Source organism: Hirundo rustica, chromosome 3, assembly GCF_015227805.2.
Source record: "Hirundo rustica isolate bHirRus1 chromosome 3, bHirRus1.pri.v3, whole genome shotgun sequence".
In the NCBI taxonomy this organism is placed as follows: domain Eukaryota; kingdom Metazoa; phylum Chordata; class Aves; order Passeriformes; family Hirundinidae; genus Hirundo; species Hirundo rustica.
The window spans coordinates 6,052,020-6,163,148 of record NC_053452.1 but is presented as its reverse complement, the minus strand read 5'-3'; the positions used below and the strand labels follow the sequence as shown (position 1 = coordinate 6,163,148).

Below are 111,129 nucleotides of genomic sequence, written 5' to 3'. Positions count from 1 at the left end.
TCAAGCCAGACATTTAGTTCAAACAACCTATTTTACTTTTGTTTTGCTAAACCCTGTCACTAGTGGACACGAGTAAATACTTACAGATTTGACTCCACAAAATGAAGGCTGAAGAAGGAAAGACTTTATTGTTTACAAAGACCTTGCTTTTATAGGTTTTGAAGAATGACCAGGAATTGGAGAACAAGGCTGCCACCTCTCCATCCCATTGGCCAGGCTAGAAGTCCATCAGTTTGCTATCATCAGAAAGGAATGTGGAAAAACAAGGTGTTTACATCAGGAAACTGTGGGAAAATTCAGTCAGAGCTGTAAACATCTCACAGAAGCTCACATAATATAGCAACAAAACTCCCTCTGTTCCTTTGCCCCCTACCCCCAATCCTCATTTGAAGCCGACTTTAAACTTTTTTATTTCAGGTCATTTGCTTCATTCAGGAAACTTCTGGACAAATTAGGTAGCTTTGCTTTACACAGGAGACCTAGTCTGGCGTCCAGGTGAATGTCTGTCGAATTGTGAATTTCACATCTCCTCATCCGTGGTTCCAGCCATGCCATGGAGACCCTCTTGAGCCCAGAAGGTGCACATGGACTGGGGACTCCTGCCCTGCTCTTGCCAGTGGAAGCTTCCAGCTTTCCATGGTGATTTCAACCCCCTGTGCATGAGTGCGTGACGAAAATTGTACCTTGGTTCAGACAGCGGAGTTCTTTCACTTTACCTCTAGTTTAGTATAATCTTTAGCTGCAGACTAACAGAAAAATGTCTCACAGATGGGCAATTCAGAATGAAATTACAGGAGAAAGCTTTTTACCCACAACACAACAATGGATGACACAGAGTCTTCAAAGATGCCAACAGAATCCAGTGCATTTTCTCTGGTTCACAGTGCGTGTTTGGAGTCTCACTAATGAAGCATAACTGACGTGATCAAATAAATGAAACCTGCCCATCTGACAGCAGTAAGGGTTTTGGAAGCTGGGTTAATAATATTTGTGTTTCGAAATGCGATTTCTCTTTATGAAATGCTCCGCAGCTTTAAGATGAAAACATGAGGTATTTACTCCCAGTGAAAGAATATTGAGGACACTGTCCCTTGGCACCGTGCCATCAGCAGTGTCCTTGTGCTGGTCATTATCCCTGAGACAAAGTGTCACCAGCTGGTGTGGCCACACCTGCCATTCCCAGTTTGGATGTCCTTGTTTGCAGCGTGGTAACAAATGTTCTCTCCCAGACATCTTTCTTACTGTTCTTCTCTTACATCATCCTTGGAAGGAAGCCGTGGCAAATAATCTCTCTGCTGCCTTCCCTACACATGGAACTGATTTGGGGGAGCGCGATGTTTTCTTGGGACTTGATACCCTGCGCTGCCTGCTGTTTCTGGAAGCAGGAGTGGCCTCCCTGCGTGTGACAGCTTTGTTCTGGGGTGGGCTTGCTGGCGTCCCGGCGCTGCCGTGCTCGGGGCGCCGCGGGCTGATCTTCCCTTGAAATGTCTCTGGTTTATCGTCTCCCTTTTCAGCTGACTGCGTACACAGCGCGCAGACGTCTGCGCTCTTGATTCTATAGAATTCATTACAGCACTGCCTAGAGGCTCCTGCCAGGTCTGGGATTCCATCCATCTCTGAGGACTTATAAGTCTTATGAGGAGCAGCTGAGGGAGCTGGGGGTGTTTAGCCTGGAGAAAAGAAGGCTTGGGGGAGACCTTATCACTCTCTACAACTCCCTGACAGGAGGCTGTAGTGAGTTGGGGGTGGTCTCTTCTGACAAATTAGAAGAAATAGAACAAGGGGAAATGGTCTCAAGTTGTACCAGGGGAGGTTTAGGTCGGATATTAGGAAAAATTTCTTCACTGAAAGGGTTATCGAGCACTAAGTGGTGCCATCGCCTTCCCTGGAGTTATTTAAGCGATGCGTAGATGTGGCACTTTGAGACGAGGTTCAGCACGGGACTTGGCCGTGCTGAATTAGTGCTTGGTCCCAGTGATCTTAAAGGTCTTTTCCAGCCTAAATGATTTCATAATGCCATGCTCTGCTCTAAACCAAAGCTTGTGCCAAGTAGCTCCTGAGCTGAGCCTGAGCTCAAGAAGAAAATCTCAGTTTTGAAGGTCAGACCCTAAAGTCACAGGCATGTCAACCATCCCGAGATACAAGACTATCCCTCTTTTTTTTCCTTTGCTTTTTTCTTGAATTCTCAGCGTTAACAGCATTGTGATCAAGTAAGGCTACAACAGCAAGTAAATATCCCATCACAAATGAATCAGCTGCACAGGGAATGGTGTGGGCAGCGGTGAGAGGGATTTGCAGTTTTGGAGGTGACAGGAGACAATTTTACTTCCCCTGACCATTTAAGGATGCCCTGCTTTGCTTTTCCTTGCAGCGGAGGCTCTGAATGCCGCCTTCCCCAGCCCTCGCTGGGAGCAGGAGGGCAAAGCAGCCTTGGACAGCAGCTCAGGTTTTGGTGCCACTCAGACAGAGCCTGCCAGCCAGCCCGCCTGCTCTGGAGTGGTTCGGGCAGTCGGCCAGGCAGAGCTGCTGGTTCAGCTTTATTCTGTGTAATAAATGTGCTCTGGCACTGCACCAACAGCCTTATCTGCTGGTAAGGACAGAATTCCCCAGGCAGCCAGCCTCCAGGCCCAGCTAGGATTATGCTCAGTAGGCAAAGGGAGCCAGTTGTGATGCTCGACACACCAGCTTTGCCTTTCTAAGTCCCGCTCACTTTGAAAGAGAGAGTGTGACCAAGTTCAGGAGGCAAAATTAGCCAAGGGAAGTCATCTTTTATCTGTATTAATTAAGCATTAATAAAACCCATCATTGACTCTCCCCTGCAGTTATCAGTCGGTTGATGGTGTGTAGTATTCCAGTCAATCATCTGCCCCTCGGGGTCACTGAAGGACTGTCCCAGGCACACCAAAGGCAGTGAGAGCCAGTTCCATGACATCAGTTGGATTCCAAAGCTGTCGTGTGTGCAAAATACCTCCTGATTACACAGGCAGAAGCATTGCCTACCAGTAAATTCCCCTGAGGTCAATGGAAATGTTTTCCTGCATCATCCATGCACCAGAAACCAAATGACCCCACCTCTGTCTATAAACACAAACCTTGAACTTGGCCCATCCCACACATCTTTGGGAGAATTGGTCTCCTCCCTTGGGGAAACAGGACTGGGACTGAGACTTTAGGGCTTAAACGAAGGTGAACAGATGCCCACAAGAGCCAGAGGACAGCTTCTGTCATGTCAGTTCCAGCACTGGACAACAAATGCAGGCTTTAAGCTCAGGGTGGAGGGGGCAGATGGTGGGAAAAACATGAAAGTGAAGCATCTAGAGCCCTGGAGATGTGTTCGGCTGCAGCTCCAGATCCAAAGGCGTGTGGCCATTCCTGTGGTGGTTTTCTGCATGGTGCAGAACCTCAGCCTCTTCTGAACCAACGCAGGGAGGCAAAACAGCGTGTGCAGAAGGAGCTGGGGGGCTGTGATTGTGCTTTTCTCTTTGGGCAGCTGTGGACTCACCATTAAAAGCACACTGGATGTTTCTTGTTAGGCAACTCAGACAATACACACAAGGCAAGTAAACAAATACAGGAAAACCCCAAGGTTTAGGTGCTGTTGGAAAATGGTGAGTTTTGTACACCGTGACTTTTATGCAAATAAATTTTTGCACATCCATATGTAATCCATAGACCATATCTTAATCCATATGCCAGTTGGATTAAACCATTATGCCAGCTTGGGAAACAAAGCTACTATTGGGGAGGTATCAGCATGTGTGTGTGTGTGTGTGTGTGTGTGCCACGTACAGAGCATTTGCAAAACAGTAATTGGAACAGCTTTTCTGGCTTTGGTTTAGAGAAGCACTGAGAGCCTGAAGAAGTTCAATCTCTTTAGTTTCCCACTCTGGCTATGTTGTGAGGGGCAGGAGCAGCCGGGTCTGCAGGAGAAAGCAGAAGCAGAGAGGGGCTGAAACTCATATTTTGGCAGAGATTTTTCAAACACATCCTCACTTCCCAGCCACAGGAGCAAGCACATCACTGAGCCCTGCTCTGGCTCCCTGGCATTGCTTCCTGCAGCCTCTCTTGGTGCCACATCCGGGATAACCCAGGTGTGATTCCAGGGGTCAGCATTCCTGGCAGATAACAGAGCTTTAGGTACCATCTTAAAGTAACAGATCTCCTTTCATCTGCACAAAAGGGAGATTTCATCCGGCAGCACAATGTAATTCCCTTCAAAACTGTAGCTAAAACCTCCTCTATCACTCTAAGCTGTTTGTTTAATTCTCCATATTACTTAATGTTCTATTAAAATTCTCTCTTCTTAAATGCTTATTGAAGCAAACCAGAAGTGCATAAAACCAATGTAATTAGCAATAAAAATAATTCCAACCCCCGATTACTTCATTAATATGGAAAGAAGTGCAAATTGCACGGAGGCAACTTTGCCTACAGGTACAGAGCTGCTGCAGCACCATTAATGGCAGTGGTTCCACCAGGGACAGAGGCTCTTCTTGCGCCAACAGGGTTCACTTCATGAGAAGTGTGTTCAGATTCTGCAACAATTTTGTGTTCTTGTTCATTGTTCTTTTTTAATTATCTTTTTTCCACAGTGCCTCGAATTTTTTACTATTATTTTTTAACCAAATCTAAGGCAGTGAAGTACCTGTAACATCCTGCCTTGACGTTCACACGTCCTTCCCACCACTGCTTTGCACCAGCAGTGCCTCCAGGAGATAATTCCTCTCCCTTTTCCTCCCCCTGGAGAAGTAATTCCTTCTTGTCAACACTTCAAGCCGCGCTTTTCAGCTGTGGCAGCATCCAGTAGCTAAGCAACAAACAGCATCCCCAAACACGAAATCAAGGTGCCGGGGAGAAAAATCCCCGCTGCGCACGTTATAGTGCAATCCAGGGAAAATTGCTGCATCGTGGACACTTCTGCTTTGTGCTGGAAAGGAATCAGTTCCCAACTCTGGAAAATAACCCCATGTCTGAAGTGTCAGTGTGCTTGCCACCTCCTTCTGCAGTAGCCATTGGCAGAGTTTTCACCCTGCTTGGTCCTCAGGGACAGTCTGAGGAATCATCCAGACATGCAGGGCTGGGAGCATCACCTTGATGGGAATTGATTCCCATCAATTGCAGGTAGCAGAGAAGAAAATTAGGACATGAGTGGAAATGCCTTATGCCAAAAGGGTTACCCCATCTTGTCAAAGCTGGGGAGAGGAGAGCAAAGCTGTGAGAGCACTGCAGCCAGAGGGCCACAACCTTGTAGGTACTTGGAGACTATGGATCCCAAATATCCAAATATCATATCCTACCCTACCCTACCCTACCCTATCCACCCTTTTCTGGAAAACATTACCAGTGGCCAAAAGCCAGTGTAATTACTGGTACCATGCTTACAGTCATGGGTATTTCTGGTTGGTGGTTAGAGAATTTTCTATTTGATTTTGGGTTTTGACCCCTGCATTAAAAAAATACTCTTCACAACGTTGGGCTAAAGCCAAGAGCCAACACCAACCTACTCAGCTGTGTCTTAAAACATTCCCTTTCACCTGTTTCTTTTTGCTGCTCCCATTTTTTTTCCTCTCCCACATACAGTACTGCGACTGAATAATCTGCAGCACAATTTCCTTTTAATAGGCAAATGACTTTTAGTCGGCCCCTGAGTTATGGCCTAACATGTTTCATTATACAAGCCACAAAACCTTTCCATATATTGTACATTTTGTTTCAACAGACTTACTAATGAGAAAACAAAGCTCATCACATTAAAAGAGTAAAAGCAGCTAATGGGCACCTAATTCCTTGCATAACTGACTGAATTGATAGCTCAGCAAGGCTACTCTAACAAGCAAATAATAAATGCATAATGAGCTGTTTCTGATCCCCTAATCAGGCTTGTGCAACCTATTTCAGAGAAGATATTCAGAATGTTATTACCCTGAGATGAAGCAAGAATAGAATTGGAGCTGAGCAGTCTACTGTGCTGTTATATTTAGAAATGCACTGGAGGTATATCATTGACTACAATCGATGAACAGGATGACCAATACATCAGCAACATTTAAAGAGGATGCTCTGGGTCAACAAATAGACTTCCTAGTCCACCAAGGATTGCTTGTTCAGCTGTCAACCCGAGCCTGAGAGCAAAAACCTTTGGTAAGAAACATGCTTGGATTGGAGTTTGGTCAACAGAGCACATTAAATACCAATGTCCATCCAGAAAGAGAGAAAACCCAGATGGAGAGCAGGGGAGCAAGGGTCCACCTGGATGTTTGTCCTACTCCTGCACGAAGGTCTTCATGAATTTAGAGGCAGCAAATTCCCATTCCTTCAAATCATCTCCACAATCGCTTAGCTGGGACATTCACCCCAACACAACCATTGCCTTCTTGAACCAGCAGAGGAGTTTTGTCCCTTTGGGCACAATGAGGCAATAAAAAATGTGTGGAAAGCTTTTATTCACAGAGATATGCTGCTCTTACCTTCCAAAACACTGACAATGATGATGATGATAATCCATGGCCTAATTCATGAGCCCCCAGGTTCATGGCAAAGGCAGGCTGGCCTTTAGGGATGGAGATGATCTATACAGCTGTGTTGAATACTGAAGTGAATAATAACCACAGGGAAGTTGCTGGTAACCTTACTGTGAGGATCCCACCCCACAGGCAAGACCCCTGAGATGCCCTTCCTTTCTCAGGTTAAGGTATTTGCTGGTTAAAAAGGAATTTGAAGCATTTTGTTGCCTTAAGTTATGGGTAGAGGAGACTTCTGCATATTTTTGGGCTCAGACTTGGCCCCAGGCAGTTCATCCATGGAGCAGCACTGACTTCCACCGGTTTGTCATCTGGCTCCTGTGTAGAAAACCCTGAAGAAGCAACTATTTTCACTTTTTTTCATCTTTACTTAAGGCTTTTTCATGTCACTGGGAAGCTGCCATTCTTGAATTGCCCTGGCCCTCAGCATAGAAAAAGCTCATCCGTTCCTTATCAAGGTGCAAAGTAGCTGCTTACAGCAGCACTGTGGAAATCACAAATCCTCTGCATTGTCAGACTGTTCGGTCACTCTGCGGTGATGGGCTGAGCAGTGTGGAGATGGCAGAGCCTGGTGTTCTCCATGCCTTGTGCCAAACCACATTTCCTGCACCCCAGACCTGGCTGTTGCACTCTCATGGTGTTTTCCTGACACTTTGCAACTCCACAGTCACAGGAACTACTTAAGAGTTAGAACAGAGAGGGTTTATCTGGAAAAATCACAGTGAAAAGATGAAATATGCAAAAATGGTTCTTAAAAATACATAACAATGGTTGTTAATGCACTCGTACCATACTGAAGGAATGTTTACTTATTTACATTTTTGCTGTGTAACTTTCTAAAATTTTACTTATTAAATTTATTAAAATTGTTAAATTTATTTAATATTAAATTTATTTATTAAATCTAATTTAATTTTGTGTAACATTGTATTTAATTTTGTGTAGCTCGAGCGAAGCTGCTCTTCCTGTTCACGCACGCACTGAGCCCTTTGATTTCTATGGCATCGTGATTTCATTCCTTTGTCCCTTGGAAACTTTTCCTGAATTGTTCTCTGCAGCTTAGGATCCTGAAAACACCTGTAGAACACTAGCCTGTCTCAGGCATATAATTCTTTCCTCAATCCCCTCACACATTTTTAATTCATAATTTATTGGCTTTTTACGTGTAAGTGCTGACTGCTCCTTTTGACTGGCCTGGAATTGGCTTTGCCTTTAGATTTTGCTGGACAAGGTCTTCCTCAGGGGGTTAATATGGAAGTCTGTTCGATGTATAGCTTTCCATAGGTTTGTGACTCATGAAGTCAGATGAAGCAGCTAGGGTGGAACCTGCACCACGTTCTGCAGCTACAGGGCTGGGATGGGATGTTCAGCTTAGGAATGAAAAATTGCCCTCAAGTTGTCTCAGTGTCTACCAGGGACCACAGAGCAATCCTGACTGGATGTAGGAGAAGGGAATACAGGTGATCTGGCCCCTGACCAGTAATAGCTGCATTAATTACCCAATACAGCCTCACCCCTGAGGAGTCACAGCTGTAGCCTGTAAAGATAAGTGTGATAAAAGGGTTAGCTGGTGAGAGGGAATCATGAAGGAGGAGGGGTCTTGAGGAAGAGAGGAGAGGAGCTTGAAGAAGGATCCTGAGGAGAGAGACTCCCTGTTCTGAGGTCAGTCTGGGTGTGCAGTCAGAGCCTGTTGGAATCTGCAGTCAGAGTCCAGCAGGAAATAACCAGCACTCAGAGGCTGCCAAGGGAAACCTCCAGCAGGAGCTTGCTGCAGCCAGGGTCAGTGAATGGTTGGGGTCAGGATAACTGAATTGTAACGAGGAATAAACCAGGACCCTTTTTGTGCTGTGATGAACAAGAAGTCAGTGTCTCAGCTCATTTCTGCCCTTTAAGAAGGGGGCTGCTGCAATAACAGGACAACCTATTCCCAGACAGCTACATTAGAGAGGATGGATCCCACTGAATGCACCATGGCTTCCCTGTGGTAGAAGAAAGATAATTAATTGTGGATCCTTCAGTGCTGAAACCGCTTTTTTTCATGTCCTCAGCTGCATCACCAAAAGTGAAATAGTGAGAGATTAAGGCCAACAGAGTCCAACCTGCAGGTCTAAAATTACAGAATTAAGTATTTCATCTTCAAAGAAGATCCTGAACCTTCACAGGTGCTGCACAGGCAGAAGAGTAGGTCTGGCATGAACAGCCATCATGCCAAGGTGGAAAAGAGAAACACCTTCAGATGAGAGCCAAAAAATGGGATGCTACATATCATGAAGTTCAGCTGCTTGTGCTTGAAAACTGCTCTGCTGCTTATAGGCTTCCTCCCCCCCCCAAAAAAAATCAGTCTGTTTTGAGAGTAGTTGCTTTGATAATGGGATTTTCTGGGAGGGGTCTGGGAGTGTTGGCCTGTGAGGGTCCAGCCTCATTTCCAGCCCACATATCTGCTCGGCCTGGGGGCTTCTCTGCAGCTCCCTGTAACCTGTGCAGCCCTTTCCCTGGCTTTCCTCGAACACCAATAAAATCACAGCTTGCCTCCAGCGGTTCTGACACAGCTGCATGTAATGCTCCCCACAGCACTGCCCTGTCTCTCAGGAGCGGCTGTGGACAGGGTGACAGATGGGGGAATTCTGCCAACAACAGGGTTTTCTTCTCTCTGATTTTGTCTTGCTGACCATTTTGCTCTCTTCTGAGGAGCCTGTGCCTGAGGGCAGAGGGGAAGTTGATGCTGATCGGGCTGGGAGAATCACTGCTACTCCTTTCACCATGGTAACAGGGAGAAATTTGTATGCTCTGGGGATGGGAAGACCTGTAGTATTTTACTAGGGGCTGCTAAAAGTGGAGACTTTCCTTGTAAAAATTCTTTGTTCCAGGGGAGCAGAGGAGGCAATTGCCTTTTTGCTAGATCCCTGCGATTCCTTGCTTGGCAAAGGTAGGATCACGTTTCCCTCAGCAGGTGCAGGATTCTGTCAGTGAAGTAATAACTCAGAGACAGCAGCTGTGGGATGGAGGACACCCCTCCCTCCTTCATTCGCTCTGTCTAGCATAGGACCACAATGGTCAGACCTCAATTACTGTCTGGTGAGGTCTTCTCCTCGTTTCCAGTGCATTCATTCCTTTCTTACACTCTTCCACTCCCCACTCCTCATGTTCCTTCATCATTTTGAAATCCCCACACTGCTGGAGCAAAGTTTGCCATCTGGAAAGGCTGCCAGGGCCGTGTGTCCATGGCAGCATCTGGAGCAGGAGGCTGTGTGGTGGCCCAGGATGCCCTGTCCCAGCCACCCTCACCTCAGAGGAGTGGGGGAGGTTGCTCCCAGCATCCCCAGACTGGGATAACTGGGAGAGCTGAAAGTGGGGCCAGGGTGGAGGCAGCAGGTGAGTTCACGGCTGGGCACTGCTCTTCTGGCTTTGCTTTCAGTACTAAGACATGGGGTGACCTCGGGAAGGAGAGTTAAACACCAGAAGTGCTCTCTGCTGATCATCCCACCAGACTGCTGCAGAACAAGGCACCGATGCCAGAACTTCCCCACAGTTTTCCTTCAGCTGTGGTGGCATAACCAGGGAGCATCACAGAAAGGCTGAGGTGCTGCTCCCGCTGGGTCTGTAATCCCAGGTGAGTTTATACTGCAAAAAAATCACAGCTTCTTCAAAGCATCCCCCCTCCTACCCTTTTTGTGCAGTTTTGCTTCCCAGAGGTGCATCCTGCACTGTTCCCCTGCGCTGGGAAATGAGAGTATCCAGCTGTAAAGATTCATTAGCACAAACACCTTCTACCACTAAAAATGTGTCACTGAGTGGGACAGAGCACTGTGCCCTGGGGAGAGCACTGCCTGGGGAGCCGGGCAATGTGGTTTTACAAAATTTAGAGCTGCAATTTGAAGCAGTTCAGGTTTTTACCACTCAGCTGTAATGTCCTCTTTACAGCATTTTGTCCTTTGGAGCTGGCTAGAAATCGACTCTCCCCCTGGTCTGCAGCCATTCTTTTGTGCTGGCAGCGGCTCTAATTATGCACCAATTAACCTTAATTAAACCAATTCCTGTGTAACTGCACATGCAGACAATGCACCGAACAAATGGCATGACAAATATTGTCACTTTAAAGGCGTGAACCCACATCAAATCCCTAACTGGAAAGTCAGATTGTAAATTGCTGCAGATTTGTCGCCCTTTGTTCTTAAAACGATTGAACAGGAGTAGTGGCCAAATACCCTGAACGCTCCCAAAACCTTGGCTGAATTAATTTTCTTAGCTGCTGAGGCCAAAATATGTTATTTGTCTAGGAAAAGGGAACGCTGGAGCATCCTCATCCGTAACATTTGTCAGGCTGCTCTGGAGGGTGTCAGGATGGCGAGCCCAGGTGGAGACACCGAGTTCCCCTTCTGGAGGATGGGTGGCTTTGCGCAAATTCCTGGATTTTTCTGGCTATTCCTGCTGCCGCATGCCTCGCTGTTTGTCCAGAAAAATGCTGGCTGGGGCTGTCCCTCGTGTCGCGCCACGGAGCTGCGGTTCTGCAGGAGCGGGCTGCAGCCCGCGGGCAGCAATGCAGCCAACAGATGGTGCTCGCATACACGGTGCTCCGGGCTGCTTCCCAAAACGCCACCCAAGCCTCCTGCCAATTCGGGATGCAACTTCGATTGTTTTTTAGGGAGCTGCTGCGAGCAGCGCAGTTTTTACTTTAATTTCTCTGAGCGGAATAAGCCTCTGGGGCCGCTGGGGGTGGGCAGGTTTCTTGCCAAAGGGGTTTCCTACCTCCAGTGTGGCCCTTTTGCGAAGTTTGATGTAGAGGAAATAAGTTGGACTGTGAAGAATTCCAGGCTCTGCATCACTAATTTGTCCTCCAGTGAAAAAAGAAAAATAAAAATAGTACCCGAAGACCTTGAGACAGAGCAGCAAGGGAAGAAAATTAATAACTAGCAACGAATTCAGAATTTTTATCTTCCCTGCCGTTCGTAAAACGTGTTTAGTCGGGGGGTGTGGGCAGAAGGCATCTCAAATCCTTTAATATGTATTGACTTCCTGGTGGTTCAGCTTTGTGCTGCTGAACGCTTCCCTTTCTGCAGCTAATCAGAGGGGCTCTAGGCACGGAGCTTTGTGGGGAAAATACTCTGCCTCGTGAATACTGCAGACACAAGCAGAGCTAATTAAGCATGTAAATCACGCCCATATAAATTAGTTACCAACACGTTCCCTTGGCCGCTGGCGGCGGTGGGGAGGGGGATTTGCGGGATGCCCCCGCGAGGCTCCGTGCCGTGGGGATCCGTGCGGGAGAGGACACGGACAGGGAGGTGGGATGGCACTGGGAGCTGAGGGAGGGATGGAGGGTGGCAGATGCTGAAGCAGCTCAAGCCAGGGATGGGGGCAGAGATTACCCAGGCACCGCACAGCTCCGTTTCCGAAGGGATCTGACCCCATCCATCACTTCCTGAAGCAGATGGAAACGCTCCTCTGGAATGTAATGGTTTGGGATTTGGTCCAGAGTGAATCCAGTAAAAGGAGGTAGCTCTGGATTAAAATGCACTCCCAGAAGAAGCGACAGGAGCTGCCCCAGTTGTACCTTGCAGTCCAGGCTCAGCCCTGCAGCCCCCCTGAGATGTCCAGAGAGCGTTTAATGAGACTTTGTGGGAATGCTGAACGTTTCACAGCAGGCACAGGAGCAAGCTGACTGCACACTGGAGGAAAACGACCGGGGCTTGGCCAGTCTGGGAGCAGAACTCAGGACAAGGGGCCTGGTGTGATGAAGAGACAAAGAGGAGTGAAAAACCTTCTGCAAACGAGGTAACAACAAAAAATGTGGTTTGGCAGCTGGACAGGTCTGTGAAATCCCAGGCAAAATAGAGATGGGCTAAAAATTGCCACCATCCTCAGGGACAGCGCTAATCCAAGATGTGCACGCAGAGCTAAGTTGCTTTGTTTTGGTTTTGGTTTTTTTTTTTTTCCCCCAGGAGGATATATTGTTTGTTTGTTTGTTTGTTTTGGGGGTTTTTTTTTTCGTTTTTTTTGTTCCAAGCCACCCATCAGCCTGCACCGGGTGGCATCCCTCCACATCCCTGGCCTGTGCAGGAGGGCCCAGGGGAGGTCCTGTGAGCTGCCCTGGCTCTCCATCTCCCTCACATTCCCAGAGACCCTGCACAGACACAGCGAGACCTTGAAAAGCACCCGAGGGCATCCAATTTGCTTTTCATTACGGAGAACAGAACAAGCACCTGGATGGATCCCGGGGGGCCACAGGGCTGGGAGCAGGAGGAAGAGCAGGCTCTGAGATCCAGGGCCAGAGGAAGGTGCTTCTGAACAGCACAGGTTGGATGGAAAGCCACAGACAACAGCGTATAAAATGCCAAATGCCTTTTTTTTTTTTTTTTTTTAATTAAGTGTAAAATAAAAAATTTACCCCACCACTTGCAGAATCTGGGACCACGAGGTTAAAGAGCCCATTTTATCACTCCCACCTGTCTGAAAGCAAGAGCCTGCAGGCATCTTCTGCGAGCAGGGTTCACCTTGCTGGATGTGTTAAGCTGACCTTTGTTGCACCAGGCCCAGGAGTCGCCTGCTCACCAGGACTTGGGTCCAGGCTGTCTTCTGCGGCCAGGACCGTGGCCTCTTCTGCCTGGAAACACCTTCTTTGGCTCTGGCAGCAATTCATCCTCCTTCTTGGAGCTGGGCCCACGGGCAGCCACGAACAGGAGTGGTCCCAACACGAAGGAGGAGGTTTGTGATGAAATGGTTGGACCATTCCCCTGGCTGGCTTCGGTCTGTGCTGCCTGGACACTTCATTTGTTGTTTCACACCTTGCTGGCAGGGCAGGAGAGCTGGTGCTCCCTGCCAGGATGTGGTGTGAGCCCTGGGGACAAGCTGCACTGCAGCTATGAGTCTAAAATGATTTTTTTTTTCCCCTTGCCTGCAATCAGTGAAGGACTTTTCTACGACAAGCTCTTGGGTACTACTGGATCGTCTGGTAGCAGTGGAAGGAGTAGCAGAGCAATTTCCAGTGGCCCTGGGCAATTTCAGTTACATTAAAATTAAATAACCACAGGAGCTCGTTCACAATTTTTTTTGCCAACTGAAGCTCAGAAGACACAAGGAGGAGACTCTCCAGAGGCTTCCTTCAGCCACTGATCCCACGAGAAGAGGATCCAGCCCTGCAGTGACAAGATCCGTGCATCTGCACGGGATTCAGATGGAGTCAAGTTCATGGCAGTTCAAGCTGTCAGGCAGGTCTCCCAGTATTTCCTTCCCTCCCACAGCAGGCTCTCCACGCTGTCATTACTGCAGGTGCCTCTACCCTTCCCACCCCCCACTGAAGTCATTTTAAAGGAGCGCCAGACGTGCCAGCAGGGACGTGTCGCCCTCACCCTGTGCTTCCTGGTGCCCTCAAACAAATTCCCGGTGCCTTCAGCAGAATTCTACGGATGAGCAGAGAGGAGGAGTCTGGGGAAGGAGCTCTTTGGTGTAGAGTCCCAGAGCAGGGATCTGCAGCCCACAGCTGCCAGCTGAAGGAAACGCCTGAGGAGCAAATGTGTCCCCCGGAGGTACCTGCGGTTCACAGGCAGGTGCGAGTGATGCTCCTCTGGCTGTGCCGAGACCTGAAATTCTGCTCCTCTGGAACAGATACTTTGGGTCACCTTGAGGAAAGTGTTTAATCTCCCCGTGTTTCCATGCCCCAAGTGAAAGACAGAAATAGCAGCACTGCCTTCCTTCCAGCAGAGTAAGTGCGTTAAAGATTGCGAGGCGATGGGAGTCCTGGAAGGGCCTGGATGGAAGGGATTCATCTGAATGCGTTTGTTGTGCATTACTCACTCAGCCCTGAGTTTTAATCTTCTTCTCCTCTCCATCATTGTAACCTAAATTTCCTTGAGCTCTCTCACCAGAACTCGGTCCCGGTTTAATCCCTGCCTCGTTTGAGTGATTTCTGCAATTTCTCCTTCAGCAGATGATGAGCTGTACGCCAGCCCTCATCCTTCCCCGCAGTCTATCCAGGAGAGCTGCGAACGCTCCCTCCACAGGGAGCACCAGTGCTTTATCTGGGAGCTTGTGCAACTCCTCGGGATAATCCCTCTTCTGTTTTTCCAGTCTAGTGACTCGTGGTTCATCACCTTTTCCAGCTGGTTGGAGAGAAGCTTTCTCCCAAAGCACCGGCAGGCTGCCACTCCTCTTGGCTCCCTCGGGGCGTTTTGGTCCGGGCAGAGGTGCCCGGGCTCCCCTCGCTCCTGCAGGTGGGAGCCCTGTGTGTCACAGAGGTGCAGCCGGCAAGCTGGGCGAGCAGCAGCACAGAATCAGGGATTGGGCTGGGGTGGGCCTTAAAAATCATCCTGTTTCAACCCCCATGGACTTCCCCTACACTAGGTGGCTCAGAGCCCCACCCAGCCTGGCCCCAAACAATTCCAGGGGTGGAACATCCATGATTTCAGTGCTATGTTTGGATTCTTCTCAGTTTGTTAACTTTCAGATTTTTTTTTTTTAATTTTTTTTTCCCCCCCCCAGCAGGATTATTTGTTACTCTATTATCGAACAAATCCTGGCTCACATAGGCAGAAATGTGCAGGAGGCATATAATTCCCAATTTATTACCTTGGTTCACATGACGTTATTGAGAATTGATTGTAATGCTTAGTGGCATTAGCAGTGCCTTCCTCTCATAACGGCGACATTTACTGCCAGGAACACTATTTGTGCAGCAGTTGTGTTACACCACAAATAATTATATTACTTACGTTCAATTTGTGTCATTACACATAACACAACTGTGCCTGCTGCACCATCTCACACTTCATTAATGCCCGAGGCAGAACAGCCTCACATAAATACACTCCTTGGCACTTTTCATTGGAAATTATATTCTACTTATTATTAAAGTGTAGATCAAAAATGACATTTCCCGACTATTAAAAATACAGAAGGAAAAGTCACTGCTGTATTAATAAGGAGCACCAGATAAAAATCATTACTCTGAAAATGTTCGCTCTGCAAATTTAAGGGGATGCTGTCAGGTTTGGTAAACCCCAGATGCGATGAATCTTATTTTCCTGCATTTCTCTGCAACTTTCCAGCAGTTCTGTGTGTCCTCGCCTTGATGAAAAGCACTAGCACAGATTGCCTAGAGATGCTGTGCGTGTTTCACCCCTGGGATTGTTTGAGGCCAGGCTGGATGGAGCTCTGAGCCACCTGGTCTAGTGGAAGGTGTCCCTGCCCACGGCAGGGCCTTGGAACTGGACTATCTGCAAAGTCCCTTCTAACCCAAACCTTTCTGTGAGAACGTCCCAGGTAGCCTTCCAAGAGAAGCAGATGGTAAAAAATAACATAATGGGACATTTCACCACAGGTGAAACATTAGGTTTCTTTCACTTTGGAAGTCTGGGTGGGATCTACTCCAGCAACCGAGCACAATCCTTGTAATTTCATCAAAGCTACAAAGACATTGTAGAGGGTCATGCACACATCTCTTTAAAAATTCAGCAATAATAAAAATGTACCTTGACCTACACAGCCAGCTCTTGTTTGAGAAGTTCTCTCTCCTCATGCAAATAAATCCACCAGGTATCAAATTAACGGGTTGTTTTTGTTGTGATTTTTTGTTTGTTTGTTTGTTTTTGGTTTTTTAAGCACTTAAGGGCACGTTACGTGACCTGTGCCATGCTGTGGGAAGGGATATCAAAGAGGTTATTTGTAAAATAAGTTACCAGGAGCTGAGGTCAATTGTCACCCCGGCTCACGGTGACAAACTCCTGTTTGTGCCAGCCGCTGAACTGGGATATCAAAGCCCAACCCCTGCCAAGGATTCCAAGGATTAAAGGTCAAGCCCACTTAGCCTTGTGAGACAGCTCTGTCTGGAAGTTTTGGGATAATTCAGTAATGAGGTGGTTTTAAATAAATTCAAGAACTTTTAGGCATTTCCAACCAGCAGGAGCATTTTCAGCCTTCAGTACAGGACGAGGTGGGGAGGGCAGAATGCAGACTGGAGATATTTGCATGTATGATATAAAAGAACACACAAATCACCTCTTTGTGAGGCAGGTGTAAAGAGACAAGACTTGCCCCATCTCTAACTCAGGCCATAGCTAAAAAATAATAGAGATTTTTAACATGTTCTCGAAGAACTCTCTAAAGCTAATGGCAGTTGAAAGGCAGATGAAGTAGCTATTTTATCTGGCAAGCTTCCATGCAAAATTTCCTGCTGATGCTGGCTCAGACAGATGGAGATTTGAGAGGAGGGGGAAGAACGAAGTGCCATAGGGCCTTATTGGATGAGCCTTGAAAGGTTTCTGCAAGCTTCTATCGCAAGGTTTATGAACCTTGTGCTTGTTAACTTCAGTTTTGCTCAGTGTTTTAACCCTGCTTTATCTCCTGCGGTCCAGATGACACATTTACACATCTTTGGAAAATTCAGTGGGATGCTCTTCAAACAATGTGTGACTCTGCACCAGAGAGGTCAGAAACTTGATGGTTTTACCTCAATATATAGAAGTCTTTCAATATCGCTATAGAAAGTGCTTTTCTCTGAAATGTCTACTTTGGTTACATCATGCAAATTTAGTGCTGGCTGGTGGTTCTGTAAGATGAAGAGTAAGACTAACTCATGAATATTTCATCATTTGTCTCTGCACTGGTCAGAAATGGAAATTTGAGCTCCAAACTATGGAGATTTAGCAAAAAGAGTTGGACACTCGGAGGATAAAAATAGAAAAAAAAAAAAAGCTTTTGGAGGATTTTTCCTTGCTAGTGCTGGCATGTAGACAAGTTGCCTAAAGGGTATGAAACTGGAATAATCCATGGAAGGCACAAATTTGGGTTGTGCTGCTGAAGAAATTCTTGATTTTGCAGTGCATTTAAAACCATAGTATTTTGTTTATTTACCCTTTTTTCCCCCTTCAGAGAAAAACTGAAAGCCCCGTGTCACCCAAGATCTCTGGGCAAGTGTCATACAGAAGAAGACAGCCATGGTCCCCATCTACCTCAGGCTTGATGTGCACCAGCATCTCCCCATCTCCCTCAGGACCTGAGGACTGCCCTGGGAAAGCTGTGCAGGGGAAAGTGTCAGGAAAAGTGCATCAACCTGGATTCTTCTTCCCTTACCTTTTGCCTTCGCCTTCTGTAACATCCATAGCTGGCTACCTTGTCCTCTTTCATGCAATTGGCCATCCCATGAGAGACCCTGGGAAATTCAAACCCAGTATCCATTGAAACAGCGAATCATGGAATGGTTTAGGTTGGAAGGGACCTTGAGAATCATCTTGTTCCAATCCCCTGCCATGGACAGGAGCACCTTTCACTATCCCAGGTTGCTCAGAGCCCCATTCAGCCCGGCATTGAATACTTCCAGGGATCCGGGGGCAGGCACAGCTACTTTGGGCACCCTGTGCCAGCCTTGTTTTCTGTAACCAGTGTGCACTAATAATTTGCTTCCACCTTCCCCAAATACTAAGGGCTTGGGCCACATTATTTTGGGATTGGTAAATGCCCAAATTTCTCTATGTTCCAGCCTAGCACTAGCACTTGAAAAATGAATTTTTTCCCTGTTCTGAGGAATTCAGGTGTTCTTTACTTTTTCTATTTTTGGGAGGGGGTGGGCAGGGAGGAGGCTGTGGGTTTTTTGTATTTTTTGGTGGTTTGTTTTGTTTTGTTTTTTAGGGAGATGGATGGAAGTTGTGTCCTGCTGTTCACTCGGCTCTGAAGCTCACGGAAATATTTTACAGCTCCAAGAAAACGAATGATTGCGATTTTTTAAAAACTACCATTTCTCCAAATTCCCGACTGGGTCCTTGGTTCCTCCCTCTGGTGCATTCCTCCAGCAAGCGGAGGGGGAGAGAGCAGCCATGAGCAAACAAAGCCCTCTTCCCAGTGTCTGAGATGCCGACTCTCCCTCTCCTTGGCACCCGGAGCAGGCTGTCTGCTCTGGACTGAAAGTCGTCTCATCAGACTCGCGTTTCAGCCTCGCCACCTGACGTGTTTTGACAAGCTTTTAACTTTGGAGCAGCGGTGCATGGAAACATGTCACTGCCTTGGGAGCAGCACGGCACAGGCTGCCAGATCCAGCTCCTGCCGCAGGGGTGTCAGCCCCTCTGAGCCCCACGCCCATCCCAGCCGTGGCTCCCGGGGAGGGAATGACCTGGGATGCTTCAAGTGGCAGAAGCAGACCTGAGGCAAATGTGTGACCTCCGGTGAGTGAGAGACTGGGAGCTAAGAAGTGAAGCTGGGTGGCATTTTTCAAGAAATAGGTGCTTGTGGTCTGCAGGAGCAAGGCTGCCTAAGAACCTGAAAAAAGGATGTTGGAACTGGAAACTTCCCACTGGGATCAGCAGGTTAACAAGGGACAGCACGGGCTCTGCTGGTTTATCTGTGCCTATTGCTACTGGTGCTGGAGGGGAAATCCAAGATAATTCTGGAAGCATTCCCAGAGATGAGTCTACACTTCAGAGGGCTCAGCTGGCGAGAGCTGAGAGGCAGGAGGTGGTGCAGATTTCATGGTCTCAGTGGCTTGCTCTGTGTTCATCCCCTCAGTGCTCTCTATCCATTTAGGCACACCTGAGTGACACCAAAAAGGGCTTTTCACAGCAAGCTCTCCCTGCTGTCCCGTGCATTGCTGTGGGGGTTTTGTGGCTGGGCTGTGCTCTCAGGAGATGGTCACCGCTGACAGAGCTGGCTCCTGATGCTGCCAAGCACCCATCCATGCTGAGCCCATCCATTTCCCTGCCGTGGCTTCATCACAAAAAGGGATTTTGAGCAGGTGAAAGCAGCCCTTAAGCCAGCTCTGGGACTCCAGGCTGCGCTTGGGAGATGACCCACCATGGTCCCTTCCAGCCTTTACCCATCCTGTGGCTCTCTGCATTAATGAGCACTCAGTGCTCCTGAAAACCCACATCAATTAGCCTGTTTGACATTTTAAACAACTTTTGCCTCGACCTGAGGGTCCAACTCCAGTAATTACAGCAGGCCAGCACTGAGGGAAAGCAGTGTGACCCAGCCAGTGTCCCACAGCTGAGACCTCCTCACCCCTCCACCAGAACGGCCTCACCCATGTCTGACCCCAATCTGGAGCGAGTGTCACAGGCCAATTCCAGGCCAGGGAGTGCACCTGGCACAACACCAGCGCTGGATGACCCCCAGGCAGGGCTCAGCCCCCGGGCACGTCCAGCACAAACGTGTTCCTGAAGATCAGGATGGGCTGTGGGGAGCAGTGTGCTGCAAACTCCTCTATCCGTGCGCAGGTGAGAAGGGCGGGTGGGTCATGGCCGAGTTTCACTGACCAGCCACGGGAAAAATCTCACTGCCGCGTCACTCTCTGAACTTTCAGGAAGGAAAAGCCCTTAACCCTGCCTGCAGGTGACGTTTGGCTTTGGAGCTCCTCCTGGGGCAACTCCAAGAATTACTCAGATGGAGCCAGCTCCAGAGCAACCAGGCTCGATGCCAGCTTGCCTGCTGCTGGACCATTTCATGGGCAGAGTGGGCAGGTAAGATGCTGAAAACGTAACGATTGTCTCTGCTGCCACCATCAGCACTGAGAGCACTGGCTGTCCTGCTCTCCCTGCCCCACTCGTGCTGCGTGTGCTCCTTGCTGCTCCTTCCCTCAGGATCGTAGCAGGGAGGGACAGCTGACCTTGCTGCACGCCCCGCGTGTGCTTGCATCAGGACAAGGGCCGGCGTTACCCTGGAGAAGGATTCATGCAGACAAAAAGGGGGGAAATGAATTCCTCCTCTCTCAGCGCTCCCAAATCCATCCAGCATTGCTGCAACACTGCTGGCTTCCTCACAGCCACCGAGTTATCTTCAGGTTTAATTGTCCTGCGGGCTCTTCTGTGATTCATTTGTTTTCATTGAATATTCCTTGGGTCTGGTTCAATTTTCCACCAACCTCGGGCCTCAGAGTCTTCTAATGAGGTCAAGAAGCTACTGTGAAATTCACAGCAAATGGGAAAAAAAGAGGCACTGGCGACAGGTCACACAATTCTAAAGAGCAAGAGCCATCCCTCCCTGGCAGGCTGCCCTTTTCTCCCTGTAATCTGTCCCACAAAGGGGATGGGAGATAACCCAGCGGCAGATCCCTCCCCTGGACCGATAAAAGGGGTTTAATTTAGCAGCGTGGTCTTGGCACTGCAGCACAGCATTAGAATGATGACTCCCCTCATGCCCAATGCACTTTCAAACCATACTTATAAATTTTATAAAAAGGACCTGAGGATTCATTATCCTTTGGGTGAAAAAGGAGAAAAACAGCACATATGTCCTGAAGTTTCCCTTATTTAATACCCACAAATAGTTTGTCTGATGCACTACCTTCCATCAAAAAAAAAGAAAAAGAAAAAAAAAAGTGTGATTTTCCTGAGGTTAGCCTCCTGTTTTCAGAGGAGAAGAAAAAAGAAAAAGGAAATTATCACCTCTGTAGATGGGAAAGCAGAGGCAGAAAGAGGGCAAGAGAACTGCTCTGCGGAGCTGGAAAAAGATCACATGGTTGATTATCACAGCAGTAATTTGATCACAAGTCCTGTAACTTTGAGGGCAGACTAACTAATGATGCAATTAGCAAGGAAAATATCCGTATTGCTGCTTGAAATGTGCTGGGCAGCAAATCTGCCACTTATTTTGTTATATATCTGTGTACCTACAGCAGGAGTCAAGTTTAAAAAATCCTTTTTGTCTACCCGTATTCTTCACATTAAAAAAAAAAATAAAAATGAACAAAACAAGGCACCTTCACTAGCTCTTTCCATAAGCCCCAGCATGCAGGGCAGCAAAGGATGGACTTTGTTATCATTAGCACAAAAAAAACCAAAACATTTTTTAGTCTTATTCCCTGAAAGAAAACAACTGGGCCTTTATATAAGGTTGTTCTGCCTTTCTTTTTATCAGATTCTCCTTAAAAGCTCCTGCATCCTTTGCCCGGTGTTTACCACCCTTGTTGGAAGCATTGAGCTCCCAGCAGTAATTACATCCATGAGTTTTGTGTCATTTAGTTATAAATAGGAAAGGAAGGAGACAGTGCCTACCCAAAGGAGCAAGCCTTTGGAAATGGGGAAAAGTAGGGATATGTAAAAAAACCCCAAAGACCTGAAACCAGAAGCCCCCAGCACAGGGTGCATGGGTGGTTGGTGCCCCAGGAATTGACTGAGAAGGGCTCCCCAGCAGCTCCTGGGAATGGTCTGCTGGTGGGACACATCCATCATCTTCTCCAACCATACCAATTTTAAGAACCCATTAACGTTAGAAATTATTCAAACTGAAGAAAAGGCAAAGGTCAAACTTTCTTTCGATTTTGATAGCTCCCATTTCAGAAGTGGAAAGGGAGGGACTTTGTTAGTGTACAAATCTTCTGCAAAACTGCTTGAGGTCAGAAGGTTCTTCCTCTCTGTCTCCTGCAGGATAACTGACCGGAGAGAGGCGAGGAGAGATTTTCACTTGTGATGTTTCGCATTTAACCACAATGGGAGGTGGTACAAAGTGAGACCTGAAGGGTGGTGGCTCTTGGCTGCGGCTGAAGCTCTCAAACCCACAACCCCAGCACCATTAACACCACGTTCCAACCAGCTGATGACTCTCAGGGTCATCATTGAGCCCAGGAGCGCAGCGAGCTCTTCCCATGGCGCTGCCCAGAGCGACTCCAGCCGGTGACGGCACAGGCAGCGCCAGCTCAGGTGTCACAGCAAGGAGGGAGCTCACCGTGTCCTCACCACAGCCTGCCTCGGGACTGCTGCCCAAAGGGAGCCGTGCCATCATCTGCCAGGCCCAGAGAGGACGTGAGACCCCCTGAGCAAACTGCCATCTCCTCCCTGAAGCCTCCCCTGGAAGCCGGGTCAAGGGCAGCCGCTTTGGGAAGACTGCATTCGCTGCCCGTCAGCTGTGCTGTGTCTTACAGGAACTTAAACACCCCAGGTTTGGGCTGATCCTGAGCAGAGGGCAGCAAGGAGAAAGGGAGAAGCCTGTGCTTCAGGGCAGGTGGATCCAGGCAAAGCCGATTTGGGGAGCAGGCTGTCCAACAGCATCATGCTTTCCACTACTAGATCTGCATGCTGACAGATTTCAAATATCTTCCTAAGTCCCAGAAGCCTGTTTGAAAGTGCCATGTCTTTATCAGACCATTTATGGCCCTTCTGAAATGTGAGTCTCACTGGCTGCATCCAAACCTTGTGCTTGGAGGACATTCCCAATTAAAGCAGACTGGCCCCTTGGGGAAGGAGAGGGGGCAAAGCGTTTCCTAAAGCACTTTCCACTCGAGTTTTATTGTGAGAAAATACACCTGAAGGATGATGTAGGGATTAGGATTGAGACAAATGTGAGTTTGGTGGGTCAATTTTACTTTGAGAGTATGGGAAACACAGGAAGCTCAAGTGATGAGCCCAGAGGTTTCACCCTCCCAGAAATACGAGGGCCTTAAAACCACTGTTAATTTGCTGACATCTTTTTATTTTAGAAATGCCTTAGAGCTGTTTTGTTCAATAGTTTTGAGCTGAAACAAAGCCATCCAGGCTTAAACAGAGGGATGAACTCCCCATTTCCCCAGTGCAATAAAACCCAGTTCAAACAGAAATGAAATCATCTCCCATCAGCCAGGTGCTGCAAACGTTGTGCCGTAGAGTTTCTGCTGCCTCCTGTGGGAGGATGGATTGTTAGAGAACGGGGACAGTACTGAAGGCAATCTCCCCTGAAGGCAATCCCCCCAGTGCATTGCAGCTGTGCTGATTGCCAGAGTGGGAGCAGCCTTGCCCTCGGTGAGGTCACAGGCTCTGTCCAGGGAGAATGGGTGCTATAAAGGAGTGGGTTGGCTGGTCCTGGGTCAGCTGGGGTCTGCTGTGCTGTGAGGAGGAAGGGACAGGCAGTCGTGCAGGGGACAGATAAGGTAAGATGCTGCACGAGGGACAAACTGGGTTGGGTGGTTGTGTGAGGGGCAGGAAGGAGTTGGCTGGTGCAGAGAAGGGGTCTGTGTTGTGTGGAGCTGCCCATGGGAGGGTACAGAGGAGAAAGGTCAGTGCACTAAGGGGTTAAGAGCTGATGCTTGAAGACTTCTTTGGTGTCAGTCCTACCTCCACCATCAGCCTCCCACACAAGAAACCATAGGGCAGGAAACAAGGACGTGAAAAGCAGGTTTCTGCAGTGCTAAAGCAGAGCTGGTTTGATGGCTGACGCAGGATGACGCGAGCACTGAGCTCCGAGGAGGAGAATGTGGATGGATCTGAGTCACCTTCCTCCTGGCACCATCAGCCTGAGTTTAAACATAAAAGGGTTTGCAGTTGTTGTTCTTGCTGCTAGACTTCTTTCTCTGCGGGGATCTGAGCACGTTTTGTTTGTAAATGGCATCAGCTGGGTTCGTGCTGCTGCTGGGGAAGCACCTCCAAGCGTCTTGCCCGGGTGATGCTGCTGATTGTGCGCGGGGAGAGTGGGGTTCCACGAAATAATTGTGCAGTGCTCGACCCCGGAGCACCCTCTCCTGTGGAAAAGGGGTGTTGATAAACCAGCTCTGTGGTCTCATTGGGCCAGCAGGGAAAGCCTGCCCGGAGGTTGTGGGAGCAGGGAGAGGGCGTGGATCGGGATGAAAATATATTCCTGTGTTTGCATCAGTTTACCTGAAAAATGAGAGGGGCTCATACAGGTGAGCTGCCCTTAGTGTTGGTGAAGTTAGCTCAGGCTGAGTGCAGAACAATGGGATAGCTGGAAGCCTTCTTGAAGGGTCATTGGGGTTTAAAAACACCCCAAACCCCTCAGATTTGTTGTTTAAATGTAGAGGATTTGCTGGGCAGCCTAAAATAACGTGTTTATCGTGGTTTTGGCTGAATTGAGTGACTAAAGTGCAAAGCAGGTGGTGTAACAAGGTGGAGGATCTCATGCTTATCTGCACCTGCTGTGCACTTGGCCCACTGCAGTAATGATGAAAAGGATGAAATTTACTTTTTCCTGCTTTTCCAACCCCTGTGGCTTTGGAATGCTTTAGTAGATGTACAGCGAACAGCTGCAAAGCAAAACATGTTTTTACCTGCCAGCCACAGCAGCAAAGTTGTGAAGTTGATGTTTTATGAAAGCCAAATTACCCCAAGCTGAGACAATCTGCAGGAGATGCAGGAAGAAAAGACCACAAAGCTTGGGGGGTGAAAAATCCAGTAATAACTTTTGGAGCAGAGTCTGAGTCCTTTTCTAGTTTGTTTCTTGAATCTTGGCTTTCCTGGGATCGCCCGTGCCTCTGGTGACAGTGTAATGGGATGTATGTGGTGGGAAGGCTGCATTTCTGAAGGCTCAGTTTTATCCAGAAGATGAAAAATACAAGAAAACTTTTAACCAGGGGCAGGGAAAAGTTAATGGAACGATGTGGTTTGTGTGCTACTCTGCCTGCTGGCTGGAACTCAGGGATATATCCTGTGGATATACCCTGTGGTCGCAGCAGGTACGGTGCTGAGCAGGCTGCTCAGAGCCCTTTCTCTTCCTGGGAGAGCTTGACAAAGGATTCCCATCTCAAAATTAATTTTTCATCTCTGCTGATGAGAGAAAAGTAATGATCTGAGGTATCACCTGTCCCCCTCTGCTGCTGGCAATGTGCCTCGTGCTGCTCCCATATGTCACCTTCTCCCATGCTTTTCCTCTCAAGAGGATGAAAAATGCATCTAGTGTTTTTGTAGGGAGAGTATAGTTTTTATTTAGGCTCAAAATAGATGTTTCTAGAGCACATCCCCCTTCGACTTCTCAGCTCTCATGAGGCAGAAAACTAAAAGTATCACTGGCACATCTTCCTTGCCTTGGGATTACAGAGCTTAACTAATTACAAAGCCTAGTGCTTCCCAAAGTGACACTTTTGGACAGCCTTGGTATGGCACAAAGCTGTCAGTGCCATCTCCAGCTCCCAGAAATGAGCAGGGCCTATAAATGACTTTTCTTTGCTGGGTCAGAGATGAGCTAGCACCTGCTTGAAAAGCTGGAAATGAGATTTCCAGCCTGTTGATATCCCAGCTTGGCCAGCTGCTTTCCAGAAATCAGCTGCTGAGCTATTTTGTTTGTGTGCTTTAGCTCATAACTGGAGTGAATCCTTCCCAATGTTTCTTAGTGCTGTCTTCTCTCTTAGACTCTCTTCCTTCACCTTGCTCTTTGTAGCTGGATTTCTAGCTCAGGGTTCAGCGGTAAGCAGATTTAGTACCTAATGAGGCGGGTTGGCTTTTGTCTGGTCAAGCATCCAAGTGCAACATCTTCCTTCCTTCACCTTAAAATAAGAGTCAGGACTCACTGGACCTAAAAAAATCATCTTGTGTCAGCTCCCAGGCACTTAGCTGAATTCAATAGTTTGGCAGCATCCTGCTCTGGGGATGCAGATCTGTCCCACGCCCTGAGCCTCTCAGTCTGGCAAACTTGCTCTGGCAAACATTAAGCTAATAATAATAATAAAAAAAAAATCCTTGCTTCTTAACAAGCCAAGTATGTGGCACCTCGATGGAAATTTAATGAGAGGCTGTGAGGAGCGAAGCTGACAAAGCAGTGACCTCTCCTCTGAGGTGAGCCAGCCCCAGTCCATCCCGAGGCACTGGGATTAATGAACACGCTGGTTCCAGCCCAAAGCAAATGGGCATTAGTTCCATCACAGGGCTGGTTTATCAGGATGCCAAGTTCACAGCACTGAGCTCTGGGCTCAAGAGAAGCCTTGAGCTGAGGCAGCACAAAGAATCATTGAATTATCTGCAATTTCTACCACGAGCACGTTCTGGGGTCGGGGCTGGAGCAATCTATCTGAGTGTGGGGTTGGCCACCTGATATGATTTAGCAAATAACTTACTGAAGAGGAGTGTGGGGTTGCTATACTTGGTTTGGTTAAAAGTGAAAAGCAATCTGCATGAATTATCCTGGTGCATCCAAAGCAGTGTGGGCAGCAGGTCGAGGAAGGGCATCCTGCCCTGCTGGGGTGAGATCCCATCTGCAGTGCTGCATCCAGCTCTGGGGTCCTCAGAATGGGAAGGATGTGGACACGTTGGAGTGAGCCCAGAGCAGGGTGATGGAGGTGATCAGAGGGATGGAGCACCTCTGCTATGAGGGCAGGATGAGAGAGCTGGAGCTGTTCAGCCTGGAGAAGAGAAGGATCCAGGGAGAACTTAGAATACCTTCCAGTAACAAAAGAGGCTACAGAGGAGCTGGAGTGGGACTTTTTACAGAGACATGCCGTGATAGGACAAGGAGTAATGACTTTAAACTGACAAAGGAAAGTTTTAAATTAGATATTAGGAAGAAATTCTTCACTGTGGGTGTGGTGAGGCTCTGGAGCATGTTGCTCAGAGAAGTCTGACCTTGATCCCTGGTGCCCTCTTCTAGCCATTCAGTGGTAGCTGGAATTAATTTCTTAAAATAATGAAAACATTTGAATCTATGAACTTTTGATGCATATTGAATATTGGCCTTTCAAGCCTACAATTTTTTTTTAAATTATTAATACATAGAGCCTGTTTGTCTGGCATTGACTTCCATTTGTGGGACGCCCATATCAGAAAGGAGGTGACTCCTTATCAAAGACCTGTCTTTTCAGGGTTAGATATTCTTAGGAGTTTGATTAGGCTTCATTTACTGCAGACTGTTCACACCTTGCTGGGAGAAGGCAGGAGATCAGACAAGAGTATCAGAATGATCCCCTTTGGCCTATTTGTCTTTCTGTACAAGGAGTGATCATCTTCTCTGTAAGACCCTCTTGGCTTTAGGTGGGGTTTAAACAACAAAAAAAAATCTCCCAAACATCAAAGTTAATGAAACGAATAATGTATTTAAGGAATAAAACTGCTCGACATAGGGTCAAGTGAGACAGTATGGCATGTCCTGGTGGATGAGGAGGAGGGCAGTGGGGATGCTCTGACGCTCCTGCCCAGGGAATGCCTGGCCACAAATCTGCTCCAGTATTTCTGAAAGGCACCGAGGCGTGTCCTGTACACAGCTCATGTTCTCAATGCCTAATTAAGCACAAGGTCCAAGGCTGTGAGGAGATGAGCTGCAGGTCTTTGTCTGAGCTGCGCCACGTGCCCGTTTCTGGTTTAGTTCCATAAATTAAATCGCTTTCGTTTTATACGCGTTAGAGGAAGTAATTTAGGTGCAGCAGGTCTCCCTCGCAGGAGCCAGGGAACGGTTTTGGGTCTTGCAAAGATTAATCTGTTCTCTTTAAGTGCTAATACTTTCATCTAAGCTGACGTGAGGATCCTAAACACCCTTCTATTACACCCCATTGCCCAGACACATAAATCTGGGCAGGAAAAATCTCCTTCCAGCAGTGGGGAGTGATTCGTTTTTGGTGTGAGCAGAGTCCGTGCAGGGTTGACATGAGGTTTTAGCGAGGTAGCGGGAATTAAAGGGCACATCCTGAGCTGGTGAGACATTTGGTTATCAGGGTGTTTAATGTCACAGTGTAAATAATCTCTCACCACTCCATTAAATGAGAGGCTTCCAGGGCATGCAGCTATTGTAAATGACCGCCTCCTAATCCTGACTTTCACAGAGTGCTAATTCAGGGTCTCCCAGTGCTTTTTGCACAACACAACTATTTTCCAGTTAGGGCTGCCCAGGGAAAGGGATGCTGGGCTGAAATGCACAATGAGAGGCCAGCAGGGGCAATGAATCCCTAAAGCCATTGCTCAGGGGTGCTTATTCAACCAACTTGAAGGTAAGCCTGCTCCTGGGAGGAGGGGAAAAACCTTTTTTAAACCAGGTTTAACTGGAAAGGAAGAGGAATGCACATTGCTAAAAGACAGAAATGATTCCATAATTGATGCAAAACTGGGTCTAGAAGACTTTGATTTTTGGAAATACATTGAACTGCTCCTCTAATGACTTAATTTTAGATGCTGTCAGCACCCGGAGTGAGGTTTTTCTTTCTGTGGAGGGATTAAATAATTACGTAAAAACAAATTAAACCCAGCAAATATTTGCAGTGCTGTAATTCCTTGGGCAGTGCCATGACAGAAAGCAGTGCAACACTGGAAGGAAGCCGATACACGATATTTATTTCAACTTGCAATTAAAGAAACACAAAGCCCAAGCCCTCTTCATTTGATGCTGGGAAGGGCTTCACACAGAGGGTCAAAGCTGTCAGCACGTCTTGAGGGTATTTTCTGCTGTGCAGTGCCCATTGTGGGGCCCTGCCTGATGAAGGAAGATGAGAATTTTATCCCCTCATTGCACCTAAGCCCTGACACTGCTCTTCACCTTTCAACAAGTCCAGCTCTTGCTGATGTGTGATATCAGGGCTGTGAAGGTGACCTCCCCTGACAGCAGTGCCAGGTGGATGCTCCTGGGCTCTGCAGGCTTGCATGAGAAACTGCTTACTCCTGAGCCTGGTTCCTGCCTGAGAGGTTTTATTTGGATGTTTGTCAGTTAATTTCTGTGCTTCGCGTATTTTAATTACCCAGGCGATAAAGTAAATCTTTTATGATGTTCTAAAATCGCCCTTTTAACGTGGAGGTAGCAGCAATCTGCCAGCCCAGCGGCTGAAGTCCATCCTGGGGCTTTGTGTCAATGTTCTGTGAGGGGTTTTGTTTGCTGCTGGCCCTACTGGCACAGGGACCTTGTCCTTTGCTGGGGCCTTTCAAGGAAAGGGAGGAAGAAGGGCTCAGAGTCCATTTTGGATGAAGATGCTCTTCCATGGATGCCAAAAAGAATCTGCTGGTTTCATCTGCAAAGCCCCAGATCACCAAGGATGGGATGGTGATGATGAAGAATGAAGATGCAAACCCTGTATGTTTTCTGTGCTGTGAACCACAGGGAGTACCCTGGCTGATGCCCAAAATGCTAATCAAACACAGAAATGAAGCTTATTCAGGCAGTTGTCTTTCCAGGGCAGTCTCTCGGGGAGAGCTGCACCAAAGCTGGCCTCTACCAACCAGTTATGCATTTTGGGAGGTGTTTATAAGCAGTGTTTCCATAAAAACATCTGTTCAGCCCAGCATGCCTGGAGTCTGCAGCTCCTGATAGATAAACAGCTGCTCTCTGCTCCTACCCCTCTGGCCAGGTCTTGCTTGTCCCTCCCCAGACACTCTGGGGGGACACAAAACCTACGTTAGTCTCTGTGAAAATGTGCTGAGGGTGGTTAGAGGCTGCACTCCCGGCTTTTTTTCAGCACAGGATGCAGAAATGTCCTTTTCTGCTTTCCTTAAACAGCAGCAGTCAGAGGCTGCAGGAGTGTTTGGGAGCAACTTGGCTGTGTTTGCTCCAGTCTCATTTATTTCCCTGAGGGATCTGCTTTCGGCTTTGCTGGAGATTGGTGTTAGGGCTACAGGCGTGCTCAAGCAGCTTCAGCTCTTGAAGCCTTTGGAAAGGATCTGATTTTGGTAAGGACTTGCCTTGCTACAGCCATGAGCTCTCCACCCTTCCAGACCAGCCTCTTAAAACGAAATCCTGCTGATCAGGGACAGACCCAGTGCCTTGTTTGTTCTCTAGGGATGAAATAGCTCTGCATAAATTCCCAAATCCCTCTGTAAATAGCTCCTTGCTGAGGCCCTGTCCTTCAGGCTGTGGTTGTGAAGGGTATGAAAAAGCAAGCAACTCTGAAGCAGAGGAGAGCTGCCCTCTCCCCTGCTGAAGTGTTGGATAAAGCAAAGATATACCTTCAAGGCCCCTTCCAACCCAAACCATTCCACAATTCTCTGACCTGGAGGCAAGCCTGCACCCTGGCTGGAAAGAGCAGTAGGCACCTGAAGCTATTTTGTGTTTATGAAGTCACACAATGTGGTGCTTTACAGCAGACACAGGGATCTGATCAGGCAAAGCGCAGGAGCGCTGGCCCACGGGAAGGCAGCTGGGATATGGGTGTGGACAATCATATCTTACACCACTGGATCAGCAAGGATCTAAAATATAACATCCACAGCAGTGAATTACTGATGCCTGCTGTTCAGGGGAGCTGAGCCTCCAGTGTAGACCCAACAGGGCTTGAGGGGTGGCCTGGTTTTTATTCTAAGGATGTGTAGCTCTGCACTGAGCAGGAGGCTGTCAGGACCCATTTCTTGGTGTGTTTGTTTGGATCAGACCAGAGGTGCCAGCATTGCGTGCCAGGCAGCAGGGATCGGGTTTCCATCCTGTGCTTACAGTACATGTGTCAAAACTGGAGAAAAAAAAAAAAAAATAGAGATATATAGCAGGGACAAAGCACTGCTGACCAATTTCTCAGCCCTAGTGATGCTCATCTGGAGTGAACAGAAAATCCTAGAATCAATAAAAAGCCTTATTTAGAAGGCTGAGGCCAGATTAGGAGGAGCAAATGCTCTGCAAAAGGCAGAAAGGGGTAGACAGAGCAATTACAAAAGGCAGAAAATTACACTCAACCTTTAGAGACACAAATGGGGTGCCATGTCAGCATTTTAATCATCCGTCCTGTTTTCAGCACTGTGTTTGGATTAAAACCTCCCTCAATAGCATGTCCTGGGTAAATAAAGCTGGGTCAGGGGCATGTTTTCCTGCTCAGTGAGTGAGATAAATATAGAAAGATGTTTTTCACCTTTTGAGGAGAGCTTTTCGGAGGAGGAGGAGGAGTGGGAGCTCTGAGCCTGCTCGCAGGTGTAGTGTCTGTTGTGCACATTTCTCCCTCTGCCTTTTTTTTTTCCTTTTCATTTTTCCTCCCCAAAGGATTTTTGAGCTTTTCTGTGCCGCATACTCAGATGTGAGGCCTCCTTTCCTCAGGGGCAGAGGCAGGGCTGTGCTGCAGCCTCCAGCTCTGGTGACAGGTTGGATAACTCATGGCAGCTCCCAGAAGGCAGAGGTCGTGTGAGGCTTGTGGGTTTCTAAAGCCAGCAGTGAAATGCTCCTTCCCTCACCTCACAAAACACCCTCAGCTTTCCACACTGATTGGAAAAAAAAAAAAAAAAAAGGAAAAAAAGGCAAAAATGTTCTGCTTTATTGTTGTGCTGTGCATTATAGTCAGGAAAAATATACAGGCTGGGAGAGGAGCCATCACCTTGCTAAGATCTGGTGTGTGCAAGTGAAAGCGAAGCCCTGCTTGTGTCAGTCTGGGTAAACTTCGTCTGCTGCCTCCCAGTTCCAGGCTGCCATTCCCTGGTTACCAGTGGTGTACCTCAAATAGAAATCAAGGATAGTGTAGGGTTCTTTGGGTCAGAAGTGAGGATAAAGATGATCCAGTTCCAACCCCTCTGCACCTTCCACCAGACCAGGCTGCTCAGAGCTCCATCCAGCCTGGCCTTGAATGCTTCCAGGGGCATCCACAACTTCTCTGGGCAACCTGTGCCAGTGCCTCAGCATCCTCACAGGGATGAATTTCTGCCTAAAATCTAATCTGACCCTGATTTCTGTCAGTTTGAAGCCTTTCCCCCTTGTCCTATCACTGCAGGTCCTTGTCAAGAGTCCTTCTTGTAGCCACCTTCAGGTACTGGGAGGCCACAGTTAGGTCACCCTTGAGCCTCTACCCCAACTCCCTGAGGTGCTTCATCTCTCTAATCAGTTTGGTGGCCCTGTCACTCCAACAGCTCCATGTCCTTCCTGATCTGGACACAGCCCTGCAGGTGGGGTCACACCAGAGTGGGGCAGAATCCCCCCTCACCTGCTGCCCAGGGCAAAGGAGATTTCTGCGCTCCCAGCGCCCATTTCCAGGTCACCTTGGGCTTCTCATCAACCAACATCCCCGAGCCCTTCTCCTCAGGGCTGCTCTCAGTCCACCCTCTGCCCAGCCTGTATTTGTGCTTGGAACAAAGCCAGCAGACCCCAACCAGCCCTCAGGGGTCTCACTCTCATTTGTTTAACCGCAGGGGAGGCGCTTTAAGGGTTCAGTTGTGCGCTGGGACATTACAGCACTAAAGCAGTGGTCAGCAGCCCCCACGGAGGGGGAGCGGCACTCCTCAGAGCTGCCTCAGGGAGAGCACCAGCAACGTCACCTCTTGAAAACTGCTTTTTTCTTTCATCTTCCCCAAAGCCTGCCCGCATAAGCTCTGCTTACACGCAGCACAGCTGATGGAGCTAACCATGGGAACGCAGCAAAATGGGAAAACTCAGCTAAAGAAGAGGACTTGGCTTTTGCAGCCCTCACTGAGACCCTGTCTTGGCGTGTGCTCCGTTGTGCCTATGCTCCATGTCTGGCATGTTTTGAGTAGTGGGGTGTTTCAGTCAAAACTTTATTGACTGCGGTGTAAATTCTCTCCGACTGCTGCAGATATTTTTTGAGATAAACAAAATGGAAATGGATTTTGTTTAAATTAATTCCCCCAAGTGACTTAAGCAGTCACTCAAAGCAGGATCAGTTTAATATTTCTATTTAAATAGCCATGAAAACTTTTGAGAAATGAGAGTTTAGGAAATGAAAAGCAATTTGTCTTGAATACCTCGAAGTTTCAAAATTAGTTTCACCCAGTTCTTGATAAGCAGTTGCTGAATGCGGTAAAACCACTGGGATCCTGGACTCCAATGGAATTGGTTTCTATTTACCAGTCATCCTCAGCTTCTCTTTGCTTTGTGCAACTCCAGATAAGAACCTTAATAGTTGTGGTTGTCCAAAGTACACTTTGGGTGCTGTCAGTATTTGAAAGTTTTCTTGTATACATATAAATTTAGATTTTAAAAATCTAAATGATGGTCTTTTGACCATGTGTTTTTTCTGGAGCCCTGATTCATTAGCTGGGTAATAATTCAGTGTATAGATGTTCTTCCTGAGCAAGTCGTGGTTGGTTTTTCCCCCACAACAGTGTTCACACACTTACTAGCTGCAACTACAGCCTGTGACATGGTGCTGCCTTTTGACTGGGGCCATGGAGAACAGCAGGAACACGAGCAAAAAACAGTGTTCTGAATCAAGATCCTTTCAGGCTAAGTTTCCTATCTAGCTCCTCAGCCTGAGTTGTGTGGGCACCTGAACAGATCTGGGACTTATAGGTGGGGCCAGGGATCTCCAATTTAAGTAGCAAGGGTTAGGCTGAGGTTGGTGGTTTGTCCATTGGGAGATCTGTTAAAATTCTTAGGAAAGCATCTTCAGCTGATTAATTGTAATTACAATGGAACCAGCCCCCTGTCTGCTTTTTAAACCAGCAGGAGTTCCCAGGAATGGCTTTGTAGCCATGTGCCTCCTCCTTGATAGCAATAAACCACATGGCATTGAAACATCAGCTATGTGTCCTCCCAGGCTTGGAGAAGAGTTTGGATTTGCCCCAGCTGAAGTACTTTAGTGTGAGGCTTTTTCTGCCTTCAGGATCCTCCCTCTGTCCTGGTACAGGAATAGAACCTCCAGTGAGTCACACTAGAGAAGGTGAATTGGGCTGATGGACAGAGCAGAGCCTGAGGATGAGGCTGGGTCAGGATCAAGGTCAGCAGGCATGAGTCCATCTTGCTGTTAATGCCTTCCTGTCTGGGAGTTAAGTGATGAAAAAATGAAATATTCAGGAAAACCAGTGTGGGCTGTGGTGGAGCACTGAAGTGAGCTGTTGCTTGTGCTCTCCCACAGTGTCAGAGTTAAGGAAATTGAGTCACTCCTGTGCTCCTGAGCAAGGCATTTCCACCCAGCTGACCACTGCAGCACCTTCCTGCAATGAGCACCTTGCCTCCCTGATCCTGCCTGGATATCCCACATTCCTGGTCACACCATAATGGGCATTGGGAACTCACTGTGGGAGGCACCATGTGTCTGCTCGTGAGCTGCTTTAGGAACAGCACTTTCATTTTCAGATAATGTGTCCTCAATATTCAGTACACATTCCTGCCACGGAAGACAATAGCAACAACAAAAAATCTGAACAGCTGTTTCTTTGTTGTTCAGCAAAAAAAACCTACAAAGCAGCACCCCAAGGTCATGTTATTCCTTTACACGGGGGGAAATGAAGAAGCTTGAAGCATTTTAGTGAGCTTGAGAATTTACTGTGGTGAGTTTTGGGATATGAACTTTGCTGCCCTGAGATGAGAGTCTTGATGAAGGACACGTAGCTGTGCTATTGCTGCTTGAACTTCTCCACAGGAATCCAGGACCTACATCCTGGCCCACCCAATCTGCAGAATGTCCAATAGTTATAGAGGATCCCAGAAGAGATCCCAGGAAAGGAGGGAACACCTTACGTCCCCTCTCTGGGTACAAGAGTAAGGCTTGTCTTAATGTCACTCCTTTAAAAATCATTCAACACTTTTTTTCATGCAAAGCAATTGTGCATTGTTACCTGCTCTGTGAGAAGAGGAAAATTCAGCCTCTGGATTATGGGAGCAGTGGAGTGTGCTCATTGAACTATGCCATTCCTCAGACAGATGAGAGGTCCAGAAATGCTTCCCAGATGTTTTAAAATCCTATCAGCCTTCCAGTTCTGGGAGCTGCAGAAGGGAGAAGCTGCTCCAAGCAGTAGATTACCAGGGTGACATCTGCAGGTGTGGATTGAGTCAGCTCATCAGATGCTTCCTTGCAGCAGAGTGGGGAAGATGAAATCTGCTGTTTAACACGTGACATGCAATCCTTTGATATCAGTCTGCCTTCTGCCCAGTGGGGAGATGCCCAGGAGGTGAAATGCCCTCACATATCTCAGTTGGCTTGACCCGCACCTGGTTCCGAGAGGGAAGGATCCAAGTCTGCTGCTGCTTCTGCAGCAAACAAATGGTGCGCTCCCCAGCTGATAATTCCCCTCCCATAGCTGATTATGTGTCCTGTTGCTTTGGGTTTTGCTTTTTTCCCCATAAAATTAGGGTATCAGCTTGCTTCTCAATCATTTTTATGCTGTGTGTTTGCTGCCAACGCTTCTGGCTCATCAGGAAGCCAACCCTCCTAATGCTCATTAGTGACAGGGAGGAAACCTCTCTGCCACTGCAGGCTTCTGCAGTCACCACAGCCAGGGGAAAAAAAAAAATACTAATTATTTGGTTTGGAGGAATCTGAAATTCCCGTTGAGTAGATGAAAAGTTCGGGGGGTTGTTGAGATCAGAGTAAAGGTTGCTTTTGGGGTACAGGCAGCTTCGAAGTTGCGACAAGCTCTGTCTGCAAACCTCAGTGTTTAAAAGAGATATGTTATTGAATTCTTTAGTCCTGCTGGGGTTTGGATGCTGCCACCCAAGGAGCATCAAGGGCAGGAGATGTGTTGTGATTCAGGGCCAAAAAACCATGAGACACTGACCCTTGCCCACGTGTTATTTGATAATTTGCCTTCTTTAGGACTTCTGGGCAGAAGAAGAGGGGTATGTATGGATTTGTAAGAATTTCTGCGTAAAGACTGCCCCCATATGAACCCAGGAGATGGGGTCCTCCCGTTTGAGCATCATTCTCGCTGTTGCCTGAATGGTGACACTTTGCACAGTGGGGATGTGGTTTGTACAGAGATGGGGTCTCATTTCTGAACCCACTTGGGCAGAGAGGCTCTTGCTGGAGTGGGCCTAATTGCTAAAAAGATCCCCAAGGGTTTGCATTTGGAGCAGTGCCTCAGGAACTGATGGGGATCAGCAGAGCTTCACAGGAAAATCTGCCCAGCACCTGTTTGCGTTTGTCTGCCTTCAGCAAAAGCTATCAAGTTAATGCTAATTTAAATTCTCACTTAGGCATCTGTAGGTATAATTGCATAAAGCACTGTGCATTAAATTACATCCACACATGGGTTTGGATTCAGAGTCTTCAGAAAGTCTACATATGTCAGCCTGTTTCCAAAATGCATCGGCCACTGAAGACCCAATGCTGTTATTCATCTCCTTTTTGCTTGGAAACATAACGATCTAACCTTGCCCTGGGTTAATTATATCCTGGTACCAGTTCAGTTCCCACAGCTCTTCTGTGTCACTGGGAAGAAGCACCCTTAATATTTTACGAAACATTTTACTGATGACTCCCAAGTCCGTGGATTGCACAAGTTGGGCAGGGTGGGCAAATAAAAAAACAAAAATTCAACAGAAGTTTAAATCTGTTGTACCATGCTGTAATTAATCACTACAGCTGTGTAATGCCTGGAACCAGGCAGGAACCTGAAAGCAAAGGCAGCCTGAAACCTGCATGGAAAGCAGAGCCAGAGGGCAGCTCTCACCTGCACATTCCTTGTTCTTAGGATGCCACAGTTGTTGGGTCAGTTTTTTTGGTTTATTTCATAAAGTATGATCTTTGAAGTGTGCCTTTGAGAGAAAGAATTCCTGTCACTTGGAGCTCCCAGGGAGGACCTGGTGTGAGTGTGTCCCCTGACGGCACCAGCAGCATTCCTGTCTTCCCTACAAGTGGTGAGGAGCCCTGTCCTGTGACAGAGTTGGGTCCCAGGGGGTCTTGTGCCTGCTGGGCCAATTTGCAAGGGAGAAGGTTGCTGTTGTCATTGGGAATTTCACAGCTTTGTCCTTGAAAAATTGCTAATACCTAGTTTTGGGTGTCACACAACTTCAGTGGCCTTCTGCTCAGCCTGCGCGCGCTGCTCTCAGCGCTGAGCTGTCTTAACGCTGCATTAATGTTTTCTCCTCTTTGTGCATGGGTAGAATTGAAATCCCTCTTGGGGAGGAAGCTTATTCTAAGTAAATTCCTAAACAATCAGCTGAAAAAAAAAACCCTGAAATATTCTTTCGCTTGACTAACTACTCCCTGCCAAATGCATATGCATGCCAGGTCTTGAGCCCGGTGCTGGAGCCGAGCCTTGAAGGAATTGTCTATACAAAGCTTCTCCCTTCAGTTTTGGGATCCAGTGCTGATTTCAACCAAGTCTTGTTTTGTGTTTTGTTTGATATTTATGCCCACTTTCCCTAGATCTCTGCGGGTTCTTTTTAAAAATTTGATGTTGATTTTTTTTTTTTTTTTTTTCCCCTTGGGTTAAAAAAAAAAGCTGAAATAACACACACACACACACAAAAAGAAGCAGGTGCCCATGGCTCAAACCTGAATGGTACAGGGAGACTGGTTTGTGGTGCTGGAGAAAGGAGCATCCCATTTCCACAGATGGCTTTTTTTTTTTTTTTGTTTAAATGGGTTATGATGCTTGGAGGATCTGGAAAGAGCAGAAAGATCTGGGATGTTCCTCATCCCAGGCTGGATGTCTTGTTCTTAAAAATGTGCTCTTTTAACTCTTGGAAAATATAGCTTTAGATTTATCCTCACGTTCTCCAGTCTTGGTGGTTCAGCTGTTTTTTCACTTCCCTCCCTTTCTTCTCTCTTTTCCCTGCCCTCCCTCCCCTGATGGCCGCAGGTGACGCGACTCAGGCGCTCATCACCGTGCTGTGACTTCTTTACAGAAGAAGTGTGAGCTTCTTTACAGAGCTCCAACTGGCTGTTCTTTACCCTTCTGGTAGCAGTGAGGAGCAGGGCAGGGGTTTTATCTGCTGCTCTGTTTTGATGTTTCATACACAAGGCAGAACCCTAAGCACCGTGTCAGGCTTGGCCGCAGCGGCTGCACGACAACCACCATCGACTCCATGGAAGGAAGGGTTTAACACCTCCAGCAGCGACACTGCCACTGAGCTGAGAGCCCAGCCTGGGCCTAGCTTAATCCCTGATCTGTGTAAAGCCCTGCTCTGAGCTTTCCAGAGGCTGGGACAGCTGGAGAGGTTGCTCTCCACGAGCACAGGATGGCAGCTGTGTGCTAGACTTGCTGAGCTGCCTCCCCAGTAAGTGATGGGGTGGTGAGGGATTTAAAAGAAAAAACCATTGCAGTGACTCTGTCAGTCTTCCTGAAATAAATCAGGGCATGCTCACTTAAGCTGGCTGTTGGTGATTTGCGGCTTTTTTTTTTTTTTTAAATAAAAGCCAAATGCTTTCAATTTATAAATAAATACGCTATGAAGAGGGCTTCAAAGGAAAGATGATTAGCTACTATCCAACTGTTGCTAAATTCACTGGTGGATGGTCCATATACTGCATTTTTTACTGCCATGATAAAGGCCACTCCCAAGCTGTTTGATAATTGTTTATCAGCCATCTGCGTCAGCATCATCTGCATGACCAATGACAGCCCCAAAAGCAGGAAGGAGAGAAAGGGGTTAAGCTGCAGGCAGGAAAGGGAAGGCAGAAACCAAGCAGCAAACAATTGGCACCTGGGCTCCATTGAAAACTAAAAGTGGAAAAAGATGGCTTAATTGAAAAATCTGCCTATTGTGTGTGACTGCAGCCTCCAAGGGGAAACAAACAAACCCATTAAAAGGAAGGGGAAAAAAAAAAAAAGGCAAATAATAAAAAATCCTGCGTTGTTGTGCAGAGTTGGGGGGTTTAACTCTTCCCAATCCAGGGCAGAAATATTTTTATAACCAAACCATCTCCCTTTTTAAAGTATTTAGTTGGATTGAGTAATTCCTTAAGTCCTCCTAGCATCTTCCATCACTAGCTGGAGCTATTGGAGACTCCCAGGGTACTGTTGGATGTACTGAAAACCCTGGTTGTGGTGGGGTGTGATCCCTGATTTGTTTGTTTTCATGGGTACCATAAAATATGGATCTCAGTTTTCCCTCTCACTTCAGTGTTGTTTGGGAGGACTCTGTAAGTTTCTTAGATGTGCTTTCAATATATTTCTACTTTAATTTTAGTAGTCACTTTCTCTGGAGTTCACTGGCTGCAGTAGGTTTCTGCTGCACAGTAAGACAATCAGGGCTTTTTAGCTTCTCAAACCCAGCTTCCTTTTTTGTTGTTGTTTTGTTTTGGTTTTTTTTTTTTTTTTTTCCAGCTCAGCAGTGGGTTGCTGAGAACCCCTGAAAACAGGCTGGGGACTCTCCTACATTACTCCTGGAGCTGATCCACAATGAAGAGGGCTCACAGCACCAAGCTTGGGGCTCTCTGGTGTGTGGGACACGCCCCTTTATTGGATTATCAGCGAGGAATAAGCAATCCCTTGTTTACACAGGGTTCACCAGAACTGCTGCTTTGATAAAGAGCAGGAAAGCTGGCCCAGTCCCAGCTTCTTTGGGCAAGCAGCTTTTGAGCTTTTGTTTCTGTAAGTGCTGCACGGTTGCAAGGTGTAATTTTACTGAATTATCATACCCATTTGTATCTTGCAGAGCACACAAGTGCTTCAACCCTGTTGTCTGCCACAAGAAATGCCACTGATGGCACTGGCAAATGTCACCTCGAGCACTGCAGGCTCTGGACTTCAGCAGGCAAAACGCTGTCTGCAGTGAGATACAAGCCCCAAGACCACCAGGAGGTCAGTTCTTCCCAAAACACCGCAGATGCCCCTGGTGCTCTTTGTTCTGCCTCTCAATTTTTTATTTATCTGGTTGCCGAATCGCTACTTGTGCACTTTTGGGAAGTTATGTTTGACTGTGAGTGCTTTGTGGTATTTTTAAACCAGGGAACTATAGAAGGGTGTGGGCTGGAAGGGACTGTAAGGATGGTCTGGTTCCATTCCTTCTGCCATGGGCAGGGACACCTTCTGCTAGATCAGGCTGCTCTGAGTCCCATCCAACCTGGCCTTGAACATTTCCGGGGACTCTCCCCACATTTAACCTTGCTGTTGAAAAAGTGCATTGCGGGCAGTGTCAAAGGCTGAGGATGGAATTAATTTTAGGCTATTCCCAGCTGAAACCGGAAGACTTTCCCTTTCAGATCTGGCAAAAGGAACGTAAGGATTTGGTTTCTCTGCTGTAAGGTATCTCCAGCAATGACTTCATCAGTCAGTAAATTCCGTTGTCATTAATTTTCTACAATCCTTTTCAGGGCACAATATCCTAAAAAAATATTTTAATATGCATTTTGCGAAAGCAGTTGTACTGGTTCTGAGGTTTTAGTGCCTGGAGCAGCAGTGGTGGAGGTCCCTGTTATACTGAACTGCTCTGGCTGCACCTGGAGCTGCTGCAGCATCTTGGTGACATTCAGGTTTTTTTTCTTAATTCTGTCCTACAAAGCTGGCAAGCCTCAGTGCTGTAGTTTCAGGAATCTCTGTGTAAGTGTACCAAAGGGCTGTTGACCTTGAGACACTAAAAACTGCCTCAGACCCACACCTGAGTCCCCAAAATATCTTTACAATTCTGGCCAGGGGTGGTGGAGCTGCGGCTAAATCCTTTTTTTTAGCATGGGACCTCTGCTGGTGTAAGCACTCCCCAGAAACTCAGAAGCTCTGGATCTCAGGTCTGATTTATGCTTTGGGTTTTTTGAAACATTTTACACAGTATCTTGGAGTTATCTATGGTGCACCAAGGCTGCAGCACCTCGTGCACATTTTCCCTCTCTTTCTGGTGTAACAAATGTTTCATTGTGCTAATAAAGAATGGCAAAGCTCAAACAGCACAGTCCTCTCCTACCCAAAATGTTCTCGGGGTGGTGAATGGAAGCTCCCCAGGAGGTTTCTGCTGGGGTCTCTCCTGTTCTTGGTGATGTCCTGATGGCTGGGTTGGGTTGCTGGAGCTTTCTGTCCTCTAAGCAAGTTTCTAAAGATGTCCTGGAGATGTCCATGCTGTTGAGATGCAGGTGTGGGAGCAGGGAATAAGCACAAAGGAGGTCTGTAGAGAGAAGAAATACTTTTCCACAGAGAGGTGCCTTGGCTGACTAGGTGGCCACCCATTCAGAGAGCTATTCAGAGTTGCTGGCAGCCCTACTCCGAGGGGACTTTTCCTCCTCTACCTTTAACAGAAGCACAGAAGTTTGTCTCGCTGCATTACAGAGATGAGTCCCCTGCAGGTGATCAGAGTGCCTTTCGCAGGCCAGCCTAAGACCCCACTCTCACATTACCATCTTGCATACTGTTAACAAAAATAACAGTGCCAGAGTGTCAGGAGTTCAGCTGTCTGGCTAAAAGCAGCCTGCAGAGCCATGGAGTATTCCCGCCTTTTTACTTGGAGGCTTTCAGCAGTGCTGAATCATCAAGGCACAGCTGGAAGAGGCGGCAGAGCAAGGCTGTCATGGAGCTGGTGTCTCCAGAACTGAGGATTTAGTGCCTGTTTGTGTCACACACAGAGTGGGCTCAGAATCAGGTCTGTAACTACATATCCCCGTTGTGGAGCTGGTCCATGTTTGAAAACTGTGGAAGAACCCTGAGTGTGGGGCTGCAGGAGGGGCAGGGGCACAGCTGGGAAGGGGAGGAGGGTTTAGTTGCTGGCTGTAGCATCCACCTTCCCTATGCTCCACTCTGGCTGTACCTTCAGTCCTTTATCAGCCAAGGTTTTACCTTGATCTTCCAGAAAGGCACCCTGTCGGGAGGATGGTGGTATTAGAAAAGGCTTTTAGCTAATTGTATTTGAGCTTAAAGACTCCACGAGAAAAAGAACGTCATAAATTCACATCTGCCTCGGCGTCAGGCACAGCCCACCCCTGGTGCCGCATCACGGAGCAGCTCCAGCAGGGAGCAGCCACCTCCTCAAGGAATAGAGCAGGAATGAGCTCAGTGTGGAGGCAGCAATGGCACTGCCAGCACGGCAGCTGATTAATATTTCAGAGGACACAAGCGAGCGGTGACTTTGCGGTGGATTATACCAGCCAGTGTCCCACGTGCTCCCGTGATGTTTGTGCATCTGCTTCCTTCGCTAATCCCGTTCCTCTCAAAACCAAAATAAATGGGGAAATGTATCAATTTGTTATCATACTTATTTGCATTGAGAGCTAGGAGGCAAGGCTGGGCACAGTGTGCGGCCTTGAGCCTGTATTATTAACAGCATCTATGTGGTTATGGCTCTAGAAAGCAACATGGAAAGAATTAGGGTTGAGTTTAAGGGTAAAGCACACCACAGGGATGCTCCAGCCCCAAAAAACCACACACTCAGGAAATTGAATTCAAACCTAAATTTAAGTTGCGTTTTAAAGGGAAGCCCAAAGTTGTTAAGACGTAGAAATGCAAAAGTAAGCACACAAACCACCTTAATTCTTCCCTGAATTAATGTTACAAGTGGAAATGTTAATTTGGGATTTTTCTCTTCCATTAGTTAGTCTGCAACCAAACTGACTTAGTCATGGTTACTTGTCTAGTAAGTGATGAAGGAAGAATTGGCTTCAATCAGGAAGTTACAATAAAAGTGGTTTCCACCCTCCAATATCTGAGAACAAGCTCTCTTTTTCAGATCGGGGGCCTGCTCGCTCTTACTCGTTCTTCTCCCCAGTATTATATTACCCCTGATGCTCTCTTTCTCTTTTATGATCCTTTCCGGCATGCTAGTACTTATTAAAGAAAAAAAGGAAAAATTCACACACAGAGGATTCTGAGACATGAAATTGTTGTGGATAACAGTGCAATAGTTGTCCCTTCCTTTTTCTGCTTTTGGCACTTTTATAGCATGCTGAGGATTAGGGAGCTGCTTTGCCTTTAGTGCATGCAATAGACAGGCAGAAGACTTATGCTGCCTGCACTGCTTCCCAGAGCTTTTCAATCTGCTCTGCTGTCCCCTCAGCGTGAAATGAAGGTCTGTTTGCCCTGCAAGGCCACTGTCTGGAGCGTGTCACAGCAAGGTGACCAGCCCTAACCCTCCCCAGGCACTCTGCCAGCAGGCCAGGCCATGCTGTCTGCAACAGATATTCATTTGGTGGGGCTTAGGAAGCAGACAAGTCTGCAGTTTCTCATCTGCTGGAGTGAGACCATCAAGCTTCAAAAGACTTTTGCTTCCCATATTCCCATATTTGTATAATTCAAGCTGCTCTGTAAGTAGAGGAACTCTTTGATAGTCAGAGAACTGATCTGATTGGCTTTTGGAATAGTCAGAGTCAAGGACAAGGTGAGTATTCAAAATTTGCTTGGCACAAAAAAACAGGAGTCTCTTTCTACCTTGCAGCTCATCCCTATCCCTGGAAGTGCTTCAGGCTAGGCTGGATTGGGATCTGAGCAGCCAGGTCTAGCAGAAGGTGTCCCTGCCATGGCAGCAGCATTGGAACCAGGTGATCTTCCAGGTTCCCTCCAAATCAAACCAGTTCATGGTTCTGTGCTCCATGCACAGAACTCTGGCTCTTCTCCCCAGCTCAGCTGGCTGGAGTCTGGTGCTAATAACTCCAAGGTAGTGAGTGCAGGCCATTCACTTAAGGGCTGGACTCACTGATACTTGTGGATCCCTTCCAGCTCAGAATACTCCAAGATGCTGAGGTCACTTCTTGCCTCTTTTTGAATGAAGCTCAAGCTAGGGCCATTTAAAGACACTTCCTTTGTGCTGGAAAGAGAGAGTGAGCAAGTGCTGTCTTCACCTGCTCCGTGCTGCTCAGGGATGCGCTGTCCCATTGCAGCTGATAAGGTTTGAGGAACGACTTAGATCTCAGTGCAGGAAAATGGGCAGCCTTTGCCTTTGACCTTCCATTGTTCTCCTCGAGGACCTGCAGCTGTGGGAATGAACAAGCTGGGCTATAGTATTTCGACAGCTGCTGTTGGCAGGGCTAATAAATGTGATTTTTAACTGCTTCCTGAGAAAAGCCAAAATGCGTTTCATACAGGATGTGATGCACAAACTGTGGTTTCCTTGAAAAATCTATGGCCATAATATAGAAGTTAAACTTAAGAGTGCGATTGTGAGACAGGAGAGTTTTATTTGTGGTTTAAGTGCAAATTCAGTACAGATTTAAGTGGGGCACTATTATAGTAGCTCCCTGTGACTAGTTACTGAAATAAAGATACCCAAAAGCATAAATATATAAATTTTTAAGTACTCAGTAAGTTCTGAGTGAGAATATAGTGTTTTAATTGTGAAATGAGGAGACTAGTTCATCCTTCTTAAGATATAAACTACTGGAACTATGGGTTTCACGAGACCCTCAGATTTCTTTTTTCTTTAGCTTTTTTTTTTTTTTTTTTTTTTTTTAAGACTTGCAAGTTTCAGGATTTGTAGGAAAAAAGCTGCAAATGCAACACAAATGCATGCTTGGAAGTCTGGAGCATGTCAGAACAAATCAAAGGCAACTCAACTGGTTATTTCCATTTAAGTCGCAGCACTTTTGGAGGCTTGTTTTGGCACAATCAATTAACTCCTCTGCGCTTTTTCACCTTCCACTGAAGCAGTGGGAGCTTTACAAGTACTGTTTTATAATCCTCAAACAACCTACTAATGCCTTCGTTTCCCATCAATTTGTTGCCAGGCACAAAAGGGGTTTAATAACAAAATGATTGATGACTCTATTTAAACAGCACATTTGCCTAATGACGTATGAAAGCGTAGCAGAGTTGTTAGCTCCTGTACAAACGTGCTCCTCAAAGAGAGGCTGCAGGTGCCTGGTCCCGTGTCCAGGTTTGCTGAAATCCCAGCAGATTTCTCCTTCCTCTAAATCTGCTGCTGATGGACACTCGCCAGGCACAGGGCAAGCGCTGGCTCCATGCCCATGGCCATTCCCAGCATCTCGGGAGAGACCTGGATGGTGGGTGGCAACGGGATGCCCACACTAAAGTGTGGGAAGTGGATTTGCAGAGAATCCCCAAAGCCTGACACAAGGCTTGTGTCATGTGCATCTGCGTGCAGACTTTGAGATTAAATATGCCAGCATAGAAATGCCATGGAATAGGATGGAAATTATTGAGAGAAACGGAACTAGGAAAAAGTTTCAAAGGATGGCCTTGCAAATAAGACCAGATGCTTTGGAGAAATAGAAGTATGAAAGGTATGTTGTAGTAGGACCACGAGGGGTAAATTTTAGATGATTGCCTTTAAGGCATTTGCAGCACTGTGTGGAAAAAGCTGATAGGCCAAGAAGCGCTTATAATGTATTGTAATTAAGAGATATTGGCTTCTGATTGTGATGGCATAAATTTTGACATCTGTATTGTCTCACCCTTCACATGAGACTGAAAATGGAATAGAAGTTTTTAAAATGCTTCCCAGTTGCCCCATCTCTAGCTTAGAAAAGAGATTAATCCGACACTGAAGGGGATAAACTGCATGTGGCCGATGCTCTCAGGGCAGCCTGGATTGCTCCTTCCTCCATAAGAATCTGCTCCATCTCGGACCTCATGAGACCTCTGAAGCCTTCCTGAACACTGCCATTACCCAAATTATATTGTGATTTTTTTTATTTTTTTTTTTTTTTCCCCCCCAGAAGAGGTGAATCTTTATCTTATCCAGTGGTTTTCTTCAAAACACCAGTAATTGAGAGCCAAAAGTGCAGAGGAAGCATTTAGGAATCTGGCCAGCACACGCTCTCCAGCAGGTGCTGTGCATGCTGTGTGTGACCCCAGTATTTTCAGACCACCCAGGACTGGGATAAACTGGTTTGCTGCAGCTGTGTTCTGCTTAAGCCCTGCAGAGCATCATCTGCTTTACATCTAGGAATCAAGTCCTGGGTTATTTTTATTCCCAGAGGCTCAAGCTGGAAGGAATCAGCAGCACCTTGGTGCCACCTTTCACCCTTCCCAGAACAGGAGTTGGCTTGATGATCCTTGTGAGTCCGTTCCAGCTCAGGATATTCTTTGATCCTGTGGTAACTTCCACAGCAGCAAGTTCTCTAACCAAGGACTTGGCCAACAGGATGGTTTGCTGTGAATATATAAGGGGATATATCAGGATTTGTGTTCCATGCTCAGGCTCACATCCAAAGCTACTGGATGGCAAAGCTGCTGCTGAGCCCTGTGTCTGTGGTCTTTACTGGGAGATGTTTCATTAAAGACTCCAGCTCCCAGTGGAGGTAATCTTCCCCCAAACCAGAACTCACCTGACCTTCATCTGAAACCTCTGGTATTTTTCCATTACCAAACACTGAGAGGGAACCAGTCTTCTTAGCCAGTGCATTTATAAAGATTATGCCGTCTACAGCACTGTTTTAGAAAAAGGTTTTCACTGGACATCTATTTTTCCTCATTCCTTCTAATGAGTATTTGGCCGAGGAAAGCTCCAGCTCCCTTTCAAATGCTCCTTGTCCTTGGTTGACCAGCTAGGAAATGCTTCACCAGCTATCTGTCTTCACCCTAAATGCCTCACTGCAGGATGAAGGGGGCTCTCCTGGTACTGATCCCCATGCATCCTGACAGGTCCATGCAGCCCGGATACCTGGTGACAAATGAAGAGTGACTGATATTCCCTTCATACCCAGCAGCCACTAACCCTGCTGGAGTTGTTCTGTCACAGTGGAGACTATGGGAAGGATGGTTCTGCAAGCCTTTTATACCTAAAACACAGCTATTTATAGCCTGAATACTGCGCAGGAATGACGGGAAGTGAATCATTAAAGATGTTTTCATTACGTGAACAATCCTAAGGAAAATATTCCTTCCTGAAGATGCACATGTTGTCTGCTGCCACACTGGCAGCTGTACACAGCAGGGCTTTGCTCTTTTCAGATCTGGCTAATTTAGGAGAAGAACCTTATTAGTGATCTGGTGGAAGACCTCTAAGCCAAGTTTGGCATGAAGGAGTCTCTCTTTTTGTCATGGATTTTTCTGGGTGAATCCATACCAAACTTGCAAATCTTGCTGTCCAGGAAGGAAGTCACTCCCCAGCTGGCTGGAGTTGTCATCCATGGGCAGAGGTAGTTTATAAAGGCTCCAGGACTTCCCTCAGGTCTGCTTTCTGCCCTGCTCCCACCATCTCTCAACACCTTTCACCTCAGTTTCCCACCTGCAGTCTGGACCTGGTGACTGGGTCCTGTGCAGCAGGTGTTAGCTGATGGTGTTCATTACTGTTAATTATTGCACCCTTTGAAATAAATTAATGAGGACCCTACTGTGAGAAGAGACCAAAAATAGGCTGCTTCAGCATGCACCAGGATGATTATTTGTGGAGAAATCTTGAAATAGCAAAAGGGATGCACGGGATTGTCAGAGGAGCTTCTCTTTGCCCACAGCCTATAAATAGCCTGACACTGGGAGCTGAGGAGGGAGTTTTAATTAAATAGAATTGTCTATAAAATCATCAAAAATGTAAGTTTGGGCATGCTGATCCTCTCTGGTATTTTCTGCTGTTGTCTTGGATCTCAGCCAACTTTAAGCTTTAAAAATTTTAAGATACTTCTGGCAGAAACAGGGAAAGACAGGTAACTAATTTTCTATATGTTTCAGGCAGGACACACTACATTATGCATATATAAAATAGCTTGAAATGCAGGCCCTGTCATGCCAGGAAAACATTTGCGAGGAATTATGCCCATCCTGGTTTCAGCTAGGGTAGAATTCATCTCTTCTCAGGTAGGTCCAAGATACAAATCAATGGCATTTCTACATATGAGGAAACACTTCTATTGAAAGCCAGTTTGGGGGTTTTCCCACATTTCTGTGGGACCGTGCTCTTTGCCATGCAGGCTGCCAGAGGTTGAGCAGCCCAGTTCCATGCTTAGAAAAGCTGTTCTGGTGGTAACATTCTTCCACCTGCCTGCATTGGAAAAAAAAAAAAAAAAAAAATCAATTTTTTGCTACTAGGAGAATTGAAAATCAGTGTTAGCTTTTACTGTCTGGGGCCCAGCTATAGCAAAACGTGGGCCAAAGTTTCTGCGGCTGTAAAGCAGTGGAGGGTGCTCCAGCCAGCTGAGCCAGATGGGGTTCATCGCTTATTTGATCAAATTAAAGGATATTTGTCCCTCACACCAAATCTGACCAAGAGGTTTGCAGTCAGGAATATTAGGGATGATAAAAGTAATGCATACGGCTGCTTATTATTTAATAATAAATTGGGCTTCTGTTGCCAGCACAGTACCCCCAGGCTGAAGCTGACCCCGAGACCTGTCCTGCCCCCAGTGAGAGAAAACAGAGCCGATATTTGCGTGGTGTGAGCAGTGATCCCCCTGAAAACTGAGAGGGGGCCCCATTGTTTGCACCAGCAAGGAGCCTGCCCCACCTCCTCCCATGGTTTCCAGTCCTGTAAAACCCTGGGAGCACACTGATTTTATGGGGACCAGGCAGTGCAAGAGATGGGAGACTGTCCTGACTGAGGAGGGATGTCCCCCGTGGGTATCAGTCCAGCCAGAGACCCTGGGGATCCTTATTCCCACAGTTTCTCACTCAACTGCAGTAAACCAGCTCAATTTCTTCCGCTAAACCCAGATAAGCAAACTGGACTTTTCATCATATCCTTGAAACACCAAATAAAAATCGCAATATATCTGTCTGCAGGTGATGAGTACAATTATATCCCTCCCGCTGGTTCTGTGTTTTGTCTTTTTCTTCCGAAAGGGAAAAGCATCTTTCACTGCAGAAAAGCCTGCCGTTCATTTAGGGAAACCAGCAGCTGTCAGGAGAGGAAAACTGAAGATTGACAGAGGAAAGACACAGCAGAAGCGCTCCCAGAACATTGTACAAAAAAGATAATCTTAAGATGTTGACCTCTTACAGAAGCATGGATAATCAAAGGAAAAAAAAAAAAAAACAAAAAAAACCCCCAGCAATATAATGTCCTGGTTATTCCCTAAATGGAAGAACTGTGTACGAGGTAAGGTATCCTATCTGAGAGCCTGCAGTTATATATTTTTCTTGTGATTTTTCCTTCAGAACAAGGAATCTGGTTTAGAGGTTGGTCCCCTTATTTCTGAATCTCCTGCTCTTCTTTTCTCCCATCTCCCTGGCCATATTCTGGTCTGGTTTAATCAAATTACTTTGGGTTGATAATTTGCAAGGGAATGGTGCAGTTGTATTAAAATTCTGACCATGAGAAACCAGACGTGGTATCATTTTAAACCAAATAACCTAATAATAATAGTAGTAATTTGTTCCATCTCCTCCCCTTGAGTTCTTATAGTCTTTGAATTTTTCCTCCTTTAATATTCTGTCTATAATCCTGTTTTCTTCCAGACCCTGCTGTTCAGCTGTTACTGAAACATTGCCTTCGAAAACACCGAGCGGGGAAATGTTGATTTGTTTTGATCTCAGGGGAAATAATGTGACTCGGCGACAAGCCCACCAGCAGCAACTTTTAACACACAGCAAGACGACTCGCAGAGAAATCACCTTGCTCTCGGGCTGCATACACACATTTAATTGCATTTAATTCTTGAGTGCTGGTGTAACTCAGTTCAGCTCCATAAATAATTGGGAGTTTTGCTTCACTGGCTGAACCGGAGGAGACTGGAGGAAAGGGAAAAAAAAAAAAAAATCCCCATAAACCATTCGGTTTCATTTTCAGGTTCGTTAATCCTCTTTGTTACGTGGCCTTTTAAAACTAATTTTGTGGGTTTCATTTTGAAATGGACAAAAAGGTGGTCACCCCTCTTCCTCCCAAGCAGGGGCCTCCCGAAGCAGCAGCGGAGAAGAGGGGAACAGGGAGGGGAGGCCAGCTCAGCAGGTTTAGAGACTGCGGAGCAGCTTTCTACAAAAACCAGATTAACGGGTATGAGGACACTGTAGCAAATAATATTAACAGGAGAACTCTGCGGCTCAAGAGTAAGATAACCAATGCAAGAATAAAAATACAAACGAGAAAGATGTCGAGGACGGGCTAGAGCATGTTCAGAGAAGGGCAACGAAGCTGGTGAAGGGTCTGGAGCACAAATCTTGCGAGGAGAAGCTGAGGGAGGTGAGAGTATTCAGCCCCTGGATAAAAGGATGCTCAGGAGAGACCTTACCACTCTCTACAAGTGCCTGAAAATGAGCCTGCCTCTTCTCCCAGGCAATATGTGATAGGATAAGAGGAAGTGGCCTCAAGTTGTACCAGGGGAGGATAAGATTGGATATTAGAAAACATTTCCCCACCAAAAGGGTTGCTAAGCATGGAATACGCTACGCAGGGGAGCGGTGGAGTCACCGTCCCTGGAGGGATTTAAAAGACATGTCGATGAGGAGCCTGGGAACGTGGTTGAGTGGTGGGTTTGGCCATTTCAGGTTGGTGGTTGGACTTCATGATCATAAAGGTCTTTTCCAGCCTAAATGATTCATGACTCTACAAATAAAAAAAAAAGAGCCGTGATTTTAATTAATGGTTTTTTTCAAGTCACGCAAAAAATTTTTAAAAATCTATCCTCGATCACCATCATCTTTTTTTTTAATTAGGAGTTTTTGCTATACTAATCATTGCATTTGTCCATTTCCATGAAATCAAGTCAAACTAATGACAGCCAGATGGTCACAGCTCTCAAGATGCCTCACTCAGGGCTAATCCATCCCTCCTGCACAGAATCAAGGAGCAGAGGGAGCCTGTTCTCTCCCTCCAGGCACCGAAAGGATGGGATTAAAAAACACACGCTCACTCAGCAGGAGGCAAAGCCAGTGAATATCACTGCCACCACCTCTCCCCACGGAGCTGAGGTCGGACTACCCACCCCATCAATACACAGTCATCAATAAACACGCAAAGGGACGGATGGGGAAGGGTGAGTGGGTATCTCTGGTGGACAAACAAGGCACACACGGTCTCAAGCCACTTTGCAGGAGGTTAAGACTCATCCGTGCCCTCTCCCACACGCTGTGCAGCTGCCGTGTGCACCCTCTTGCACGCCCTCTGCCACCTGCTTGGGGCAGAACCCGCGCGCAGAAAATTACCAAGGGCGAGATTTCTGCGCAAGGCTTCTGCTCTGCGATAACAGACTCCATGTGCTGCTTCCGGCAGCTCCTGATAACGCAGGAGTATCAATAATTACGGCACAGTATTTAAGAAGAGGTGGGTCAAACTTGTTGTGATCACTTGAGTGATACTTGAAAATGATTACAGGGTGCACCCCTTGTAAGTTGAGATAATTAAGGCTGCTGCCATTAATATTCTGCCCTTCCCTATTGCTGGTTCCATTTCCTCTAACAGTTTTACATCCTACTCCTCATCCTGCCTTGGGGTTTTGCAGTAAAATTCAATAATCATTTTCCTTTCTAGTTTTTTTCTATTAAGCACCAGCTTATTTCATCATCAGAGCTCAGAAGCAGGTTAAGCGTCCGTGGGCTGGACCAGCCAGAAACTGGGGGAACTTGTGTGGCTCTTTCATCACATCCCACAAGCAGCTGCTTGTAGAGACCCTCCCAGTTATTAAGAGTATTTCTGAGGACTTTGAGACAGGCTTGGACAGGCACAGATTTTGGGAGGCATAACTCATCAAAGACTGGAGCAGATATTTTAATTCTCTGTGTTCCTAAGGCCAGGGGAAAAACCACAGGTGTGCTGCAGCCTACACATATCTGGAAAACCTCAGATTCCCATCTTCCCCTTTTTGATGGTCAACCCTGCTAGAAAGGAAAAAAAAAAAAAACAAAAAAAAACCATGACCATAGATTGTGGTTCCTTAATTGTGGCAACAACAAAAAAAGTGTCTCATTTTTTTATATATATTTTTTTATTGATGGAAACAGAAGTTTGGTCACCTGGCATTCAATGGTGTGTGTCTGTAGTTTGAATGGTTGAGACAAAGTTACAAGTTAAGAGAAGCTTTCCTCTATGCTTTTTAGTCTCTGGGGGGGCATAGAGACTCCCTCTGAGACAACCTTTGACCTCTGTCTCCAAAAGACAATGCTGAAAAGCAGATTTTTTGGGTTTTGGACCTTCTGACTTTCACCAAACACCTTAGTCTGGCATGTTTGAGAAGTGCAGATGCTCCTGAAATTACTACAGGGACTTCATCTCTTTCCCAAGCTCTCCTCTAGCTTTGGCTGAAGACAGCAGGAAGCAATCTTCATGCTGTCTAAAAGCAAGTATTGCTAGCAAGGCTGTGATGGGATTTTCTCTGTCAGGCTGCGCTGACCATCTCCGCTAGCAGCCAGCATTGGGACAGCTCCCACCAGGCTATTTTTCCATGTCTGAAACTGTTTTACAAGCCGCAGTGGCCAATACTTTCACATCCAGACACCAAAAGAAGTGGCACTGCACTCACCAAAGAGAAAGGCAGCACCTCTGGCTGCCACAGGTATCTCCTGAAAATAGATGAGAAAAGGTTAAAAAACACCTGGAGTGTTGCACCTGGAGCCTAAGGATGACAAATCCCAGCCATAAAGGCTGCAGGAGAAGCACAAGTTCCTGAAATGGAATCTAGGAGCTCGATACAGAAACTGTGTCTGTTGGAAAAGGCCTTGTGAGGAATGACTGTGCTGCTGAAAGTAAGTGATTTTTTGGGGGGGGTGGGGAAAGAGCTGAGTGTGTGTGGTGAGACAGGCTGGACAGTCCTTGACAGGAGACATCAGCACTCACGCAGGAGTCAACATCCCTCTGCTAACGTAACACTTTCCTCCCTTGGGATGGTACCCACTTGTCCATGCATCTTCATTTTGGAAAGGTTAATGACCACTTGGTTATGCCTGAAAGGGTTTCTGTCCCAAATCCTGGCAGGAGGACAGGACTGGGAAAGAGGAGGAAAATCATCTGCATCAATACACTGGACTGGAAATCAGCATCTCCTGGCTGCACTGTCACAGCCTGTGTAACCTGACCTTATGGGTCAAGGGGCAAACAAAATTAAACACCACCCGCTATTAGTTAGTTAATACTTAACCAAAAAATTGGGGTCAGCAGCCTCAATGAGCTACAGCTGGAGCTGGAGATAACAGATTTGGCTTTGAGAAGCATTCAGCGCCAGAATCAGCCCAGGGGATATTATAAGCCCACTGTGGATATTTGGGATGTGCTGAGCTGATTCCCCCTGGCTCTGCTTCATGCAAATGTCCTGTGGTCTTGGGCTGTCGATGCACCTCCCTCCAGCTGGTCCCAGTTTGGGTGCCCAGTTTCGAGCCTATATATCTGCAAAACACCTGGGTGCTTAGCCATGTGCCGCAAGGATCTCATCCTGCCTGCCAAAAGCTTCCAGCAGCTACACAGGCTAATTTTACAAGTCAGGTGTTTGCCTTTGACAGGCAACTCTTCATATCTTTATGACTAGACATTATTATATTGTTCTTTCATTTGATAACTGCTCCAGTAATGGCTTCCATTTGCAGTAAATCTCGTGTGCTGTCTTTTTTCCCCACTATTAAACATAAGATGATAACCTTTGTGGGAGGCTGTGCACAGAAATTCAGCGGAGCTTTAAGAGGTTGGGGAGGAGGGGAGATGTGGAGGGGAAACGTGGTCAGCGTTAGCAAAGTGTCTGGTAGGAAGCTGCTTTTGGAGGAACTAATTATACCCTGGAGCACTCGGAAGAACCTACCCAGCCTGCAAGTTCAACCGGAAAATGAATATTTAAATGGCCCTTCAAGTTAGTAAGTCTTTAGAAAGCACTGCTCAATACCTGGAAAATAGACCCAAGACACAAGAAGGGATGAGTCTGAATGTGACTCAATGCAAATACATGGCTTTTTTCACCGCCACCACGGAGCAGAACCTATCCCATTTAAATGGCTCTGGAAACGCCACCTAAAATCCTTTGATCAGCTCTCCCCAGCACGCAGCTGGTTGAGCTCTGCCTTCCCTGCTAGTGCAGCCCTTGTTTGCCATAGGCAGTGCTGGGTCTTGTCCAGAAACCGGGGCTGGGACGAGGCAAGACCCCAAAGCTATGCAGGAGCGTCCCAAAAGCCTTCTCTGCAGCTGCTCTGCGGCTATGGCTTGCTTTCCTCATGAGCTGCTTTATACAGGTTCTGTATTTACAGTCACCCTGGAGGGTGAGAGCACAAGGAGGGATCAAGCACTCAGCAGCACCCTGAGCTTGGCACATTAACTCCTCTGCTGGAAGAGGGTTTTGGTGCCCCAGTGCCGCAGCTCTGGCCAGGTCTGGCTTATCTGGGGGCTCATTTGCTCTGGGGTTGAGCTGAAACCCATCAGCAGACTGCAGTGCTTGGGACTAAAGACAGCCCTGAGAAACGCAGTGAGGTGAGTTTAACCCAGACAGGGTGGTGCTGACTGCAGCTCCATGTGGATACTGGTATTAAACCAGGGCCTGGGGCTCTCTGGGGGAAGATAGGTAGTCATGGTCCAAACCCCTGGGAACAGCCAAAAAACTGGACTGGAAATGCAGGAGGAGCCCCCCAAAAATATAAACAAATGTTATTGAGTGGAGCCCCCAATTTGGGCCCCCCCTACTGCTGCCTCTCAATCAGAAGCGTATGTGCAGAAAAACAGAAGCACAGAAGGGCTTGAGCTGGAATGGGACCTTAAAGATTGTCTGGTTCCAGAACTTCACCTTTTAACTCCTATATGTGCTGGAATTAAAGCCAGAATACATTTTCCTACCACTGGATTTTAAATTCAGGCTGCAGAATAACTTCCTCTAACCTGGGGGAAAAGGCTTCTCCCCACAGCTTGCCTATCTAAATTACCTCCATTGCCAAATGGCCTTTTAGCTTCAGTCTGCAAAAAGGATGGAAAATTGCAGCGTTTTCCCACAGCGTGTTTAAGTTCACTTCAGACAGCGATTATTTTGTTGGCTTCCCCAGCCCCAATTAAATGATCATTTACACACTGCAATTTAAAGTGTGTGCTTTGCTGGTAAAATCCATACAGCTATGAAGTGAGTGCGAGTGCATGTACAGTCATTATTGTTGCTGTTTGGTTTCTTCTCTATTTTAATAGCTAAAATATTAAAATGGGAAAAGAAAAGTGCTGATTATCCACAGATATGCCTAATTTCACATTGTGAAGGTACCTGCTAGAATAATGTGTATATAATATAGGCAATGAGTGTTCATGGGAGACTAAAGCTGGAACACAGCAGCAATTCCAGAAATAATTGTTTCTTCAGAGAGAAAATAATAATAAAAAAAAACCAACCCCAAACTTGCCCTAGAGCTTCAAGCAAAGCCTTTTGCTATGCTTTTAAAAATAAATGCTAGCAACGCATTTTAATTTCCCACGTGGCTACATACACTGGCATTATGAGAAATCTCTTATTTATGGAGCTCCTGGACAATCCTGGGTGCTGGTCCTGAAAATGCTCCATCCCTCTCGATTATTTTTTCAGCAGCTCAAAACCAAAATGTTTTGGTGTTTGGGGCTGGGTTTTTCGGTTGGTTTTGCGTGTTTTGGGGTTTTTGAACCTGGCCACCCTATGAACAGCAGGATAGGAACAGCTTCTACAGGGAAGGATGTATGGAACTAATTTCTTCTTGTGAGATTGAGTTTATTTGGGGGGAAAAAAAAAACCCAAATAAATAAGAGGGGGAAGAGTGTTTCTTCCCTCTGACTGCCTGTTGCTGGCCCTGGGATAAGACGTGGCTGCTGCAACCTGAGGAGTTTCTCTTCTGAGCTGTTGGATTTGGGGGGTGTTTGGTTTTTATTTTGTTTTTTGTTGGGGGGTTTTGGTGTTTGTGGGGGGTTTTTTTGTTTGTTTGTTTTGTTTTTGTTTTTTTGGTTTTTTTGCTTGGACATCATGAATAACAGTGGATGAACAAGCGCAGAGGTTTCAACTCCCAATTATTTTTCTTTATAACTTTTAATCTAACTAAGCTGCTGTCTAAAGGGAAGAGTGAGCGCTCTTCTTCAGAGATATTGGCGCATGTACAGAAAAACAATTATTTTAGTTTTCTTAGAGGGCAAATCCTCAAACAGGTTGGTTGCGATAAGCCATGAATACACTTGAACTCTAATGGGATTCCTAATTCAAGGGAAAAAAAAAAAAAAAAGGTCATTTTTGATTTATTTTGTTTTTAAAAAGGATGTTACGTTGTCTCCCGACCTACTAAGTCTCATACATGCAGCGTGAATAGGCTTCAATTCAGGCGCTGACGGAATTTTTAATATTAAAAAAAAAAAAAAAGGGGGCGGGGGGAATTTTGACTTTTATTAAAGATGTAGCTAGGTTGTCTCCCAGCTTAGCTCGGAGGTGAAATCATAAGTCTGGGCTACATGAATACGCTACGACTTCGGACACTAACGTGATTTCTAATTGGTAGGGAGAAAAAAAAAAAGATTTAAAAGAAGGGTGTTGTTGGTTTCCCAACCCATTTGGCAGGTGAAATGCCAGCTCTCCGCTGCCGTGTGTTGGGAGGGTGACTGCGGTGACTCTCGCCCGGCAGGGCTGAGATTTTGGGGAGGAAAACCCTTCCCTCAGGAGCCGCGCGCGCCGGGGCGGGAGCGGGAGGGGCGGGGCCGGGGCGGGGCCGCGCGCGCGCGCGCTCCTCAACGGGGCGGGGCCGCGCGCGCGCGCCGGTGCGAGGAGGGGCCCGCGCGCGCCGCCCCGGGAGCGCCCTCAGGTCAGTGCGGGGCGGGGGGAGCGCGGGGCCGCCCGCCAGAGGGGACACCCGACTGGGGACACCCGACTGGGGGACACCCGCCACCCTCCGGGATGTGGCGGCGGGTCCCGCTCCCCTCTCCGGCTGCGGCGGTGCCGGCGGGGAATGGGCTCCCCGCGCCCCGCGGAGGCGCCGCCGTGAGGGGCGGGGCGGGGCGGAGCGGCCGCACCTGAGCGCCGGCAGCGCCGCGGAGCTGGCGGAGCAGGGGCGAGCGGTGAGGGTGAGCGGAGCACGCCCGGCTCTTCTGCACAAAGAGCCCCCCCGGGCACGGCCTTTGCCTGGTGGGAGTCGCGGTGCGTGCCCGCAGGCGGGTGTCGGTGTCCCCTCGGCCGCCCTTTGTGCGGCAGCGGGGTGGGTTCGCGGCCGTGCCCGTGGTGACCCCGCGAAGGGGGCTCGGGAGGAGCCCCGGGACACGGCTGTGCCCGGGCTGGAGCCTCTGCCGGGAGGCAGCCCAGAAGTTGGGTTTGGGGCTTTTCTCCTGCTTAAAGTGAAGCTTCTTTTGTGAAAGAAGTACTTTAAGCATTAATTCGGTAAACTTCTCGGAGACACAATTAATAGTTGCACCCGGGTTTGCGCAAATACTTCCTCCCTTCCCCACGCTGTTGGCAGAACTTCCTGATGTACCTGTCTCTGAAGGTTCGGTAGTTTCACCTTTACAATTCACCATTTCCCTGTTTGTTTGGAGAAAGCCACCTGTGAACTTCGAGGTCTATAAATTCGTTGTGGTGTTTCCTGAAGCATTTTAAATCAGGAGGGAGCAGTGGGTTGTTCTGAGTTCGAGGAAAAGTTTGAAGTTAACATACCTAGGTGTTCCTAAACTGTGATTACTAACGTGTCTAATTCAACAGGCTGTCTCATCTGAGAAGCGCTGGTGCAGGTTTTTTTGCCTTGTAGTTAGTCCTCTGTTTGTACTTTGTTTTCAGCATGTGATGTGAGTGTTGAATATTAATCTGCACCCTGGGTTTTTTGATTGGTTTTTTTGGTAGAGAGATGGTGCTGGGTTATAGGTGTACAATACTTTATTTGGAATTGCTTAAACTTTTATGCCAGAGTTAGGCTCAAAATGGCTTTTATTTTAGGGGGAGAGAACTGGTCTCACTCTTTCCTACAGAATGTACGTGCAGGATGTCACAATGCACGGTATCTGGGGTTTACTCGGTAATTTAGCTTTGCAAGTCAAATCTCTTAAGGCCTTCATTTGAAGTAAGTTCTACAGGATTCCCAAAGTTGAATGTCGACTGCAGTACTTTCTTTTTTTTTTTTTTTTTTTCCTTTGTAAATCCCCCACAGTAAGTACACTCCAGCCGACTACACAATAACTTCCCTTGTGTTTCCCTGCCAGTGATCCTCAGCCCTGCCCCAGAGGAAACACCTTCCAGAAGCAACATGGGATTCATTTAGCTTGCCCTTTATAGCTGGGGGGAAATAATGCAAGTTGCAACAGCAATTTTTATGTTTTGGCCGCTTGCTTGTTAGAACTTGTGAACATTTTGTTGTTGTTGTTTTTGTCTAAATTTACCATTACGATGAAAGCAGCAGTGCTAGGGTGGGCTCACTTAAAACAGAGGTCTGATGATGGTAGGCCATGTGTTATGTTTTCAGAAGAAATTTAGATCACCTGTTGTAGAAACTTGTGCAAATAAGTTTTGCAGCAGAATATTGTTTATGCCCAGCATGAGCTTTCTCTGATAGTTCGAAATGATTCTGCCCTGATACAGTCTCTGGTACCTCCTCAGGCTTGGCTGGCTGTTGTTCTGTTTTACAAACATTCAGGTACCTGAGCTGATGTGGAAGCTCTGTTTTGTGAGGCACTTAAATGAGTGATAAAGCAGCAATTTTTATCTCAAGAGGCTGACAGATGAGGTGAAACAGGGAAGTAAGAGATGGGAATCTCAGAAGGAAAGGATTACAAGCTTTTTGTTGTGGAAGTTGTCGTCGGTTGTGTTTTTTGCCATTAAGTTGAATTCCAATCCCCTGCCTTGATTGCAAAAGCAATTTTTGTGTGTGTGTCAGAAAACTAAGAGGGGAGGCTTAAGTGAGACATCATTCAGATTTGAAAACTTCCCATTCTGGGGCCTGGCTCATCTGTTTTCTGATCCTGTTGCCCTCTCTGAGTCTGATACCTTGGCAAGCTGCTGTGAAAATCAAGTGAGTCCAATGTCTGGAAAGTGTTTGCATTTTAAAACATTGGGGAGCTGGTTGGCAGTCTGTGAGTATCTGCTGTCTGTCCTGGCTGTGTGGGGCAAAGGTTGGCAACAAACAGATTTGGAAGGTGTCTTGAGACATCACCTTGTCTGGCCCCTGTTGGCTGTACTGTCAGATTACCTGATATCCTGAATAAATATTTCACTAGAGGATTATGTACCACTTCAATACCAGGCTGAATGACTTGTTGATAACATCCTTCTGTGACAGGATATTTATGTACCAGGTTACACTCCATAACCACCCTAGCTACGCTTCCTCCTCCTCACATCCAAAGCAATTTAAAGGAGTAATTTTCTTTAAGAACCACATTCTCTGGAATCAGAGCTGTCCTGTCTCTCTGCTCGGTTGCAAGGGTTTTCTGAGAGTGTGAAAAGAAAGCAGCTCTTTAGGCAGGCAGCATGTTTGGCTGTCTGAGAGGTGTGAGCATTCCATAGAGCTCTTTGCCTTTGCACTTCTGTGTGGCCAAAGCGATACTACCCCATGTATACCAAGAAAAAGCAAAGGTTTTCACACTGTATAAAAGTTCATAATATGTAAAACTAATGGGTATTTATCTTGTACAGTTTTCCTTATTTGTGCTGTTCTGTTTGATTACTTGCCCCTTCCTTAGTTTCTATATCTACTGCAGTCTGTGTCTAATGTGTCCCAGAGTTACTGTGAAGAAAAACATTTACGATATCCTAACATTGATAGACAAATACATATTAAAGCACAAAAATATATTCTGAAACTGGAATTTGAGCGGTATGTATGCGTTTTTCTTGAAAATTCGTGGTGGTGCTGTAGCTACCTTTTACTTGTACAGACAAGGAGAAACTGATGGAAATACTGAAGCATTACTGACTGCTAAGGAAGGCAAGTATGGCTGAACTATTTGCAGCAAAGGAAAATAAATCTGATTTTCTAAAGCAGTGGATAGGAGAAAAATTTAGGGACATCTTTATCTCCATGTGGACTCAAGCAGAAGCTGCGTGTGCTGGGAGAGTCTGGAATCGGTTATGGGCAATTAACAAGATTCACAGCTTCTAACTTGTGGCACAGGGAGAACCATTCAGGACATTGCAGTTTAATGGATGTCATGCCTGGTTCCATGCCTTGAGCTGTTTGGGTTAGGCTCAGGTGAACAGTAATCTAAATAATCTATATCTCTCATATCTAAAAATTTGGGTTAGTAGACAGTTGTAAAATCACTTCAAGAGCTGTTAATCCTTGGTTTTAATTCTCACTTTTGAGAAGCAAGAGCCGCTGTGGCTGAGAACGTGTGTCTTATCAAAGGCTTGGTTTACCGGTGCACTGACCTGTTCCTCTTCCACTGGCATGATCTTCCTCTTCTGCAATTTGAAATGCAGTGGGAACAAGAAGCTGTTCCAGACTTTCCCTGTTTAGCACACTGAACGCTGCCGGCTGTGATGCTGTGCTGTAAACACACAGGTTGCTGATCTGCTGTGGGGTTTTAAGCTCTGTGTTCCCTGACCTTGCCTAGATGTAAAACTACACATTGGCATGATGTGGTTTTCCGTGACAGTCCTGTACATTACACCACCTAACCAAGCTTTCCAAAGGTCTCCTCTATTTCCCTTACCCTTGCTGAAGGTGCTGTTGCCATGACAGTCCCAGAGGACTGAAGTGTGCAGGCCACAGAGCAGGTGTGGCTGTGCACCATAGCAATGTCCCCTCACTCTCTTCTGTCCCACTGGGAGCTTCAACACAATGCTGTGACTTGGTGAACGTAGCTTACCTGCACGTGAAAAATGCAGTCCTTGAGCTGTACACCAACGTAATCAGCTGTGATGCGGTTCCCCTGTGGATACTCACGGAGTGGTAACTTCTGGTGCCATTGGCTCTCACCAGTGAGAACCTTCTTCTCTGAGGAAGGGCCTGTTTGCATTTTTCACACTTTCTGTGTGTCGGGGAGCAGAGACTTTGGGAACCGCTGATATGAAGGAACAGGACCAGGACCAAACAGCTTACAGCCTGCCCTCTAGAGAGCCCCTATTAATTTAACTGTTCAGTTTGAAAAGAATGGTTTGTGAGCCAAGTTAAAATTAGTAAAAGGTTTGTCTACAGAGGCGAGATCTGTCTGCAAGATTGGAAGTTCTGTCTGTAGTCATCTGATCTGACCTCTCCCTTGAAGCAGGCAGCATGTGAGTGCTGATTGTAGTGGTGGTTTTTCTGAAGTGCACCAGGATCAGTAGCTTCTTTCTCACAGGGCACCAAAGGATCATTAAATGCTAATGACTTTTGATTACTGTTGACCTTGGTCAATTTAGAATTAGTGACCTAGAGACGAAAACCACTGTATCTCATTACCAATTTCCTGAGCTATCTGATCTTTCCTTTGTAAGTCAGTTTTGGTAAGAGGCGAAGTAGAATTAAAGTTGACCTTTGCCTTAGAAAAATGGATGAGTGCTTTCAGGTTTGCAATATCATGTTTATAAATAAATAAACGAATAAATGGCAGCCACTAAGAAAGAACTTATTTTTTGACCCCAGAGACTGTGGAGAGGAAAGCTTTACGTGAAATGAAATGGACAAGCTCGAGTAGCCACCATGGGGAACAAATGCATAAATTGTATCTTTTAAATTAGTAGCAAAACAGTTTATCTCCTGTAACCTTAAATTGAATTATCATTTTGTGGTTGCAGGTTTTCTCTTCAGAGAGTTCATTTATAATTCTTGGTTTTACTTTAAACTATCAAGAAAAAAGTCAATGCCCACAGAATGCATTGCAGATTTTGCTCTGGGATATTTTCTTCTTGCATCTCCCAAACTATGATATTGGGGAATACTTCTTAGCAGGTTTGTGAAATCATATATTTTATGCTGTAATGAAGCATGTGACATTATTTTGTACCATATGCCCAGAAGAGAACGTCTGTGGTGTAATTCCCTGTAACAGGATCAAGTATATTGTTAACTGTAGGTTGTTCAAATGCCACAGTTGTGGCTTATATGGACTGTCATTCCTGCAGATTCTTCAAGTCAGAATGAAAGTACAAGAAAATTTTGAACAATTTTTTTCTCACTCTGGTACATTAGCTGTATTTATTTTGATCCATCAGGGAACAAAACTTTTAACTTCAAAAGAAAAAAGAATACAGCATAGCGAAGTGTTTGGGGCATAAATGTTAAGTTATTCAAGCTCTCACTGAAGTTAAATGGCAGGCTTTAATCAGCTGAGCAAGAAAAGTAACAAGAAAGAAAGAGAATAGGAGATGTTCCAGTTGAGGTAGGAACAGGTTCATGGAAAGTGACTTGAAATCCATAGAAAGTGCACGTTTATTTGCAAGTAAACATAGATGTTAATCTTAAATGTTTTGTTGTGATTGCTTTGTATCAAAATGGATATTGCTTTGAAGAAAAGCAAACAAAAAGAAGTATTTTACAGTTAGAGAAATGACATATTAGAAAGACTTAATAGAAAGGCTGCTTTGGTAAAGAGACTAAAAACAAATGCTGTGTATAGCCTGTATGCTAGCAAATACTACAGGAGTAAAAAATAGTTGTGAATACTTATTCTTTAGGTTTCTATTTTATGTAAGTTTGTGTTTACCTTTGACTAGGCTGCTCAGGACTTTCTGCTTTTGTTTTCTTTAAAGTATTAAGGATATTTAGGAAAAAAAGAGTAAAAGCTATCTCAGTGGATAATGTTATGCAAAGTGTTTAAATCCTCATAAGCACTAAGCAGATAAGAATATTTGGTAACAAGTACGTTCCTAGTGTAGCATGAGTTCTATAGAAATATACAATTTAACTATTTTGGACTTTGTTTTGAAGCTTCTAGTCTTGGTTCAAGATGCAGTTCTACTCTGATACTAGTCTACTCTTTCATAGCTGTTGGCTATGCTGGCACATAAATTCGATTTTTTAACATGTGTTTTGGCTTCTTTGAGAGTCTTTACAATTTTGCCCATCTTTCTTCCTGGTTTTGGTTGTAATTATTTTTTTCCCCATAAGAGACCTTACCGAGTAAGGCTTCATTGCCAGCTTTTCCATGCAGCAGACAGAAGAAGATGCCATCTTGGTTTCTTCCAGTGCTGCCAATAAGAAACTTAGGAGAGAGGAGATTGGAAGTTTTTGTCCACTGCAATGCACTTTTTCACTTGAAGAAATGAAGGGTAGAACTATCAGTCCACTTTTCCAAATTTGGTTTTGCAAACAGAAGGGTTGGAATGGTGGTTGGGAAGGACTCTTCCAAGTGACTAAATAATTTATAGATAGGTAAACAGAACAGGGCACCGCAGCTGTGTGGGCTGGGTTTATTGAGGTTTTCTGTTTGTTTAACTAAACAGGTATTTTGAACATGTGTATTCCGTTTTTAAATGAGTGCTTAAAGTTAACTTAAATTCAGTGAAAGCTAGCAGGGGACAGACAGATTTGTTGAACATTAACATTGTGTATTTATTTTGGTTAATCAAGATGTGTCATCTGAAATTTGTTTCCTTGTAGGGGGAAATTCAGAATTTAAACAATGTTAATAATGCATAGGCATAGTAACTGCCAAAGTTGGCAACTTTACAGAAAAAGAAATGCATGCATTTCCTCATTGCTTATTAAGAATTCTTTCCTTTATGCATGATGTGGTTGTAACAAACAGTTGGGAATTTTGAATGAAAGCTTATATTTCGTAGAATTGCCTATCTCGTGTTACTACCTGAGGAACAGGCCTGTAAATGAGAGATGTACAAAAACTCAGCTTATTAGAAGGAGAAAAAAGATAGAAACTTTTTGGTATCCTCGCTATTGCAGCAGAAACTGATGAAGTATGAGGAAGAATACTCCCATCAGCCCTGGAAATTAAATTGATTTCTCTGTTGGAAGTTACCTTTAGAAGGGGACAATTATAGTAGTAACATGCTATTAAAAGTTGTACCAGGAGCTGGGCTGTACTGTGACTCCTGTGCTGCACAAGGTATATCATGTTCTGAAGGGATAAATAAGCTGGGATGGCAGGCGTGTTGCACACACTGGGATTTGAACAGCAAAATTGCCGCTTCAGTTCACGATGTTTAGTCAGGAACTGATTTCCAAGGACTTGTAACCTGCTCCTAATATTTTGGAAGGAGTATGTAACTTGGTGTGTAATATCTCAGACTGGGAATATTGTCTTTTTGCTTAATTCTTCTCTTCTGGCATTTTAAATACCCATCAGGCCAGTGTTCAGATTTAAGTATGGGATTTCCTACACCCTTTAACTTGAAATATTTCTGGTCTGAACTACTTTTTGCTTGTAAAGTAAAAATTAATGTGCCTTTGAAGAACTGTATTTCTCTTTTTCTCGGTTGTATATATCAAGTTTAGTTCTGTTAATATATAATTAATTAAGAAAAATGAGACTTACTGAAGACGATTGGGAGCACATTGTAATAAGATGTCAGAAATGCACAGATCTATGGGTCAGAGAAGGTCAATTTACTTGATCCTCTTATTGGAGGCACGCTGATCTCAACTGGGGATTTTGACTGGTCTTTCAACAGGCAGCAGTTCATGGGATTTTACTGTCTGCCAGTGTATTGATTTCTAAATTCATTTACAGTCTTTGTAGAGTAAAAGGACAAAACACCGTTGTATGAAAATAAATGGAAGCTGCTGCCAAAATAGAAAGAATTGGGAGTGAGGATAGCACTAATTCTTTGGGGGTTGCTTTTCCCATTTCACATCCATCTAATGAGTCGTTTATGAGACTTATTTCCTGAGGTGATGAAGTGCAGTAGAAGGTGGCATGAACCTGTAAGAGGGTTGTAGTTTTTTGTAGGAATTCTATGAAAATCTAAATCTGTTTAGACTCTCTTCTGGAGTCAGTGCTATTTTCCAGTTAGGGCAGACCAAGTTTTGGTGGGTGGCTTAAGAGCAGGCAAAGATGGCAGTTTGGCTTTTTATTTACTGGGCTGGATTTTTATCCTGTCAGGCAGATACTTCTCATCTACTGGGGTCTGTGTGACTTCTGAGTTCAGGCAGAACATGCTTCAGCTGCAGCTTCTCTCTCCTTTCCTTTCCCAGAAAGCACAACATGCTGTGCGTGTGTGATGTGTTCCAGAACTCAGAGGTTGGTGGATTCCTGTGGATTCACATTTACGATCTGTCTTTCCCCCATGGGGTTAACTGGTCAGTCTGTCCCTCATTCTCTTTGTCTCCTGTAGCCTCCCAGTGACCTTATCTGGTGTGTGTGTGTGCGTGTGTAAAAACCTTTGGATTTGTCCTGATCATTGGTTTGAAGAAATGTGCAGAGACCTTGATTTTTATATACTGTGGGAGTCTATAAAATGGATTTGTGGAATGACAATCAAATCTCCCAACCCCTGCTATCTTTCACCTTCTGCCAACTGCAATGCTGAGAACCAGATTTTCTAGAGTCTGTGGTTTTCTATAGCTTTAAGAGGGGTTTTTTTAAGATTTCTTCCTTTTGAAATGTTTGTCCTGTGCAGTGGCAAAAGGGTTATTTTTGTAACTGGAAGGGCTGGAAATTTACATAAGGAGAGGGGAAAAAAAGAAAAAAACTTACACAAACTCAAATTCTGTGCTGGGAATACCTGCTGTGTTCCCGTTATAAACATAGCTGTGAGCAGTTATAAGATCCCATCTGTGGGCTGAGTTTCTTCTCCTTTACCCCTTCTTTTCCCTCTCTGCAGTTCAATATGGTTTAAGTTTTTAGTTTCCCTTTCTAATCAATCTGTTGCAGCTAAAGAAAAAGCAGGGAGGAGAAAGAAAGGGTTGCTAGAAATAATTTCTTTGGAAGTTACATAACCTCCCCTCAAGGTATTTAGGAACGTGTCTCTGCCCTTCAGCTGCGCCAGGCATAACCCACCATCTTCCTTTCAAGCAGCAGCCAAGGAGATTTTGCACTAAGATGTTGGATTGTGAAATGCAGCAGCTGAGGCATGGACACATTTCCCTCTGTTTCCCCCTTCCATGAGCAGTGCCTTCAGACAGGGAGGACAGATGTGTCTGGGAATGGCATCGTCCCCAACCACTGCAGCAAAGGCTCCAGATGGCCGGGGCGTGCAGAGAGTGCTTCGTGTGGAGCATCTCCCAAGGAGACCTGGGAATCTTTGAAATACCTGCACGCTCTTGGGTTAAAGACATTCTGAGTGTGTGTTACACAGCCACAGCTGTGATGCGAGCACTTGGGATGGCGATGGAATAAATAGCCTGAGTAGTGTTCCAGTTTGAGTCAGTGGCAGGTTTGTCAGGGGCTTTGACAAGATTCCTTCACCAACCTTTTATCACTTTAATTTCCCTGCTGTACTCTTGTCCAGCAAAACTAATTAAGGCAAAATGTGGCTAAATTAGCTTTGAAAGCAGAGGGGTTTGTTCCTTTAAAACTGAAAGTAATTATGAAATCATATTTTAATTATCTGCTCCCCAGTATTTTAGGATGTGATATGTTGACACATACCAAGTATTTTTTGTTTTCCTGCCTTTAAGTGGCTATGCTTACTTGGTGGTTTTACTATAGACTTGACCTGCTGTTAAAGAAATCTGATATAATTTAAGTTATTAATAAGCTAATGACTAAAAATTAGACTTAATTCCTATTTAAATGGTTTGGTTGGCATAACTTATATCCTGTTTATTTCAGGAAGTATTTGTGCATAAAATCGGACTCTGTTTGCATCTCGAGGAGTGATTTTTGCCCCAGACTCTCTAAATCATTCAGGCCTTTTCATTTAATGCTTTGAAATATTGATTAGATATATTCACTCTGGTTTGCTTTAATCTGATGGCACATCTAGAAGTTTTCTTCTGATGTGGCGCAGCCACGTCTGGTGTAAGCGGGCTTAATTAGCCCTGCTTGGTGATTTGGGACCTCTGTCTGAGGCTGTTGCGTTATCTGGAAAGAGAAGGAGTTAAAGCTGAAGCTGTGACCTCATCCCTGTTCATGTTACAGTGGAGTAGAAGCTGAGCTGGAAGGGATTGTTTGGCTGCGTCGCTGTCTGTGCTGCTGCTGCTTGATTGCTTTAATTCGGTTCCGATATCTGTCACACTGTCGCCGAACAACTCTTACAGCGGGGATTTCTGGGAATGCTAGAGGCAGAGGAAGGCGTGCTAATACCGAGTGCCCGTGGAAACAGCTCCCACGGCGATATAGGCTCAGATAGATCTTTCTCCCCGATTTCAGCCTCTTGCTGCTTCGCCTGTGAAAACTGAAGCGGCACCGAGGAGAGCTCACACGCCGAGGAAACACGCCCGCACCGGCGGCCAGCCGTGCGCTTACGCGGCCGCGTGTGCCATTAATTCCCTAATTCCCACGCCGGCTGCGTGGGAGCTGCGGGAGCGCCGCTGTGGCTTTAACGTGGGAGCGGCGCAGGCTACAATAGGTGTCACTGTGTGCGAGCCCAATCGCGCTCGGTGGCTGCAGCCATTGGCTCCGGCCGCACGGCTGCCGGTCCCGCTCCCTCCCAGCCCCGCTCCGCTCCCAGCCCTTCCCGCACAACTTCGGCTCGCCGGCAGCCTGGCGCTGCCACCGTGCGCTCCTCCTGCCCCCTGCCCGGGCTGTGGCGCTGCCCGGCGGTTCCTGATCGGGAAAGCTGGGAAGAAAGCAAGCTGGCAGGAATGATGGGGATGTGTTTAATGATTCAAGTACTGGATCAAACTTAAAGTCAGTTTCTTACCCGGTGCACTGGAAAAGGTCACCTTGTCTTGCTGGAGAAGGAGCAAACTCTCAGCTCTGCTGCTTTCGGTGTGACAGCTTCCACGTACATTCCTAAATGTTCCTAGCTAGTTAGGCTGTCGGGCTTTACACACGGGTATACTCATGGTAGATGAGAAAGGAAAGAACATGAAATGTCTCACCTTCTTCTTGATGCTTCCAGAGACGGTCAAGAACAGGTCTAAGAAGAGCTCTAAGAAAGGAAATAGCAGCAGCAGTAGCAACAGCAAATTGCCTCCAGTTTGCTATGAAATCATTACCTTGAAGACCAAAAAGAAGAAGAAGATGGCTGCTGATATTTTTCCCCGAAAGAAACCAGCTAACACTAATACAACTGCTGTCCAGCAGTACCATCAGCAAAATCTCAACAACAACAACACTATTCCTGCGCCTAATTGGCAAGGACTTTATCCAACCATCAGAGAGAGGTAAGTTCGGGGCAGTTTTTTTGGTGTTTGAATGGAGAGGTGAAAAGTAGCAAAATGTCCTGAATGCATTTATTTGCTGAAGAAAACACAGTTACGTTTTATTTGTTTGGGCTTTTTTTTCTCCCTGTGTGTGTCTGTGAAATAAGAACTTTGGTAATGGAAAAATAATTTAATATCTCTTTTCCAGTCAGTGCATGCGTTTGAGTTAATAAAAATGTTGCTTAAAGCTGCAGCATACCCATAAAGATTTCCTTTTAGACCTCAGTGGGGATTTTCAGTGATACATGCTCTGGACTTTGATTTCCACTACTTGGAAAGTTCTCAGAAGTTTGGGGGTTTGTTTTATTGCACACACAGGCACCACGCACACTTTTTCCTCCTCAGTATTTTCTCTGCTATCTTTGTGCAGTGATGTGTAAAGTATCTTGAAGCAAAGTGTGACCTGCCTCTCTTTGCTAACAAGCAATTTGAAGCTTAAAAAACCCAAATTCCTTGGGTCTGGGGGCATGCAAGAGAGAGTTGCTGGGTGCCACAAATTAACATGCTACCTCTGTTTGTAGAAATGCAGTGATGTTCAACAATGACTTGATGGCAGATGTTCATTTTGTGGTCGGGCCACCAGGTGGGACCCAGCGGCTGCCAGGACACAAAGTAAGCAACAGCTGCACGATTCGCCGGGGTGGGGAGAGCCGGAGAGAGCTCCCACGGTTACAGCGGGACGGAGCGTGGGAGGCTCGGCTCTTCTGGGACAGGCAGCAGTCTGTGTTTGGAAAGGCCACATGCAGTGGGATAATCTGTCCCTGGCTTTTCTTTGTGTTTTGGGTTAAACAGCACATTTGTTGGGCTGAGGCAGTAAAGTTAGGAATACTGCTTTGTGCTGTTGATTAATACTGCTCTTGAGGTTTCCTAGAAATTGTTAACTTTTGTGGTGGAGATGAGTGTTTTCCAGTAGCTAATGCATCTATGCCCAGGAGAGCAAAATACAAGGAATATGTGTAATTTGCTCCTAACTTGGGCTTCGTTTCCTACTGAAGTGTGTCTGTAGAGCCTGTCAGTGCAGCCCAGTATGCTGAGAGTGGCTCTCCCACATTGTTTGTGTTGGCAGTGTTTTCGGTTCAAAGCATGAAATAAGATTTCCCTTTCTCAACAGTACGTCCTGGCTGTTGGGAGCTCTGTATTCCACGCGATGTTTTACGGAGAGCTTGCTGAGGACAAAGATGAGATCCGCATACCAGATGTTGAGCCTGCTGCTTTTCTTGCAATGCTGAAGTAAGCGTCGTTCATCTGCTGGATGTGTGTTCCTGTCTGATGTATACATACGCTGCCAGTGTTATAACTGAAGTATTAGACTTGCACATAAACAGAAAGAAAGCAGTCCCTTGAAATATTCCTCTTTCTGTGTTTTAAACTTTCACCTCGTTTTGCTCTCCCCCCGTCCTTCCAGGCACACACACGAATTAGACTAATGTAGGCAGTTGTAAATAATGACTTTGACAGGGGATCTTTGGGCACATTGTGTACTGTAATGCCTATCGATCTGATTTGTCACTACACGTTACACAAAGGAACGGAGTTACTAAAAAGGTTTGTCAGCTGTAACAAAAAACCCCCAAACCAACTGTTCTACTTTGTAAGCGTAGAGAAAAGTTAAAAATGCATGCCCAAAGCCCCCCACTCAGACCCGGTACATTGCTGGGTTTGTAGGTCCACGTCATTCCAGCTCTTTTATAAACCTGCAGTACGCAGGTCTTGTCTTAGAGAAATGAACCTAAGTTATTCCGTATAGCCTCTGAAAAATAAATTTCTCCTCATGTATCATATTGATGTGTTTGGAAAGTGATGAAAAGGCTGTTTACATGAATAGGGGGCTTTATCTAACAAGGAAAACGAGTCAGTTTACGTGATCGTTATTTTTCTTCTCACAAACTGCATAAGAAATGCTCTCTTTTCCTAAATGGGCATAATGAAGCGGCTTCCCTGCTGAATTGTCCTTGAATGTATCTATAAACTCTGATTGTCAAAGAAAAATGCCCTATCACAGAAAGGCTATGGCTTTGAATTGTTTCTTTTTCTTTTAGCTTTAATAAATGCTGTTGCTTTCCTATACAGAAAGTACATCACTGTCTGGTAGTGATCCCTTTAACATGCTGCAGGTTTTCTTGCATGTGATGATATAATCACTAGCTAGCAATTTATTGTGTTTCATAGATTGTTTTGATTAGCTTGTGATTACAGAGCAGTTTCTTTTTCATTTTTAATATTTCACTGGCACCATAGATGAACATTCAGAGTTGCCTATAGAGTTTTTATAGATTGTCATCAACATCAGGAATGTTCTATGCAAATATTGGTAGCTTCCAGGAGAGCTCCACAGATGTTCTTGGAATATAAAGTTAAGGCATGACATGTAAGGAGGTGTGTTATGAATCTTTGCTTTGGGCCTTTTTGATTTTTGTGGCAGAGCTCAGAATTACGCTTTACTTTCATGCTGAATTTTACAAATCACAAACGCAAGATACTTAGATTCTTCCAGCCCTCCCTTTCTTTTTGAACAGCAAATCTGTTTCACTGTGACTAAACATGATGTGCTGTATAAAAAGTGAATGCTTTCTGAATTTTTTATTAAGAATTGTATGCAGAAAGCAAGCCTAGAAAAGAGTATCAATACTGACATCTAGGTCTTGGCATATTATTTAGCCCATGGCAATTTAGGAAACTATCTATGAGAGCATGGCCAGAACCATGGGATTATTCACCTGCCCAGCTTTTATTGAAGAAACTCAAAAGACCAGAAAAAGTTTGTGTTCTGTGTGGCTGTTGAGGTAACCTTGCCGGTGCTGCCTTCCCTGATGCAGCGTGCCTGAGGCTGCAGAGTGCCCCAGTGTCTGCAGACACCGGGATGGCGCAGGGAAGGCACAGGGATGGTGATCACAGGATCCACTGCATGTGGAGCTTAGGGGGAGCCAAGTCCCCTTCACTCTGAGAAACCATGCCTGTGAGTGTTTCTTGCAACTGCTGCTAGCCACGGATGGCACAAGGCTCTGTTGCTGCAGAGGGAAAGACAAGCAGCCTCTCCGTCATGCGCTTCTTTCTGCAGCATAAACTTTGTCAGAAAATACATTTAGCTTGGGCCTTTTTTTTGGTTTTGACATCTTGCTGGGTTGTTTTTGGTTTGTTTTTTTTTTCCTGGGCCAGTGAGTTCTGATGGCATAAGTATTTTTTGTGTTTTATGTGTGGGCGTTCTGGCAACAAGCAAGTTATTGCCAGGTGTAACATAGGAAATACCATGACTGGTAGACATTAATTATTCTCCCAGTAAAACTGCTTTGACTGTTCTCTACAGTTCTAAAAACAGGGTTAAACGCACAGTCTAGCTGCCAAACTGAATTGGTGCATTAATGTATTATATCTTATCTCAGTCTTGACTGTTCAAGTTAGAACTGTGATCTCATCCCAGGCTGCATGTGTTACTAAACCATCAAACCCTGTGGTCTGGCAGAATCCTGTGTTTGAGAACAGGGTGAAAACTGGAATATCAGTAATTGCAGACCAGAGCTGAGGTGCATTGGCAGAGTGAGAGGTGTGGAGTATTGCTGACAGCCGATCTGTGCTGTCTCCGCTGTACATCAGTGATACTAGTTCTTTATTTGCAGGAATATTAAAATAGCAACTTTTGTACTATTTCTATTTAAAGCAGATGTCGTCATTCTCTGCTGTACTAGCAGGCAAAGAGAAGTAATAGAAGGGAGGAAAGAGTTGGACAGCAATGAGGAGAATCATAAAACCAGATTCATTGAAAATGGAATTTTTTGGGCGGCAAAGCAGCTGAGCCTGTAACCGTTGATATACAGATGGGTTCTTTGGTTTCACAAAGAAGCTGAAACCAAGTAGTAAAGACTAAAAATAGGCTTGGCTCTATGTAAGTTTTCTTGTTCTCTGTAACCTCTTAGATTTTATATTGCTGGAGCAGTATCTCCTCTCTGCGTGTTTTCCAAGTGTGGCATGGAGGATACTATCTCACAGCTGCAAAAATACAACTAGTTATTTACAGCTATAATCAGATCAGTGTAGTTACTAATTCCTCTTTATAGGCACATCTGTTCTGCAGAAGACTCATTGTGTAGGGAAACCTGTTAACTAGAAAATTTTAATCAGTACAGGGTTGCATACAACTTTAGCTTTTCTGGAGGAAGACACTTTTATCAGCCATAACCATCAAGACTTGCTTATCCCTGCGAGGAGTGAAATTGCATTTGGCATGGTTTTAGCAGATTGCATTCACCAGCTGCAAATGGGGCCCTGAAGCATGAGATATTGAAAAGAACAAACTGTACAATGCTTCATTTCTCTGAGCAATGAATCCCAGCAGTTTAGTCACATAAATAGAATTTCACCTTCATCTCTTCCACCACACTACCATAGCAGTAAAGCTTTTTTCATCCTTATGCAGTGCAACTGAGTGAAAATGCTGTGCTGGTTGAGTTAGGATGTTGCAAGCATTAAAAAACTGAAAATATTCCATTTCCTATATGCTTCATCACCCTTTGAAAAAACCAACCAAAAAACACGAGCCCAAACAAAAAAGCCACCTCTGAAAAAAACCTAACCCAGTACTTACAGAAATGGATAGCACCTGATAGATAGCATTTCTCTTCTTACATTACCTAGTTACTCCCTACAGACTTGTTACCATTCCTGTGTTTGTGCATACACCTCAGTTAAACCACGGTTCACCGTCAGGGGAGAGGCAGTCCAGGGACTCTCGTTAACGCATGCTCCAGACTCCTGTGGTGGCTGAGTGAGGCAGCCCTGCAGGAGCTCCTGCCTGGGAGCCAAGGCCTGCGTGGAAGGAGCACAGGAGCTGCAGGGGTCACAGTTTTTAAACAACTGTCTCATAGCATGCTCCCCAAATGAAAAGTTTGATTCACCTTTGATTTTAAGCCCATTCTCTTCCATGGTTTTAACATAAGTGCTGAATTTTTTTTTGTGCTTTCTTTCTGGGCTTAATCGATACTCCCTGAAGCACCGCTTGGCTTTAATATGGAGCCATTTAAATATTCTTTGTTTCTGAGTTGGTTGTTGACCAGCTGGTGTTGTGTTAAGCAGCAGCAGCAGAGTTACACCCGTGTGCTTTATTTCAGGTACATCTACTGTGATGAGATCGATTTGGCCGCAGACACCGTCCTGGCCACTCTTTACGCTGCCAAGAAGTACATCGTCCCTCACCTGGCCCGCGCCTGCGTCAACTTCCTCGAGACAAGTCTGAGCGCAAAGAACGCCTGCGTGCTGCTCTCCCAGAGCTGCTTGTTTGAGGAACCTGACCTGACCCAGCGCTGCTGGGAAGTGATTGATGCCCAAGCTGAGCTCGCTTTGAAGTCTGAGGGCTTCTGTGACATTGATTTTCAGACGCTTGAAAGCATTCTCCGAAGGGAGACTCTGAACGCCAAAGAAATCGTCGTTTTCGAGGCGGCTCTGAACTGGGCTGAAGTGGAGTGCCAGCGACAGGAGCTGACGGCCACCATAGAGAACAAGCGCAAGGTGCTGGGCAAGGCCCTCTACCTGATCCGCATCCCCACCATGGCCCTCGACGACTTCGCCAACGGCGCCGCTCAGTCCGGGATCCTGACTCTCAACGAAACCAACGACATCTTCCTGTGGTACACGGCCGCCAAAAAGCCGGAGCTGCAGTTCGTCAGCAAGCCCCGGAAAGGCCTCGTCCCTCAGCGCTGCCACCGCTTCCAGTCCTGCGCTTACCGCAGCAACCAGTGGCGCTACCGGGGCCGCTGTGACAGCATCCAGTTTGCCGTGGATAAGAGAGTGTTTATCGCTGGCTTTGGGCTCTACGGCTCCAGCTGTGGGTCGGCAGAGTACAGTGCCAAGATCGAACTGAAGCGACAAGGGGTTATCCTGGGCCAGAACTTGAGTAAATACTTCTCGGATGGTTCTAGTAACACTTTCCCCGTGTGGTTTGAGTACCCAGTGCAGATTGAGCCTGACACCTTTTACACAGCGAGCGTGATTCTGGATGGTAACGAACTCAGCTATTTTGGACAAGAAGGAATGACAGAAGTTCAGTGTGGGAAGGTGACTGTTCAGTTTCAGTGCTCCTCGGACAGTACAAACGGCACGGGGGTACAGGGGGGACAAATTCCCGAACTCATATTTTACGCTTGAATGGGAGTGTGTGGATACAAAGCATTTTCCTATGGAGAACCTGTCTGGTTCAGGCCTACTGACAGTTAGCTTTTTATCTGCAGATACGTGATCAGTACAGGGAATACGTAACTAAATGCTGTGGGCAAGTTCCTGGCTTGCTGTACTTGTAGCATCGTTGGTGATTAAGTGTAATATTTAAACTGGAAGCTCGTAGAAGCAAGCGAGTTTTAAAGGCTTTGTAAGAGGGGTGCCTGTTTGCTGGTGATGCTGGCTCTTTCTTTGATGCACCTGTGAATCACCAGAGAACGTTCCCCCTCTTGTATCTCACTAAACGCTGTCTTCATTGATCCATTTTCTGCTTTCTGCTTGTATTGGGGAAGTAGGGATAGAAAATGAAGAGCCTTGTTTTATAGCTCTCTCTGCTGTCTGCTCTGCAGACTTTAGAGATTCCAGTAAATCAAGCTGCTTTTGACCATGGGGGCTGAAAGAAGTCCTTCAGTTATAAGCAGAAAAAGCTCAAGTTCAGACCTTCATCCTGTGAGATTCTCCTGCAGCCAGCTGTTTGGGATAGCTCCAGGGGAAGATGGGGAGAAGGGAGCATCTTTGAGGAAGCTCCACGGCATACTGACCATGTCCCCAGTGCATGGACATGTTCACAGTGAGGAAAGGATGTGGGTTTGGCAGGTTACCCTTGGAGTTCATTTTCTAGGAATGCCACCTTGAAGGCAAGGAAGTACTTGCACGTGTTCAAATTGTGCATGCAGTTCTTGAAACTCTACTCCCGTGACCCAGGTTTTGCTGCATTGGAGTTGATCTGCATGGCAGATTTAAATGGCATTTATTTGAACCCTTGCTAAATAAATGGGAATTTATATCAATTACATGACACAGGATAATTTTCTGTTTGTTTTGGGTGGGTTTTTTTGTTCTTCATAAACATGGTAGAGGTAGATTTTAGAGGAACAAAAGAATTTATCAATCTTGACTTTTTTTTTGGTGTTTTTTTTCTGTAATATGAGATTTTTTTTTTTCTTCTTTTTATACTAGTTGAAATTTAGACAAAGACAGAAGATTCCCAACTGTGGTCATATTACACTTAGTGTATAGCATCAGATAGCAGTGAGGGGGAGGAAGTCTCCTCTAATGGGTTATTGTTGGAGCTCTTGGAACTGCTTATGGCTACACATCAGTCAGAGGATTATGTGGTACAGAACCTTTTCCTTGCCTGAGTTTTTTTCCCCCCAAACCTCCTGTTACATGTCCGTATCATTTTTGCAAAAGTATGAGGGATACTCCTTGTATCAGGGAAGGAAACCAGTATAAATAAGAGCTACAGGTACTATGGAAACATAAGCAAGTCCTTGATCACTGCACTGGGGCAGTTGTTCCTCAGAGGCTACGCTGCCTGTTGTAAAGCGTCTCATTCTTGCTACACCTCCAGAGTGGGTTCTGTTTGTTGTGTACCTTTTAACAAATTGAGAGGACCAAATGATTCTTTAGACCGGCTGAAGATGAATCTTACAGAATGCCAACACATTAACGTAGCATAACCCTAAATTCACTTGTCAGTTCTGTAATAAAAACGTTTTTTCTGATATGATTTCTTACCAGTTTAGTACTTTTACTATTAAGTGTTGCTTGGCAGTTGGAATCCTGGCCCCCCGGCCATCGGAAAGTGCCAAAATTCATCTTTTGCAGTGACCAAAATACCATCTGAAGTAAGGAGAACTGGAGTGTAGTCATCAAACACTTTATGGCCAGAGCCCAGATCTTCTCTCTAGGTAATAAAAGGAGAGCCAGGTAAAGAAGTACCCCACAAGATTTATGCCTTTTATCTGTCTTAGCATTTAATGTTTTGTATACATGCATACATGTGTGTGTGTGTAAGCAGCGCTCTTTCTGAAATGTAAATACTCTCAAAATACATTTAAAAATGTTTTGTTTTTTTTGTAACAGATGTACATAATCCAGACTGTTCGTGAAATCTAAACAGAATGCTCCATGGAAAACTCCCAGGGAGAGATTTATAAAAAACCCTCCAGTTATTTATATTTAGATCTGCAGCTGAAAATAGACAAGAGTAGAGATGGTATGGAGTGGAGAAAGAGTTGCTGAAGAGATCGTAAAAAGGAATCTGAGATCATGATGAGATATTGGTCATCTGCTTTTAGACCAACATCTGAACAGCAGTTCCATTTATTTAGATACATTTCAAAGCAGAGGAAGATGGTAATCAGCTGATTAAGTTTTCATACAGCAAGTGGCTGATGCAGATGTAATTACTCCAAGTGATGAGCAGATTGACAGGTTGTTTGTGGTGAGCAGCGAGCTGCATTCCAATTTGTTTGGTGAAAAAAACACGTGCCACAGCTGGTGGGACAAACTAGTACTGCATTGGTTTAACTAGTCTCGGGTTCTCACTTTTAATTTATTATTTGGTTTGAGTTACCTGCAAATAGAGGTGATGAATCTGCTAGGTTCACTGGCTGGAGGAGAAGTTCAGAGATCAGAATACTCTGTAGCTGTAATATGTAGAAAATGAGCTATTATTTAATTATTGTTCTTACTTGATTTTTTTATGAACTCTTTGACGAAGTAGGATGAAAGCAACCTCTAGCTTAATTCCTCTGAGTTTTAGGAGGGTGCAGGGAAGGGTTTCCACTGTGGGTGATCAAACAAAGGCACCCAAAACACCTTTTGATGCTCGCAGCACAACTTGCTTCTGAGCACTTTGTGATTCTAAGAAGTGCTGGGATGTAAGAAGGTGACAGTGCCACTCACTGTGGGACACCAGGGCGCTTCAGTAGGTGTCTGTGGATTTGGTTGGTTTAGCAGAAGCACCCAAGCTTCAATACTTTGATTGACATTTTGCAAGCATCAGCCACATCAGCCTGGAATGTAAACGTAATGTCAATAGAGATCACCTCACAGATTCTGTCTAAACTCTTCCTGGCTGTCTTTGCTACTTGTATCTTTGATTTACTGCTGAGAGGAATCTGATAAGAGAGTATAATGTTACATACTTTCTGCATATCTAAAATAGTATTTAAGTAAACATTTTAATTTCTACACCCTTATTGCACTGATCTGGTTTGGGTTTTGTTTTGGTTTTTTTTTTTTTTTTGTTGTTGTTGTTGTTGTTGTTTTTTTTATTGTGATCAACTTGGCTCCCTTCAGGTCCCAGCACCCATTTGTGCTGAAGCAGTGATTGACCTTAGCAGGCTTACAGCATTATTTATAAAGGACAGATTTATATAAACATATGAAGTACCTCATGTTGAATGTTATTGTACTGTATCTTTAATGTCACAGTGCAGATCTTGTTGGACTCATGAATGTGTATAATCACGTTAAACATAAAAATAAAAATGATTCCTAAATGGTTGTTTCCTGCAGCATCTTTGAAGCGTGAGCTGTGAAAGCCCTTAGTTATCTCTTCTAACAGTTCCAATTGTTGTACAGTTGTGCAGGGATATTTGTTGAGCTTATGCATTCAAGGATCTTTTGATCCCCAAAGAAGCAAAAGTCTAAGGAAAAAAAACAAGAACAATGAAAATGTTAATCAGTTACATTGTAAAAAGGTTGACGATTAAGCTAATGAGCTAGAGTGAATGAATTCATTTATGTGCTTTATGAAAGACCTTGTCTACTAGCATTAATATTTTCATGTTCTATTAATATTATTAAGCATGTGGGGATGAAGGGGGAGGGTCTCTTGTTTATTCTAAAAGACAGTTGGCACAGGAAAGGCCATGCTTTTCATTCTCTGATGTATCAGAAAGGACGTGGTTAGTGCCAAGAGGCTGTTCTCTGCTGAAAAGTTAATTATATAATATTATTCATAATTCTGAGTATTAACAGTTTTCTTCCAGGAGATTTGAGACTTCATTTTAAATGACTTCACTGACTTTTAAGGTCAGTGAAGCTGAAGCATCACTTCCGTGATGTCCTTCTCCAAGACCTGTTACTGGCTGATGATAAAAAATAGTCTGATAGAGAGATACGGAAATTTGAGTAAGTCTACCCCAGAAAAAGTCAATGCCTTCAGAGTTCATCCAAAATTCTGACTGAAGTGTTTACAGGCCTCAAATTTGCCGCTTTGGGTAAGTTGTCTTTCTAGAATTCTTAACTTCAGTACTTGGCACCACACTGCTCCATTCTTGATCCAAGTTCTCTTAGTGCCCAGCACTTCCAATTTGGAGCTGACCTTCAAGCAGGACCTGTCCCATACCTTGTACTGTGCTGATGACACCAGCTCCTAAATGTGTGGTAGCTATCAGCGTGATTTGGTGCAGCAAGGAGCACACTGGCAGCAGCAGCCTGGCTTGGTGCAGCAGAGGAGATTGGAGCTGCTGGCAGCCTCAGATGCTTTGGTGAACAGGCCAGAACTCAGTGGACAAGAAGAAATAAAGGATGGCCTATCTCATTCCAAAGGGACATTCTCATTGGCTTCTGCCTGAAACGTGACAGGAGCTATGATAGGACAATTGCTTTGGAAATCGATTTTAGGGAGATCAGTGTCAATCTATTGCACGGTGTTTAGTGAGGCAGAGAATCACGTGTGTGTTTGTGCCAGCAGAAAAAGCAGCTTGAAATGGAAGGAAAAAGTGCTAGGATTTTTCTGGGCTTGGGAGGAATTAGAACCCCAAGTGGTGCACTCAGCTGTTTGTCTTGCAGGTAAAATCCTGCTTGCTGGAGAAGGCTCCCAGCTCCCACGTAGTTGGAAACTCCTCAGGAGCACGTGGCTGCTCCTTCTCGTGAGGGCAGGGTCCTGTCTAAAACAGGCTCTCTATACTCCCCTCTCAAGTGTAGGAACTGGGAATATTTCCTGGCCTAGCAAGAGTAGTTATCCTACAGCCCGGGACAAGCTTAAGAGGGAGCTCAGAGAGCCTTTGGAACCTCCCAAGCCGCTGCAGCACCTGCTGGAAGCTGAGATGCTGGCCCAGGGTGAGCCACGATGGGGAGCTGAGCCCACCTGCAGTATTTGGCCACGGTGAAAAGCGGCGGATTTGAAAGCCAGCCTGTCCTTCCATGCTTCCAGGGAATCAGTGGCAGCAGGAGTACCTGCTGATTTCCTGAAGGCAGTGAAAGGAGCTGCTTCCTCAGATGGCAGTGTGACCATGTTCAAAATAAAATTAAGGAAAGGCTTTTTGGCACGCTGCTCCGTTTCTAGAAGTCTGAATTTATTTTCTCCCCGAGACTTCCTCACAAAATGAGGCCCTGGCCCAATTGAAATCAGTAGGAGTTGCCCTAGTGGCCTCAATAAACCCAGGGTTTTCATTTGTAGTGTTCATTTTGTATGATTATTCCCAAAGCACAACATAAAACTGCCAAAGAAAGGGAAATTAATTTTTAAATCCCACTGTAATCTGATTATCTAAAATAAAGGTAGAAATGTTTCTATTAAATTTTACAGAACCCCTGCTCGTCAGATTTTGTGTGCCTGCCCCCAAGCTTTTCTGCTAGGATGCTTTATCTTCAGCCATGAATCTATAGACAGAACAGTAAATTTGTACAAGGCTTTATGTATATTTTTACAATCTGTGTATAGAATTCATAGCACATAAGATGCATAGCACAGATAAAGTACTTTTAAGATTAGAAAGTGTGTGCAAATTGCCCATAGTCCCTTCACCATGAAGAAAAAACAAAACCAGCTTTTTTGCTTGAAGGCATTGGTATTTTGAAAGAGCTTCTTGAAGTCTGTGCGCCTGTTGATAGCATCAGAAATGCATTTATATTAAGCCTTTAATTGTAGCATTTTAAGATCAGCTTTCGAATTGTTTTCTGTAGAAAAAGATAACACAGTTGGCCTTCAGGGATCCTTCCCCCTGGTCCAGTGGGGTTTACACTGGAACAGATAGCAGCAAGTGCAATTTTCTAGATCTCATTTTAAAGCTTCACAGGGATGTTAAGTGCTGCTTGGGGAGCTGCCAGCATTTCAAAAACAGCCGTGGCTGGTTTTAGCCTGACAACAACCAGGAGCTTGCATGGAGAGGGATCTGAGTGGGGCTGCTGTGGTTGTGCGGAGAGGAAGGGTTTCCCCTTCCCCGTGGGCAAAACACCTTGTGTTGCCTCGTGCTGGCAGCGACCACGTGCTGAGCACGGTGTCAAACGCTTCAGCAGCTGAGAGGGATTGGAATCATGAAGTGCCCTGCGTGAAGGCAGTGCAGGAGGAACCCAGACACGGAGCTGTGGTGAGCAAGGTGACTTTGTGAGCCAAAGAACCGGGATCCTGCATCACAACACCCTCGGTGATGGAGAGTTATGGCTGGGCTGCTCAATGGCATGTGATTGTGATTTTTCACAGCTGAGAATCCCATTTTGTTTTCTTCTCGTTCTGGGAGATTCTCCAGCTCTTTTCTCCCCTGAGCTTCCTATTCCCACTCTGTGCCAGAGGCTTCCCTGTGCTCAAAGCCCAGAGATTCCCTTTTTGCTGAGACTGGGGGTGCTGGAAACACCTGGTGGAAAAAGACTGGCTGAGGGAGGGTGGGACACCCCAGGGTTTTAGTGCACTGCTTGCAAGCTGCCCTAGGTGTGCTGAGTGCTGGCCTAGCAAGGCAGGAGAAGCGGGATAATTCTTTTGTGGGTGCAGAGGTATTTCAGTCTTCTCCAGCCAATTGTTGTGCTTAGAAGGGAAAATGAGCATTAATTCACTTTTTTTTTTTTTTTGTAGAGTATAAGAGTTGTGATTCTGCAAAGGCTAGTTTATGCCTCTGCCTTTCCAGAGTCCCAGTGGGCTCAGGGGAGATGTTGGGAGACGAGGCTCACATCTACCTTAAAAACAGACATGGAACCATCTCTTTCTTTAACGCTCCGTTTGTAGGAAGTTGTGATGCTATAAAACAAATTCACAGAGAGCTGGAACCTGGCATGCCTGGCTTGTTTTTGTAGCGGGATATTTTACAAATAAAAGAATGATGGAAATATATTTAGCTTAGAAATACTAAATCCCGCAGAACTTCCAGAACATGGGAGTAGCACAACATAAAGGCACTTCCAGATGTGAGGCTGTGGTTGGAGCCTTAGGCTGAGGTGTGACATGTTCTTCCTTTTGTCCTTACCCCCCAGGGCATGCCAGGAGTGGTACTCACATCAGACACCACTAGTGCTGAGGGAGAAATGTGCTGAGCGAGAGAGACGAAGGGCAGAGATCTGGAATACAGAAGGAAAGTATCTAATCAGAAATAACAGCTCTCATCAGGCACAGACAATAGACCGTAAACTGGCTTCAGGAGAGCTATTCAGGCATCATGGGAGCCAAATCAACAGACAGAAGGTAAGAATAGAGTCATGACAACTATTTAAATGATTTGCAAAAGTTGATTATGCTCAAGACTCCCCTAGACCCTACAGAGGGAGAATTTGTTTTGCTGCCTTACAATACAGGCCATGCATGTTTTTGCCTTTGTCCTCCATGCTTCATCCGGTAGTTTCTTTGCAATATATGCTACATAAGATGTTTTTCCTCCTCAGTGCCTGGAGATGAGCAGGTTGGTTGACCCTGCTTAGGAAAATAATTTCCAAGTGCAGTCTGTAATTGTCCTATTGAGCGCTCTCCTTCACCCCTCTACACAGGACCTTTGTTGGCTCATAATAAGATGGCAAAGGGCAGGAGTCCCGAGGCATGGCTGGGAGAGGAAGCTTTCCCTGCTCCTTGCTGTGTTTCCAGGGTGGCAGTAGCAGGGTGCTGTGTTCCCTTATCAAACGCTTGTCGTGACACCGTGCGAGTTGGTCCTGGGCTCACCGCACTGCCTTGGTGGCGAATTAGCTGGGGCACGCAGGATGGCCTCAGATTTGTGTGGCACCCTTCTGCCAGCTGCGGGGGGATGGATGATCCCAGCTCTGGCATAATGCCTGCCAAGGGTTTGGACAAATGTGAACTGACAGAGGGAGTTCATACCGGGTCAGCATTTCACGGCATTTCTCAGCGGGTATTAGGAGCTTTAAAAACCACTGGAGTGCAACATGAGATGTTTAGAATAAGTTGGGGCTCCTACCAGCTCGTGGCAGTCATTTTTCATCCCATTTTACAGGCAGAACTCCCCAGCAGAGCAGTCATGGTGATCACGGGTATCACTGCCTCTGGAGCCCTGGGAAAAGGCAACTAAAAACTGGAGCTCTAAAAGCAGGTTGTGGAATGGTCAGGAATATCAGCTGGAAGCTGCTGTGTTGTTCTGATTTTCCTGTGCTGGCAGGTTTGTTGTCACTGGTTGAAGGTGTATTTTTGTGTCATGAAATCCTTCTCCTGACATTAGCAGGACTGGAGCAAACACCTACTATTTCCCATCTAGGAAATCTGGCATTCCACACTCCATGTCTGCCTTTGAAAGAAAAATGAGTTTCTTTTCAGCACTGCCAAAAAAAGTGATATTAATTGAAATAAAGCTCGGAATGAAATGTGAGTGTGACTTGATCTAGGAGCAGCCCTACAGAATGTGATTTAAAAATATGCAGCACAGGAAGGAACTCATGCATTGAGTCACAGGAGGACTGATGAATTAGTAAGGATGGTCTATCCATAATTTTGATGAGCTGAGACAGACAGGAGAGGAAGCAGCACACAGGAAAAGCAATACCAGTAACTCAGGCTGAGATCAGGAGCCTTCAAAGGGAAAAAATTCAGCCAAGTTAAGGGAAAAGAAATCTCTTACCCTTGGTTTCTGCCATTTCTCATGCACCTCCAGTGATTGTGTAGATGACGTGAATTTGCTGGGCTCCTGTCAGGACACTATAGTTAGAGAAATGACTTACACCAGAAGGCCAGAATGAGGTCTTTCAAAGGTCATTATCAGAACTGGTTGCTCATCAATACACTACTTGATTGGAGAAAAAGACTCAAAATTGCAGGGCTTTGATTGCTGGGAGGGGAGCTTTTAACTGCTTCCTGCTGTTCTGTCATTTTATGTTAACCCCAAATGGCCCCGTTAAATTGATGTCCTGTTTCCCATTTACTGCCCACAAATCACTCTTCTCCTGTTAATATAGGAAACATTTGCACATGACAGGAATTGGAGGGGCTAAACAGTAAATCTTAAAGCCAATAAAGAACTCAAAAGTGACCCAAAGTATTGATTTCCCCCTCCACTTCATAATAATCAGTTGTGAACTTTATTAAAAAATACAGAACCTCATGTCTGCCTTAAGAGACTCTTTGCACAAATACCGTTCCCAAGCTGTGGATTGTGAGTCAGTGTGATTTCTGTGTGACAGCTGATTTCTTGCAGCTGATAAGAGGCTAAAACAAAGGTTTGGAGTGATGCAGCTGTGGGGTTGCTGCTCTGGGCTGGGTCAGCAATGGGAACAGCACGGCAGCTCTGTTTTCCCAGGACGAGTGCCTGGGAGCTCTTTGGGCTTGAGAGGAGCTGAGCCCTGGAAAGGGTTCCCTCGACTTTGATGGATATCTGAGCTTACACGGCCTCACAGATTCGTGCATGCATCCACTCTCCCATCCTGAGAACTGAGCTGTGCCTCAGGTCTTTCCACTGACAGCATCTTACTGAAGTCCACTTTTGCTGTCAGGTTAAACTAAAATGCTGACAGTGCACTGGGGGGATGCGTGGTCCCTTCTACGCCTGCTCTGCTGCAGAGCTCTCCTGGCAGCAAGGGAAGCGTAGGTAGGTGGAAAATGAATCCTAAAGCAAGATTTAGTATTGCAGGAATGCCCCAACAATGGTCTCAAAGCACTTTGGCATAACTGGAGATAACCTCGTTATCTGAGGTGTTCGTTGTGAGCAAACAAGAAAAAAATTGCCCTTCTTCTGCTGTTCCCTTCACTCTTCCATATCCCTATTTCCCCCACTGCCAAAAGGGGAGGATGCAATCCAACTCCTCAGCAGTGCTTTGGTGCCTGCTGATCAAACGTGCTCCGTAGGCAGCAGGAATCAGGACGGGTGCAGCAAAGCCCCTCTCTCCTCAGGAGCCAAGGATTGCTGGTGCCCTCTCTCACCAAAGGATTCCCAATATCCTTAAGTGTCACTAAATGGGGAAAAGTAACTGCTGAAAATCACAGTCAGAGGGGCCTCAGATGTAAATCCTTTCTTCAACTGCTTTAGTTCCAACAGATCTTCCCATATAATGAGCCACCAGCCAAAAGGTAAATATAAATGCAAAATATTCCCAAAGCAAATATGTTACTGGCTTTTAAAACAAGTCCATTTAAATAATGAGAAAAATTATTAAAGAAACAGAATCTATTCTGCTTTATGTTTAAAGATGAATTAATGCAAATATCACAGGTTTATCCTGCATTATTCCCTCCGGAGGAGTCACTGGGGAAGCAATTTGTTTCTCGTTAGCTAAGGCACGGAGCTTTGAAGTTACTGAGTTAGGTCTCTGCAAGTAGCCCATCTAATCTTGAGGAAAAGTGTCATATCTAAGTTGTGTGCATTGTTTAAAGCTCTGGCAGGAAGAGGCTTGCAGCATGCCACCAACCAGCAGCATGAGGGGCAGTGGAAGCGGAACAAAGGATTTCTGGAAGAAATTTTTTATTGGCTATTACCAATGAACACAGGGCCCTGTACAATGACTATTTTCTATTTGCCCTTTTTTTTTTTTTTTTTTTTTTCTTCTTCTTTTTTTCTTTACAATTGACTTCTAGTCTAAGGGCTCTCAGCATTTGCTTTTGGTGATTTCAGGTGAGGATGATTTCTGTGAGGGCTAGTTGCTGGGAAAGCCACCAGAAGTAGGTTTGTTTCCCCAGATAATCCTCAGTTTTAGGGATGTTCACACACTCCTGCTCCTTTGACTGTGCTCATGAAATTGTCTCTGGAGCTGTGCTGTGACTGGATTAGGTAAATTAGCTAGAATTAATTTCTTTTAAATTCAGCCTGGAACAATGTGCTCTGTTTGTTGATACAACTGTGTGGGCAATGGGTTGTGACTGGTTAGGTGATGGAAGCACACACCTCTGACAGGCTGCTTCCCTGCACAGGAAAATTTAAAACCTGTCGTCTGAAACTCCAGGGCCATCGAGTTTGTAGCAGACCCCACCTTCATCCCACAATTTTTTTTCAGAAATCAATTTTTTTCTTGTTCTTTAATTACAAATCTGACCTTCAGCTGTCCATCAGCACAGCTCCAGTGAGCTGGTACACAGGAGCTCCCGTGTCAGCTTGTAGCCTGAAGGTTCCAGCCTTGGGTTATCGGCTGCAAAGATCTCTGCCGTGTTAACAGCCTGTAAAGCCATTTAGGGAGGTCAGTGTGCTTCTGAAGACAGCTCAAAACAATAGCCAGAGGGGGAATATAAGCTGTTTATAACAACTGGATTGGCACTGAAACCTACTGATGCAAAATTCATCGCCGACATGAATTAATTTGCTCCTGATCACTCCTCGCAAAAACTCTGGCTTCTCCCCACTTCCCCTAATGACTTCTGTTTGACAGCTGTGGGTTTGCAAGGCAAACTGCAGTAGCAGAGTAGACATTAACGTTCTGAAACAGCACTAAAATCTGTGAATGGAATTGCCTTTGAAACTCACAGTGGTTGACAGGTTATGCTGAACCGTGCTTGTCGTGTTTTTATGGACTGTACTTAAGCCTTGAGCATCTTTCATCTCCCTATCACCTGTGTGTGAGGGAAGTATTAGCCCTGTTTTACAGATGAAGAAACGAGGCACAGGACACCTGAGAGAGGCCTGGAAATTGCTCTGCTCTGTAGCACAGTCTTACAAGAAGGCACCATCTCACCTTTTCCTGTTAGTTGCATCAGCTGCAAGATCTCCCAGTGGTTTTCCTGACATGCCACAGAATCACAGAATGCTTTGGGTTGGAAGGGGCCTCAAAGATCATCCCATTCCAATCCCCCAAACGTGGGCAGGGACACCTTCCACTAGACCAGGTTGCTCAGAGCCGCATCCAACCTGGCCTTGAACACTTCCAGGGATCCAGGGGCATCCACAGCTTCTCTGGGCAACCTGTGCCAGGGCCTCACCACTGTAAAAGGGAAGAATTTCCTCCTAATACCTAATCTAATCCTGCTTTCTGTCAGTTTGAAGCCATTCCCCCTTGTCCTGTCACTCCATGCTCTAGTGAGCAGTCCTTCTCCATCTTTCTTGTGGCTCCCTTCAGGTACTGGAAGGCCACAGTTAGATCACCCCTGAGCCTTCTCTTCTCCAGGCTTAATAACCCCAACTCTCTCAGTTTTTCCTCAAGGAAAGCTGCTCCATCCCTCTGATCAACTTGGGGGATCCTCTGGCCTCATTCCAACAGCTCCATGTCCTTCCTGTGCTGGACCCCAGATCTGGACACAGCCCTGCAGGTGGGGTCACACCAGGGTGGGGCAGAGGGGCAGAATCCCCCCTCACCTGCTGCCCACAGGACTCAGCTCCAGTTCCCACTGGGGCCCAGGCAGTGGGTGGGGTGTGCAAAGTTTCTCCTGGCTTGTACCAGCCCCTCTGCAGGAGAGAGGAGCAGGGCTGTCCCTGTTCCTCCTGCGAAGGGTGAGCAGAGGTCTGCAAGCTGGAGCTGTGACTAAGTAAGTGCTCTGTAAAGTCATTTTATGTAACGGCCTGGAATTTATATCTTTGCTTATGAAACAGGAGCTGGTGGCTGTTTTAATAACCAGCATGCAGTGCAAATGCTACACTGAGCTGAATTCTTTCCTCAGATAGTCTGTGCGTGCTGGTGAAGTCAAGGAGAACTGCGCTGGTTTCCAAGGACAGAAGCTGGTTGCTCGTCTACGTAGGATACATCGAAAGCATTAGTAATGAAGATGTGGGAAGAATAAATAAGCCTGTTTACCACATGGAACAGAGCTGCCTTACAGAGGGTGAGCTGCAAAATGACTAGTTAAGGGCTGCAGCAAATAGCCCCTCCCAAAACTGGAGGCTCTCCTGTCATCTCTTCCCACATCAGCCCAGGAAATGCCTCAGGGAAAAGCCATAGGAAATGCCCTGAAAGGACAACTCTGTAAGAAAGTCGGGCCCAATGTACTCCCCTGGACAGGTCCCTTTTGTCTGAGGAGCCCAAGGTATGAATGGTGATACTTTTCCAGGGAATTTCCGAGATTCCATGCTCATGTGCAGGACAGGAGCAAAAGGAAGACCTTTTCAAGCTAATTGTGATCAGTCAATGCAGAGGAGGAGCGCCTGCAAACAGGATTAGGACGGGATACATAATGTCACACAGGATCTTGTACTCCAGAAATCAGATGTGCAGTAAGTTAGGGGTCCAGTTCAGGGCTGGGAATGGCCAGCAGAGCCTTGGACCATGGAACTCCATGCAAATTGTCACAACAAAGGGAAGGCTAACTCAGGTTTAGAAATTGGTGCAGCGTGAATTTTGTAGCTGCAGTTTTACCCTTTAATAGTTAGAGAGCTGTTATATAAATAGTATAAGGCACTGTGCAGACGGGGTGGGAAAAGAGAGTTTATTTCTGTAGTCTAAAAGAAATCCCTTAAAAAGTGGGATTATGGGAAGAGAAAGGAGGGAAAGAGCACGATCCAGGGCCACAGATGGGTGGAAGGTCTTGTCAGCCAAAGCAGCATCTTCCCTGAGGATTTCAGAGCAGAATTAAAAATACATCAGGTCTAAGATCTTAATAAGGGGTTTCTAAAGAAGATATGTGGGAAATGGAGCACAACGAAGCAGGCAGATCCTGCTGGCCCAGGTGGCTGCCGGCCAGGAGCAGGGGGAGTGTGGGTCTGCACTTGTGCTGGAGAGTTACAAATAAAGGAACAATTGGGAAAGGCAAGGTGTAATTCATGAAGCAGCCACAATTTGTTTAATGTTTCTCAGGATTTAAAGCTAATCACAAGCTAAATTTACCCTTCTGATTCCTCCTCCCACCCCACACCTCCAGGATCTCCTAATTTACAGCCTTCCGGATTCCTGCACTTTTCCTGAGCGTGATGTACAGGAATGGATCAGTCTCATATCTCAGTGGCTGCAGAATCCTGACAGTGTTTCCACACTGCTTCTCCCTCCAATAAATCAGAGCATTCAGAACTGAGGGCTGCATTTCCAATAGAAGTCCTATGCTAGGGAAGGGCGGCTGTTTCTGCATTTTTGCAGCTGTGAATCCCCTGGATGGCATTCCTGCTGACTGGAGCGCCTTGCAGCAGTTATATAATTGCAAGTCAAAATTTCCCTGGTTTGCCAAATTGCTGAACCAGAAGGGTTTGCTTACTAAAGGACTGGAGGGAAGGAACGGGAAAGGAGACAGAGGCTGCATAAACTGTTGGGCTGTGATCAGCATTTTGATCGTTTTAGGAATTTGTCAAAGGGGAGGAGGGGAAATTGTGTGGTGAGAGATGGGTGAATAATTAGCCACATATAATTTAGTCAATGAATTTTGCTGATAGAGGATTATCTACAAATGGATTCCTGTCTGTGTCAAATGTTATTCAACAGCTCTTTTCAGTGAATAATTTCTGAATTATAGCTGTATCCTGAGGAGTTCATTGAGGTATTTGATAATTAAATACTGAGAAATGAGTGAGAGTACTAGCACACCGAAAGCTAATCACTTAAATGGTGCTTGTATAGTCTCATGGAATTCTTAAGGTGCAAAGGAAAGTTTGTTTGATTTGAACTCTCATCACTGCCTAGTCTTTCAAGAGGTCACTTTAAATCTTGTAAGCTGTGAAATCTGAGGTATTTGGAGTGAATTACCCAGTTTTGAGCATCTCCATACCTATCTGTACGTTATTACACTTGGGAAACACCCATCTCCACATCTCATACAAACAACTAAGCCTGTTTCTTTGACTTATTGTTAGTTACTCCCCTTCTTCCTTCTCATCCCTTCATTTAGTTTCTGTGCTCTTTCCACATCGCATCAGAGATTACTGAAATAGGGCAGTTTCCAGTAAAATATTTGCAATAGATCCTAAGCATCATTCTAAAATTCAAATACCTCAGTAATGATCTGAAGATGCTGATATTTAACCTCCACTCCCCGTATAACCTCAGGCAGATAAATTACTTTGAGAAATTTTGTTATCCCCTTTTTACAGCCAATGCCCATTTGGATGATAAAAATCTTTTGCAGTCATGAAGCAAAGATCTGCATCTCCAAAACTGCAGTAGTAGCAAGGGGAATGCTCCAAGGATCTACAGAATCCAGTGTCACAAGACACAGAATACAGTAAACTGTAGCTGCTGTTGATGAAGTAAAACTGCAAGTCAGAAAAACCCCAAAAAAATAAACCAACTAAGAGTGCACATTGTTTAGGTGAAAGACTTTAATGGGTAAGATGTGGATTTTTTTAAGCACCGACTCCTGTGGTGACGGAACAGCTGCATTTTGACCTGTTTAATTTAAATGGGTGTCCACAAGAAAACTCAGGACAGCCCAACAGAACTCAAGCCAGGGCAAAAAAATCATCCTGAATTCCCAACTAGGGAAACAGACAGCACATCATCTGTGAAGGCAGTAGATCCAAACAAAATAGAACTCTATATTCTAGTTCTATATTGCCACGTGGTTTTATCCTGCCGAGTCACACGCCAAGCAGCACAACTGTCCTTTCAGAGAGACGTGTGCTGTGCATGTGTTTGCAGCTCACAAGCAGATTGCTAATGTGGGGTGGTTTTTTTGTTTGTTTCAGTGCTTTCTCTTAGGAGGCGATGCTCCTGACAGTTTGATTACTTGGAATCTGAGGTGAAAATGCCCAAGAGATCAGTTGAGAGGGAAAAAACAGCAGCACATTAAAATAGGAAAATCGGGAGTTTTGTGAAGGATACAATTGCGTGTTCGCGTGTTGCTGAAACCCAAAGGTACTTCTAATAACCTTTTAAACCTCATCTTTTTCTAATAATCTTCATAATCCTCACCTAGGATTGCCAGGGAGTAATTTGTGACTGCAGTCTGCATGACAGGGAGAAAAGCAAAGCTGCTTGACAGAACATCAAAAGGTTTGTGCCACTGAAGTTTTATGCAGCCATCACTAAACCCTTCATGCTTGAACCAATGATGAAAAATGATTGTCAGCTATGAAACCAAAATTACATCAATCTGCTTCGGGGTTGTGGGGCGTTTTTTTCTTCATTTGAAAACATGACCCAGCCCAGCACAGTTCACTTACCAACCTCAGGTGTTCTGTCATTGAAAAAGAATAGAACTGAGTCAGGAGGGGTGAATTTATTTCATGCTTCACAAATGTATGTGTAGGGGGTGGGAAGGAGAAAATGCTGAAAATAAAATCAAGCAGTCAGTGCCCAAATAGCTCATTCTGATTGTCTTTATAAAACACATGCAACAGACAGTGTAGCTGCCCTCTGAATTTCCAAGGGGAATATTCAATGCAGAGTAGCTGAAATGGAAACTAAATATGTCTGGGGGCTCTAGTTTCCCAGCAATATCACTGCAGGTAGTTTTTCTGGCTGTAAATCAAGTGATCCTTAAAGCTGAATGCTGAGAAGCAGAAGTTTGGGAGTGATTTGACTTGTAATCTCTATCAAAATCCGGTCTGAATGAGGATCTTGTAAGCTACTTCCACACCTGCTTTTCCCTGTGCAGAGGCCTCCGTGATGCGCCAAAACCATCAGGGGGACCAAGTGGAGAGCAGGAGGAAATGAGAGGTTTAAAGCCTCAGCATCAACTCTGCTAGGAATGCCGACGTGGGAGAGGGCTGCTGCACACAGAGCCCGGAGTGCCTGCACTCCATCTGTGCCACAGGGCACCGTGGGCTGCACTGGTGGGTCTGCAGGGGGAGAGGGCAGCTCGGTGCCAGCCTGGCAGGACTGAAGCACATCGTGCTGCTGTCGCTGTGCAGCAAAGCTGAATCACTCTGCACCCTGCTGCTCTGCGAGGCTGCTCACAGAAGAAAAAATACATCCCTTTCACCAGTCATGGCAAGGGGACTTTGGACAACACCCATTCTGCGTTGCAGGTGATTATTTTAGGGTTATTTTTGGAGGGAAACAGGAGAGACAAAGCCGGGCTGCTCCTGTTCTCAGTCATGAGGGAGAGATCCCGTCAGCGTGGTCCCTCTGCAAGGGCTCTGTCCCTTCCCAGGCTGTGTGACTGATCAGCCAGAAGCTGATGGGAGTCAGATCCTCCCCTCCAAAGCTCTCTTTTCTTCTCACTGGTGAGTATTTTGCTGATCTTCTCAGCCACTTGCTTTGCAAAGTTGTGCTCCAATATCCTGATTATAATTTGAAGCTGATTAGCGAACGTGCACAGAGTCAACCTTGAACATATGGAAACTTTTCTGAGATTGTTAGTTCTGAAGAGATGCTACTCAGTGATTAGTCACAAAGACTGAGGTATTAATTGATACTTCTCTCTGCCCCTGCTCTTGCTGCCTATCCTCTGTACCACCCCTGACAGAGGAGTTGGAAGGTCAGTCAAAGGAAGAAATGCAACACAGTCGAGCAAAAAATAAAAATATTATAAAGATAAATGGTAGCATTCAAATGTGATGCACTTGCAAGTGTGCTGCATGGCATGACGTGCTGCATGTTGATGAGCTGTGTCACCTCACTTGTCTGCAATGCTTCTCGTTCCTCTTCCATGGCTTTGCTGCAGAGCCAATCACAAAGATGACACTAAGCTATTTCATCCTGGAAATCCAAATGCTTGATTTAGCCAAGGCTTTTTCCTCTTTTTGGCTAGAGAGGGGAGTGCTGTGCCAAAGCCTTGCAGTTCTTTGAGAAAGAGAATCAAAAGAATCATTCCAAGCAGTTAGGTGGGTATTTGTCCTCTCAGTATTAACTCACCTATTCCCCACCCCCCAAAATATTCTCTTCATTGTCAGATAAGCACTTTGCTCAGGAGGTTCCCTCAGTGGGGTCTGGGCCTAGGAAGCCCTGTGTCCCTCCTGCTCCTTCAGGATCTCTGCATTTTGGATGTTAGGCAGGAAAGCTCCATTTGCTCTGCAGCTAAGCCTCCTTCAAGGCAGTCCCCAGGCGGTGGGGGAGTGTGTATGGCACGGGGAGAGGGAAAGGGAGAGAGGAGCAGAATCCAGCAGCTGCTGCTGCTGTACTTGTGCATCTGCATTATAAGGTTTCATATAATTAAATTGTTCCACAAGGTAGCTCTAATGAAGTTATAAAGAGTCGCTCCAGCTTTCCAGCTGGTGGGTAGCAGAATGTGAGATGAAACTGATGGTCAAATGTACACTCTAATCAGTCATGAAACATTTTATTTAATTAACTTTGCTTTACTTGAGTGATACTTTAAAGTTTTGATCAAAACACTCTCTAATTTTGGAACTTCTTTTGGCCTAATTTCTTAAATCTAATTACTCTTGAGCTTCACATTTGACCTTTCAAGCCAGAACGTGGCTGGTCCTCATGACTTAAACCTCTAATTAGACAAATGAACTAATGAAATCATCTCTTCTGTAGGGATACTCCTTTTACCTCAGTAGCTTTCCATGGAAAACAACAACTTTAACTAAGAGGGGTCTAGTTAGAAGCTTGTTTTTTAAGTCTCAGAGGATTTTTTTTCTTTAGTAATCGTTTATCGATGATGTGACTCAGATGTTGGTGGTTTTTTTTTCAACTTCCTTAAGAAAGGTTTCTTTTTAGAGATGTCCTACTTCTATATCACCAAGGCTGGTGCTTTGGACGACACAGCCTGCCTGAATTTACTCTTAGTGGGAAAGAGATGTTCCCTATCAGCTCCATCTCGTGCATGTTGCACGTGTGCCCGAAATGAGGTGCCGTGTTTCAGTGAATAACAGGAGCGTGCCATTAAAAACTCCCATTGATTTATTCTCCACCAAGGTTTTTTCTTCCTTGATAATGTGTTTTAGTTATAGAAAGAACTACATTTAAAAATGCTCACATTTACATGGAAAACCAAGGCTATTTTTAGGGTGTTATTTTCTATTTAGTTTCAGCACTATCATGCAAAGAACTACTCAACTTTCTGCCCTAATAAAAACAGGAAAGCAGAATAACATGATTGAGTATGTTCATGATGCAATATCTGCTAACCATTCATAGTCATCAGGATGCTCAGACACTTTTCCATGTTTAAAAGTGCATTTTCTCTGTTACTTTCACATGAAGAAACTTCCAGCTCTCTCTTCTCATACCTCTGAAGAGGACACCATGCCTGAAGTGATTGTGAAGAACACCTCAAACAAACAAAAAAACAAGGTGATCTGTCTTCATCAGATCTTGTTCAAGATTCATTGGTAAGTCCTTACATGAAACAAGTTTTCTTACCTTTACATTTTACTTCTTTTAACAATTAGTTATTGTAATTAAATGTTGTTTCTTCTATAAAATCAAGTTCTCCTTCAAAATTAGCTGAGTCTTTGGTCACAATTACACTGCAGCTTTGAGTTCCATTTACAGTTCCTCCCTCCAGATTTTTCTAAACACCAAAATTACCTTTCTTATAAAAAAAGAAAAACTAATCTTCTAAAACAGCTCTTTTCATTTAGGAAAAAGCAAACTGAAAGATCCATGTTGGACACTTTCTGTCCTGTCTTTTCAAATAGAATCTCATCCAAGAAAAGCCTTAGTTTGGAAATTGTCAGAGAAAAAAAAAATAAAAGCTTTGGGAGTTTTTGTTAGAAACTGGTTGCTATACCTAAAAAAAACCCCAACCAAACAAAAACAAATTATCAAAGACAGAGTTTTCTTGTTGTGGACCTCATAATCTAAGCTGCAAAAATGAGGCAGGTAGAAGAAGTTTTGCCCCATTACTGTTGCCTCAAAGTCAATGTTAATGTTCTGCAGAGGAATTGCAATAATAAGGAAAACTATCTCAAAGCGAGAAAATTATGCAGCAAAGTTCACAGAAAGACTGGAGCTCCATATCCCATAGAGTTATGGATTTTATAATGTAGCATCTTCTCTTTCAGCAGGCCCCATTCCAGCCAGGTCAGGAGATGGATCAAGAAACTTCTGGGCAATTTATAGAAAAATGTGCCAGCCCGGAGTTCTTGGTCCTTCGTGTGCAGTTCTTGCTTTCTGCTGTTTCCCCTGCTGTTGCATACAAAGGTGCTCTGGTTTGCAGTACTGTGGTGGTTTCAGGCAGATTTTGGGAGCAACCCTCCCATGGGGCCCCCTCCCAACCCCCAACCGGTTCAGGAAAAGACTTCCTCAGAGAGAAGTGGAAAAAACCTGTTTATTAAACAGGCAAAGCACTCCCAGCACAATACCCGATGACAAGAGCTTCGTGCCACTTACGGAGGGATAACAAAGTTAAAGAAAGAAGGTCTCCTCTTGAAGATAGTCAGTGTCCTCCGCCGCTCTGTCTCCGCTGGCGCTGGGAGAAAAGGAGATGTGCAGGGCTGGTCTTGGTGGGGTGGGTCCCCTGTGGAGGCCCCCAGGTCCTTAGTCTGGGGAGCTTGGAACAGTTCCAAGGAGAGGGTGAAAAAAGAATAAAGGGAGGAAAAAAAAAAAGGGCAAAAAAAGAAAAAAAAAAGGCAAAAAAAAAGCTTCAGCTACTCTACAGCGTCTAACTACGCTAGCACTAAACTAACTAACTGCTGGGGAAAAAAACAACAGAGCTTCTTTCGTCTTGCAGTGTTCCAACTCCCCCGCTTCAAGGTCACTCTGAGGAGCAGAGTTTTCCTGGGGAAAAACAAATGGCGCTTCCCCTCCCCTTTGCACCCCATAGACGATTGGGGGATACACAGTCACCCTAGGACAAGTACACTACATTTATTCCACGGTTTTTGGAAGCCAGCTAAACTGCTGACCTGTCTGATACTTTGTGGCATGAAATCCTGGGGCTGAAAAGGGTGTCTCCTTCGGTCATCTCTAAGTCGTTCACCCTGCGTTTTGTTGAGTTCCTTCTAGTCAACGTAGTAGAGGATAACTAGATAGGCTGAAGTGACCTTCTTGAAAAGTACGTATTTGCTTCTTTAACCAAGCCATATTAAGAAGTCTACTTTCACTTATAAATTACTCACTTTAAATTTTTCTCTCTCCTCACACTTCAGTAACTGATTGAAATTTCATTGAGAGTCAGGGACGGAAGAAAACAAAACGAATTTAATCATAGCAGGAGGGAGCAAGCTCATTTTCTCTGCCCAGAGAATTGTCTTCAAGCTCACCCCTGGTGGAAGGTCCGTGGGGTTTAGCACTGAAGGTGAGCGTTTCTGGGTCAGAATGCTTTCATCTCTGTGACAAAGGTACTTAAGTGTTTGACAGTTTTGTCTAAACTGCCAGGTTTTCCCAGAAATAGTGTTCCAGGTTGTCATGAGCCTGGAGACATTTTTGTCATTTCAGCCTTGTTTAGCTTATTACACCCTGCCAGCCGTGTCCAGATAAAGTGTAATGGAGGCTGCTGCCTCTGTTACAAACCCTCATCTTCTCTATCGACAAACCTTCAGTGACATGACCATTAGAAAAGCCCTAACGTTTGATCTGCCATTGATGATAGGCACGTTCCAATTTGTGGTTGCTGGCCTGCAAAAACGATCTCCAAATGGCAGGTTGCAGGATGTAATTTCGTATCCTGCAGGATGGTGTTGAAGTCCTCCTGCTTCACTTCAATGTGAAGGTCATTCCTCCAAATCTGAAATTACACTTGCTCAAAGTGGCATGGGGAACTATACCATAAGCTTAATTTAGAATAAAAGATCAGGATAGTAATGTTTCATGTCAATTTGTTTTCTGTGGTTTAACAAAAATGTAAATTTCTTACTGAGCTGGAGACAAGAGCACAGAGAGAAATTAACATTGGTTCTTAAGAGAACAGTGTATTTGGGACTACATTTCTGTGTTCAAATTGGTGGATCAGTCCTCAAATGATTCTTTGGTTTTACTAGGAAATATTCTCTCATTTCTTCCATATTGCTTTTTTTAAAGCAGCAAAGCGCTTACCAACCACATCTTACAGCTTTGCTTTTCACCAAGCTTTCCTGAGACTGTAAATGTTCAATATTACAAACCCATGCCTCCTAGTATTGATGAATCTGGCTCTTGGAAAGCCCGAGCTGTAACGATTAACTATCTGATTAAACCAAGAAAAAGAGCTGCCTTGAGGGTTTGAAAGACGTGCCCTTCAGAAGATTTAATTTCATGATCTCCCTAATCAGTGTTTTGTAAATTCAGTGTACATCCTATGCACATCTCTTAAACTGGGGCAGATTTCATATTGGATTATAGCATTATTACAAATTAGCAGTACAATATCACTTTCTCTGATGCAGGGAACTCTGAACAGGAATCGTTTGCATTTCTATGTGAGAGTCCTGGAGACAAATAGAATGAAATGAATAGCCTTTTAATTTAATTGGCTTCCAAGGCGAGGCTGAGAATAGAAAGCACAATGCATTGCACAGTTACTGTAGAAACGGTGGAGGTCAAAAGCTCAGCATGCAGGCCCTACATCAGTCACCACTGCTCCTGTGCAGTAATTTTTTTTAATTCTCACTGCATCTCCATCAGACCCCAGGAAGCCAGTTAATTCAGCGTTAGTATTCCAAGTGGAAGTGCTGGGTCGTTTGTCATTGGTCGGATCATGCTATGGAATTTGTTTAAAAAAAGCTGCCAAAATGAAAAACTACATTGTATCAGTGCTCTTATATATCAGCCACAGAAATTAGATCAGGACAAAAAGAAAGAAAAAGGAGAGGAAAAAAAATCTTCCTTTCTCACAGAAGAATAAAAAAAGTCAGAACAAGGAAAGAAAAAGTGGTACGAAATGGATAATAGTCTGGCAAGAAATCCTTTTTCAAAATAATCTTTCTATAACAGACAGTTAAGATTTATGTGTTATTTAGTGGGGCCAGCCATGCTGAATGCAGTGAAAGCATAAAGAGAGATAATATCGTGCTAATATTCAAAACTCCTGCGCTCTTTTGTAGAAATAAAGAGCTGTAGCTCTTGTAAAACTTGAACTGGCCTTGGAGCTCATCAATGAACACAGACACCCAGCCACACAGTGCTAAATGTAGGAAAGGGATTTCTTTACTATTTTTGGACTGGCTAGTGCAAGATCTGTGCTGCTTCATCAGCTTGAATTCATTCATCTGTCTGCAGAAAAGTTCAGAACTCCTCCTCTGTGTCTGATCCCACATGCTTGTGCCGGCACAAAAACCTGACACAAAGCACTTCCATATGTAGCAGGCTCAGCTGCACCAAGGGGATCACATTAACCTCCCATTTCATTTTCGAATTGTTGATTTTCTTAAAAGCACAAAGGTTCCTTTGAGGAGGTTGCACGTGAACAGTTGTTGGCATTTTTATTATTTCCTGTTGCAACACTAAATTTTTCCATGTAGCTGTAAAAATATCCTAGTGGTCAGTGTTCCTTCCACAGGGGGCTAGGGATCTTATACAGCTTTTATAAGTTCAGCAAATTAGCATATTTGACAAGAATCACCAATTAGAGACATAAGAATTGAGTTATTTTCCCCCTCTCTAAATCTTCCCCCTTCAGATGGAAACTGAACTCCCTGATGAAAATGTGTCCCTAAGAGCTGTTTTTTGGCCTTGGTTCCCAGAAAGAACCAAGATTGGATAGGGGCTTTGGAACGTGCTTTCTCTTTCCTATCACGGAAGGGAAATTCCCTTTATCTATCAGGGCAGGGAAAAGAACGGGGGAAGCTAGCTATGAATGCAATAATATGCCACAGAGCTCCAAATATATGCGTAAAGAATACAGAGAATATTTAAAAGGAAAAAAGACAAAAATCATCTGGCACCATGGTCGTGGGTAGGTTGTCCTGAGCAAAGATGGGGTTGCAGGTTTTGTGAGGATTTGACAGCTAATGCACCCAGACAAATTGGATGCATCCTGCACACACAGCATAGACAGGATCTTAGAATGTTTGGGTTGGAAGGGACCTTAAAGATCATCTAATTCCAGTCCCCTGCCATGGGCAGAGATGTCTTCTGTAGCAGAAGGGAATACAGGTGACCTGGCCCTGATCATTAACAGCTGTGTTAATTACCCAATACAGCCTCACCCCTGACGAGTTACAGCTGTAGCCAATAAAGGTGAGTGATAAAGGGAGTGGGTCAGCTGGTGAGGGGAGATTGATGGAGGAGGAACTTCGAGGAAGAGCCAACGAAAGGATCATGAAGAAGGATCCTGAAGAGAGAGAATCCCTGCTCTGAGGTCAGTCTGGGTGTGCAGTCAGAGTCTGCAAACTGATCCCTGCAGTCAGAGTTCAGCAGGAAATAACCAGCAGTCAGAGGCTGCAAGGGAAACCTCCAGCAGGAGCTTGCTGCAGCCAGGGTCAGTGAATGTTGGGGTCAGGATGGCTGAGCTGTACAGAGGAATAGACCAGGATTCTTTTTGTGCTGTGATAAACCAGAAGTCTGTGTCTGGGCTCATTTCTACCCTCTGGTAAGAGGGCTGCTGCAACAGTCTTCCGCTAGACCAGGCTGTTCAGAGCTCCATCAAACCTAATCCAGGGGTGGGGCAGCCACAATTTCTCTGGGCGACCTGTGCCAGTGCCTCACCACCCTCAGAGTGAATAATTTTTTCTAATATCTAATCTAAACCTACTCTCTGTCAGTTTTAATCCCTTGCCTCTTGTCCTGTTGCTACATCCTCTTGTGTGTTGTCCACTGTGGAAATAAACTCTGCTTAAATCCGGCCAGGCTGCCTAGAACAGGTAAGAGGGACTCATGCAGTTTGAATCCTCTGCCCTGAATTTAAACTATTCATTAGTTAGGACTGATTTATCTCAAGTACCCTCATGTAGGCAACACTAAAGTTAAACAGATTATCCTCCAGTTCAACTCTTCTGAAAAAGCTAACTGGGGAGAAAATGAAAGGAAAGCATGTAAAAGAGGTTTTTAGGTGAAAGCTTTAATGCCTTCATGAAAAAGAAATGTCATGTGAGGTGAATTTGACACAGGCACTCTGCCTGCGTGGTACCATTGCTTAGCATCCTTCACCATCCTTCACCTTTCTAATGGTTTTTACATCTGCTATGTTCCACCAAGTCCAAAAAAAGCCCTTTAAACATATTATCACTCCTGGTAAAATTGTGTATTCTCCCTCTTTGATAACTGATACTCCTCAGGTAATGTTGAGACTAGAAGCAAAGCTTTTCCTTTTCTCAGTACTAAGCTCTAACTGTTGAGAAATTCTCATCTTCTGTTAGCGAGCCAAGCTTCACACAGGACTCTTTTCCTTACCCTAGCCCCGTGTTTCTAGGGAACTCAGCCTTCCAGAGGAAATCCTGGTGTAGTGACCTTTGAATATTTACTAAGAGGTATAAGGTAACTGAGGGCTGTAGCTCTAGCAGTAGAGAAAAGCTCTCTGCAGAAGCAGATTTGATAATTATGGAGAAAAGAGGTCTCATTTCCCTGCGATGTAAAGTGATCCACACCTGGCCTATCCTCGCTCCATAGTATGCTAAACAGCACATGCATTTTCAAAAGGGTTTTAATACACTGCTGTCAAAAAAATGTAACTCCGAGAGGAGTTCATATAATGCATCAGCAGGGGAAAGAAATCAGTAGGTATAAATGGAGAAAAAGGCTGTGTCAGCCTTCATGGAAATAACACATTTTCTTCCTGATCTCCTGGTACGTAGAACAGGCTGGGAAATAAAAGGAGGCTGGAAAACAGGAGAGCCTGCTGGCTGTAATCTGCACAATACCTGAGCACTAGGAGTTTGTTTCAAAATGTAAAATGCAGCAGTATGTGCATGTTGGGGTGGGGGGGATAAAGTGGTCAGCGAGGAGACGTGGCACCAAGCTGGGCTGGCACTGTAAGAGGTTTAAGAGCAGAGTGGGGCATTTCTACCGGGAGCTGCTGCAGATTAATGGGTAATTGGCCCAGGTGCGAATCTCCCTTCACCACCACCTGTGTGATTAAAGGAGCCTTCCCCACCTCTTCCTTCACTCACGGTGCCTTTTTGTCTTGTGATTTCAGACTCCTAAATCCAGTCAAAATACCTCTGTGGGAGGAAAAAGAAAAAGAATGAGCAGAGAAATACCTGTTCTTTAAAAATCAGCTTTAAGCTGGAAGTCTGCACAACTGCTTGACTATGGTAAGTCTCAAGGCAATGGGTGGCATGGCAAGAATTACAGTGGGATCTCTTCCAGGCACTGTGATGTGTACATTCCAAATCTTTGTTTTGCCTGACCCTCTTTATTCTTCTTCATCTCCCTAGAGTTCCCCTTGGTAAGTGCCTTGTTCTTTCGGCTTTTCGGAGCATTTTAGAATGCCTACAGAGCTTCATGGGCCATTTCCCAGGCAGAAGTGGTTTCTCCAGGGATGTTCTTGTCACTGCAGCAAGTTTAATTTGGGCTGCCTGGCCCTCTGGGAATTGAAGCAGCAGGAGATAGGAGAAGCAGAGCTGGAAGAGTGAGTGATGTGGAGAATACCTGCAAACAGGGCAAAGCATTGGTGTCTTTGTCACGAGTAGCTGTTGGTAGGGGTTTGGATCAATGAATGTACTCAGTAGCCGCTAGGAATCTTTTATGAGTGAGCCCTTCCATCTACTAGGTAGGTTTGTAGGCCGCTGTTTCACTTTTCCAGGGATCTAGGCTGTCCTGTCAAGTATGTCCCTTTCCCAGAGTAGTCTTCTTGCATGGAGCTGTAAAAAAATAATTATTACCAGCTCACCTGATAAGAGTTTTTGGGATCATGCTCTGCCTGAAAGGAGGGACAATCACAGGAGGAGCCTCCCAGCACTGTAACACTGAGGCTGCCTCTCACAATTTCAACGTAATTATCTGCTAAAAAGGACAAATTCCACATTCCTGGTTTTGGGTACCGCTCCTGGGAGCAGCTGCTGCTCTCCACTGAATGAATTCCTGTGCTCAAATTTGCAGAGTATCCCGTGCCCTGTATGGAATGTGTGCATTTTCCAGGCTTTATCCTGGAGGGGAGGTGAAAAATGTAACAGGTCTAGTCTGGAATATAATCAAAGATTTATAAGTAGCCATGCATTTTTTATGCATATAAAGTAATAAGGGCTGTAGAATAAAAGCAGGAATGTGACATTAAATGGTTGCTCTTGCCAGTCTTCCACGAGGCGTGATCAAAGCACAATTTCAGCAGCAGAGCTGCAAGACTGCACCCTCTGATAGGAAAACGGTGATTTGATCAGGCTCCAGTAAAGGCCAGGAGTATCCTCTGCTTGAGGGCCTGTTCAGCTTCTTTTGCATAACATTAAAAGCAGCTTAGCTGGTCAGACCAAACGGCTGATGGAGAGATGTTCAGTAATGCATCCTTTCATTCCCATTACCTGCCAGGGGTACAAAGCCAGGGTTTAAAAGAAATAAAAAAATAAAAGTGGTTGTGATCAAACTGGAAAGGAAGTGTTAACGCAGGATGGATCTGTTACCCTGTGCTTGACAGAGAAGAAATCTTCTGTTCCTTCTCTTCCCATATATCTTCCAGCATATAATTCTCTTTTTAGTTTTCTTTTTCCTGAGCATCTCACTTTCTCTTTTTGTAGTTAGCTGCCAGAGAGATGTATTTTCTCCTACTGACTGTATCACGGTTTCCTAAGGTTGTGGGAACTGGTGCTTCTGGGGAATTATTGAATTCAAGTTATTTGGTGATACTTCTTCCTGCTTCTGCAAGCCCTGCAGGACAGCCGAGGCATACATCATTTCATTTTCTGCAACATTTAGGTCACTGATTTCTCTGCTAGCCTGCCAGTGTTTTATTTTCACATTGTACATGAGCAAGTGTAAAGTTTTGTGAGCATAATAAAGTCAGTGTGAAAAGAGACTAAGGTTCATCACAGGATTTCTTGCAAGTTAATTGTTGGAAGCACTGGCATGCAATCTGGCTTGATAACAAATTGATTTAAATGGTCGGAGTGAGAGAAAGGATTGTATACAACTTGGTCAGATTTGTCTCAAGAAAAGTTTGTTTTAGAAATGTTACCAAAAAAAAAAAAAAAGTAGATGCAAGCAGCTGGTGTCCTGCTGTTTTGTGACCTGCCTTTAATGCCGTGTGGAGAATCCTGCTGATGGCAAAGCTCTGGCATGTGTTGCTTTGCTGAATGCTGCTTGGTGCATCTCTTGTGGTGCCTTCTGTGCCCTAAAGGAAGTTTTGGTTCATCAGTTACAATTTGGGGAACAAATATTGATTATTTGATGCCCGAAACGCACCAAGTGTTTTCTAACTTTTCACTGAGTTCTACTGTTCTATTCTTTGCCTCGGTGTGTTCGGTAATATGTGTTTTGGAGTAGCTGCAGTATCAAAATTGTTAATTTTCTGCCACTCAGCACGTGTTCTGCCATGCCCTCCAGCTTTTCCTCTTTGAAGCCCTGGCATCCTGCTTCACTCGAGTGTTTCCTGTGAGACAACTGAGTCTGCCTGCGTGGTCCTGACGTGTTTCTATTTGGCCTGAGAAGCTGATCTTCGCAATTATTGTCACCAATTCAAGCCCATCCAAGTATCTGGCTTTGAGAATGTTTGAAATACTGCTGCCACTGTTTCAGAGACCCAGATGTACTAGCTTGACACATTTATGCGATTAAAAGGGCTGTGAGAAATTTTGGCTGGGGCTCCTGTTGACTTTGCAGCCAAGATTTCACCCTTTTGTTATAAGGCTGGCTTTCAAACTTCTGATCAAACCAGGGACTAACAGATTTATCTCCTCCACACCCCGAAATCTAATTTGCAAATATAATCTTCATCCTGAGACTTAGGCTGCAATTGCTACTGATTGGAATAGTATGAGGGAAATCAGGCTGAATGAGGCTGTGTAATTCTTTATTTGATCTCAGTAATGAAATGCCAGCACTAGTTAGAATATCCGCCGAATGCCACAGGTTTGTACCTTAAGTGCATTATTCACTCCTTGTTCTTTGGTATTTCCCTGAGGGTGGAAAGGACTGCAGTTAGAGGTGAAGAAACAATGGTCTGATCAATCACAGTCCTCTTGAATTGCAAATAAGCATCAGCAACCAGCTCGAAATCCTCTGTGCTGGTCTGTTGAACTTTCTGCAACCCCCTCATGTCATTCTCCTGTGGCTCTTTACATAACGCACACGCTGAAATCTTTCTCACTGTTTTAGGTTTTTGGGAGCTCTTTATATTGCCAGTGAGGTGCTTTTAGGCTTGTAGAGCCTCTCGAAACAGAGCCCATCGTGTGGGATCCAGGGTGACAGAGGGCTGACAGCAGCAGCACCCTGGCGGATCACCTCTATTGTACCTGAGTACAAGCAGTTATTATCTTTCACGTTACGTGAAGAAATGAGTAGTGACCCGAGAAACGGCGCCGAGCTGCTGGTGTAGTCAAGCGCCTCGAGATTTTACAACTTGTGCAAATGCGAACGTTGTCTCTCTTCTTCCGCGAGCAGCAGTGCAGCTCCGCAGGGATCTCCGTGCTTTAGAGCCACCGAGGCCTCTGCGATGCAGCTGCCAGAAGGGACTGCCTGCGCTGCTCAGAGAGATGCTGCCGGGAGCATCTGCAGCTCCCTGCGGTCTCCTCTTCCGTTACAGGGAATTCTAGGGTGTTCCAGGCACAGAACAGCAAATAACTCCCTGATCCCCCGGGGTTTTCTCTTTGCCGTCTGAGAAAATGTTTGACAAGCTTCTGCCGTGCATTTAGAACAGGAGCTTGCAGGGGGCTGTGCGAATGCTCCCCCCTTTGCCTTGCTCTCATGATCAGATTGGGACTGAATGCCTGCTTTGGATATGTGCTCCAGAGAAACCGTTAAAGTCCTACCTGGATTCCTAGTGGAGTTGTAAAGGACTGGGAGAGTTGCAAAGGGACAGGATAACCTGAGCTTTTTCTTGTGTCTGTAAGCTGAAAAGCTTGATGGAACATTGTGTGAGCTCCTGAGCAAGGCCAGCTTTGTTCAGTGGTGCTTTTTAGTTAGAGATGTGCTGATGATGGTTTCGATTCTGTTGACGCCTGGCTGCCGGAAAGGGCTGAAATGTTTTATTACCTGGTCTCAGACAAGGTCATTTCTAAATAGAAAGTCATTTGGAAAAGAACTCTTCCCTGGCCTTTATATTTTGCTTAAAAATTTTGACAAAATTGGATTGTATTCTTGACTCAGCAATAGATAAAGGATATAACGAGAAAGCAGCAAGTTGTGTGTAAAGCAAGTGGAGCTGCCTTGCCTTAAGCCTGTTTTCATTCAGGTGTCTGTTATAATAATTCAGCGTACACTGTGCTTCCCCGTCAGATTTTCCTTGAGATCTCTGCTATGTGCAAACTTAAAGGAACTTGGAAGCTGCTAAGCTTTCTAAAATATTAATGTAAACATGTTGAATATGTAGGACAAGTGAGCATTTTCTAGGCCGAACACATATCAGATTGATTAACTGATTTATTAGCTGATAATTGATTGCTATTGGTTTTAGGCCAGCCTGTGCCACGTGGGTTTAGTTTGCAGGGGTGGTTTAGCATGGAACTTCTACCCACTGCACAGAGGGATCCCCATCTGAACCAGGAGCTATTGGGAAATAAGCACGTGGAAAGAACAGTTTCCCTTGCTTATTAATTGGCAATTACTGTAGAAAAACATCCATGATCTAGTGGCACCTGTCCCTCCATAATGCCATCCCAGACTTCAAATCCTGTGTGGATGAATTCTGCCTCTGATGTCTGCTGAGGGTGCAGGAGTGCAAGAAGGGGCAGAATGCACCCACTGGTGATAGGAGCGTTAGGACCTCTTCTCTCCTGCTTGGCCTGGGTGAATAATCTGAGACTTAATTTCAATTGCATTCATCTTTTGCCCAGCAGCACAGCAGATTGTGCCCAGAGAAGACTTCCACAGGAGTCAGGTTCCCAAGAAGCATGGGCTTTAGGTGGAAATAGCAAAGATGCTGGTGCCATGAGGCTTGTTTTAGGCTGGGCTAACTTGATTTTTCCCCTAGTTCATTCGTTGCTGAGTCCAGGAACAGGGATTTCTGGGATGGATTTGGGTAGTCTCAGGTTTGTCCCTCTTATGCATTTAGCTCAAATGTCAAACTGTGCAGAAGTTCCTTGTTGTCAGGGGAAAAGCATCTGGTCATCCAGTGATCTTCTCACACTCAGCTCCTTGCCAAGGGCCATAATCGGTCATCACAAGGAATCTGCACTGGCACGTACTCACTCCCTCAGTTTACTTCAGTGTTGGGCTGAAGAAAACAAACTGTAATATGTTATTAGAGAAATTTTGTCACCTGGCAGTTAATAGTATTGCTCAATCAGACTATTTCGTGTCTTAACACATCATTTAGGTTATCTAGATATCCAGATCTTTGAGTTTTATTTTATTGTTTCTTAACAGATCACAATAAGATCCCACCAAAAGAGGACTGAAATTTTCTCATTAATTAATTTCTAATTAATATCCAATTTTTGGTACAATACAGCGTGGTATTAATGTCACTTTTGGTCACGTACCATTGTCAGGGCCCTGACATAGCTGGACATAACAGCGTGACTTTTATAACCTCGTTATAAAAAGCAATTAGGGGCAACATCCAGCTCTGCAGTTACACATCACGTGGAGATGTAAGGAGCTTCCAACAGTGAATTTAATTAGCAGGAAACACAGACCTGCAGTGCAGATAACACAGTTCCTGTCCAGCAATGTTGGTCTCTTGCTCTGAAAGGACACCTGAACTGCTCTGGTTCCAGACCCATGCATAACTTACAGGCTTCCAAGGGACTGGAGCTGGAAACTTCCAACCAGGAAGGCTGAATCAGGAAATGAAATGCTGATGAATCCAATTTTGTAGCAAGCAACAGCATGGGCAGCTTTAAAATGCTGAGGAATAATCCAGGAGGAACTATGTGCTAATGTCAGCAGTAATTGGACGTGTCTCAAGAATGAGTATAACAGATTTTGGTAATCAAAGCTGCACTGCACAGAGTAATAAAATGGGTGCATAAGGGTAAGGGGAGTTGTGGTGTGTAACCTTGTATGAAAAGGAGTCTTCAGGACTTGTGTTGGCCACGATGCAGGAGCTCCTTATTTGACATTGAGGGGACGTGCCCCACGATATCTGCCTGCAGAGCTTGATGGTGTGTGTCCTGCCCTGCAAGGGGCTGGACAGCCCCCCGGGGCACCCAGCCACCCTCCAGAGGAGGCCATGATGCTAATCAGAGGGCTGGAGCACCTCTTCTTCAAAGACAGGCTGAGAGAGTTGGGGTTCAGCCTGGAGAAGAGAAAGCTCTGGTGACACCCCACTGTGGTCTTCCAGCACCTAAAAAGAGTTTCTTAAAAGGAGGGAGAGGGCCTTCTCAGAAGGGCAGACAGCATCAGGACAAGGAACAATGGCTTTAAACTGACAGAGGGCAGGTTTAGATTATCTATTAGAAAGAAATTCTTCACTCAGAGGGAGATGAACCACTGGCACAGGTTGCCCGGAGAAGCTGTGGCTGCCCCATCCCTGGAAGTGTTCAAGGCCAGGCCGGACAGGGCTTGGAGCAATCTGGTCCGGTGGAAGGTGTCCCTGCCCCTGGCAGGGAGTAGGAATGAGGTGATCTTTAAGGTCCCTTCCAACCCAAAGCATTCCATGATTCTTGTGGAAAAGCAATACCTACCATGAGAAGGGCTGCTGTCCTTTTTCTGCTTTTCCCCCTGCCCTGTGCTATGTGTACTGAATACTTGCTGGGCTTCACAGTGCTGATGCAGTCAGGTTTTCTGCCTCAAAATCTGATCATATCCATTCTCCAACCTGTCTGTGCCTAGTGCCAGGCTTGAAGAGCCATTTCTGCTGTGATGACCTGTTGAGACACTTGCAGAGGGCTACTTGCAGGAGGCTAACTTGAATTTGACCTAGAGTAAGAGCAGAGATTTTTAAGACTGTTCTTGAGTGTAATCTAAAATCCTCAAGCTAGAGGTACAGAAGACAAAACTGGTATGTGCCTAGAAACAAATAGAACAGGATTTAAAACAGTTTATCAATAAATTATTATTTAATAGACAGGTAAGAAGTGGGTTCCCAAATTTTCATCTAAGCTGACTTTCATCAACTACCAAGAATAACTACCTCTCTGAAATGTGATTATTTTCAATCACATCAGGATTTTTATATTTTCAGGGCTTGGTCCAGCGGCTTAAAAGCAAAAAAAGCTGTGTTTGAGGCTGTTTTAGAGCACTTTAAATCTGTCTGTCCACTTCCATTCTTTTTGTGCCACCTCAGGGGTGCAGAGCAACTAAAACCTTCTCAGCACAGTGTTTAGCTCTGCACTGGAGCCAGCAAGTGCAAGGTGTGAGATGGCCTTGCAGGCTGCTCCCAGCTCTGAACTTGAGGCTTGGGAATGATAGATAAATAGAAGCAGAAGGATACCAGCAGGGCTATGCAAGATTTCTTTGTCCTGGTGTAGCGGTGTTGAGTCAGTAACTTCATTTTTTTTTTTGCTTAATATCCCCTTGTAAAGGGCCAGTCACAGACCTGCATCTGCTGAGCGGTTTTTTTAGAGCTCGTGGAGGACACCAGGGAAGCGGGCAGAGGAGAAAGGGGCAGCAAGACCTCTGTGGTTTGGTTTTAGCAGCACTTGGCTGGACTCCCCCATCTCCCAGTGGCAGGAGGTGTTTGCAAGTACATATGTGTGTGAGAGCTGGGATGAGGTGTGTCCTGCAGCATACGGCGTGTGCAGATGCGCGGCGGCAGGTGTGAACTGTGTAACCGTATTTGTGCGCCCTGAGCCTGGCTTGGGAAGGGGGAAAGAGGCTGCTGAGAACTCTGGCTAGCTGCTCGCTTTTCTTGTAATATATTAGTTTAATTTAAATTCACTTTACAGTCAGTGCACATGAGAATTATTTTGAAGGTTTAATTTGCTAGCTGCTGAAAGCAATAAGGTGGCTATCAACGGAAAAGAAATAGCTTGGCTGTTTGTTAATGCTCTTGGGCTGTACTGTAAGTACTCCAGGCAGCTGTAATGTAGAAGAGATGCAAATAAGCCATTGTTGCTTTTAGAATCGCTATTTTATTGTATCAATAGTTTTCTGTTTCTAGATATTTACCTGTGAGGTGCTTTCTGGGGCAGATAGCTGGGGCAATACATGTAGATTCTCAGAACGATTCAGAGGGAAAAGCTGTTTAACCATCTAGAAAACATAATGCTTGGTATCTTATTAGTGGCATGCACTTCATTAAATTTATTATGTTTGGATTGGTGCTAATTTTTCTGGCCAGTTTGGTCAGCAGAAGCTGTACCGAATTGCCTGCATTTGTACTGGGAATTTTATTTCTTATGATGGCGGGATTTGATTTTATCTGCAACCATCTGGAGTAAGTTTGTTTGTGTTACGTGGCTTGCATGTATTTATACTTCAGACCGAGATCCCTTAAATTGAATTCTCTGAATTTTTACATATCATATAAATGACATTTGCTTGCAATACAGTGGAGTGATTACAGTGAATACTAAAATGGCAACATTCTGCAGTAAAAAAAAATTACAGTGTAAAATGAACATTCATTTACAACAGAGTGTAAATTTATACTCTTTAATGAAATGCATTCACTGTGCAGTAAAATACTTCTTGTGCCTATTGAAATACAATTACAAAGCACTGAAACTTGTAATATTTGAGGCATTCTGTTTCACAGTAAAAATTGTGTCATGTTTGTTAAAATTACATTTGATGGAGTGACATAAACATGGTCTGTGCATATGTTTATTTCTCTATATTGGTAAAATTAAATAAATGCAATCATGACATCAATCTGCTGTAGACCAGAAGTCCTGTACCTGGGCTCGTTCCGTAGCAGTTGTGTTCCACCACTGCTCCCTTGTAGCTGAGAAGGTGCCATCCTCAGCAGAAGTAGGAGGGAATATGGCTTGACAGGGACCAGGATTGGCCATGGAAATTTCTGGAGCCGGTTTCATGTGACAGATGGGGCCAGGAGGCATCATTGCATCTCTCAGAGGGAAAAGAGAGGCTGACCAAAAGGTGGCTCTCAGAGCCAAGTGGACCCCATGTGAACAGCCAAGGTCTCTCCAAGCTGTGACAGAGACTTCTGCACGGACGTTTTGCCAGTGTCTGGATAGAACATATTTGTGGTACTTGGCAGTCAAACCCTATTGCCCACAGGCTGGGCTTGTTTCAGGGAGGGATTCTTCCAGCTCTTGCAGAAATGGCTGCAGCAAGGAATGGTTGTGGTGACATTACAGCCAGGAGCATAAAAAGAAACTCTGATTGTCTCAAGCCCTTTCACTGCCAGGAGGGAAGCCTGATGACAAATGCTTTTGTTCTCTCACAGCTCTGGTTTCTGCGGGCACAAACTGAGAAAATGTGTATATTTTCGGATAGACGCAAAAACGTTTTTAATAGTGTGTGTCTGGTAAGTGCTCTGATTTATTAGCCCATAATTGTTAGGGAAACACAGGGCTTCTGGACAGGCCTTTTTGGGGTTGTTCTGGACAACCATCAGCCCTGCTATTGAGAGCAGCTTTTCCTTTGTTTGCACGCATTCTCCCTTGGACAGCCTTCAGTTTTCCCGTATGGGGAAAACCTCCTGGGGAGAGCTCCAGCCATGCAGCTCTGCTGGCACCACAGACCCCACATCCATCCCCTCCTGGGCCGGCTCTGAGACATCCTGGTGTGACCTACCTCACTTTGGGGCTTCCTGGGGGAGGCACAAATTACTGCAACCCTCAGGCCACTCCAAATGACGGCCAAACCTGCTCGTTGCCTCTCTGGGAGCACTGGGAGGGGAGGATTTATCATCATCTGGCCCTGGTGGGCACACATTCACTCATGTTGTTGAGGTGAGGATCTGCCCTCTGGAATCTCTGGTGCCAAGTTAGCACAAGTTTATTGCTGTACCAGTGTGACAATCCTTGCCTTTCCTCAGATCCCAAAGAACAAGCAGGCTCTCACGCCAAGAGAAAGGGTAAAAATGCCCCAAATTATGGTGCTGAACATCAAATAGCACAAGATACCTTTTATCAGCGCAGATTCTGGCCTGCTTTCTCTTTGTAGCTGGTGTTAAATTGCTGGCTGAAGATAACCACTTATCATGGTTTACATGCCCGTTTCTATTCCAGAAATGTGAGGAGACTCCACTCCCTTGGGCTAATAATGCTCTGTCCATTTCTGTCTTCAGCCCAGCTGAGGAAGCTGTTACATAAAATAAATGCTGTAAAGATGAAGTTCTTCTTTGCAAAGGTCATCAGCTTATTACGCTACTGAAGAAAATGTTAAGTCTTGATGTTCTGAGATAACAAAATCTGATTTCCACTTGCCCTTTTTATTTCAAAAGAGGAAAACCTGCTATTCATTCCAACCAAAATATTGGTTCAAATTGAATGGGCAAGAGGTTCAAGAAGCACCTGGGTTAACTTGAGGATTTGCTGCTATGGATTTTCTCCAAGCAGGCCATCTATGGCACAGCTTGCCAAGGCTCCCCCATGTAGTTTTTAGGCCCAGATGCACAAAGATATTTGCTCTCCACTTTTAGTTAATTTTCCATTTCACCTCACTCCCCACCTCTTTTCCTGAGTGACTCTGGCACATCCTTTCATTGCATATTCTCAATAATTCTGGTCTTAAGGCTCAGTGATGTCCTTGGCTGTGTCCTTGTGTATGTATTGTAGCAAGGGAGAAGTGAGGGACTCTGGGGAGGCAACTGGGATAGAACTGGGAAAGGAAGAGTCTGGGAGAAAGGCATGGAAAATGGGGGAGCAAAGGAGTTGTGCCCAAGGAGGAGCAGGGCAAAGGAAGGGAAAGAGTGGGTTGGGAAGAGGACATAAGGTGCCAAAGGAGGGTGAGAGACCCTCAGAGGGCATGGGGTATCCAGGGAATTGAGAGCTGGCATGAGGAGAGGAGAAATAAAAATAATAATAAAATAAAATAAAAAAAATAAAAATAAAAAAAACCCCAAACCACAAACACCTGTAACTAAAGTGATTAATTTGAAGAAAGGCAAATTCTGCAGCTGGTAGAAAAACGGTTGCAGGAGGGCAGGGGCATGGGGAGACCTGCTCACTGAACACCATAAGAAGAGCAGCACCATTGCAGAGCCCCTCTCTGCTCTGCCATCCACTCCCTGCCCCCACCCCGCCTCCCAGCTAAATTTATTCTGCTCCTAGTACTGTTTCTGTGCTGAACAAACCATCTCTGTACAAATTAAGAGGACAAGATGTTCAGAAGTGGTAAATTAACACTTTTTTTTTTTGTTTGTTTTCCCAGCACATAAAAGCGAATTTAGATTGGTGGTGGGGAGGGCAACCAAACTCAGGGGGTGGGGAAAACAACACACACAAAAAAAAAGGCATTTCATTGCTCAAAGAGTTGAGTGCAATGTATCAAAGCAGCTTCTAAATGTGTCTTGGCATTACCAAGGTGGATTGCAGCAGCACTGATGCTGATCATAAATGGTGAGTTTATTCCCGTAGAGGCTTGAGCAAACGCGCGCTCTGTCTTTGGCCAGGTGCCTTTTGTACTAAGTTTCCTCCTTCTGTAAATACAAATGAAAATTTCATAGCAATGTTTGACCACTGTGGCCTCGGTTTCTGTGGGTCAGAGGGAATTTAGCATCCTGTGTACCCCTGCTGGTTTGGCCCCCAGTTAAAGCGTGCCTTGTGGTGTGGGGTGCGATTGCCGCCCAGGAGGGTCAGCCTGGCGAGGCTGGCAGCAGCAGCTCAGGGCTTGGGGGCTGCTCCTGAAACCAGGCACCCACTCAGTGCAGCTGGTGCTCCTTCACCAGC

At 45.4% G+C, this 111,129-nt stretch overlaps 1 protein-coding gene and 3 long non-coding RNA genes across 8 annotated transcripts; all 4 read left to right on the top strand.

The window, feature by feature from the left end:
• The first annotated feature begins 8,114 nt into the window (after positions 1 to 8,114).
• Positions 8,115 to 15,944, top strand: LOC120749869 (uncharacterized). Its single transcript, XR_005699800.1, has 4 exons — positions 8,115 to 8,183; positions 9,937 to 10,131; positions 10,799 to 12,293; positions 12,921 to 15,944. It is a non-coding gene; the product is annotated as an uncharacterized LOC120749869 (long non-coding RNA).
• A 7,335-nt stretch (positions 15,945 to 23,279) lies between these two features.
• LOC120749868 (uncharacterized) lies at positions 23,280 to 49,925 on the top strand. 2 transcript variants are annotated; one of them, XR_005699797.2, is made up of 4 exons: positions 23,284 to 23,340; positions 39,351 to 39,496; positions 48,344 to 48,599; positions 48,959 to 49,925. It is a non-coding gene; the product is annotated as an uncharacterized LOC120749868 (long non-coding RNA). The 2 variants fall into 2 exon arrangements; XR_005699798.2 differs by lacking the exons at positions 48,344 to 48,599; positions 48,959 to 49,925 and adding an exon at positions 45,283 to 47,362 and having other exon boundaries at positions 23,280 to 23,340.
• Positions 49,926 to 56,155: 6,230 nt separating this feature from the next.
• BTBD3 (BTB domain containing 3) lies at positions 56,156 to 77,061 on the top strand. 3 transcript variants are annotated; one of them, XM_040057788.2, is made up of 5 exons: positions 56,156 to 56,197; positions 67,258 to 67,522; positions 68,083 to 68,173; positions 68,673 to 68,791; positions 72,664 to 77,061. In XM_040057788.2, the coding sequence occupies exons 2-5, from the start codon at positions 67,380 to 67,382 to the stop codon at positions 73,694 to 73,696; spliced, it is 1,386 nt and encodes a 461-aa protein (XP_039913722.1). In that variant the 5' UTR covers positions 56,156 to 56,197; positions 67,258 to 67,379; the 3' UTR covers positions 73,697 to 77,061. The 3 variants fall into 3 exon arrangements, with proteins under 3 accessions (XP_039913722.1, XP_039913724.1, XP_039913721.1); XM_040057790.2 differs by lacking the exon at positions 56,156 to 56,197 and adding an exon at positions 56,423 to 56,529 and having other exon boundaries at positions 72,664 to 77,049; XM_040057787.2 differs by lacking the exon at positions 56,156 to 56,197 and having other exon boundaries at positions 66,032 to 67,522.
• A 20,508-nt stretch (positions 77,062 to 97,569) lies between these two features.
• On the top strand, positions 97,570 to 102,016 carry LOC120750633 (uncharacterized). 2 transcript variants are annotated; one of them, XR_005700078.2, is made up of 3 exons: positions 97,570 to 97,658; positions 99,432 to 99,549; positions 101,771 to 102,016. It is a non-coding gene; the product is annotated as an uncharacterized LOC120750633 (long non-coding RNA). The 2 variants fall into 2 exon arrangements; XR_005700079.2 differs by having other exon boundaries at positions 101,747 to 102,016.
• The last annotated feature ends 9,113 nt before the right edge of the window (positions 102,017 to 111,129 follow it).

Excerpts from the sequence above, each read along its gene's own strand:
- BTBD3 (XM_040057787.2), top strand. The coding sequence starts at position 67,200 with ATGGTAGATGAGAAAGGAAAGAACATGAAATGTCTCACCTTCTTCTTG. Across the intron at positions 68,174-68,672 it reads AGCGGCTGCCAGGACACAAA|TACGTCCTGGCTGTTGGGAG; the intron begins GTAAGCAACAGC and ends CTTTCTCAACAG. Across the intron at positions 68,792-72,663 it reads GCTTTTCTTGCAATGCTGAA|GTACATCTACTGTGATGAGA; the intron begins GTAAGCGTCGTT and ends GCTTTATTTCAG.